Consider the following 144,179-nt stretch of genomic DNA (forward strand, 5'->3'; position numbering starts at 1 on the left):
CCCAAAGACATTTTGCGAGTTTTCACAAATCTATCTGTTTGTTGATACCATTCGATCGGTTTCTCTCTCAAAACTAGGGAAGTCATCCGTAAAGGATTGAATATCACACCTGTGCCATGGTACATGGACAAGCTTTCCCCCTGCTGTTTCTCTCATTGGTAACATCGTTATAAGGTCATCATTCTGTTGTACTTTCTCATTCCGGTCTGGGGTACTTTCTTTCTTCTTATCCTTTTTCTTAACCCACCTGCTCTCCCATTTGTCTAGACATATCCAAACCTGTGCGCTTTGCAGTATCTCTTTAAGGTGTGTTTTCATTCCTGCAGATCTCATGTGTTCAAAATCTTTTGTTTCAAAGTCTAACCTGTAACTTCTGCTCAAGTGTTTGGTTTTACCTATGTCGACTTTGTTTCTGTCTGCAATTTCTTGTAACTTCTTATGTATGCTGCTTACTTCTCTTGTAATTCTAGGACACATGTATCTCAGCTCTTCTTCGGTGTATGATTCTAACCTGTTCAGACCCATTGTTCCCTCTACTAGTTCGTCTGCTTCCATGCCCAACCTTATTCTATTAAAGTATTCTTCTCCTTTCCCGCTGGGTGTACTCTGTGGGGAGTTCAGGCTATTCAACCTTTGTGTTAACTGTTGTGCATTCAGTCCCATTAATGTGGCACTTACGTCTACTGCTACTGATGGCTTCTGTAGCACTTCTGTTTTTGAAGTTAGCGGTACTATTAGTGGTGGACCTGACCTTACCACAGTTGACGGAGCACAAGCTGGAATTGGACTAAATTCCAACAGATCTATTTAGCAGTGTACCTACCGGAGTCGTTTCTTGAGTATTTTCTATGTATCTCCTTCCTGACTCATTCTGCGTCACTACCCCTTGATCGCATACACTTGGCTTTTCCTGTATATACAATAGTACTGGCGGACCTACAATAATAGGCAGAGATATTGCGTCCGGATTCTGTCTGTTCCCCAAATTCTGTGGCATGTTAATTCCCACATTATGGTTCATCATTGCTGGCATGTCTAACTGGTTTTCTGCTGTTTGAATGTACCTTGGCACTTCTTGTATCTGCTTTTGAGGCATCAAAATTTGTGTTGGTTCGGTTTGAATCAATGTCGGTCTTTGGTTATTCTGTCCTCCCTGCACCATTGAATTAGAGGTAATTTCCAAATTATGCTCAACATAATAGCGTCTTTGGACCTGTGGCTGATAATCATTAACAGGTATTAGTTTAGTCATGTCAGGATATATTCTCTGAACTTGTGGTATTTCTGGTGTAAAAGGCATAATGGGACTACTCTGCCTCTGCAATATTCTCGAATTCAGTGTTACAGTACCCTGTATTGGTTCTGGAGGGGCAGAACTAGTGCTTGGGCCATTTTCGCTTTCCACATATGGTGGCGGGCGGTCATTTAGCAATTGCAGAATTAACTCCTCATCGTCTGATTCGTCTGACCTTTTTGAATTTCTATTGTTTTCTCTATCTCTGGACTGACTTCAGTTTGTTTTATGGGTAGCTTTCCTCCCTTCCATCTCTGCTTCGTCAGTAATTGCTGGAAACAATTTAATTCCCCGCAATACGTCTGATCTCCAAACCTTTTGAGTACTATCCCATCTAGGATCCGCTAGTGTCTTTTCTACTTTTCTCACTCTTGTCTCAAATTTCTTTTGTAGTTGCCTTCTAGCCATTTGTTCCCAAATTGCTAATGCTTCAAACTGTGCTGGTCTTGGAGGTACTTTCATGTCGTATAGCGCGAATCTTAGATTCTCCAAAACTCTTAGATTAAACGACCCATGGATAGGGAACGCTACACTTCCATGCTTTTCTGTTAATTTACAGCATTGCTTTAACCAAAGACATGGTGCGACACCCTTTTCTTCAATCACGATGTAAGCTGGTGTACCCTCAGGCGGTGTTTCTTCTCCTACATTTGCTTTAATATATACATCCCCCCTTAAGGCACTCTTAAGTGCTTTGAAAAATTTAATCTTTCCGTCTTTTATTTTCTCAAAAAAATGTAATCAATAAGTGACTTTAATTCCCAGAATACACTTCGCTTGCCTTTCCCCACCAATTGCGCTTCACGGACTGCATCCAATCCGTGCGCAACCCTTCTTACCAACCAACCTATCCCAGAGCGGCTCCTAGTGACTTCACACCCACACACTGCGGCTGACAAAGTCCAGCGGCTTGTCCTCTTTCATTCAACTTCACTCAAAACTAATTTCCGCAATATATCGCGAGCACTAACCAAAAGAAGAAAACAAATCTGTCGGTTTACTACAGGAAGGGTAATACAATTGCTTCAGAAACCTTAGGGATTTTTCACTAGCCTCGGCAGTTATTCCATCTTTCTTGGTTTCCCACTTTCGCAAGCAAAATTTGACCCGCAAACTTTACTCTCAACTGATCAATGAACTATTCTAGCGCGCCTTAGAATTCGTCAAATCTCAAATTCTAAATTTTTCTTTTATTCCTCAACATTCGTACTGACTTGTTGACCACGCCCGATCAACCTACTAAACCGAACAAATTACAACATCAATCAAGTGTCTCATACACTTTTCAACATACTCCGGAGTATCTTGACCTCGCAGGGCCCATCTCAACATCAACAACCACGTGGACAATTTTTCCTGCACAAAGCGCTACACACATGTGAAGTTCGACAACTTCCCTACTCTCACACTTTGGAGTATCACTCCTCTAAAATTTTAATTGGAGTTCGTAACCCCCTAGAATCCTCACAAACTTCACAATTCATCTGCGGCATAAGCTGTGCAAGCGCAAAACCCTAACTTCTCTCATACTGTCACTAGAAACGCCGAAAACATTCTCACACCTCCATTTCCTCCATTCGCAAGCTCCAAGATTCCGGGAAAGTCATTGGGGATTTAGGGCATCATCATCTCTCCAACTTGTTTTATCAAAGAAAATTCGAACTTGAATCGTCTATTGTTCGGCTGGGGTTCCAAAGGGCGAAAGCATCAATCTCTGCTACCATCTACTGATAGCGCGTCCAGTCTTTATAAATTACTTGTACTTGGACACGCCGGAGGTCGGTGAACCTTTTGACCGAGTTGGGTTCTCCTCATCCAAGAATAGTCAGATCACTCAAATTCATCATCAATAACCATTATAATCAATACCCAATACTCAATTAATAGATCTAACAACACATTAGGAATCAATAACAATCAGTATTTGACGCAACATGACCTTTCAGTCATGAATAACCACACCAGTTTATTAAAGTTAATGAGTTTATTTCCCAATATTAACAAAGCTAACACAATATAGGTAAGTCTTAAAATCAAATGGTATATGTATACGAACATTACTAGCTGTCCATAGCGACGGAAGAAACGCAATCTACGCAATATCTGGATTATAATGCATTCGGTTATAGCAATGCAAATCACTAATATAAGCAACTGAATTTGACTAATTGCATACATCGGTCAGCATAACAAGATTTCAATTCAACATGGTGCATCAAGTGAATACCTCAACTAACCTCTAATTAGCATTGGCATGTGGGGCTTCATGCAAAACAAATTTAGTCAACATAAATTTAGAAAACTTCTAGCTTGGGTTCTTTCAAAATAAGCAGTTGGTACCTAAAAAGGAAAACACAATGCATAATACAATTATCCTTTCATATTTACCAAATACAATCAGCATTCAAGGAAAAGTCTTCGTCCTTCAGGTACCGGTTCGATCAGCATGGGGCAGATTTCAAAGGGGCAAAGTTAAAGCAAGTTTCCTTGCGGCAGCAAGGAGAATGGGGCAAAAGTTGCTGCATGGACAAGACGGGGCAAAAATAAAGTTAAAGTCTCTAGGGTGAGAATTCTTAAAGTCTCTTTCTCTGCGACAGAGAAAAGGCATCAAAGTGTCATTTTAAAATGGCGTCTTGAATCTGGCTTCAAAATGGCATCAAAGAAAATGGCTGACTTCTCTTTGTCCGGTGGGTTTAAGTAAAAAACGTTCCAAATTCTTCAGGTTCTTCCATTGGAGGGTTCATAGGGAGGCTTCCTTTTGACCAATGAATAGTGTCTTTCTCCTAGTACTCATTTATGCATAAGGTGTCCTTGGAGCCTTGGAACACAAGTAGCAACAAAGTTTGCCAATTAATTCTATATCAGTGTCTTTATTGTCTGCACCTGCAGAAACTGACCTTGCTTCAAAGAGGATGAAACTAGCCTAGCACGAAACCTTGAGATAAGTGTATTAGTCATCTCTACTGGAAAAATACAACTTTAAAGTTAAAATACGTTTTTGTTAATACAAGTGAAAACCACGCAGTTAAATTTGAGACCAGGCAAACTAGGCCAAAGCCTGTGCTAAATTTATGCTAAACATATATCTGTTTCAACAAGAAAAATCGTAGAATACATTTGCAATTATGACGGATTACTACATTTGTCGATTCTTCATGATTAATTAAGCTCGTTTATAATAATGGCGAACTACCTCGTGGGCACATTTTCCCACATACATTATTTTTCTTTGCTAAAATCACACTACCTTATACGATTTTGATACGTGATATATGAATATTTGTTAGTCTTTCTTTTTCTGCTTCATCACACATTAAAGCAGATGTGGACTGGCCTCCAGTCAGATGGAGATATTTCCAGGTAGAGTAGTACCTCAAAATGTTGGTGTGTTGGGGACAGAATCAGTGGCATAAAAGGCTGGCATAGTTAAGGTATTGTGGAACGCCAGCAGGGCTCTGCCTCTGAAAGACCACTGGGGCTTTGGAAGGACAGGCCAAATATCATGCTTGTGTCCCTGAACGGCTAGCAGGATTTAGCAGAGCCATGAACATGTTAGGGTTCTATCTCTGAAAGGGAGGCTTGGGACCAAGCAAGCCACATGTTGAGTTTGTGCCTCTGAAGAGCCAATAGGACTCATGTTGTACCTCTGCCCTTGAAAGTCTGGTAAATCTGGGACATAGTGAAGCATCACCTGTCTGCCTTTAGGAATGGTAGCAGAATTGGACCAGCCAGTCACGTTAGACTTGTGTCTTTGAAAGTGTGGTTGGACCAGGAAAGAAAAAGTCACAAGTCAGCCGATAGAGCTACAAAGTTTCAAACATGCTCCTGTCACTAAAAGGCTGATAGGTTTGCAGAGTAGTCGATAATATCATGCTTGTACCATATAAAAGGCCAGTATGAGAAAGTCAGAATCAGTAGTCTGTCCAGCTTGTGCCCCTGAAGATCCAGTAGAGTTGGGAAACGACCAATAGAATGTCTGGCCTGTGACTCTGAAAAGTTGAAAGTGCTGGAAAAGAGTCAATCAAATTTCAGGCTTTTGCTTCTTAAAGGCCAATAGACCTGAGGTACAATTAGTCACCTCCCCGGTGAGTTCCTCTGAAAGGCTGTTAGGACTCGAGCAGAATTAGTCATATGCTAGGCTTCTGCCTTGTTGAAGCTACAATGGTTCAACAAAAATTAGGCACGTCAGGCTTGTGCATCTGACCCGCTGATGGAATGGGGCAAAGTGAGCTGAGTATGCTTCCCTGCCACTCATCACCTTTTATAAATTAATGCCATACTGGACACTGCAATGTGTTCTAATTTATTTCACAAACGTTACAACCTTTTATGCTTCTAGTGATGAAGTAGCTTCATACCACCTATTCATAAGTCCACATGCAGCTACTCGACAAATTAATATGGTTTATGCTAAAACAAAGTTATCATCATTCAAATTCACAAAATAGCATATTTTGCAATTGCATCCTTTCACGTTAGCCCATGATGCATTCATTATGTAACCCAAGATATGTAGCAACCCTGTGCCTGTCCAATGTTCATTGTATGTTTGTTTTTTAGCTTTCACAACACTGCAATTTGTCATCTAGTGGCTTTTCGATTTCCCTTAAACAGGGTTATCACTATCCTTCATCAACAGATATTAATTTACTTTAAGTTTTAAGCAAGCCTGCCTTCAGATGTGAGGCATTATTTTTCCTGAAGTGCAGTTTTTAGGTTGAGTGTAAGTGTACGGCCTCCTGTTTACTTTAGTATACTTCTTATGGCTTAAAGTGATTTCATTTGTTGGTTGTAGTGTCCTTTAAAAATCCTTGCTCACTTGTGGTCAGTTCTGCCTCTTTGTCCCACCTTTTCCTCAGTTATACATTCCCTTGGAGCATGGCCTCAGTACTTGTACCCTTCCACTGGTGCCACTGTATCATGTGCTTAGAACTACTTTTTTCTTAGGCAGAGATCATTTGACCAGAGCGCTGGATGTTTTCAGTGGCGCCAGTTTGCTTCTGTAAACAGGGCTGTAAATCATGTTCTTCTCTTGTTACATGTGCTGTGCATTTGAAAACCGAGGTCAAATGTTAGAGGCTGTTTTATGAGTGCCTGTTTCCGTCCCCAGCTGCCGTCGCGCAAAGCCAATCATGACCACAACTATGTTTACATCGATTTCCTTAGGCACTGTTGATGCGTAGAGTAAATTGCTACCATTACAATTTTTAATGTATACTCCCCCAATTTGAGATGGTTGTCGCACGTCATGCGCAATGACATCAATAACGTTATGACGAGGCCGTTTCTTTTCCTTCGCTGTTGCTTGTTGGCCTCTGGATTCTAAATATGGCTCTGAAATGATAAGGGAATTAATTCCTGGGTGTGGTGCATTCCCTGCAGAAGTTGCTACCTTTAACAGAAAAAGACTGGTAACATTTGCTCCATCTGTGCAGACTGGTAACATTTGCTCCATCTGTGCCTAAAATAAGCTTCTGTAATGAATACTGGCTCCACAGACCACAGTAAAGCTGCAGATTAAAGTGGGTTATTATTTTATGTGTGGTACATATGCACTGTAGTAACATGTTTGTATGCATCCCATCGCACAAAAAACTTTACCAAACATCCAAGATCCCATGTACATCCCATTAACATCTTAGGTTTCTGCTATGCGAACACTGCAGCCAGCGCTTTTTCTTCAAATTTATATCTGAGAGTTAAGTTGTGTTTTAACGTTCCCATGCTCCTTTATCTTGCCCCCTTCTTGTTTTATTTGTGCCCTGAAGTGAGGCTTCTCTGAGCTATGTTTATCCAGTACTGATCTCAGGGCGGTCGCAATGTTATTATTACTTAGGAACGGGCATGCCATTGCCATTGCTTAGCTCGGGAATGTTTGGCAACAGAGTATTTGTTTGACTTCATAGTCACAGGTTCAAATCTCAACAGTCCACTCAGCATTTCGTCCCTCTGGGGTAGAGAAAATAAGTTCCATTTACTTGGGTAACAAAGACCATATGATGTCACTTGGTCATACTCAGGGCCACTGGAGATGTGCAATTTTGAGGGTTAGCATTTTCCGCATAACTTTGGGTGTGCCACATAATCCATAATTTGCTGCATAATCTGCAGAATGTAACTAAAAAGATGTATTTCTAGCTCAAATGGATCAAAAGTTACTAAATACTCAGTGAAGTAGTGCAGTGCAATTAGCATGAATTAGCATGGCAGATTTAAATTAGGGTGCTAAATGTCAGCATTTTCATATTTTGCTGCAGATAGAGAAAGAAGGTAGATGGAAGTGCTTTAGTTATATGTAGGGCCACTGAAATTATGTGGCAGGAAAAGACCAAATTATGAGGCAGGGTTGACCAATTTATGTGGCAAGAAAAGACCAGTTATGAATTTACAACGCCAATAGCTCTAACTCAAGCAAATGCAAGACCTATTGCAGTGCAAATGCTTGTTTAATGCTAGGAAACAGTGCATGGCACCTGGTAAAAACAAAAGAAGCATCCAGAGGGCCTCATTTTAAGGGTTAGCCTTAGACCTTACACTATCTTCAGACAAACTTGTGAATGCATGCCCAAACCTAGAGAACCAATGCTAAGACTGAAAAGCGGCAAAGTAAAGGGGGATCTTTACAATGCAAGGTATGCACCCTATTTGAAGATGCTTTGACTTTCAAGAGGCTTTGGAAGTTCTCATTCTGTTAGCAGAGGATGGAAATGTTGTGTGCATAAGGCACGTTCCAAGAACCCAAATTTTCTGTAACACCTTTAAATCACGCATCAGCTCAGGTTACTCACAAATGGATGAGAGTGTCTAATGGTGGATGAAAGAAGCATGAGGTGGAATCAAGATTACTCAGCCTTGGTAGGTGGCACCCCGATTATCGTAGCGCTGGCAGAACGCTTCTCAGCAAAACGTTGGGCACTGGCACAAATTGTTTTGCGAATTAAGCACTGCTGCTCCCCAGTTCCAATGCCACTGCACCTGGTGCAGTGATAATAGCAGCAGCAGTGAGCAGCTGGTTGCCTCCTGTACCTCTTTCACCTTTTCCCCACCATGCCTGATCATCAGTCCAATCAGACCCAGGCTCTCTGTCCCTTTCAGAAAAAAATTGCTTTCATGTGGTCCCCACCCCTCTGCCTCCTGTTTATCAAGAGCACTATCAGCCCTAATTTTAGCAAGGAATATGAGCCTGTATGCACTTTTTGTAAAGTAAGACAGTCATAACTGTGAGGTCGTGAGCCCCTGAGCCAATGCTCCTGCTTCACCAATGACAGCTACTACTTCACGAAGTGGTCTGTCTCCGCCCTTTGTTGAAAACATAGGCCCCGATCTTGCTTCACCCACTCCCCACTATCTCTATGAGTCCAAGCTAAGGTGTTTCCTCTGTTTCAACTTTCCCCTCCTTTGGGTCATTGCTCTGAGGCCCAAAGCAACTCTGGTACAGCAAGGGTGGAATGGCCCCTAATTCAAGCAAGAAAGGATAGTGATTCTGCTTTAGTTGCCCCCTCACACCACTGGGCCTTGGTGCTACTGCACCTTCACCATCAATAATACCTACAGCCCTGTCCCTTATGCCCAGTCCACTGTTCCAGTGGGCCATCACTCCTAGGCCTGAAGCTGGAAGCAGGATGTCTACCTCTTTGTGTAAAATAAAATAAGGGATAAAAGATAGGCCTGGGCAAACATTTTATTACACTGAAGTAATCAGAGTAATTTTGCGTTACTCTTTTGACATGAAATTGGCATGAGTAATTATGAGTAATTTGTTCATTTTGCACAAGAGATATTCACCCTGAAATCGGCTCATCATGCTGTGAGTAAACCAATGAATCATTCCTCAGGAGCACAGGGACGGCAACCTTAATAAGTGTGAGCAACTGCTGACTATTGTGGTTTATGTTCACTTGCATTTATTACTATTTTCTTAGTGCAAATGCATCCTTGAGATCATTTTTGAGGCAACTGTGCATTTTGCCCAAAGTAAATAGAGCTAAATGCTGGGTTACACTCCTTGCATAATTCCTCATAATCTCACCTAATTTTGCTGTAATTTCATATAATTTAATGGCAAGACCAGAGGCTCCTATTATGCATATCTTTTCTTGTTTTATTCAACAGTGGCAGTCAAGACAAAAGAACTACAAATCCCAGAAGGCAAAAGAAACATGGCCAATGGGAGAAAACGAGTAGTCCAAGTAAATGCACAATCACAGCACAGTGTTCCCCTGAATACTCATCTCGATTGTGAACAGCCCTTTTTTCTTTGCGAGGGATTAGAAAGAAACAACAAAGGAAAAATGGCACAAACAATGCAAATTGCCATAACTAAAGCCAAGAGGTCTTGAACAAAGTTCAGCAACGGAGACTTGGAACTGGTGAAACAAAAGTCGTCGAGATGCAGAAGGCAATGTTGAGATTGTGGAGGTGCAGGAAGAGTCCACCGTAGGCTCATCGGAATAGGATGATCAGGATGATGGTTGTAAAGGAGTAGGAGATACTGAAAGGGAGGGAAAAAACAAAATATCAAGATATGTTGATACAATTAAGACTTTCCTTCATAAATGACTAGGAAAATCTACATTTTATGGCAAGACCGGAGGCTCCTATTATGCTAGTAGCGAATTAATCACAGTTAACGAGGCATGTTGAACTGGCTTACAATAAAATACTTTAAACACATTACCATTAGACCAGTCAGCCGATTTGAGAATGTCTTCCAAACGAGAGCCAGCCCAGAAGGCTTTAGAGGCCATAGCACCTCTAGCAGAATGGGCCCCTAAAAACAGAAATGTCAACCACGCCAGGGACATAACCCACTTAACCTAACTGGCCAGAGTTGGAGAGGAAACAGCCTTAAAAGGTTTCCTGAAGGAAATCAGGAGTTGGGAAGCAGAAGAAGATCTCAAATCGGCTGTCTTTTGTTCATATATTTTTAAGCACTGCCCCACACAGAGTTTAGGCTGGTCAGGAAAATAAGGATAAAAGACGTTGACAAATTGGTTTTAGTACATCTATGATCATTAAACAATACACCTGAAGGAGTAAAATGGCGAGCAGGTACATCCAGAGCTATAACATCTGAAAGGCGTTTAAGAGAAACAAGGCATAGTAACATAGCAAGTTTATCCGATAATTTTTCAAAGATAGCATAATATTATCTGGCCAAGATAAAATGAGATTAAAAACAGCATTAACATCCCACAGAGAACTGTACCTTGGAGTAGGAGGATTGGAAACTTTACTCCCTTCAATAAACGACAGACCAGAGGGTGTTCGCCAACTGGTTTTCGATTGATGTAAGGATGGGCAGAGGAAATGGCCGACCTATACAAACTGATAGTACAATAGGACTTACCTTTGCTTGCTTCAGCCGCAAGGAAATTAACAATAAAAGTTACATCCGCCAAAAGGGGATTGATACGTTTTCCCATACACCAGCTATGCCAAAATGACCAGGCTGATTTGTAAGCTTTCTTAGTACCTGAGGCCCATGAATGTTCAATGAAGATTGAAGCCTCTGCCGAAATAGAAGGGATTGGTTGGGAATCCGCGAAAATTTCCATGCTGAGAGGGTGAGAAGATTCTCTAGAATCAAGCTGTGGGGAAGGCCCTGGTGGACAACAGTTATTTGGGGAAAGGTACTGCCAACAGGCTGGCAGTACCTTTCCCCAAATTATGACATTGGCGGTTTGGCTCACGGCAAATCGCCAATGTACCACTCCGTCCGCCAGGGTGGTAACAGCCGCCGGGCTGGAGACTTTGGTCTCCAGCCAGGCGGCTGTCACAATCCCACCCTCGGGATTATGACCCCGCCTACCGCCATGGTTTTCGTGGCAATCTTACCGCCACAAAAACCATGAGGGTAGGCACTATCAGTGCCAGGGAATTCCTCCCCTAGCACTGATAGGGGTCTCCCCCACTCCCCTCCCCCTCCCCAGAGCTCTCCCACACCCTAACCCTCCTCCTCCCAACCCCCCGACATCAACACACCCATGTGCGTACACATACACACTCATACACACATGCATACCCTCATCCACCCACGCATGCACACATACATACCCTCATCCACCCACGCATGCACACATACATACCCACACACCGCAACACACACTAACATACATTGTCGCACACATGCATTCACAACACACAACATACACATACACTCACGCACGCATTCCACGCAACACACCAGCATGCACGCATACAAAAATAGACACACACCCACTCCCACACACACAACACCCCCACACACGCACACAACACCCCCGCCCCCCTTTCCTGTCAGAGAGCCCGACTTACCTGCTTGCAGGGGGTCCTCCGGCAGGAGACGGGATGGGGCGCTGCTGCCAGCAGCAGCATCCACCAGCAAAACACTGTCAGGGCGTATCATGGATACGGTAGGCGGTGTCTTGCTGGCGTGACGCAGCTGCTGGCAGCAGTGCCACCTTACCGCTATCCGCTGCCATGACCGTTGACGGAATTCTACCAGCCTTCTGGTGGTATTCCGTCTACGGTCATAACGTGGTTGGTGGCTGGTAGCCACGGCGACGGTATGTTGGCGGCCGTTGCTGTGGCGGTAGGTGGCATTTGCCGCCAATGCCAGAATGAGGGCTTAAATACGTAAGTTACTATTCCCCACTGCATTAACCATGATTCAATTCTGTGACTCTGGTCACACACACAGGCACCTGCACTGACTGCATTAACCAAATTAGGTTTCATAAAATAAAAGAGTAGATTTCCCACTGATTAGTTTAATATGTATTCCTTTTTAATTTAAGGTGTATGTTATTTTATATGCAGAAACCTGAAAGTGAAACAACAAAATAGTTACAGAATATTTTGTTGTTTTGATCTATGTCGTTGACCTTGCCACCACACGCAATAGCCCCCACTGCCACGGCACCCAGGATCACATCTCCCATGCTTTTGAGTGCACTGCAAACACTGTGAATGAAGACAGCTTTGAAACATGACAAACAAGGTTGTGCTTCCAGGTCATCTTCATTTAAAACTACTTCCAAAGGCATTTGCGCCCCCCCCTGGGAACATGGTCAGGGACACCCGCGGGGGGCGCCCCACAGTTTGAAGACTTTTGACTGAAAAGGGCTATCCGTCAGGATGAGCAGACCTTGTACAAAGAATACAATGAGAGTGATGCCCTTTCCCATCCCTACCCACTCCAACCAATGAGCACATGCACAGGAATATGAGGGCCATTGGTAAATGTGTAGAAAGGGAAATTGCATTAGAAAGAAAACAGAGACACAGGACTCCACAGCTCTGACATATCACCTTTGCTGGTCAAGGATGTCTGCAGATTGTAGGTAGTGGATTTCAAGATGACAAAGAGATAATATCTTAAGTAACTTGTCATTTAGGACTTGATTATGTATAATTTTATTCCTGAGCGTAATAACATCCCACCCGCTACGTCCAATTACGATTCTAAACTCCAGGACTGTGAAACGCTATTAAGCATTATTTATGGGCCTAGTGAAATCAAATTTACTGTGTATTTTACTGCACACAGTATGGGCCTAGTGAAATCAAATGTATTGGGTATTTCACTGCACACAGTTAATGCGCACCCATTAATTCTGGACATGGTAATACAGCATGAGCGAATATTGTGCGGTGGAAAACAGGAAACACGCTATTTCTGACCTCACATGACAAGAAATAGTAGATTATGACGGTTTCCTGACTCCATTTCTGAATAGTGAGGTTGCATATGAGAGAATCTGTCCAGAAGGAAACATTTTATACCGGCATCCATTTTATTCCATTAAAAATACATATTGCATGATAACTGCAATCCACTGCCATCCTCATTCTTTGAAAACTTTGCAGCAGGGGAAGGTACAATTTCCTTTTGCCTAAGACACTGACTTTTTTGTATACTTTAGTGTGTTGCTCTAAGTGGGCCAGGTATGCCCAGACATGAGTCCCTTGCACACTGTATCACTGGAACTAAGTTGTACCTAGCTGATGAGCCCCTAACTTGGGCGAAGTCAGTCCTGGGTTGATTGTTTTCCAATTCAGGGAGGACCCGGCTTGGCAGTTTGGACTGGACTGTTCCAATTGCTGCAGGATCAAGACTGATTTGCATATCGCTGGGACCACACTGAGGTGACATGGTGTGCAAAATAATGATGGATTACTATGCGGTACAGAGTAATTACCAGTCGTCTCATTCAACTAAGCATACCATCCATCACTTTTTGTATACTTTAGTGTGACTACTCTAGGAAGTCAACATTTTCAAAAAGGGATTTATTGGTTTTAGTAAAGAAAGCTGTTAACGAAGAGCCAAAACGTATGGGTCATCTACTGGTGAAAACCGCTCCTAAATTGCCTACAGGATTAGCATCAGATTTTAGATAATGTTATTGCTGTTTCCACCCAGCCAAGATCAGTGGAAGACTGCAAAGGAAATAAGTCATGATTTAAAAAAAAGACTACAAAGATCTACTTAGCAAGCACAAGAAGGAAGTTTTGCAACAGGTGTGTCCACCACCTGAATTGCACCTCAATCTATGGAACAAAAAAATGTGCATTGTTATTGACAAGAGCAGCACTGAGGGCGTAAAAGATAATGTAGAACAGCTGAGACTGGTAAATCCACTTTCCAAAAATAAAGCTCTAATTTCAATGTAAACGTGACGATCGTATTCATAATACATAAATGTTATCTTTTCTGTATCTTGATTTTTCATTTGATTATAATCAATCCAAATTCTGTATTATTTCCCTATAAAGAGATCATTCACTGGCCTTGAAGTGAGACTACGTGAAAGAACGATGAATGTAAAGTTGCAACAATCTGATTGTATTTATATCAGAAACATTGCAACTATGAAATGTGTAATACATATATTTTTCAAAAATCATGCTTTCGTCTGATCAAGGAGTACCTTGTTTTAATTTTTTTTAATATTTTTTCAAATGTGAAACAGCTCATGAAGAATCTGATGAGTGGGGTGTTCCTTCAACTAGCTGACCACCACCTTATAGAAGAGATGCGGGAAGCTCCACATCACATGAAGCTACCACTCAGATTACTGTTGCTGCTCCAAGGACACCTACTGCAGGTGTTGCTACTCCTTCGATCTGATCAGTGTGTGCCCCAACATCAACAATTAGCATCATCACAGTCACTGTTATTTCAAGTGTTACTACACCATCTACTACAATAATCACAACCCCCTCTCACGCCTTCCCATCATTTCAACGACCATCACTACAACGGCTGCCACGGGCACTGGAGAAAGTTACACAGACCCCTTCTATGCCAGCAAGTCCAGGTGAGTTTGGCCCTGCAGATGATGACTTATTTCACTTAGCATCTACTGAACATGATCTATCATTCAGAGAGACACTTGAAAGTGACCCCAAGATGCACCTGCTACATCAGCCTGGAAGGGGGAAAGAATGGTTGGTGATTCCTTTCCACAAACCTTGTCTTACCTAGCACACAGGCTACATGACATGCAGTCTGGTGTTGCTAAAGTGCGCAGAATCACTGAGGCCATTTCACGGACCAATGATTAAATCAGTGTCACACTGAGAGACATCTTGGCTCTGCAGCAACAAGAACACAATCAGCAATGCGACACCGGATCCAGCAGCGGAGGGACTAGAGGGCAGCTAGAGCCATGTCAGTTGAGAATGACCCTACACATTGAAGAGTTTGTAGACGAATGGCACAATCTACTACAAGCCTGTGTATTCAGTTGGTACAACGTCAGATGTCCCTGCTGCAATGAAGGAATGGTATATTAGAGAGATGTGAGTGGAACAGAATGTCTGTTATCCAACTTACTCTCCTGCCTATGGATGGCAGTACCACAAGCCATCCCCACCCGCCGCACACCTCTCAATCTCATTTGTCTCGGCTGGGGTCCCCTGTGAGGCTACGGAGAGGATCACACTGCTCAGCTCCTTCTAAAGAGCAGAGGGCTTCAAGCAAAACCATGGATATTGCTAAGAAAAAAATGATTTTACGGTTTAATATTGTTGATTCTTAATCAGAACTTGTTTTAGATTGTAATGTAAGTTTGCCAAAGATGTTATTTGTTTTTTGAGTTATAAAACATTCTTACAAGGACCTTGTGTGATATATGAAGAAATGCCCTAAATGCTTTTAATGTAAATGCAAATCCTTAAACAATGTCTAACAATATATAACATTGTTGACATTACTTAATAAATAAATTAATTTTGATTCCAAAAAGTGTATTCTTAATTATGTTTACAAAGGCTATTGGCAAATAAATGGTAAGGAGCGTAACATATTTTCTTCAAAATGATTGTTAATGACGTCCTTTCTGATGGCTACACCATCTCCATCGTGCTCATGCTGGATTTATTCTCCAGATGGCATAAAAGCATCGTCTGTATCTTCGGCATCTACAGGTACGGCAGTCTAAGTCTGATTGCTAGTGATATGCGAAATGTGCATAATTTGCTTTTGCATAGTTACGTGAAATCATGGCAAATTTACGTGCAATTCTGCCTGATTACAATAAATGCGAATCCGTCATTTGTGCTATATTTTAGTATGAAATGCTTCCTCTTGTTTATTATTGACATGAGGATGCATTTAAAAAGAGCACCGCGGACTGCAGTTACCCACGTTCTCTTCTTCCTGTGTGTTCACAGTAAATGTTTAGCTGAATTACTGCAAATTGCGCCATTCGCTGTGAATTTATACCATGAGGTCATAATTATGTTATTCAAAGTGGCATAATGACCCAGTTTTGTGAATTTTGTGTAACAACCGCAGCGAGTAACCCTTGCAATTACGTTGAGTTTTTTTTAAATATTACCTAGGCCTACTTATTGCCAACTTGTGCAGGAAATAAACTATGCGTTATTTTGCTAACCTTATCAGGTGGACAATCTACTGCATCCTCTGTACAATATGGGCATCTGAACCGCCTTTTCAGTGATCGAAATGCGCGTTCACTTGCGCCGCGGGTTTTCATGTGTTCATCAATCTACCCACATTCTGATTGCGTTTGGGCATCAAAGCTGGGCGCTAATAACCAGCTTCTCAATGTATATCCAGAATCACCTGCAAAAATAACGTAGATAAGTCATATTCAATATTTGGTATATATTACAGGATTCAATGAATGAGTGATAATCCCCTATTCTCACCAAGCAGTCATCTCCTATGAGGGTGGTGTACTGCCATGGTATGTGGAATGTTACCGTTTCTTAAAATTACTGACCTGTTGGACTGGGAAAGTACACACAGTAATGATTGATGATGATATCTATGTCACATACTATTTGTACATTGAGAGTATGTTGCATCTTGCGGTTTTAATACATTTGTTCTGTTGCTTTATGTGGAACAGGTTCTGTGTGCATACAGTCCAGAGCATGTAGGACGGGAAACATCCTGAGCAACTAGGTCCTAAACAACTACTTGTCTAAACAACTACTGCTAAACAACTAAAAAGTTTCTGCAACGAAGTACTGAACGACTCCTGTCTAAACAACCATTTTGTCTGAATAACGATTGCCTGAACAACAAATTTTAATGTAAGATTTTCTTTCTTTTAATGGTTTATTAGTTGTTTAGAATTTGGCCGTATAGAGTGAGGTGTTTGGCCAAAGGGCTTGGTTTGCTGCCAGACCCTGTGGCCAAACTCCTAACAGGCTACTAATCCCACACAGCACACAGCTGTTGGTGTGCGCGGCGTAAGGCTCCCCTTCTGTCCCCGGGGACACCATCCCCTGGGGCAAAACATATATATATTAAAGGGAGGGAGCGAGGAGTCCCCTTCCAGACTCTTCATTGGCCACAGTGACCCCATCCCCAGGGCCAGTTCCAATAAAAAGGGGTAGGGGTTCCAGGGCCAAATATAACTAAACTGGGGAGGAGGACATGCAGCCCCCCTCCCGAGCCTTCTTGGTCTCAGGGGACCCTATCCCCAGGAGCCAAAATCTAAGGGGAGAGGTGTGCAGCCCCCCTCCTAGAGCCTTCTTGGGTACCTATTCTGCCAGGGCCAAAATCTAAGAGGATGAATGAGTGCAGTCTTCCTCCCTGAGCCTCAATAGGCCTGGGGGATCCCATTCCCTGGGGCTGTTCTACTTTTTAAAAGGGGAGGGGGCCACGCAGCCTCCTCCATCGAGCCACTTTTGGTCTTGGGGAAACCACACCCCAGAGTCCTCCATTTTGGCCTCAGGGAACCCATCCCCCAGGTCCACTTTCATTTTAAAGGAGCAGGGGGCATGTGGCTCCCCTCTCCAAGTCTCTCTAGGCCATTAGGATCCCATTTCCCAGGGCCGGTTTTATTTTAAAGGGGGTGGAGCTGCATGGCCCCTCCCAGGGGCCTAATTAGGCCCTTAGGACCCCATCCCCCAGGGCTGTTTTGTATTTTAAAGGGGTGGGGGGCTGCACAGGCCCCCCCTCCCTGAGCCTATTATCTTGTTCTGTTTCCCTGCCCACATCAGTGCGGGCAGGGAGACAGAATACACACACAGGGCGCAATGGTTCCCTTGTGCCAGTTAAGGCTTGGGAGGGGGGCTGCACACACCCGGCTCTTAAAATATATGTTTTGGCCCCAGAGGATGGGGCCCGAAGGCCAGTCCTACACTGTACATGGCTAAGCTTATGCACAGCATGGGGTTCGCAGCTTGAGGTGGAGTTGGCTGTCTCTGGTGGGTTGGCCTTGTGGGGAGGTTGGCCACAGGCCAAAAGCTGTGCATGGCCAAAGGTCAAGCGCAGCATGAGTGTGGCTGCTTTCAGTTGGGTTGGTCATAGGGCTGCTGAGTACAAACACAAAGCCCCCCTTCCCTTAAGCAATCCTTCGGGCCCTGGAGATTGGGTTTCCAGGGCTGAATATAACTTGGGGAGGGAAATTGTGTGCCCCACCCCCATATAAATTGAATTGGGCCCTGGGATAGGGTCCCCAGGGCTAAATATGGCTCGGGGATCGGACCACATGCTCCCTCCTTTTAACTGAACAATGTGGCCCGGAGCCACTATTTCTTTTTTTTTTGGGTGATTCCACTGGAGTCCTGTAGTATGCAGAAAAAACTGCTACTTTATTTTTATTTTGGCCCTAGGGGTTTCCCCTGGGTCCCCACCATGGGGCCTAGGGGGGCAGGGTATCCTACCCTGCCCCCTTATATCTTTTTTTCCTAAACTTCAGGACAGGGCATTAAGTTCCAGAGTCCAGTAATAGCGTCCAGCAACACTTTTTTCATGTTGCCGGCAGCCAGTCAGAACGCTTATGGCCACAGGAGTCTGAGTCTGAAGGGAATTACACCAAATTCGTCAGGAAGCTAGATCTTGGTCCACTGATTGTGGTTTTTGTGATTTGGTGTAAATTTGTTCAGTAGTTTTTAAGAAATTAAGGGAAAAAAATAATTGTATATTGTGAAGGTTGAGCTCATGAGGGTCCCGCGAGCCTCCAGCGAGAGCACAAATTAAAAAATGGAGGCCTGTGATTGGTCAAGAGGCCAGTTTTGCTGTGAGCCTTCATGTTCTTATCGGAGAGAGAGCAATTGCTCGACTGGCTGGCTGTCGGAATACTAGAAATGAAATAGCAGCAATTAGTGTTTAATGTAAAATATTCAAAGTGTTATGGAAATTAGGTAAACAACCTATATAAGGGGGCAGCAGAAAGGCATGCTGTCTCTCTAAGTTTAAAGTGGAGGTGTTGAAGGGATAATTACTGTGAAGATAATAAATGTTTATTGTTTCTAATTAATTTTGTATGATCTTGCGTTACTCTTGCAGGATCGTGAATACTGAAAATTACTAGATGAGTTCACAATATTAGTAGTGTTGGGCGCTATCTATTATGGTAATACGACTGCGTGTTTTAGGGTGGCAGCACCACCGCGTGTGGGTGACTGAGTCAGTCCCACACCATCTGGAAGCTATTGGCCTGATTCCTGGCTAGCCCATAGTGCCTCACCCAGACCTAGAAAAGAAAGCTGATTTGTGGCAATCTTAACATGACACTATGGGGGTCATTCCGACCCCGGCGGTCCTGCGGGAGCACTGCCAACAGGCTGGCGGTGCCCCGCAGGGCATTCTGACCGCGGCGGTTTGGCCGCGGTCAGAACAGGAAAACCGGCGGTCTCCCGCAGGTTTTCCGATGCCCTCAGGAATCCTCCATGGCGGCGCAGCTTGCTGCGCCGCCATGGGGATTCCGACACCCCATACTGCCATCCTGTTCCATGGGCACTGCAGGGGCCCCCGTAAGAGGGCCCCACAAAGAATTTCAGTGTCTGCTCAGCAGACACTAAAATTCGCGACGGGTGCAACTGCACCCGTCGCACCTTCCCACTCCGCCGGCTCCATTCCGAGCCGGCTTCCTCGTGGGAAGGGGCTTCCCGCTGGGCTGGTGGGCGGCCTTCTGTCGGTCGCCCGCCAGCCCAGCGGGAAAGCCAGAATGGCCTCCGCGGTCTTTCGACCGCAGAGCGGCCATATGGCGGTTCCCTCCAGGCGGGCGGCTCCCGCCGCCCGCCGGGGTCTGAATGACCCCCTATGACTCTTCAGGGAAGTCGTGGTGAAAAGATCGTATCCCTTTCGCTCAGTTACTCAAAAGAGTCACACATGCCAAGGCGGATAAGAGATGCAAAATGGATTTCAATGCATTTATTGAAGCAATTGCATCCTAACAAATAATACAGATAAAATCAGGCAGATAAAACATAATACAGTGATCATTGTTACAATCAGTGTGAAGAGATAAACAACCCAACCACCTTTGTATGCTCCTAAAAACCTGAAGATCCCTGACTACACCCTAAATCTAAAATCTGAACGCATAACAGTGGTAACCCTTCTGCCTATCCCGGTCTAAGGGAAGGACCCTGACCCCATACCCGAAAACGCTGGCAAGGGTCTGCCTATTGTCTGGCTGGCAATACTCTCCGTTGCCTGAAGAGTCAGTGTCAGGATCAGCAAAGCTGTCATTGGAATACTGTAAGTCATAGGACGCCCATGACTGGAATGCCCCCTGTCCCCCTTAGGCCTATGCAGTGTTTATATAATAAATCATGCAGTGTTGTAAGAACAGCCCTGATGTGATAATATGTCTAAGAATTGGGAACTGACTCCTGAGCTCCTGGAGCAGCAATACAAGTTAGAATATCATGTATTGATCATAACAGTCTTGTAAAGGGCACAAAGTGCAAAGGGCTGATAAAATGTGCAGCGTGAACAACTAGGGGCCTGATATAGACCCTGGCTATCCCAATTACAATCCCCAAAGGCTATGATGGGATCATAATACGGCAGACGGGATATCCCTCACATTTGTGAAGGAGTAACCCCCTCTGCCAGGACCTAAATCAGGCCCTATGTCTTCTCAGAATGAAGCAGCTAATTAAAATATAAAAACAACAAGCTAAAAGCTGGCTGGGCTAAAAAATATGAAGTGAAAAAAAATGTGTCTATGTGTAAAAGGCTGAGGCCGCGTGCCTCCTGCTAAAATAAGGGTGTCCAACCCAGACACTAAGGAGAACCCACAACAGTAGGAATGGATATTGTGGTGTTTGTTATTGAGAGAAAGTGTGTAAGAGATTAGGACTGTGATTAGTGGATGATTCAGTATTTTTTTTAAACAAGTTGCGATCTTGCGATTATTCCCATTTACTTAACAGTACAAACGTGTGGATACATAACTACACAGCACATTGGACAGACCTTGCCCAACACTTCCCCTTCCCTCGCCGCAGAGAAGGATAAACAGCAAGGCCAACCTCAGTAGATCCCCACTGTTCCTGTCATTCGGTGTATGATTTATGACCTTCTTTTCCACTGTCGACTGAGGTGTGCCTCCTCCTGACCCGCTGATAGCTATGCAATCAGCATGTATACTCACAGCCGACCATAATCATCTTTATTTAACAAAAAATTATCGTTGTGGCACAGAAAAAAAAATGAGGGGTACAAGTTTGTAAAAAATGTTTTTGTTGTCTATTGTTATTAGACAGTGATGCATTCTCGTAATTACTATTTCTCTGTCTCTTATAGTTTTTGATTTTCATGTATATGTCCTGATGAAGGTGGTGTGAACCATTCTGATTTCCACTGAAATGCCATGTCAACAGTTTTTAAAGATATTTTTATATAACATCGTAACAAAATGCAATGTAGCCACTCTGTAGTTATATTTAGCATTCCCAGGTATAAGAATTCCTCAGATTTTTTCTCACTAATAACTTTCTCCCCATCTGCTGAATCCGCACAAATCTTTCCAGACCTATAGCTTTTTTTTACACTGGCTGATAATGGAAAGTTTCATGGTAATTCATCACAAGGGTGCAAAGAAAAAAGGGTTGCCAAAAACAAGTTTTTCTCCTAATGTATTTTCCACAGCCTTTTGTGTCATATTTAGTGCAAAAAAATCTAAATGGAGTTTAATGAAATTTGGCAGGAATATAGATTATGGTGTGTAGATGTGCTTTCTGGGTAGTACAGGTAAGTAGTGTAAGTATTTTATCAGTTATAAGGCAATTTAAGTCAGTGAAAACTGAGGCTGCTCTAGTTTCGTGAAATTTTGCCAAAGTTTTGCTGTACATGGCGATGACAAGGCATTATGTACTTGGCTAATAACAACCATTGTTTTAAGAACATTTTGGCTGTGTGCTGGGTTAGGGCTTTAGATATAGGTGAGTATTAGGTTTCAAATTTTCATAACTTATTACCACTTTGTTAAAGTGGTAATAGGTAGGGAAAATTATCTACAAGTTTCTATATAAGTTAAAAAAAATGTCCCTGAGTATCGCCATACTACCTAGGACTAGGGGTGGGAGGAACACATGGAGTTTCACTTCAAGGAATTCTGAGAAGTTACCTAAATTCTCTGTGAGATTCCACGGAGTTCCGCGAGTGAAGGAATTCGAGACATCGTACTGCTCATGCTGATTTTCAGCGCTGGGAGCTTGTTCCACACTGTACAATCAGAATAATTATGACCATTTGGGACACCGGGGGGGCTACTTCTTTCTGCCACTCGAATAGATTTTCTACTTTAGCAGTAGCTTTCTCAGTGTGAGCAACAACTTTCTCAATGCGAGGGGCAGTGACCTGACGCGACCGTACGCATTGAGAAATCTTGCTAGAAGGCAGTTTGGCGCTTGATTTACTTGCTCAGGCTCGCCAACTTAACATTGGGGGTCTTCATGTGAGAAAAACTCCAGAACTTTGCGCTCCAAGCAAAGTGCAGAGTGTGCAAATCTTCATGAACCCCACCAGAAGAGCAGAGTTTACCGCCCACCCCTAACTAGAATGTACTGTAGTACTTAAAAATACACCGTAGTTGACTATGTTTCACAAATTTAGTGTACCTAACTGTATTTCATAGTAATACCTACAAATTACAGCACTACATCAAAAAATTCAAATAAAAAACTTACATTTCTTTAAAAACTGCAGTGTATTTTTAATTTTGCAATATATTTTTTACTTTTTACTGCAACTAGCGCGGTACTTTGTAGGTCTAAGTGCCGTTCTCTGTATACTGTTCTAAAAATATCTAGAAAAATATAAAGAATTGTCCCTACCTATTACCACTTTAATAAAGAGGAAAGAGTTAGGGAACAACAGTAAAACATACTACTTAATTTATCTAAGGTCCTGACCCTGACTGCAGCTAAAGTGTGCAAAACACTACATGAATGCATTTTACGTTTTGAAAGCACAGCCATTAACCAATCATATACTTCCTTGTCATCGGCATATACCTCAGTATACCTCGAAGTTACCACTGTATGCCTGTGGCACAATGTATAACTAAGTATTTTCAGACTTATAACTTTAACACTACCTAAACCATTTACACCCACTACCAAAAATCACAACTTATACTACATAATCTACATTCCTGCCTCATTACATCTACATCTGTTAACCCACTTTCATGCTAGTTCCACTCTATGCCACTCCACTGTACACTATTCAACTCTGTGCCACTCCATCAAATGCCACTCCACTCTATGCTCTTCCACTATTTGTCACTCCACTCTACGTCACTCCATTGTATGCCACTATAGTTAAAGCTATTCTACTCTACACCACCCCACTCCACGCTACTCCACTGTATGCCACTCCACTTTATGCCACTACACTGTACGCTATGCCACTCTATGCCACTCCACTCTACACCACTCTTGTCTACCCCACTGTAGTGTGTGCCACTCCGCTCTATGCTACTCCACAGTAGGCTATTAATCTGCATGCCACTCCACTCAACAGCACTCCACAGTATGCTATTTTACTGTATGCCACTCCACTGTAGACCACTCCAGTCTACACCACTCCAGTGTATACCCTATGCTACTCAACTATATGCTATCTCACTGTATGCTACGCCACTTTATGTTTTTCTACTTTTCTGCCACTCCACTCTATGCTATTTCCTTCCACACCACTCAACACTATTCCACTCTATGGCACTCCACTCTACACCTCTCCTGTCTGTTTTTCTACTTTTATGCCACTCCCCTTTATGCTATTCCCTTCCACGCCACTCCACTGAATGCTATTCCATTCTACTCCACTCCACTGTTTGATATTCCACTCTACAGCACTGCACTCAATGCCACTCCATTGTACGTCACTCTGCTCTTTGCCACTCTACTGTATGCCAGTCCAGTGTATGCTGCTGCACTCTACGCCTCTACACTATTCTACTCTACGCTAGTCCACTGTACACAAATCCACTCTACCCCACCCCACTCTGTTATTCCACAGTACCCCACCCCACTCTGTGCCACCTCACCCTACCCTAACCTAACCACCCTACCCTAACCCACTGTACACCACTCCCCTCAATGGCACTCCACCGTATGCTATTCTACTCTGCACCACTCCACTAAAGGCCAATTCAGTCCATGCCACTCCAGTGTATGCCACTCCCCTTTATGCTACTCCGCTATACGCTATCTCACTGTATGCCACTCCAATGTATGTTTTTTCATGTTTAATGCCACTTCCATGTACACCACTCCACTCTACGCCATTCCACTATATGATATTCCACTCTACACCACACCATTCAATATCACTCTGTTGTACACCACTCCACTCTTTGCCACTCTACTGTATGCTATTCCACTGTATGTAACGCCACTCTATGCCACTCTACTCTACGTTATGCTGCTCTATGGCACTCCAATGTACGTCACTCCACTGTAGGCCATTCCACTGTATGCTATTCCACTGTACAGCACTCCACTCTGTGCCAATACACTTTATGCTACTCCACTCTACGTCATTCCTACACTATTCAAGTCTATGACACTCTCTGTCACAATAGTGTATGCTACTCCACTCTATGCTATTCCTCTGTACATCATGTACAGCATCAACACCACTACACTTAACCTCACTCCACTAACCCCACTCCACTCTACAACACTCAGGACCTGATTTAGATGTTGGCGGAGGGAATACTCTGTCACAAACATGACAGATAGCACGTCCACCGTATTATGATCCCTTTCGGATAGAATGGGACCATAATAAGGCAGACGGCTGTCAGACACATTTGTGAAGGAGTATTTCCCTCCACTGACTTCTAAATCAGGCCCTCTATGCTACTCCACTCTGCGCTGTTTCATTCTCTGCCTATCCACTCTACCACACTTCACGCCTCTCCACTCTACGTCACTGTACTGTACACTATTCTACTCTATTCCGCTTCACTGTATGCCACTCCACTGTATGTTATTCCACTGTATGCCACTCCACTCTGTGGCGTTCCACTCTACACCACTCCATTATATGCTAATCCACTCTTCACCACTCTACTGTATGCCATTCCAGTGCATGCCACTCCTCTGTATGCCCCTACACTCTATGCTATTCACCTCTACTCTATTCTACTGTACACAAATACACTCTATCCCACTTCATTCTACATTATTCCCCGAACACTACCACACTCATGCCACTCCACTCCACAGCATTCCACTGTACGCTAATCTACTCTACGCTATTCCATTTGGTGCCACGCCACTCTACGCAACGCTACTGTATGCTATTCCACTGTATGCAAATACACTCTAAGGGGCATATTTATACTCCGTTTGCGCAGAATGTGCGTCGTTTTTTTCGACGCAAATTCGGCGCAAAACTAACGCCATATTTATACTTTGGCGTTAGACGCGTCTAGCGCCAAAGTATGGGCAAATAGCGCCATTTTTTTGCGTGAACGCCTTCCTTGCGTTAATGAGATGCAAGGAAGGCGTTCCCTTCTAAAAAAATGACGGCGACGCAAATGCGTCGTATTTATACTCCCGGGCAAAAATCACGCCCGGGAGTGGTCGGGTCAAAAAAACCCGCATTTGCGCCACTTTTTAACGCCTGGGTCAGGGCAGGCGTTAAGGGACCTGTGGGCTCAAAATGAGCCCACAGCTGCCCTCCCATGCCCCCAGGGACCCCCCCTGCCACCCTTGCCCACCCCAGGAGGACACCCAAGGATGGAGGGACCCACCCCAGGGACATTCAGGTAAGTTCAGGTAAGTATAATTTTTTTTTTTTTAATATTTTTTTTTTGGCATAGGGGGGCCTGATTTGTGCCCCCCTACATGCCACTATGCCCAATGACCATGCCCAGGGGACAGAAGTCCCCTGGGCATGGCCATTGGGCAAGGGGGCATGACTCCTGTCTTTACTAAGACAGGAGTCATGTAAATGGCGTCTGGGCGTCGTTTAAAATGGCGCAAATCGGGTTAAGATGATTTTTTAGCGTCAACCTGACTTGCGCCATTTTTAAGACGCCCTAACGCCATTTTTCCCTACGCCGGCGCTGCCTGGTGTACGTGGTTTTTTTCCACGCACACCAGGCAGCGCCGGTCTGCTTGCGCCGGCTAACGCCATTCAATAAATACGGCGCCCGCACGGCGCTTCAGAATGGCGTTAGCCGGCGCAAATTTTTTTGCCGCTAAACTGCGTTAGCGCAGTTTAGCGTCAAAAAGTATAAATACGGGCCTAAGTCACTCCACTCTACGCTAATCCACTCTACCCACTCACTCTATGGTACTTCACTGTACACCATCCTACTATATGCTATTACACTCCACTCTACACCACTCCAGCCTATGCCACTCAAGTGTGGGATACTTTACTCTATGCTACTCCACTCTCTGCTATTCCACTGTACTCGCTCAATTCCACTGTTGGCTCTTCCACTGTACGCCACTTCACTCTAATCCACTCTTCCCATTCGACTGCACACCACTCCACTGTAGGCTATTCCACTCTATGTCATTCCACTCTACATCACTTCACTCAATGCCACTCCACTCTATGTTACTCCATTCTATGCCACTTCACTCTATGATATTCCAGTGCACGCCACTCCACTCCACTCCACTCCACCACACTATACTCCACTCTATAGCACTTAACTGCACAACTATGTACTATGCCAATCCACTCAACATCACTTTAATGTATTCTATTCCACTCAAAGCCACTCCACTATATGCTACTTCAGTCTACGCCACTCCAGGGTGTCACTCCACTTTACTCAACTGTATGCTATTCAAATGTATGCCACTCCACTGCACACCACTCCACTCTACCCCACTCCACTCAACGGAACACCACTGTGTGCTATTGCACTCTATGCCACTCCAATATAGACTACTCTGGTCTACACCACTTCAGTGAATGCCACTCTCCTCTATGCTATCTCACTGTGCACCCCTCCACTGTACGCTTTTCCAATGTTATGCTGCTCCCCTCTATGTCATTCCCTTCTGTGCCACTCCACTGTATGCTATTCCACTCTACGCCATTCCACTCTATCCCACTCTACTCTACACCACTCCACTGTTTGAGATTCCACTCTACACCATTCTACTCAATGCCACTCCATTGTATGCCACTCCGCTCAATGCCATTCCACTATACTCCATTCCCCTGTAACACCACACTACACCACTGCACTTTACTGTATTCTATGCAATTGCACTCTATGAAATTCCAGTGCATGCCACTCTACTGTATTACGTTGAACTACAGTGTAGTCCACTCAACAACAGTCTATGCCCCTCCACTACACTACACTATACTCTATAGAACTTAACTGTGCAACAGTGTACTATGCCACTCCACTCAACGCCACTTCACTGTACGCTATTCCACTCTATGCCACACCACTGTACGCTACTTCAGTCTATGCCACTCCACTCTTCTCCACCGCATGCTATTCAACTGTATGCCACTCCACTGCACACCACTCCACTCTATGGCACGCCACTCAACGGCACTCCACTGTATGCTATTCCACTCTATGCTACTCCACTATAGACCACTACATTCTATGCCATTCCAGTGTATGCCACTCCCCTCTATGCTATTAAACTATATGCTATCCCACTGTACGCCACTCCACTGTATGTTTTCCACTTTTATGCCACTTCCTTCTATGTCATTACCTTCTGTGCCACTCCACACTATGCTATTCCACTCTACGCCACTCCACTCTACCCCACTCTACTCTGCACCACTCCACTATTTAATATTCCACTCTACACCTCTCCACTCAATGCCACTACATTGTATGCCACTCCAATCAATGCCATTCCACTCTACCCAATGCCACTCCACTCCAATGTATGTAACTCCACTCTACACCACTGCACTCTACACTATTCCACTGAACCATAATGTAGTCCACTCAATAGTCAATGCCTCTCCACTCCACCACACTATACTCCACTCTATAGCACTTAACTGTACAACAATGTATTATGCCACTCCACTCAATGCCTCTTCAATATATGCTATTCCACTCTACGCCACTGCAGTATATGATACTTCAGTCTATGCCACTCCAGGATTTGCCACTCCACTCTACTCCACTGTATGCTATTCAACTATATACCACTCCACTGTACACCACTCCACTCTACGCCACTCCTCTCTATGCCACTCCAAACAACAGCACTCCACTGTATGCTATTCCACTCTATGCCACTCCACTATAGACCACTCCAGTCTATGCCCCTCCAGTGTGTGCCACTCCTCTCTATGGTACTCAATGGTACACTTTTTCACTGTACCCCACTCCACTGTAAGTTTTACAACTTTTATAACCAATCTCATCTAAGTCATTCCCTTCCATGGCACTCCACTGTACACTATTCTACTCTACCCCACTCCACTCTACCCCACTCTACTCTATCCCACTCCACTGTTTAATATTCCACTCTACACCACTCCACTTAATGCCACTCCATTGTACACCACTCCACTTTATGTTACTCTACTCCACTCTATCGCACAGTATGTAACTCCACCCTATGCCACTCCTACACTATTCCAATGTACCCCACTCCACTGTATGCTATTTCACTCTGTGCCACTTCACTGTATGCCACTGTACTCTGTCACACTATTCCACACCATTCCACTGCACACCACTACACTTTACCTCACACCACTGATGCCACTCCACCCTACTCTACTTCACTCTACTCTACTCCACACTACTCCACTCTATGCTATTCCATTTTATGCCAGTCCACTCTACCACATTCTACACCACTTTAGTCTATGCCACTCAAATGTAGGACACTTTACCCAAACACTACTCCACTCTATGTTATTTCACTGTACACCACTCCACTCTATGCAGCTCACTTGTACGCCACTCTCCTGTAGGCTTTTCCACTGTACACCACTTCACTCTACCCCACCCTTCTCACTGCACTTTTAGCTATTCCACTGTACAGCACTTCACTCTACCCCACTTTTTCCACTCCACTGTAGGCTATTCCAGTCTATGCCACTTCACCCTACATCACTCCACTCAATGCCACTCTTCTCTACGCCATTCCACTGTACATAACTCCACTCTACGCTGCTGCACTCTACTCTACTCCATTCTATGCCACTTCACTCTACGATATTCCAGTGCATGCCACTCTACTGTATTCCGCTGAACCTCAGTGTTGTCCACTCAATGACATTCTAAGTCCCTCCACTCTACCACATTATACTCCACTCCATAGCACTCCATTGTACAACAATGTACTCCTGGTAATGCAATTCTACATTACTCTACTTTACCATATGCCACTGTACGACACTCTACTCCAGTCTATCACATCCTATGCAATTCCCTCTATGCCGCTCGGACCTACTTTACTGTACTCTAATCTATAAGACACTACTCCACTCTACTTTACTGTACTCCATACTGCACTCTACACTACTCCAGTGTACGCCGCTTTATGCCACACAATTCTACAACACACTGACATTCCACTTTATTATACTGTATAACACTCTACTGCATGCCACTTAACTGTACAACACTGTAATCCAATCTGTGACAATCCACTCTACTTCCTTCTACAACACATTCTGACACTCACATACCAGTCCTCCCCACTGTATGATGCACCACCCTACTCTACAATACTTTACTCCATAGTGTGCTATGCCGGTCATTCTATCCCACTCCACTCTACTAATCTACAACATGCTACTCCACTCTATGCTGCACCACTCCACTGGACTCTACTCCTCTGCACAAAACGTTAGCCCGTTCTATGCCACTGTACAACACTCCACTCTACACCACTTCATTCTACCACACTTTTATACAAATCCACTCTACAAGCCTCTACTACACTCTGTGCCACTATGCCAGACTGTACTCCATTCTATACCCCTACACTAAACTATACAACACTCTACTCCACTTTACAGCACTTTCCAACACTCTGCGACATACCACCCCACTTAAATGTATAAGGCGCCATAGCTTACTTGACTTTAAGTTCTGCCTCTCCACTCTACTGTACTCCATGCCACTGTAATGTGCAATGCACAGCTCCGCTCTATGACACTTTACTCATCTGTCCTCTACACCATTCCTTTCTACTCCACTCCACTCTACTCCACTCTACAACACTACAGTCTAAAACCCTGCACTCTACGACACTTTCTTCCACTCTGCTGTACAACACTCCACTTAACTTCACTCCATTCAATGACACTGGACTCTACAATTTGAAATATATTTTTATCAAAAACAAAGAAAAATAAAACTGAATGAAAAAAACAAAGGTTAAATCTTAGTTCTAGTTAGTGTGGCTACCAAGTACAATACAGTGTGTATGGAGGTAAAGGTATTGCTTAAATTATAAATGTAAGGTACATAGTATAACATTAGAATTTCTAATGTCCGTGTAGTTTAAGTTTGGTTTGTATGCAAAGAATGAATAAAGGTATAGTAATTTAAAGGTGGTATATAAATTATAAATTTAAGGTATAACTATAACTTGTACATTTCTAACGTTTGTGTAGTTTACGTTTTTTTTCTATAGTTTTGTTAAACATACCTTAAGTTTAACCATTGTTTTTTTAATTGAATATAAATATTACCCAGTGGTGGTTGGCATTGGGTAGTTATAGTTAGGACTGTGTTTCCAAAGGAAATGCCTGTTCGTGTTGCTAATAACTTTGCCACTGTTTGAGGAATCTCCACAAAACTTTCCAAAGCAATATTACTTTTTGACTAGTTTGTGCATGGAAAGTTTCGGGGTGATACATCAAGCTGTGGCCAAAAAAATGTGCATCCCCAATTATTTTCCCATAGTAACTTTAGACACAGCTACAGCCCAAACCACTGAATTGTCAGAAAGCTAGACCTTGTTCCAGAAAGAATGCTCTTTGTGATTTGGTGTAAATCTCTTCAGTAGATTTTGAGCAATTAATGCTCAAAAACTTTTTACATGTAAGGTCGCAGAGCCTCCATGGATCCGATAGATCTCAAGCTGAGATCTAATTGGCTGCCAGCACATCAACCAGGAAGTGGTGGCAGCCATCTTAGGACTTGGGAGTCAGTCCTGAGTCCTAAGGAAAAAGGTAAAAAAACAATATAAGGGAGCAGGTTAGGGATACCATGACCCCCTAGGCCGGCTGGTGGGGTCCCAGAGGGACCACCACTGGGGCACAGAACTTGTTTTTGAATTTTGTTGCAAATTTGTCAAGGGTCTGCAAATCCCTGACAAAATTTTGTAAAAAGCCCCCCCTATCTAAGCCTTTAAAGGCCCTGGGGACAACATCCCCTGGGGCCAACTCAGTTACGTCCAGGACACAGTTGTTTCCCTGCCCACACCAGCTCAGGCAGGGAAACATATGTTTGCTCCACCCTGGCAGGAGCTTTTTTAAATCTCCCACCAGACAGGACCAAACGGGTAGGTCTGCCGAACCCAGCAGGAGATTTAAACATGGCTCCTACCTCCCAAGAGCAGACGTCTGTTAGTTTCCCTGCCTGCATTCCTGCAATGCTAGCTTTTGCATCATGGGAGAAGCTGGCTGGGGATGCAGGGTGTTGGTGCTTCCTCCACAGCACCTAACCTGTTGTTTGTGGGTGCCACAGGTGGATGGAGTCCCCAGGGCCTGATAAGAATATGGGAAGGATCCTGTAGGAAAGTACCATCTTGCCTGGCATGTTACCCCCATATTTCACTGTATATATGTTGTTTTAGTCTATGTGTCACTGGGACCCTGCCAGGCAGGGCCCCAGTGCTCATAAGTATGTGCCCTGTATGTGTTCCCTGTGTGATGCCTAACTGTCTCACCGAGGCTCTGCTAACCAGAACCTCAGTGGTTATGCTCTCTCTGCTTTCCAAATTTGTCACAAACAGGCTAGTGACTAAATTTACCAATTCACATTGGCATACTGGTACACCCATATAATTCCCTAGTATATGGTACTGAAGTACCCAGGGTATTGGGGTTCCAGGAGATCCCTATGGGCTGCAGCATTTCTTTTGCCACCCATAGGGAGCTCTGACAATTCTTACACAGGCCTGCCAGTGCAGCCTGAGTGAAATAACATCCACGTTATTTCACAGCCATTTACCACTGCACTTAAGTAACTTATAAGTCACCTATATGTCTAACCTTCACCTGGTGAAGGTTGGGTGCAAAGTTACTTAGTGTGTGGGCACCCTGGCACAAGCCAAGGTGCCCCCACATCTTTCAGGGCAAATTCCCCGGACTTTGTGAGTGCGGGGACACCATTACACGCGTGCACTGTACATAGGTCACTACCTATGTACAGCGTCATAATGGTACCTCCGAACATGGCCATGTAACATGTCTAAGATCATGGAATTGTCACCCCAATGCCATTATGGCGTTGGGGGGACAATTCCATGATCCCCCGGGTCCCTAGCACAGAACCCGGGTACTGCGAAACTGCCTTTCTGGGGTCTCCACTGCAGCTGCTGCTGCTGCCAACCCCTCAGACAGGTTTTTGCCCTCCTGGGGTCCAGGCAGCCCTGGCCCAGGAAGGCAGAACAAAGGATTTCCTCTGAGAGAGGATGTAACACCCTCTCCCTTTGGAAATAGGTGTGAAGGCTGGGGAGGAGTAGCCTCCCCCAGCCTCTGGAAATGCTTTGATGGGCACAGATGGTGCCCATCTCTGCATAAGCCAGTCTACACCAGTTTAGGGATCCCCCAGCCCTGCTCTGGCGTCAAACTGGGCAAAGGAAAGGGGAGTGACCACTCCCCTGACCTGGTGCCTAGAACTCCTCCATTGTGTCCCAGACCTCTGCCATCTTGGAAACAGAGGTGTCTGTAGCACACTGGACTGCTCTGAGTGGCCAGTGCCAGCAGGTGACGTCAGAGGCTCCTTCTGATAGGCTCTTACCTCTCTTGGTAGCCAATCCTCCTTCCTAGGTAGCCAAACCTCCTTTTCTGGCTATTTAGGGTCTCTGCTTTGGAGAATTCTTCAGATAACTAATGCAAGAGCTCACCAGAGTTCCTCTGCATCTCCCTCTTCACCTTCTGCGAAAGGATCGACCGCTGACTGCTCAGGACACCTGCAAAACCGCAACAAAGTGGCAGAACGACTACTGCAACCTTGTATCGCTTCATCCTGCCGGCTTTCTCGACTGTTTCCAGGTGGTGCATGCTCTGGGGGTAGCCTGCCTCCTTTCTGCACCAGGAGCTCTGAAGAAATCTCCTGTGGGCCGACGGACTCTTCCCCCTGCAACCGCAGGCAACAAAAGACTGCATCACCAGTCCTCTGGGTCCCCTCTCAGCACGACGAGCGTGGTCCCTGGAACTCAGCAACTCTGTCCAAGTGACTCCCACAGTCCAGTGACTCTTAAGTCTAAGTTTGGTGGAGGTAAGTCCTTGCCTCCCCACGTAGACTGCATTACTGGGTACCGCGTGATTTGCAGCCGCTCCGGCGCCTGTGCACTCTTCCAGGATTTCCTTCATGCACAGCCAAGCTTGGGTCCCGAACACTCTAACCTGAAGTGCACAACCTTCTGAGTTGTCCTCCGGTGTCGTGGGACTCCGTTTTGTGACTTCGTGTGGACTCTGGTTCACTTTTCTTCTAAGTGCCTGTTCAGGTACTTCTGCGGGTGCTGCCTGATTCTGTGAGGGCTCCCTGACTTGCTGGGTGGCCCCTCTATCTTCTCGTCCAAGTGGCAACATCCTGGTCCCTCCTGGGCCACAGCAGCATCCAAAAACCCTAACCGCAACCCTTGCGGCTAACAAGGCTTGTTTGCAGTCTTTCTGTGTGAGAACACCTCTGCAAGCTTCTTCACAAAGTGTGACATCCATCCTCCAAAGGGGAAGTTCCTAGTTCTCTTCTTTATTGCAGAACTCCAAGCTTCTTCCAACCAGTGGCAGCTTCCTTGCACCCTCAGCTGGCATTTCCTGGGCTCCTGCCAACTCTCTACACTGTCGCAACTATTAGACTTGGTCCCCTTGTCTTACAGGTACTCAGGTCCGGAAATCCACTGTTGTTGCATTGCTGGTGTTTGTTCTTCCTGCAGAATCCCCCTATCACGACTTCTGTGCTCTCTGGGGGTAGTAGGTGCACTTTACACCTACCTTTCAGGGTCTTGGGGTGGGCTATTTTTCTAACCCTCACTGTTTTCTTACAGTCCCAGCGACCCTCTACAAGTTCACATAGGTTTGGGGTCCATTCGTGGTTCACATTCCACTTTTGGAGTATATGGTTTGTGTTGCCCCTATACCTATGTGGTCCTATTGCAACCTACTGTAACTGTACATTGCTTGCATTACTTCCTTTTGCTATTATCTGCATAATTTTGGTTTGTGTACATATATCTTGTGTATATATCTTATCCTCATACTGAGGGTACTCACTGAGATACTTTTGGCATATTGTCATAAAAATAAAACTTCTGTGTATTGTGTTTTCTTATGATATTGTGCATATGACACCAGTGGTATAGTAGGAGCTTTACATGTCTCCTAGTTCAGCCTAAGCTGTTTTGCCATAGCTACCTTCTATCAGCCTAAGCTGCTAGAAACACCTCTTCTACACTAATAAGGGATAACTGGACATGGCACAAGGTGTAAGTAGCTCTGGTACCCACTACAAGCCAGGCCAGCCTCCTACAGATCCCCCCTGCCCCTTTTCAATAAGATACAGCCCCTGGTGATGGGGTCCCCTGGCCCTATGAAGGCTCAGATGGGGGGAGCTGATCGGCCACCCTCCTCTTTTTACTTCAATTCATCCTTGGGGATGGGCCAAATATGGCTCTGGTGGTGGCTGTGGCCCCATTCCCTTTTTATTGAATTTGGCCGGTGGAGGATGGGGTCCCCAGGGCCTAACGTGGCTTGAGGAGGAGGCTGTATATATTAGTATGTGTGCACATCTGCTACCCAGACCTTTAATTTAGAGCGCCCCCAGAGGATTGGATGCTCAGGGCCATAATAGGCTCTGGGAGGGGTACCACATGTCCCTCTGCCCTTTTTAATGGAATTTGTCTTGGGGAATGGGGTCAGAAGGGCCTAATTAGGCTCTATAATGGGGGCCACACAGCCCTCTCCTCTTTACAGGAGATTTATTAAAAACTATTGCTCCATAGCAGCCCCACTCAATGATCTCACCAGTAAAAAGATGCCTAAAAAGGTATTGTGGACAGCTAGCTGTCAGAAAGCTTTTGAGGAGCTCAAACAGGCCATGTGCACTGCACCTGTCCTAAAAAGCCCATGTTACTCCAAGAAATTCATTGTTCAAACTGATGCATCTGAATTAGGGGTAGGGGAAGTCTTATCACAACTGAATTCTGAGGGCCAGGATCAACCAGTTGCTTTTATCAGCAGAAGGTTGACCCCTAGAGAAAAGCGTTGGTCTGCCATTGAGAGGGAGGCCTTTGCTGTGGTCTGGGCACTGAAAAAGTTGAGGCCATACCTGTTTGGCACTCACTTTATCGTTCAGACAGACCACAAACCTCTACTTTGGCTAAAACAAATGAAAGGTGAAAACCCTAAATTGTTGAGGTGGTCCATATCTTTACAGGGGATGGACTATAGAGTGGAACATAGACCTAGGAGTACCCACTCCAATGCAGATGGACTCTCCAGATATTTCCACTTAGACAATGAAGACTCATCAGGTCATGGCTAGTCTTATTGTCCTTCGTTTGGTGGGGGGGTTGTGTAGGAAAGTACCATCTTGCCTGGCATGTTACCCCCATATTTCACTGTATATATGTTGTTTTAATCTATGTGTCACTGGGACCCTGCCAGGCAGGGCCCCAGTGCTCATAAGTATGTGTCCTGTAAGTGTTCCCTGTGTGATGCCTAACTGTCTCACTGAGGCTCTGCTAACCAGAACCTCAGTGGTTATGCTCTCTCTGCTTTCCAAATTTGTCACTAACAGGCTAGTGACTAAATTTACCAATTCACATTGGCATACTGGTACACCCATATTATTCCCTAGTATATGGTACTGAAGTACCCAGGGTATTCGGGTTCCAGGAGATCCCTAAGGGCTGCAGCATTTCTTTTGCCACCCATAGGGAGCTCTGACAATTCTTACACAGGCCTGCCAGTGCAGCCTGAGTGAAATAACGTCCACGTTATTTCACAGCCATTTACCACTGCACTTATAACTAATAAGTCACCTATATGTCTAACCTTCACCTGGTGAAGGTTGGGTGCAAAGTTACTTAGTGTGTGGGCACCCTAGCACTAGTCAAAGTGCCCCCACATCGTTCAGGGCAAATTCCCCGGACTTTGTGAGTGCGGGGACACCATTACATGGGTGCACTGTACATAGGTCACTACCTATGTACAGCGTCACAATGGTAACTCCGAACATGGCCATGTAACATGTCTAAGATCATGGAATTGTCACCCCAATGCCACTCTGGTATTGGGGGGACAATTCCATGATCCCCCGAGTCTCTAGCACAGAACCCGGGGACTGCCAAACTGCCTTTCCGGGGTCTCCACTGCAGCTGCTGCCAACCCCTCAGACAGGTTTTTGCCCTCCTGGTATCCAGGCAGCCCTGGCCCAGGAAGGCAGAACAAAGGATTTCCTCTGAGAGAGGGTGTAACACCCTCTACCTTTGGAAATAGGTCTGAAGGCTGGGGAGGAGTAGCCTCCCCCAGCCTCTGGAAATGCTTTGATGGGCACAGATGCGCCCATCTCTGCATAAGCCAGTCTACACCGGTTTAGGGATCCCCCAGCCCTGCTCTGGCGCGAAACTGGACGAAGGAAAGGGGGGTGACCACTCCCCTGACCTACACCTCCCAGGTGAGGTGCCCAGAGCTCCACCAGTGTGTCCCATACCTCTGCCATCTTGGAAACAGAGGTGTCTGTGGCACACTGGACTGCTCTGAGGGGCCAGTGCCAGCAGGTGACGTCAGAGGCTCCTTCTGATAGGCTCTTACCTCTCTTGGTAGTCAATCCTCCTTCCTAGGTAGCCAAACCTCCTTTTCTGGCTATTTAGGGTCTCTGCTTTGGGGAATTCTTCAGATAACGAATGCAAGAGCTCACCAGAGTTCCTATGCATCTCCCTTTTCACCTTCTGCCAAAGGATCGACCGCTGACTGCTCAGGACGCCTGCAAAACCACAACAATGTAGCAAGACGACTACTAGCAACCTTGTATCGCTTCATCCTGCCGGCTTTCTCAACTGTTTCCAGGTGGTGCATGCTCTGGGGGTAGCCTGCCTCCTTTCTGCGGCAGGAGCTCTGAAGAAATCTCCCGTGGGTCAACGGAATCTTCCCCCTGAACCGCAGGCAACAAAAGACTGCATCACCGGTCCTCTGGGTCTCCTCTCAGCACGACGAGCATGGTCCCTGGAACTCAGCAACTCTGTCCAAGTGACTCCCACAGTCCAGTGACTCTTCAGTCCAAGTTTGGTAGAGGTAAATCCTTGCCTCCCCACGCTAGACTGCATTGCTAGGTACCGCGTGATTTGCAGCTGCTCCGGTTCCTGTGCACTCTTCCAGGATTTCCTTTGTGCACAGCCAAAGCCTGGGCTCCCGACACTCTAACCTGCAGTGCACAACCTTCTGAGTTGTCCTCCGGCATCGCAGGACTCCCTTTTGTGACTTCAGGTGGACTCCGGTTCACTTTTCTTCTAAGTGCCTGTTCAGGTACTTCTGCGGGTGCTGCCTGCTTCTGTGAGGGCTTCCTGACTTGCTGGGCGCCCCCTCTGTCTCCTCATCCAAGTGGCGACATCCTGGTCCCTCCTGGGCCACAGCAGCATCCAAAAACCCTAACCATGACCCTTGCAGCTAGCAAGGCTTGTTTGCAGTCTTTCTGCGTGGAACACCTCTGCAAGCTTCTTCACGACGTGGGACATTCATCCTCCGAAGGGGAAGTTCCTAATCCTCTTCTTTCTTGCTGAACTCCAAGCTTCTTCCAACCGGTGGCAGCTTCCTTGCACCCTCAGCTGGCATTTCCTGGGCTCCTGCCCACTCTCGACACTGTCGCGACTATTAGACTTGGTCCCCTTGTCTTACAGGTACTCAGGTCCGGAAATTCACTGTTGTTGCATTGCTGGTGTTTGTTCTTCCTGCAGAATCCCCCTATCACGACTTCTATGCTCTCTGGGGGTAGTAGGTGCACTTTACACCTACCTTTCAGGGTCTTGGGGTGGGCTATTTTTCTAACCCTTACTGTTTTCTTACAGTCCCAGCAACCCTCTACAAGCTCACATAGGTTTGGGGTCCATTTGTGGTTCGCATTCCACTTTTGGAGTATATGGTTTGTGTTGCCCCTATACCTATGTGCTCCTATTGCAATCTACTGTAACTATACATTGCTTGCATTACTTCCTTTTGCTATTATCTGCATAATTTTGGTTTGTGTACATATATCTTGTGTATATATCTTATCCTCATACTGAGGGTACTCACTGAGATACTTTTGGCATATTGTCATAAAAATAAAACTTCTGTGTATTGTGTTTTCTTATGATATTGTGCATATGACACCAGTGGTATAGTAGGAGCTTTACATGTCTCCTAGTTCAGCCTAAGCTGTTTTGCCATAGCTACCTTCTATCAGCCTAAGCTGCTAGAAACACCTCTTCTACACTAATAAGGGATAACTGGACATGGCACAAGGTGTAAGTAGCTCTGGTACCCACTACAAGCCAGGCCAGCCTCCTACAGATCCCCCCTGCCCCTTTTCAATAAGATACAGCCCCTGGTGATGGGGTCCCCTGGCCCTATGAAGGCTCAGATGGGGGGAGCTGATCGGCCACCCTCCTCTTTTTACTTCAATTCATCCTTGGGGATGGGCCAAATATGGCTCTGGTGGTGGCTGTGGCCCCATTCCCTTTTTATTGAATTTGGCCGGTGGAGGATGGGGTCCCCAGGGCCTAACGTGGCTTGAGGAGGAGGCTGTATATATTAGTATGTGTGCACATCTGCTACCCAGACCTTTAATTTAGAGCGCCCCCAGAGGATTGGATGCTCAGGGCCATAATAGGCTCTGGGAGGGGTACCACATGTCCCTCTGCCCTTTTTAATGGAATTTGTCTTGGGGAATGGGGTCAGAAGGGCCTAATTAGGCTCTATAATGGGGGCCACACAGCCCTCTCCCCCTTTTGTATTGGAATTTGGTTCAGCAGATGGGATCCTTGGACCCAATTATGCCTCAGGGAGGGGGCTGCATAGCCCCTCCTCTTAATATATATGTTTTGGCCCCGGGCCCAAAGGCCAACCCTGTGCCATGAATGCCAACGGCTGTGTGAGGCATGAGACTGGCAGCCTGGAGGGGGGCGTTGGCTGCCTTCAGGTGGATTGACCTTCAGCAAGGCTCTGTGTCCAGCCAGGCTCTGGGTCCAACATCCTGCTTCACATGGCTGAAGGATGTGCAGTGTGCAGTGTTGCCTGCATGCAGGAGGTTGGCCACAGTTCCTAGCCTCTCACCACGTACAGCCAAAGGTAGTGCACGACATGGGCTCGGCTGCCTCTGAGTGGATTCCCTGTAGCCAATGCCCCGTCGAGCAAGACCAAAAGCCGTGAGCAGCATGGGATTGGCTGCATGCAGGGATTGGCCACAGTTCTGGGCTGCAAGGCACCACACACGGCCGTGTGCAGCGTGGAATTGGAAGCAGGGCCTGGCTTTGCATGGTGAGGAGCTGGCTTTACATATGATAATAAAATATTACTTTACGTTAAAAAAAACTCTAGAAGTTCCCTGAAAAAAACAAAGGTTAAGGTAGTAATGTTCAGTAATAATGTAACATTATAAGTTAAAAAACACACAGATATTCATCACTTATAGTTATCTTAAGTAACTATAACTTGTGCTTTAAGGTAACTATAACCCACGTCCTCACTATGCATTATTAATTACTCCACATATTACATCACTCATGACATCTTCTGTGACATCTTTGGATAATATCACTGCAACATTTGCAATACAATTATTGATGAGAAAGCTGTACATAGTGAGGGCTCGAGTTATGGTTATCTTAAGGTGTGAGTTATAGTTACTTAAGGCAACTATAACTGGTGAATTTCTGTGTTTTTTCAGTTTAAAACATTACATTGTTACTGAACATTTCACCTAACTATAACATTACTTTAACCTTTGTGTTTTATTTATATTTATATATATATATATATATATATATATATATATATATATATATATATATATATATATATATATATATATATAAAACACCAACATTGCCAGACATCCGAGGCTACTAATAAAGTAGCGGTCCAGGCATGGACCTGGCCATCCACATACTATTGCCAACACTTCTCCTGTTACATGCAGAGAGTTCCCGGACAGCAAATGGAGGTCCCAAAAACTTTATTCACCAATTCTTCCTCCCAGAACAACGCGTTTCAGCCGTAGCCTTGATCACGTAACAATTGAGAGTGTCTCACAAAACAACTATATACCACACCCAGCATACACATAAGGACAAAAATAAAAATAAAAGAAGGACTATCAGGTCACCCAACTAGCCCACAGTGTGCAAATATCAGCACCATCTTGGAATGTCTAGAATGGCCCATAAGCTAAACCAAAGTTGATCTTACAATTACAAAATTATCCACATTATTTGCTCTCTTTATACACAAATTAATTAAATTCCTATATAATCATTCAAATAACTTACATATTGCATATAAAATATTAAACATTACATATTAAATATTAAATATTGTTAATAACCCACATGGTCCAAAACTATTTTTTACATTCATTACATATACGATATTAAATATTAAATATTATTAGTATCCAAAATGGTCCAAAACTATTTCTTTTTTTAAACATAATATGCACTGGATACCATTCTGTTCCTAAAATATCCACATTAGTTACTCTCATTGACCTGTGATTAATTATCATCATTTGACTAACCAGCATATTAAATATTAAATATTTGAATATTTTAAATGCTGTAAATATCAAAAAATAATCAAAAACTGTAAAGTATGATATATATCGGATAACATTGCATTCCTAAACATATAGATGCACATTCGTATACGAATATACCTTGACAGCCCTATATTGATATTCAAAACAGTTCCTATATATGTGTGCAAATATGTGTCTCTTGCTACCTACCACTAATCAAAACACCTCCCACACTATCACATCTTTCACAAAAACGTTTTATATAAAAAACCCACAAACATAAGTGAAATATAACTAAAATAACTGACAAAAAATATATATATACATGTCCAGCAGCTTCAATTAACCTAAATGCACATTCATCTCCTCACTTGAATTTAAACCCCCAGGGCTCAGGGGGTTGTGTCTAATAATCAATTTTGATTCCAAAATCCTCATCTTCCTCTCTCTATTGCCTCCCCTAATACTGGGTTTGATCTGATCAATAACTGCAAAGCTCAACAGCCTCTCATCCCCATTATGTTTATCATGGAAATGCCTTGCCACTGGGTATGTTCGATCAAAATTCCGAATCGCTCGAATGTGTTCAAGAACCCTCTTTTTAGCCTTGTGTATTGTACTGCCCACATACAGTTTCCCACAAGGGCACATCAGACAGTAAACACAGAAATCTGTATTGCAATTAAAATATCCTCGAATTTGATACGTTCAATGGCCATTCTCACCACATACTTTAAAGCAATTTTTACTATATTTGCATGCCTTGCAATGTCTGCAACAGAAAAAGCCCACAGAATGATCAAGGGACATGCCTCTGACACTATCCCTAGTTATTCTGTTACAGCTGAGATCATCTCTCAACGATCTACCCTTGCGAAAGGTAATCGCAGGCGCCTCCGGGATAGTACTACCTAAGGTGGAATCATTCTGTAGTATATGCCAACTCCTGTTCAGAATCTTTCTCAGGACCTGTGACTGATTAGAATAAGTTGTAATAAATCTTATTATTTGATCACCTACGTCTGAATCCACTCTGGGGTATATCAGATTCTCTCTCTTTATATTGTCCGCCTTATTTTTAGCTTGAAGAATAATTTTACTCCTATACCCCCTCTCTAGAAAACGTGAGAGCATATTGTCACTTTCTTTCTGATAGTCCTCCCAAGTACTACAAATCCGGCGGGCTCTTAAAAATTCCCCAAAGGGAATACTGGCAATAAGATTTGGTGGATGGGCACTGTTCGCATTCAATATGCTGTTACCAGCCGTCAATTTTCTATGAAGTTTGGTCCTTAGTGACTGTTCTTGGACTATAACTTCCACATCAAGAAATGCAATCTGTTGTTTACTACTCTGATCACTTAGATGTAAGTTGTAGTCATTGTTATTGAGAAAGGCTACGAAGTCTCTAGCCGAAGTCTCATCACTTTCCAAATCACAAAGATGTCGTCTATAAAGCAACACCATAAGATGACTCTTTCATCAAAGTCGGGTGAGATAGTGGATATTTGCTCCTCCCACCAGCCCATCATCAGATTTGCATAACTTGGTGCGAAGCAAGTTCCCATAGCCGTACCCTGTGTTTGTTTGTAAAGCTTGTCATCAAAGAGAAAGAAATTGTTATTGAGGCAAAAGCTGATCATATCACAAATCATCTCCGTATGCATCAGAAATGATAGTCATCTTGCCCTTAGAAAGTGTTGAATTGCTACTAACCCTAAGTCATGTTGGATACAGGTGTACAGGCTAGTAACATCCATCGTTACAAGAAGATAGTCCTCTTCCCATTCAATTCCATCAATAATCCTTAAAAACTGTGTTGTATCTTTAATATAAGATGGAAGACTTTCAACAAAAGGTCGCAAGAAGTAATCAATGTACCTAGACGTGTTCTCCAGGAGAGACCCTATAGCAGAAACAATTGGTCTCCCCGGGGGATTCACAGTGTTTTTATGTATTTTCGGTAATAGGTACAGGATGGGAATTACTGGTGAGTCACATTTGAGGAAATAATATTCCTCCCAGTTGAGCAGCCCTTTATCCCTCCAATCCACTAACATCTCAACATACTGAGTGTTGGATTTTTTTACATCAGTCAGATTTACTGGTATATATACCAGGTTTGACCATTCACCTGTCTCAATCCTTCCGCTAAATAAGCATCCTTATCCAGAACAACAACATTTACCCCTTTATCTGACTGTCTGATTACAATGCAGCTATCATCCTTCAAACCTTGAAGGGCCTCACTTTGTACCTTAGTCAAATTCTGTTGTTCATTCTTTCTCATTTGATATTTGACTTTCTTCAATTGCTTGATAAAATCCTTTTCAAAAACATCAATCGCTTCACATTGTACAGCTGGTAAAAATACAGATTTCGGTTTAAACTTAGTAGGACATGGGCAATCCAGTTCTATGCCCAAATCCAATAAATTTAGTACAGGATCCTCATGAGCCTCAATACCATCATGTAAGCTTGACAGCGTATACAATACCTCCACATCAGAAATGGTTAATGTACTGACATTATACTTGTCACTACCCAACACCTCTGAAGTGAACTTTGTATGATACCATTTCGTTAATTTCAATTTTCTTTCCAGATGGAAAAGGTCAATTCTTGTTTGTACATAGTCAAAATCCATTCTGGGGCAGATCGACAGGCCTAATGCCAAGAGGCTCCTTTCTTGTTCAGTTAGTATTCGCTTTGATATATTTACTACTGTTGCCACATCATTTTCAATATGCCATTTTCAATATGCCATATACAATACCTCCACATCAGAAATGGTTAATGTACTGACATTATACTTGTCACTACCCAACACCTCTGAAGTGAACTTTGTATGATACCATTTCTTTAATTTCAATTTTCTTTCCAGATGGAAAAGGTCAATTCTTGTTTGTACATAGTCAAAATCCATTCTGGGGCAGATCGACAGGCCTAATGCCAAGAGGCTCCTTTCTTGTTCAGTTAGTATTCGCTTTGATATATTTACTACTGTTGCCACATCATTTTCCGGGCTCTGGTTGTTACACCTGTTTGCCTGAGTTCTTCTTTTCCTTGCCCGTATCTTGGCTGCCCGGTTCCTCTCCCTCTGCCTCTTGTGCCTCGACCCCTGCCCCGTTGTGGGAATGTTTCTTTTCTTTGGTCTGTCCTTCCCTGATTTAGGAGGCGAAATTGTTAAAAAAAATTAGACCTACTCGCATTTTTATCTGCAACAGGCCCTTTATCCAAAAGGGAATCAGAGACATCAGACTGGTTTCCATCTGAGATATCACTCTCTTCCACCTCCGACGTGAAATCCCTATTGCTGTTCTCAACTATTAGTTCTTTATCATTTTCCGCATACATGTGATCATATTTGCGATGGAAGGTTAAGATCCTCCCCGATTGATAATCTTTAAAATCTCGTAAGAACTTGCGTTGTTTCTAAGACATAATGGTGGTCATTCCAACCTCGGCGGTCTTTTCTTCAGATCGCCGAGTTCGGGGGAGACAGAATACCGCCATTGCCGGCGGTATTCATGCCTCCCTATTCTGACATTTCTGCTGGGCCAGCAGAGGGTAACAGCGTTACCGTCCGCTGGCCCAGCGGAAATGGCACATCAACATTGCCGCCGGCTCGTAATAGAGCCGGCGGCAATGTTGATGTGCAGCGGGTGCAGTAGCACCCGTCGCGCATTTCACTGCCCGAAATTCGGGTACTGAAATGTGCCATGGGGCTATGCCTGGGGGCCCCTGCACTGCCCATGCCAAGTGCATGGGCAGTGCAGGGGCCCTCAGGGGCACCCCCAGTCACCTTACCGCCAGCCTTTCAATGGCGGTGTTTACCGCCACGGACAGGTTGGCGGTTGGGGACTCATAATCCCCAGGACAGCGGTGCTTGCACCCCTGTCCTGGGGATTATGCCCGCCAGGCGGAAGCCTGGCGGGAAAGTGGAGGGGCCGGCGGTCTGACCGTGGCTTTTCCGCCACGGTCAGAATTGCTGGCGGAACTCCGCCAGCCTGTTGGCGGTGTTACCGCCAACATACCGCCGGCCGCCAGGGTCGGAATGACCCCCAATATCTCCTTCCAAATTACTTAGTTTTTTCTCCAAGTTCTTCTTAAATTCTTCTGTTGCATCCTCTGAAGTCAATGATACAATCTCTGTTGAAACTTTCTCAATCTCTTCCAGAATCTTCTTCCTGTCCTTAATCGCATATTTGATTAAAATCTTCATCATATTCAGTGAGCTGATTTTTGAATTTTCCGCCCGCTCCTCAAGCACTCCTCAAGCATATCAGGGTCCGGATCTTCATACGTAGGTATAGTATATATTCTCAGACCTCTCAGTACTCTTTCGACATCTATGTATTTTTGTAGAGATTCAATCTCCCACCACTTAGAGATCTCCTTCCTCGACAATTTTTCCATTTTTTAGTGAAGTAATTGCAACTTAATTTCTGAACCACCATTCGCAGAATTTTCCATTCTTCCCTTAGTGTCAATCATGTGAGCAGAAAAAAGCTTGCTGGATTTCTCTTTTCGTCTCACTTGTAAGGAGGAAGCCATATTGGTGACAAAGCCAATGAACCACCAATTGTGGTTTCTCAATATCTCTGATCCACTCTACCACCAAAAGTTTGCCTCAATATCATATAACACAATTGTAGAAAAGGTTCACCACTGAGAGAAAGGAGTTTCCTTATTGTTTTATATTATTTTATTTTATTTTATTTTGTATTTGGTTATAACCCCCACTCCTTCAGTTCGAGTATTCCAAAGATTTTTCCACTCAAACAGTAATTTTTATTTATATGCCCACTTTCCAAACAGAGGGGAAATACAGTTCTTAATAGGAGGTTAAAAATTTCAGTACTCCTCAAAACGCAATTGCAGTTTTTTAGCACACCTGGCAACTTTGCAGTTATTTATCCACAGCTATCCAGTTCAACCCTCAAAGAAATGAATTAATTCTCCAAGTAGTTGATTTAAAATACGCTTTTAAAATGCTTTAAATCATGTCCCGGTGCCGTATTTCTAATTATATTTTGTTTTATGCTGGCACTCCATTGAAAAACGCTTAATAATATCCTGCGCTGTTCAATAACTTTCACAGTCCACAAAGCGTCAGATGAGATGCTTTACGAGCGCATTGCTCTAAACAGAGCAAAACCTTCGCGCTCGAGTTCTGAAGGGTATTTCAGTTTATTTTAGCCGTGTGATTGAGAAAATAATGTTTCTGTTTGTCCAACCCAGTATTAGGGGAGGCAATAGAGAGAGGAAGATGAGGATTTTAGAATCAAAATTGATTATTAGACTCAACACCCTGAGCCCTGGGGGTTTAAATTCAAGTGAGGAGATGAATGTGCATTTAGGTTAATTGAAGCTGCTGGACATGTATATATATATTTTTTGTCAGTTATTTTAGTTATATTTCACTTATGTTTGTGGGTTTTTTATATAAAAAGTTTTTGTGATAGATGTGATAGTGTGGGAGGTGTTTTGATTAGTGGTAGGTAGCAAGAGACACATATTTGCACACATATATAGGAACTGTTTTGAATATCAATATAGGGCTGTCAAGGTATATTCGTATACGAATGTGCATCTATATGTTTAGGAATGCAATGTTATCCGATATGTATCATGCTTTACAGTTTTGGATTATTTTTTGATATTTACAGCATTTAAAATATTCAAATATTTAATATTTAATATGGAGGTTAGTCAAATGATGATAATTAATCACAGGTCAATGAGAGTAACTAATGTGGATATTTTAGGAACAGAATGGTATCCAGTGCATATTATGTTTTTAAAAAAAATTGTTTTGGACCATTTTGGATACTAATAATATTTAATATTTAATATCGTATATGTAATGAATGTAAAAAATAGTTTTGGACCATGTGGGTTATTAACAATATTTAATATTTAATATTTTACATGCAATATGTAAGTTATTTGAATGATTATATAGGAATTTAATTAATTTATGTATAAAGAGAGCAAATAATGTGGATATTTTTGTAATTGTAAGATCAACTTTGGTTTAGCTTATGGGCCATTCTAGACATTCCAAGATGGTGCTGATATTTGCACACTGTGGGCTAGTTGGGTGACCTGATAGTCCTTCTTTTATTTTTATTTTTGTCCTTATGTGTATGCTGGGTGTGGTATATAGTTGGTTTGTGAGACACTCTCAATTGTTACGTGATCAAGGCTATGGCTGAAACGCGTTGTTCTGGGAGGAAGCATTGGTGAATAAAGTTTTTTGGACCTCCATTTGGTGTCCGGGAACTCTCTGCATGTAACAGGAGAAGTGTTGGCAATATATATATATATATAAATATATATATATATATTAATGACCTTCTGGCTCTTGCCAGTAGGTAGTTGTAGTTAGGACGTAGTTTCCATTGAAAAAGCGTTTTTTGACTAGGCTATGTCTTTGATGCAGTTTAATGAATCTTTATGACATTTTTCAAAAAAAGTGTGCCCAACAGTCTTGTTGAACATGGGTAATTTCAGGATGATCCATCAAGCGGGGGCGAGAAAAAAGGGGGTGGGGTCAAAAAATTGTGTTTCCCATTTTAATTCCCATTGGGATTTTGAACACAACTACAGCCCAAACTGCTGGATGGAATTATGCCAAATTTGGCAGAAAGGTACCTTTTGGTCCAGAGATCACACATTTTGTTGTTTGGTGTAAATCCATTCAGCAGTTTCAGAGTTCTTAAAAGAAAAATAAATTTGTATATCTAGGGGAGCGGATCCTCCTTGGATCGTCCTCGGACCCTCCTCGAATCCGGAGGAAAATCAAGGCCCTGAGTGGCTGGCCATAACCTAACAGAAAAGTTGCAGCCTTTTTTTTCTGACATTGGCTGTGGGGGGCAGGTGGGACAGTGCAAAAACATGTAAGGGTTAAGGCTACAGGTATCCTCACCCCATAGGACAAATGGAGGGGTTCCTTTGGGACCCCTTATGGGCAAAAAGTTGCCTTTTTCTCAGGCAATCCGTGGATCTTGGAATCCTCCTCAGATCTTCCTCAAATCTAGAGAAAAAGCAAGGCCCTGATTGTCTGGCCGCAACCTGACAGAAATATTAACATGCATGTTAAAATAACCATAGAAATTCACTGAAAAGAAACAAAGGTTACAGGGACATTCTAATTAGGTTGATGTTTTACCCATACAAATCATAGTAATTCAACAGGTATAGTTATACTTATAGTTATACTTATCTGAAGAAACTATAACTCCTGAAGGAGAGTAACTTTGGGAAAATATAACTGCTGAATTTCTATGGTTTTGTATGGGTAAAACGTTAACCTAACTATAACATCCCAGTAAATACATAGATAGATAGATAGATAGATAGATAGATAGATAGATAGATAGATAGATAGATAGATAGATAGATAGATAAACAGATAGATTGATAGATAGATAGGTAGACTACCAAAACCAAAGGTTACAGGGACATTATAGTTAGGTTCACAATTTACACACTCACAAAACCATAGAAATTATGAAGTTATAGTTGGATTTATCTAAAAAAAAAAACTATAACTCGGGCCCTAAGGTAACTATAACTCGAGTCCCCACCATGCACAGTTTTCTCATCAATAATTTTACAGCAAATGTTGCACTGATATTATCAATGATGTCAGAGAAGATGTCATGAATGGCGTACTATGTGTGCTAATTAACAGTGTATGGATAGGGCATAAGTTATTGTTACTGTAGGGCACGAGTTATAGTTTCTTGAGATAACTCTTACTATAAAAACAGAATGTCGATGGTTTTGTGTGTGTAAATTGTGAACCTAATTATAATGTCCTGGTAACCTTTTTTTGTGTATATATATATATATATATATATATATATATATATATATATATATTTATCTATTTTATTCAAATGGTCAGAGTTATTTTCTTAAAGGCTCCTTTAGGCAGATTTATTGCTAAAATAGCAACCACTAACGCATTTCAACTCCACTTGAGTCTTGCTCACAGTTAATGAGTTTCTTTCCCATGCTACCCTTAAATAGTGTGATGTCATTATCACCGCACCATTGCATTCTGGTTATGGTAGTTTGACATTATACAAAAACATATATAAAAATAAATAGCACATAGATTGAAATACCAAAAGTGAAAGAATGCCCAGTGAAAAATGTTAAATTAACAATAATTACTTCCAAATGAATTAGAGTTATGTTCAATACTATTCTCTACATTTTCAGCATGTTTCCCCTATTTTTTATAACTACAAAATTTTACATCATAAAAATATTGTTCATACAACTACTTGCATATTTTTTTTATATGTGTGTATATCTCTTTTATATATTCTTTTCATTTTTAAGGATAGGATCCTCATCGATTTTATCATACTCTATTGGTTCAAACCATATGTTGCTTATAATTTGGTGTTTTCTCATATATGCACAAGGATTTAAATCAGTTCAAATCTTTCATTACTACTTGTCATATGTTACAACAATTCTTATTTGCTAAATATATGCTAAGTGCCTTTGCAAAATAAGTTTCAACATCACCACAACAGTAAAACTGATTATTTAAGCATAAAATCCACCATCAAAGCCTTCAATCGTTCATATATGATTTAATGATAGATTGTATCATATCTATTCTTACATTATCCATATCCTCAATGTTCGAACAAAAACATTTTTTATTGCATGAAAAATGTTTTACCAACTGATGGGAAACTTGCCATTTATCAACAAATTATCCAATTGTTTTCAATAGTCATTTAGTTCAATATTATACTGACTACTTCAGCTATTTAGTGTTAAGATGATTAGTTCATTATAAGTGTACAAAAAGTTCTTCATCCACGTTTAACCCATACGGGATTCTTGAAACGAAGTTGAATGATATGCTTGCTTTCAAGTTGTCTCAACAGTAATGTTCTATTTCCTCCATGTTCATTAATGTTTACCTGTGCCAAACCAAAAAATGATATACTTTTCCAATCTGTGGTGTGGCATTTATTAGGATGTCTAGCCACTGCATTGCTCTGATCTTGATGTTAAATTGCTCTAATATGTTCCAGTAATCTCTTCTTCAGTGGGCAAATTGTGCTTCCCACATATGGCAATCCACATTCACATTGGATCAAATATACCACAAATTGACTATTACAAGTCAGTCTTTGTACAATCTGTACTTCTCTTCCTTTATAATCCACAAAAGACTTCATATTTTTTGCAATCTGACATGCCTTGCACTTGTTACATTTAAAAAACCTGGTTACACTTTTGTTTAACCAGTTTGTTTTAGGATGTTCCACATAGTGACTCCTGACCAACATGTCTTTTAAATATATATATATATATAACCTACTGGCAGCCGTCAGTAGGTAGTTATAGTTAGGACCATGTTTCCATTGAAAAAGCATTTTTTGACTTGCCTATATCTTTGGCGCCGTTTGACGAATCTTCACAACATTTAAAAAAAAATGTGTACATGGGAAGTTTCGGGGCGATCTGTCAAGCAGGGGCTGACAAAAAGTGGGGGGGTCAAAAAGTGTGTTTCCCATTATAATTCCCATTGGAATTTTAGACACAAGTACTGACCTAGCCGCTGGATGGAAGTTTGGCAGGAAGGTACCTCTTGGTCCAGAAAGAGTGCTTTTTGTTATTTGGTGCAATTCAGTAGTTTTTGACGTATTAAAAGAAAAACAAATATAGATGTCTGGAGGTGCATAGGATTCGCGAATACTCCTGATCTTGTGCAGAGCTCAGATTGACTGCCAACACTTCAACCAGGAAGTGTCGGCAGCCATCTTGGGACTTCAGCTGAGTCCCAGAGAAAAAGATTAAAGAAAAGAAAAGTGGCTAGGGTGGGGACACCGCGACCCTTTATCTCTGGTGCTGGGGTCCCATAGGAACCCCCTCCAGGCAAAAAAGCACTTTAAAAAAAAATGTTTGCCACAAAATCACGACGGGGTCACAAATCAGCGGCAAAGAAAAACTGGAAAAAAAACAAGTGCGGGCTCTTGCGCTTGTTTTGTAAAAAGTCCTCGGTGGGTCTGGTCCCGGGGGTAAGTGAAAAATAAAGGAGGGGTGTAAAAGGCTCCCTCCTAGGGAATTGTTATGCCCCAGGCACCACCACCTCACCAAGGCTTATATTCAATTATGTGTGGGGTGGTGCGCAGCCCTGGACACCCCACCTCCCTGGGGCTGAAAAAAGATAATGAAGGGAGTCCATGGAAGACCCCCAGACCCAGGGACAGCCACCTCCCTGGGGAAATTGTAATATATAGGGGGAAGGCTCTCTGCCCCCTGGCAACCCCAGGGACCACCACCTCTCAGGGGATGAATTGAAATAATTTAGAGAGTCCATCGTGGACCCCTGGCCTTGGAGACTACCCCCACCTAAGCTTGGAAGGGGGCCACGGGCCTCTCTCAAGGTGCCATTAGTGGTCATGGGGCCTGCCACCCCCTACAGCCAGCTCCTGTTGTGTCCCGGGGTGCCCACCCTGGGAACATAACTGTTTGCTGTGACTTGGTGGGAGCTTTCACAGCTCCCACCAAGTCACAGCAAACACTTGGGTTCCAGAAATCGAGAGCTGTCAAAAAAGTCTTGCTTGCTGGAAGAGGAGGTTTCCTCTGTTTCCCTGCTTGCAGACATGCAAGCAGGAAAACAGAGGAAACTATTGCTTTTGCAGACAGGGAGCTGCATGTTTAGCAGCTCCCTGTCTGCAAAAGCAATGCTGGCTCCTGTAGGAGGCGGGAAGCCGGCTGGGACTGCGGGGGCATTGAGGCCCCCGCAGTCCCATTGCACACTTTTCTGCCATGCAGGACACCCAGGACAGGTGGCCGGGCCCCAGGGGAGGTGGGCCCATTTCCCACACTGATCATTCACTCATCTGTGGTACTTACTAACTAACCAGTAAAAAGTGCCACAGTTGGATTGACAATTTGTGCAAAACTGTGGACTCTTATTGGATAAACAGGTGAGCTTCATTCTGGTCATAATACTAATTTCACAGAAATTAAACCTTAACAGGAAGCACTTACAAATATACACGTAACAGGTGCCCCAGTTGAAGCTTCACTTCTAGGAAGGACAAATGATTCTAACTCCTGGGCATGGCGAAGGCAAATCAAGTGTGTTTACATCGCAATTCCATATTGAAAAACAATCTGAAATACTTTGTGGAGGTGAATGCATCTTTTATCTACTGGAGTGCAATCAGACACTCTCACACCTACATAGATCCTCTCACACACACACCCTCACACCCAGACAGACAATCTCACAGCCACTCTCACACCCAGAGACACCATCTCTCACCTATTCTCACACAGAGAGAGCCAATCCCTGCGGGGAACTCTGGTTGCGCATGGCCAAAGGCTGTGAGCAGCATGGGGTTGGGTGGTTATAAGGGGTTGGCCGCAGGCCAGGCCCTGTGTACAACACCCACCACACACGGTCAAAGGTCGTGCAAGGCGGTGGTTGGATTAATGTATATAGTAATAAAAATTACTTTATATAAAAAAAAAATCATAGAAATTCACTGAAAAAGCCAAAAGTTACAGGGCCGTTATATTTAGGAAATAGAATTTAAAAAATACTTCCAAATTCACTTAAAGGTTACAGGCACGTTATGATTACGTTATGAATTTACTCGCACAAAACCAGAGAAATTCAGCAGTTATAGTTAGAGTTAATTCAAGTAACTATAATTTGAGGCCTTTGGTAACTATAACTTGCGCCCTCGCCATGCACTGCTAATTACCACAGATATTACAGCACACATGACAACTTCTATAACGTCATTAAAATATAGATGAACCTTAGCAGTCAAATTATTGAAGAAAAAACTGTGCATGGCGGGGGCGGGAGTTATAGTTACCTTAGGGTGCAAGGTATAGTTACTTGAAATAACTAAATATAACGTCCTGGTTTTGTACGAGTAAATTCAGAACCTATAGCATCCCTGTAACCTGTAACCTTTGTTTTTTTAAGTAAAAAAAAATATATATATATATATATATATATATATGTGTGGATATCTGGATATATATATGTGTGTGTGGATATATATAACCAGTTATGTCCTTGAAACACCCTTCTCCTTTAAGAATCATGATACCATTCATTGTAACGTGAAAGGGTACATTAACTATGCTCGTTGAGCCCACAGTAAGAAACTGATTAGCGCCCTTCGACCCTTCCAAACTGTTACACCACATTCTAAAGGCGCACTGATGACTTCAGTGCCGAAGAATATTACTTACTGTACAGACGCCTGAAAATTATGCATAACTGCTCTCAAAGGCACTTCCTATTTATACAGCCTCTGATAGGACTTTGCTATTTTCTAAAAAAATCCATTTTCTTTGCTCTTGATGCCGGCAGCTTAAGCAGCCAATTGCCTTCTCCATGCAAGTAACAAAGCACCCAGACACTCCACTGGCCTCCGCATAATAGCCCACACAGTGATTTTCGGATGCAGGCAGTCTGCCGGATGGATCACTCATCATGCAATTTAAGTTTATATTTAGCCGTCGTCAACTGCACACATGATTTTGCAGACTGTTTGTTCCCAGTCACGGTCTGCTTCGTTTAACCTTTCAGGCCTCTCTTCTGCCGCCAGTTTCCCAGGCCAGTGAAGATAAACTGCGCACTTCCAAATATTAAAGAATAGGCTCGAGCTCAGGGTTACATCCACACATTCCGCAGAGGCCACGTCTTCCACTCGGCCATGATTTTGAGGCAAATACGCAAAAGAGCGCATATTGCAGCCTACGTCATGCCTGATACCTTGCGCCAGTCAACTTTGCGTACTGTGCAGGGACGAAGGGGCAGGTTTACAAGCGCTGCCTTAACGCCTTAACGCATTTTTATGATGCTAAAAGTGAGTGTATTTGCCGGGCTGAGGCCTGTGAGGTTATCAGCTCAGCAAACACCCAGCATTAAGGCCTAGTCTCCACCCCCTGATGACACAGAGGCTAAGTTAGCCCCAGGAGTTTTTATTCAAGCCCTGAAGCGCTTAGCCTCCATGTCAATTAGGGAGTGGAGAGCATTGTCACCCCACCCTTTCCCAACTTGCCAGAGGCAGAGGGTATGGAGGGACCTCTCACCCCATGACGAGCTGGGAAAGGGTGTGGCAGGCGGAAAGGCTGGCATCGCATCAATTTGTCAGGAGAAAAACAGTGCATTGAACGTTTGATCACTGAATGTGGAGGTATGTGAAAATCCCGAGCCCGGGCTAGACAAGGAGACTAAAAGTTATTTGCATTCCTTGCGTCACCTTCAGAGTCTTCTGGTATGCCATGTTAAGAAGTACGTAGTGCGTCTTATTTTGAACAATTTACTCACGGTGCCTGTTTTTCACAATGTATCCCACGCAAACAGAAAAAGACACGCCTGCAACTGAAAATAACTGTTTTTGTGGATCCTCTGGCCTAGTTTGTTTCCAGCGTGAAAATTCACTGGAGAAAACCTCAATGAAACGGGGTCAGCCCAGTTTCTTAACCACACGTGCTGCTGAGCACCCCTCTCTTCCTCGCTTTCTGAGCCGCTTCCTTGCATTGTAAAAGGGGGTTTCGATTCATTTCAACAGGTGGTGGTTTGACCTTTTAACTTGGGTTTTCACTACAAAATGTCTGTCCCTTCTGAGCCCAGGCACTCTTGAGTCATATTAGTATCATTCTGTGCGCAGCCCCCTTGCCTCGGCCTCTCCCCTGCCTGGAGACAATTGAAGGCCCTTTTGGTTTCACAATTGGTAAGCAAGCAGAGAGGAGGCAGCAGATCACATGCACTGTTTCTGATGTGAAACTTAACTGTTTTTAAACACCAGAAACTCCAAAGTCGGGCCCTTTCAGTTAAGGCCTGGCAGTGCCCCACTCGCCCCCCACCCATGTGGCTACGACCCTACTCCTGGGGCTTTAATAATGAGTTAGAGTGGGCGGGGAGGATGTGTGTGATTGATTTGTGATGGAGTTGAAAGTATGAAAAGCAGCAAGCATTTTTGGAGAGATTCCTGCGCATAGAATCATTTATTTGACAATCTTGCATTGCGAAAGTCATAAATGTTTGACACTGTTCTATCTACAAGCCCAGTAAATAGCAATACATTCTCTGTTTTGTGTCTTGACTGCATTCAGAGGCAAGTGCTTTAAGGAAAGACATTTTTCGTAATTGTCGGTGATGTATAAACATGTAGTCAAGCTGGCAGTGTAATCTGGCACCCGCCTTCCCACCCTCTGTTTAGGAATAGTAGTAGAAAGAGTTTTGTAAGGTGTGCCATGTTTGCCTGTAATGTATGTCATTTCCTGGCCCGCGTGCAGTGCTTAATTTGTAAATAAAAAGGTGCCGGTGCCCAAGGCCCTCCTTTTAACACGCGGCTGCTGCATGTAAATGTGCGAACACGGAATACTGAGGCGGCGTAATCCTGAAGCCATCTCGGGCCTCTTAAATCCATATAAAGCCCCTCCCTGCCCCTTCAGCTCACTCCTGCAGCTTTCTGCTTTCTCCCTTTGTGACGCTTTTTCATTTTTCCCTTCCTCCGTCTTCTCCTAGGTGTCTTTTGCTCGCAGCAAATGCTTGAGGCAGAAGAATAAGCCCCGGCCCTCAAAAATAAGTGCCGGTGCTCAGCACCGGAAACAACAAGAACAAATTAAGCACTGCCCACGTGGTATTCTATGAAGGACACTTGTCTGTAAATGCTTAAGTTTACACTTTTTTCTGGCACTTGTCTTTGCTAAAGAAACATACTTCCACCATCGTTTTGGTGGGTCCACTTGGTACTGATTAGGAGCATTGGCTCCAGGTTTCTTTCTTTCTGACAGGTATATCAGATCTAATGATGAAGTATGTGAGGCTCGGGTTGTTCATACACTCAGAACTAGTTAATTGTGCGTCAACAAGCTGCAGAGCGTGCCAGAATGGCATGGACGTCATTTAGAAGGGCAGTCTTCCCCAGACTCCCTTTGGAGCCAGAAACAATGAAGCAGCAATCATTCTCTAGGGTTAACTGAGTCCTTCCCTTTTCGAAGCATCACATATTCCATAGAATTGCAATAGGAGTTCATGTAATCCACGAGTCAGTGTATTTAGCCCATGACCTTAATAATATTAAATGATGCATTCTGGGAGTTGTAGTGTAGGTTCAGAACAACATGACAGAAATACTAGATTATAGGGGCTTGTGAAAGGAAATCCCTGACTGGAAATATAATGTCCCTGGTGAAATGGAGTCATATGGCAACACTATAAATAGTAAACAGCAGCAAGTTCAGTTGCCAGGCTAGTCTTATTTGCTTCTGTTAGTTGCCAGCAAACCTCTAAAGAGCCCTAGTTAATTGTCTATGTATGATGAATCTGTACACCACGCACATGCTACAGGATGTCCTCTGCATGCACTGGCAGTGATATTATTTGTGCACACAGTAACGCTATATTTAGTTCAGGTTTTTCTGTTGGTATTTGGTAGTAAGTCTTATCTATAATTCATTTTTTGGAGATTATACGCAGCAAATTTTCAAAGATTTTGATGCTATTGTGGTAACGACCGCCATGGTGTGCTGCATTGTAAATGTGGCGCAACCAGGGTGCCGTTGGGGGGGCAAGAAGGACGCAAGAAAAGTGACGCATCGGACCTGATGTGCCGCTTTCTTGTAAATCTGCCCCAAAGCTCCTCAACTGTCTGTGGGGTCTGTGATTCTGAGTGCAATATGGGTGGGTTCAGTAAGTTTTTGGGTGCAGGATAAAAGGTGTGGCTAAAAAGAACAATATATCATGTAGCAAAGGTTACCTGATGACTTGGTTGTGTGCTTAATTTAACAAAAAAGTGTAACACTGCCTACAAATCATCTGATATTATGACCATAAAGGAGCAGTCTCTAGACACATTTTTCCTTTTCATGAACTTGTCTCTGCCACCTCGCCCCAGCCTTGACTTTGCTCTCATCAGGCCTCTCTTTACTTGGCCCCATAAAGAGCTAGGAGCAGTTTTCAAAACTCTTGTAAAGCCCGAATTACTTACCTTAATTCATTGTGACCCCAGCTCCTCCTCCTTTCTTCCAGAAATTATATAATTAGGTCTTATCATATAAAATCGCTTTATTGATGTCATAACTACACTTTTACAATTTCTTTACTAACCTTCTTGTTTTCTCAAATTTGCTTGAAATTGCACCAGTTGCCAATTCTTTTTTCAAAATTTTCCCTTGGTGGAGAATTCCCACGAACCACCTCATGACGATCGGGCTCTCTCACCATGCTCGCTCGCCACAGGGCACTCATCCTACACTTTTACGCCCCACTGCTTTCAAATGTCACCAGCCGCCCCTGGTAACTGCATATGAAAGAACACACCTTAAATGAAAAATAAATGCCAGTTAAATTAATCAGTTAGAGATTTCACAATTTTACATTATGAAACCACTATTGGCTCACTGCAGATATTCGTGTGTGTAACCAGAGAGCAACAGAATTGAAATTTGATAGGTGCGGTGTCCAGCAATGACTAATGAGGTGTGTTTTTCGTGTTGGGAGATCCCAGCCTCTGACAGAAAGCACTGTGAATAAGTCAGTCATTATTTTAAATTAGCATTACACACAGTGTAGGAGATAGACTTCCATAAAATGTGCAAAATGATTTAGGTTTTTCATAAAAAATTGCTTCCAAACTATAGTGTTTAGTAATATAGAGACTGTAACAAGTGCAAATATTTTTTATAACTCTCCATTAAAAGCACACACTCCACAGCTCAGCTGGTAACACCCTTACAATGCTTCTCAAAAAGATTAAATTGTTGTCATCAGGAAGTTTCAAGTGACCCATCAATTAAAGCCAATACGGCTTATCAGCAGCCTTTACATTTTCTGATTAACCAATTGCACACAATTACATTTGTTCCTGGCAGCCGGCACCCTGGCAAGAAGGCTTGTTTTTTGTTTAGCTGTCTGTCCCTCCCAGTGGTGTAACAAAACTTGAGGGAGGGGGCACCCTTGCAAAGTACATGAAGGGGGCTTCCCTTCCCGGCCCACCCGTGCCCCCCGAACCACAGGGGTCCTTGGGCTTATGTTACGCCACTGGTCCCTTCCTTGGCTTTGCATCACAGTCTGCCCTCCTTTGCAATTCATCGGAGGCATCTCTAATGTCAGAATTAATCGTCTCAGGACAACTGCCTTTTAACATAAAGTAGGAGCACTGTTTTTGGTAAATTAAAAAAGTATGGGATTGTTGTGCCCATCAGATACTGCCCAATTTAACCTCTGATTTTGTGACTTCTCTGCCCATATTTGGGATGGGGTAAATGAAACTCCATGGATTGAATGAAAAGTGCAGAATGATGAAAAAGACCCTACTGGTTGAAGGGGTCGTACGTGATGTGCAATAAGTACACAACATGTGTAAAGTTCCAATTATTTACTAGTCATTTTGCTACTCAATCTTTCTTCCACGTTGCTGTCAGTGTTAGAAGTGGTGAGTCCATCTTCATGAGACAGAAAATCTATTGTCATTTTTTCCTTTTTTACCCAACAAAAAAGGAATCTTCCCTCCTCCTCTCCCCTGTTATGTTACTATGATTTTTAAAGCACACATCCACCAAACGGTTTCTTGGCGCTAGGTAACTGCCTCAGCACAGCTCAGAATACTAATTAATAGGTTTGCTTAAAGGGCCAAGTCTTCAACATTTGTCTGAACTTTCTATAGTTTAAGGTTGACCTGATTTCCAGAAGCAGGGAGTTCCAGACACGAGGAGCAGTGACTGAGAAACAGACTCCACCAGTCCTATTCCTCTTAAATTGAGGAACCACAAAATAATGTAGATGAGTGGATCTAAGGTCCCTAGTGAGGGATTACATGTGGATCCAAGATTTGATAAAAAGCAGAACTATTAGTGTGACAAGCCTTTAAAATAGTGCAACAAGCATTGTACATGGATCCCTGTGCAACTGGGAGCCAATGAAGCTCTCTTGTCACTTGAGAGATATGGCAATGTTTGGGGAGTTGATAAATCAACCAAGAAGCCTGATTTTGAATCAGCTGAAGCCTGCGCTTCAGATGTTGAGGAAGACGTGGATAAAGGGAATTGGCATAGTCAATTGTTGACATGAGTAAGGCAATTAAAACTTGAATCAAGGCATCATTGGTAAGAAATTTCCTTATCTTAACTTTGCGCAGTTGGAAAAAGCAGGAAGACATCACTGAACCAATCTACTGTTTGAAGGAAATTTTCTCATCAATAATAAGGCCAAGACATTTTACCGCCTTTTTAAGAGATGGACAGGGACTCATGTCATTGGGCCTGAAGGAGGGACGCCAATGGTCAAACCTATTTTTGGTGACTACTATCTCTGTATTATAAGAGTTTAGTTTTAGATGGTTGCTGTTCATCCAGTCCCTGATAAATAGCATAGTGTCTTGAAAATGCACCTTGGAATTAGAGGTGTCATCATTTGAAAAAGGGAGTTGCATGTCATCAGCATAATGAAAAAATATTAACTTTCATGTTTTTAAGAGAGGTGTATAGCATGGCTCGCCTACTCAAAGACACCCAGCACAGGCACCAATGAAAAAAACACACCTGGTAGTGACACCTGCCATGTAAATCCATGTGGAAGTGGTGTACTGACTATAACAAGAAAGAATGGGCCGGAACTAGTGACATTTACATTAAGTGACTGTAATACTGCCACCGTGTCCCGTTCATTGTTCTAGTTATTACTGCACAAGCCATACCAAAGCACAATAATTAAGACAGCCTGTAAAGCATCTGATTTCTTTGCACAAAATACAGCATGGTCACATCTAACCAGGACCTGTGGAGCCTGCCTAGAAGACAGACAGATTCATTGGTAGGTGGTCGTCTTACGCACATCCCAGAAGAGGGAGATAAACTAACAGTATTATTTGGTAAGTGTGCTTGTGTAAGGAAGGCAAACTCACATAATCAAAGAATGACACAAGGAGGTAATGACACATGAACTAGCTGAAAGAGGGAGTGGCAACATATGCTGTTGAATGTGTTTGCATATAATGGTGCAGTAATAGGCATTTTATGTTTGATGATGGGTGTATGGAAGTAGGTTTTTGGGCATGGATAGATAAACACAGTTGTGGGATTGCCATATTGGTGTGTCTAGACATATATAGTTGATTGTGTGGCTATGTCATGGTAAGAGCGCAGTTATGTGTAATGCTGGGGGAAGATCATACAATAATGGGTGGACATACATATGAAGGTGGGTGTTATGGCCTATTATGGTGTATTTGTTGGCTTAAGATGTAACCGTCCTTTTTATATCCACCTTCTTGTTCCTTGACTCAGTTTTCTGTATCAATAGATGAGTTTCGGTAAGCACACTAGTCAGAAATGAATCCACATTAATCAAGGCGAAAGGATGGTCAAATGACACTTTAGGGGACAAGATTATTTTGGACCGTCAACCAAATGATTCTCATTTTCTAGTGAATTCTCTCAGGACAGAGCATCTGCTTTACCATTGTTAGGGTCTGGCCTGTGGTTGATTACAAAATCATAATCAGAAAAGAGCAAGGTCCACTTGGGTTATTGAGGAGTTAGTGCTCTAGTTGATTTAAGGAACTGCAAAACTCTGTGATCTGCAAGTCCATCAGTGTTTTCTTTTAGAGATACAAGCTACTGGGAGAATCGCTCCAGTATTCCAGACTCTCTGAGACTAGCCTCCCCCACCAGATAGCATGATAAGAAGCATCTGTCTCCACAATAAATGGGTGTTCTACATTAGGATGTTGTAAAATAGGTACACAAAAAGTGTTTTTAAGAAACAAAAGGTCAGATTCCATTCTTTTGACAAATCAAAGATTACTGGCTCCATGTACTAACTTAGTTGTGGGTCCTATAATTCTGAAAAACTGACGAATGAACCTTCAAAAATTGTCAAAAGTCAAAAAGCTGTGAACTACCTTGACTGTGTTAGATAGGGCCATTAAGCAACTGCTGAAACCGAGTTTTCATTCATCTAAATGTCCCCTGATGTGATTTTGTACTCCTAAAATCTTACAGTAGTAGTGTGGTGAACTCATTTTAGAAAAGAGATGATAATCTCTTAATCACTCTAATTACACTTTAACATGTTGTATGTGTTTATTTATTTATTTATTTATTTATTGAATTTATATGGCGCACAGCTACCCGGAGGTTTCCCGGCGCTTATGTGTTTCTCTAGGGAAACTGAATAGATCAAAATATCATCCAAGTATACAATACAGAACACACCCAGAAATCCTTGCAACACTTGATCAATAAAATATTGAAATGTTGCACAGTCCAAAAGACATACACTAGTACAAAAACCGAGTGTGAGAAGCAGTCTTCCATTCGTCACCCTCTTGGATTTGGACAGGATGCTTTAAGACGAAGCTTCATAAATAGCTTGGCATTTAAGATGTGATCTAGTAAGACAGAGCTCATTGGTAAGGGATAATGAGTGTTCACTCTGATCCTGTCTTCCAGGTGCAAGATGTAAAACAGCAGCCTTCACAAGAATACTAAGAGTAACTAGAAGCAGCTCCCAAGGGTAGATGAGGCAACCCAAAGCTAACAGGTGAGTGTTGCCAGTGAAGGCTTGATAATGAAGAAATTGGGAGGTTTGGGGGAAATAAGAGGAATCAGGGGAACAATTAATGGATAAATGGTTAAAAACCTGGTAAGCTTGTTTTCTGGGCAACATTGACCCTATACCATACACTTCATGGGTAGCCACGTTCATGTTGACTATCAACCAGAGATAAAAGGGTAACCTGTACTGCACACGGTGTTCAATCTGTATACAACTATTCAGGGAAAACCAAATTCCTCCAGATACACAAGCCCTGTTACATAACTAATATCCTGCTATGGACAATCTTTAAATGTACCAAACCCCTCATTGTCACTGAACCTACATTGAGAAATGAATTGGAAATGAGTAGAAAAGTGGGTACTGTAAACAGTGTTTTCTCTATGGAGAGAGTTTACACTGTTTGCAGACAGTGAAACTCTCATGATAAATACACCAAGGAGTATTAAAAACTGTCTACTAAGAACAGTGTACACCCTATGCAAAACGTGTCCAAAGAAAGACTATTAACTTAAAATAACCAAGATCTGAAGGTGCTAAAGTTCATTCTTCTTACAACCTTCATACTGTGATGAAAACTTTACAGCTAACCCATCTTCTGAAGCAAAGCAAGCACATGTACATAGGTTAGTACCTGGTGCTATGTAGAAATTTTTATGTTATGTAGAAATTGTCATGCTGAGACAATTCTGTTTAATAACTCAAGGATGCTCACAGTACTTAGTATGTAGAATCTGTGCCGTATTTGCAAACTTTTTCTGCAGAGCCAAAAAGCTTGTGTGGAACATACTGAATGCAAGTTGTCAACTGTCACATTCAAACAGAACTACTCTTCAATACAAAGATTTATAAAATGTTCAATAGCTATACACACCTATGATGCATTGGGAGCCCATATGTTTTGTAAACACTTACACCCATTAGCTGGATACAGGCTGAACAATATTAGGTAAAAAAGTAATATGGTAGATACTCACCACTATGTAAACTATAAAACAAACTAGCACACTCTTTGGATGATGTCATCAATAATGTAATCAGTGATGTCATCAGTGATGTAATCAATTATGTCATTCTAGGTGTCATCAGTAATGTCACAAATGATGATGTAATAGAGCATGTCATGAGTGATGTTACATGTGATATCATAAGCAGTGCATGGCGGGAACACAAGTTATAGTTAGCTCTGCTAACTATAACTGGTGACTTTCTGTGTTTGTTTTAGTTCAACATGTTAATGTTGTGACTGACATAGTTACCTAACTATAATGTCACTTTAACCCTCGTATTTTGAAAGTTTTTTTTAAACAAAAACAAATCTTTTTATCACACCTAACTGTAACATTACTTTAACCTTTGTTTTTTCTGTGACTATATATATATATATATATATATATATGTGTGTGTGTGTGTATGAAGGCCCAGTGCAAGGCGTTTAGCCAAAACATGTCGGCCATTCACAGTTTTGTATTTTTTTGCACTCTTTTGCTGAATATGTGGGTGCTCACTAGGTGAGAGCGTGAGGGAGTGTATAGATATATCCTCCAGCTGATGGCGACCGCCAACCTGCACCAAACCATCAGGGGTGCCTGCCTCGTTGCACCTCACTGTACGTCACCTTATAATACCAAATGCTCCTAAGTTGACAAAGTACGGCAGTCACTTGGGGCAATCAGCTCTCTTATACTCCTTTATTGCGGCATCAGAAAATGGATAAACACGTCTCAGCAGGGGGCCTGCCTTTGTCAATATCAATATCCGACAATTTTTGCGAACATGTTTATAGTCACATGTGTCTAACGTCATCATAGACATAAACAGAAGAAAACCAAATGTACAAACAGTGCAAAACACTTTGTGCAGATATATGCCCCATAAATCAAGGTTAAATCAAATTAGGCAGATAAGAGCTTCAGAAACATTATGGTCAAACTAGCCCAAGACAAGGGGGTGTTGATCAGAGGCTCAGATAAAAGTGGTAAAAAACACCGGGAGCTGCATGTTTAGCAGCTCCCTGTGTGCAGGAGCAATGCCTGCTCCCGAAGGACATGGGGAGCCGGCTGGAACTTCAGGGGCCTTGAGGCTCCCCCGCAGTCCCATTGCACACTTGGTGCCCTGGCGGGTACTCAGGACATATGGCCAGGCCCCTTGTGATGGTGTCCCTGGGGTCAAAATCAGCCCGAGGAGGGGGGCCAGGGGCCATGCGGCCCCCCTCCACATTGAATAGTGGTGGGCCCCTGGGGATGGGGTCCTTAAGGCCTAAATCTGCCAGGGGAGGGGGTCGCACAGCCCCCCTCTCCCATTGAATAGTGGTGGGTCCCAGGGGATCAGGTTCCTAAGCCAAAATCGACAACACGATGGGGGCCGCATGGCTCCCCTCCCCTAGAGTGCATGGTTCTTTAAATTGCTACAAGTATGCAAATGTGTAAATCACCTGGAAGCTGCACCCGATTGGCCCCACACTGTCCACCCTTCTGGTTTGCAAAGGTCTTCCCCTTTTGCCAGGATGATATACAGCTTCCCAAAGGGGCCCCCAGTGCATTTCCCACTGGTTTTGATGGCCCGTTCGTGATACTGAGGAATATGAGAACATCTTAACGAAACAAAGAAGCACTTACTTTATATAGATAGGAGTAAGGAGCCTGGTTTGTTGGAGATTTAGGTCTTTATAGTCTTGTTGGCCTCTCTATAGAAGGATTCATGTTCTCATATAATACTAGAGAAAAACAGGCACTGGGAACAATCATATTGCCAAAACGCACACAGGGTCACAGTGACATCTCCTCGTGGCCCATTACACAGTTGTAGCATGGAAAACCTATTGGACATTTACCCAAGGAGGCAGAAAAAACTCCACTTGGGTAGGCATTTCATGCAAAACTGTGGCCTCTTGTTGGATAAAAGGGCAGGTGAGTTTCCTTTGTGGAAGAGTCACTCACACAGCTACTGAGCCACTCACACACACACACCCACTCACAGACACACTCAGACACTCATGCACCCACTCGGAGACTCACGCAGCCACTCACAGACCCACTCAACTCAAAGACTCATGCACCCACTTACAGACCCACTCAGAGACTCAGACACTCACTCACAGACCCACTCAGAAACTCATGGACCCACTCACAGACCCACTCAGACACTCATGCACCTACTCAGAGACTGATGCATTCACTCACAGGCCCACTTAGACACTCATGCACCCATTCACAGACCCACTCAGACATTCCCACACCTACTCACAGGCCCACTCAGACTTTCACACTGATACTCACAGATCCATACAGACACTCACACACCCACTTACAGAGACACTCTCACACCTACTGTAACACCCAGAGACACCCTCTCACACCCACTCTCACACCAAGACCGACACTCTCACACCTATTCACATACCCAGAAAGACAGGCCACGAGGGGTTGGGTCGATATAGGCGGTTGGCCAGCCAGGCCCTGCAGCCAGGCCCTGCCACACACGACCTTCAGCAGAGGTTGGATTAACATATAGGCGGTCATTCTGACCGCGGCAGTCGGCGGTCGCCGCCCGCCAAGCGGTTCCCGCCGAAAGACCGCGGCGGCCAATCCGGCTTTCCCGCTGGGCCGGCGGGCGACCGCCAGAAGACCGCCGGCCGGTCCAGCGGGAAAGCCCCTTCAACAATGAAGCCGGATCCGAATAGAGCCGGCGGAGTTGCAGGGGTACGACGGGTGCAGTGGCACCCGTCGCGATTTTCACTGTCTGCAAAGCAGACAGTGAAAATCTTTGTGGGGCCCTGTTAGGGGGCCCCTGCAATGCCCATGCCAGTGGCATGGGCAGTGCAGGGGCCCCCAGGGGCCCCACGGCACCCGTTCCCGCCATCCTGGTTCTGGCGGTGGATACCGCCAGAAACAGGCTGGCAGGAAGGGGGTCGGAATCCCCATGACGGTGCTGCAAGCAGCGCCGCCATGGCGGATTCCCTGGGCCAGTGGGAAACCGGCGGGAAACCGGCGGGAAACCGCCCGCTCCCCTTTTCTGACCGCGGCTTTACCGCCGCGGTCAGAATCGCCCAGGAAGCACCGCCAGCCTGTTGGCGGTGCTTCCGTTGCCCTCCGCCCTGGCGGTCATGGACCGCCAGGGTCGGAATGACCCCCATAGTAATGAAAATTACTTTACGTTAAAAAAACATAGAAATTCACTGAAAGAAACAAAGGTTACAGAGTCAGTATAGTTAGGAAATAGAATTATAAAAAAAACAAAGGTATTCAGTTAAAAAAACAAAGGTTACAGGGGTGTTATACTTAGGTTCTGAATTTACTCACACAAAACCAGAGAAATTCAGCAGTTATAGTTAGAGTTATTTAAAGTAACTATAACTTGCGGCATTAGGTAACTATGTGGACAGGGTGGCTGAAAACCAGGCCCTGCAGCCAATCCTCACTGCAAATGGTGAAATCTGGGTGCAGGGACCAGCCAACTGCAACTAACTTTTAGCAAGTGTGCATAAATATGGTTTACATGTTTACAGACTCCTGTTTATGAAACTGCAGCTAGTAGGTTCATGATATCGTAATTAGTGCAGATGCCTGGTCTCTGTAGAAGCTAATTGTCATGCGTTGTAAATTGTTTTATGATAATGGAAAATTTGTACTTTGTGGTAATTGAACTTAACATCTATTGACCATGATGTGCATATTAGTCATAGTGGAATCTGGGTACACTGAGGCAACTGCACAATATGGCAGGAGGTCAGAATATTCACCTCAAACAACAGCAATTAATCATGGTGTGTTAACGTGGCAGATTGACTTTGGTCATAAAGTACAGATTGGCTTTAATGGAAGACTATCATCTAGTCATGATGCATCAAATAGAGACAATGGCAGAGTGTTCTATTGTGTTTCCAGTGCGTAGTGGCAACTTTTGGTGGCATGCCAATTGGGTACAAGGGAAGTTAGTAATGGTGTACTAACTCAGTATAATGGTAAATGTCCACGATGCGTTAATAGTGAAATTAGTTCTATGAGCTCTGGGCAAAGTAGAATCTGGCCATGATGTACTAATTAAGCATAACACTTCGAAGTGTTGTGGCGCATGTGCATTAGGCAACAGGAGCAATGTGATAAATGATATTAATACCAACTTGTAACGATGTGTAAAACTGCAAATTGGCCAACACGTGTTTACTGGTTATAATAGGAATGAGTTGCAGTATATTAACTGAGTAGAAACGAAAGTGGCAGTGATATGTTACATGTTGGCATAATAGAAATTAGCTGTCAACCCCTAATTGAGTATAATGGCAAATGTTCTAAAAATGCTAAGTACACAAAATTGAAAGTGAATCCAATGTGCTAAAGAGATACAATAGAAATTGGTAGTGGACGGCTAAGCGGACTCATGGGAATTTTCCAAATTATACTTAGAGAGCAGAAACTGTACAACTGATAATGATGAGTTTAGTTAACAATATTGCTACTGATCAAGTTCTAGTAACCAAATATAATTCAACCGATTATGAAGATTGGTCAAAATGATTAACTGGACATACTGGAAGATGACCATGAAGTGCTAAATGGGTGCAATCTGAACTGTGAGGTAACTATTTAAAGCAGAATATCACAAAAAAGGGTGGGAAGTTAATCAGTCCAGTGTAAGGGTGCGCAACCAGTGGCACCAGGTACCAACTGGTGTCGTAATTTAAATTTGTAACTTAAGTCCAGATATGTAAACTTTCATAACAGTGACTAGGTATGTGCCCAATAAATGTAATTTAACTAGGTATTGATATCCTGACCTGGTATAGTAAAAGCAGGCCATAATGGACGTAGGTAATTGGGCATTAAGGAAACTGGTAATGATGTGGTAAGTGGCCATAATGGGAAAATGGCAGTGATTTATTAACAAGACATGGCTCAAATTGATTGTGGTGTGCGTTTTTTAAACAGGGCTGGAATAGGGGTGCAGTCCCTCTATGTTTAAAAATCACTGCAGATTAAACTTTCCTGCAGAGTATGTAAGGGTGCCGAAGGGTATGCAGAGCAGTGCCAAATGTCAAATGCACTTACAGTGCGTACCCCTCGGCTACCTTACATGCTCTGCAGTAATCCCTGCAGAGTATGTAAGGACCCGAGGGGTATGCACTGTAAGTACATTTGATATTTGGCAAAGCTATTTCCTAGTGCAAAATGCATTCTCACATCCATTTTTAGACGCAAGGGTGCATTTTGGGCTAAGGAAATAGCACCAAATGCCCACCCTGCCCCTCCACCAAATTCCAGAGGCAAAAGGTTTACCTTAGAAGTCAAAATACTTCCATGGGTCAAAGTCCAAGACTGAAGCTGGGGAGTGTTCCTCGAAGTTGGATACGTTGAGCTCCTGCTAAAACCGGTGAATTTGGTACCAAAGGCACTCAGCATGACAAGCATAGATTTCTTTAGCCGCCGAGGTTTCTTTGTTGCTGGGATAAGTTTGTCGCTTCACCATAGTCTAAGGTTTTCCATTCAGATATAGTCACTTTTTTGTTGTTTAAACTCTTTCAGCATGACAAAGCTGTAGGCAAGCAGGGTACCACGAAGCCAAATACATTTATTGTGATGCCCGCTGAACCTGTACTCACTCATCAAAAAGCTCAGAGCACAGAGCAGGGCAGACCTAGTTTTCTTGCCTTCCTTCAGTGTGCCTTCCCTGGGCACGTCTCAACCCCTTGTTCTGGTCCCACAGAGGAGGAATCCATGCTGCTGGGAAAGCTCCTCCTAGTCACTCCTGCAGCACTCAGATTCACAGAACAGGGTTATAAGCACTGGGTATCTCTCCAGCCAGGGGTTCTGAAAGGTCCAGTCCTTTGCCAGCAGCTGAGCTCTCTTGGAGTCAGGAGTGCCTCTGCTTCTTATGTCCCTATGGGAGGCAAAAAAGAGGTCAGCCATCTAACCCCTGGAAAGGAGTTCTAGTACCTGAGTAGTACTGGAATTCCTTCAGCCATTTCCCTCCATCCAGACCTTTTTTCTTCAAGCCTATTGTTCCTGGTTTCTGAGGAAGTGTTAGTGAAGTACAGGTCTTTCCTGTGCACTAAAAAGTTTTCTTACCCAAATCTACTTTCTTCTCCTTTGACCATCGTGTTTTACAACACTTCCTCTTTCCTGTTCGGTAAAAAGTTTCTGAAGCCCAAATTCCAAAATGGCTACTGTTATTAGGTCCACCCAGGAATGTGTCTTGACTTTTGTAGGTAAGATGAGTAGCAGTACTGGTTCCCAGCCAGTTTTGGCACAGACAGCACAAAGTAAATCTTTCTAAAACTATCTTTAAGATAAAGGGGGTCATTATGATTCCCGGCGGTTCAGACTGCCATGCCGGCAACTGGTGAAAAGACCGCCACTGGCATGGCAGTCTGAACTGCCATATAAACAACACAGGCAGCCCTCCTCCACCGACAGGCTGCCACCAATAGGCAGCCTGACGGTGGAGGGAATCATTGTCCGACAGGGCAGCGCTGCAAGCAGAGCTGCCCCTCAGATAATGATCCCTTCTGGCACCAGCCTTTCCCTGGCCGGTTCTCCTGCCAGGAAAAGGCTGCCGGAAGGGGTGCTCCGGGGCCCCCCTGGAGGCAGCTGCACTGCCCATGCCCTTGGCATGGGCAGTGCAGGGGCACCTGTGCAGTTCCCCATCACACAGGTCACTGCCTGATTTACGGGCAGTGATCTGCGCGACGGATGCAGCTGCACCTGCCGCACAGAGGCATTGACGGGGCTCCATGTAGAGCCGCAGGCAATGTCCTGGCCATGCATTCTGCTGGGCCGGTAGACGGAAACAATGTTTCTGCCCGCCGGCCCAGCAGAATGTTCTTTATGTGGCTGGCAGGGTTCCAGGGGGGCTGGCGGTCAGTGAAATGACTGCCAGCATGAACACAGCGGTAAACACCGCCTTGTTCATAATGAGGGCAAAAGTTGTTTAAAATCTTATTTCAGGGTTAAATTAGATTAGAAACTAAGTGGAAAATAACTTTGATTCATTTTGTTAGCATTTTGCCAGCAGAAGATATTAAGGATTTTATTCATACTCGTTCCTGTTCCCTGGGAATATAGCCTAAACCTACATAGTGATAACATCTGTTCGACATGCAGTTACTGTGAGGGCCCACTTTTCAAGTATCGAGTGTGCTGCTTTTCTATAGGCAGACAGTTATCGGTTTTTACTGATTTCTAACAGATGAATATAGATAGAAAAATGTCTACTTCACCATCTGTATTTATTTTAAATCTAGAAAAATACAGAAAATAAGTCTTCTCTTAAGTGACATTTGATGCTGTCGATCATAACTGCTAGATTAATAGATGTTCAGACTGATGTGCAAGGGAGTTAAAAAAGGGCATGTTTTCCTAATGAAACTTTAAACAGTTACATATGTACTAAAAAGCTAATGTCATATCAATGTATTTGCATGTGAGTGTTACATGTGGCTTCCTATTGCACACAAACCTCTGAGCCACGCAACTGTAAATGTAACTGTATCGGTTAAAAAACAATATGGATAAATGGAGGTTTTTTTACAAATCACACAAAGGTAAGGCTAAATACATACATAAAGAGCAATTACAGACAGAAATCTTTAAAACACATAAATGCCATAAAACCTGGAACCCTAATAATAAGTAACCTGCCCTGTGTTCTCATATAACACACTTTAAGAGTGAATTATGAATATATAAAAAATGTTTTCCCTAGATGGCAATGATTCTTTTCCTTTCCATGTGTCATTTCAGTGTTTTAAACTGCAGCCCAACTATGACAGATTGTTGCTTGTGGCATTCATATAATTTCATATTTAATGTGAATGGTATAAATAGACACTGCAGTCCACATATGAGGTTGGGCTTCCATGTCAGTGGTGCGATTTCTGCTCCAGATCTATGTGCATCAATGGAAAAACTAAAACTGAGAAATCAGATTGGAGTAAACCAAATCATGTCAACCCAATTTTAAGAAAGGACAATTTGAAAGAAATACAAATAAATCAAACATTAAAGGAAACATTTTAATGAAAAGATAATTTTAAGGAAACATCCAAAGTCACACACTTGGGTGGATATTAGGTGTACTGAGGGATTTTTGGGTTCAGGGATGGGTGATGTGTACCCAGCTATGAGGGTTTTTTAGGGTTTTTAGGGTTCAGGGATGGATGGAATTTAGGGTGTTGAGCCATTTTTAAGGCTCATGGATGAGTGGAGTTGAGGGATAGTGAGGATTCTTTAGGGGTCAGAGATAGATGAAGTTTAGGGTGTTGAGGAGTTGGTAAGTGTTTTTAAGATTCAATGTCGGTTAGAGTTTGGGGGAGGTAAAGGGTTTTTAGTGTTCAGAAATGGGTATGGATGAGGGTGGTGCAGGGTTTTAAGGGTTCAGGGATAGGTGGAGTTTATATGGGAAAGAGTTTATAGGGTTCAAGGATGGGGGGCTTAAAGAGGCTGAAGTGCTTTAGGGGTCATTAATAGGTGGTGTTTAGGGGCTGTGTGGGGGTTTTAGGGTTCAGGGATGAATGGAGTTTAGGAGTGGTAAAGGAGGGGTTCAGGGATGGGTGGGGGTTGGGCGTAGAAAGGAGTTTTTTGGGATTCAGGAATGGGTGGAGTTTAGGTGTAGTGACTGGGTTTTGGGTTAAGAGTTGGACAGAGTTTAAGAGTAGAAAGGGTTTTAAGGGTGCAGACATGGGTGACATTTATGGGTCAGAGATGGGTGGAGCTTTGGAGAGGTGAGGGTTTTTAGGGTTCAGAAACGGGTGGAGTTTAGGGTTAGAAAGAGCTTTTAAGGTTCAGGGATCTGTGGAGTTTAGTGGTCAGGGATCGTTGTCGTTTATATGTGGGGAGGCATTTTAGAATTTGCTCCAGAGACATTTAGAATCTACCCCAAATTCACCTGTTTTCCCGAGTTTCCATTTTTCAATGCAAGAGTATTGGCAGGTTGCAGTGTCCTGGGAGAGTGAGTATAAGTAGAGCTGTGCATTGTTGATTATGCTTTGTCAAGAGTTGCAGTGTTTGTTGTTTTGATGAGTTAGTGTATTTTGTGGTGTGGTGTCAAACTATGTCCAGAAGGGCTCTGTGCTGAAGTTGAGAATTGGAATGCCTTTCTGTGTATGTTGTGTGTGCTTCTGAAAATAAACCTGCTTGCTGCAAAGGGCTGAAGTTTGGTTGCCGGATTTATTGTACTCTGAGTTGCTGTGTTAGATGCTGAGTGATATTAACGTTTTACTTGTCTGTTAAGTTTGAGGTGTTGGACCGTGTGTCACTATCGGCTGCACCAAGATCAGGATTTACTCCACTTCTATTGTGAGGGTGCACTAATTGAGATTGGTGTTTGGTTGATCCTTTGTGCACAGAAGTAGACTGCACTAGTCAGGGTGATTTTCCCACTTGTCTAGAATTCTTTTGGTGTGTGTCATAGTACCAGTAGGGTGTTACATCTTGTTTCCCTTCGATTGGTCACTGACTTTGGATTGTTTTGTTTTTGATTTTTGATAATTTGTTTATGTGAAGCAGATCACTATGTAGTGAAAGCTTCAGTGAGGTGTTGCGAGTTATTTCATAAAGTGCACTGCTGGTATTGGATGGTTGGTCTATGTGCAATGCTGGGATTGGCCATTGCATCATTGAGTGCTGCTTTGTGAGTGGACATTCAGTGGTGTCACGCTAGAATTGGATGTTGGTGTTGTTGTGTATTGCATTGTGATTTGCTGGGAACTGCTGGTTATTTCAACTAAACTTTCGTGATTTTGTGCTTCGCAAAGAATTAAGACAAGATTTTTCAAGAAATTAAGAGCTTTGTTTAGAAATTAAGTAAGAATACCTGCCTGTATGGGCAAGGATGACGCTATGGTGAACACTCCCACACATGACATGACAGCCATAGTCAGGTTATACACGTGTATCTTAGTCAAACTATTGAATAACATCATAGTTTACCCCATATGGCATCCTTGATTTGAGAGTAATTGTAAACATAAGGCGAGTGTTGTATGAAATGAACCCCTCTCCAGGACGTGCTCAATATGTGGCATTGAACACATGGCAGCATGCCACACATGCATAAGATAAGAATAAATATCGACAGAAATGAAAAATAAAGTTTGCAGTTGACTCGAGATAAAACTGGATGGAGATCACCAGGAATATAGGGAAAATGTGATGGGGGTACAGAGATGTATCCTCCAATAGCAGGAGGAAGAGTATAGAGAAAGAAATTGTGAGGGGTGCAAACTAAGAGGAGAGAGCTGAGACTAGTGACAGTGACTGCAGTGATGACTTTTTGAATGATTTGTTGCCTTCGCCACCACCTCCATATAACACTGTCCCACGGGCCAGAGTGTCCCCACAGCCCATAGGTGTGGGTGCGAGTGCACCCGTTGATAAGATTCCCCCCCAGGGAGGTTTAGCCCTTATTGTTCCAGAGTTACAAGTGCTACTGTTATTATTACTGCCCCAGGTATGTACACAGTCACTGCAACCCTTGGTACATCAGGTTTTGGTAGTACTCTAGATTTGGGGGCATTACCCCAAACAGGAGGGACTCTCATTGTGGGTGTGCCTTTCATAGAGGTTTGGGAAAGAACCACAAACCCCAGAGGGTGTGGGCTTCAATTGGGCTGTATGTTTTGAGACTGAAGGAAGAATTCAGAGAACTTATTTAAGGAAATCTTGATTTGGGATTCATAGATAGGTACAATGAGGAGGAACTTTGATTCCTGAGCAAGGAGGCTGCTAGACGTGCCTGTGAAAGTTGTGAGAAATTGGAGGGGTTTGCTACAGAGTTTGGGGTTGATTTCTCTAAAAGTCAGAACCTAAAGAAGAATTTCAGGATGTTCATAAGCAAATATACTATCAACAACATGTGGACACAGGTATTAAATTGCAGTTGAAGGAGTTAGTTGGTAGCATTCAGAAGTGGATTGACATTAAAAGATTAAGGGCTGGTGGACCCAGAAGGAAAGGAAAAAGACAAAGAATGATACAAGAGGGCCAGTTATGGAAAATAGTAAAGGTGATACAAAGGTCAAAGCTTAGGCATTAAGAGAGGTGCATGGAGATGGATATGTGCATGTACCTTGAAGTTGTGACAATATTTTCAGGTTTACAAGTCAATTCCCAAAACTGAGTGAAAATCTTGGCCTGTGGTACACCCAAGTTGAGAAGTTTGTGAACATTTCAAAGGTGCTTTGGGAGTGTTTGAATACTTTCTTTGATATTGTAGTTCCTACTGATCTTTAGGAAGTACTGCAAGGTATCAGCACAGTGACTGACTGATAAGCTACTGAGTTCCTCATACTAATTCACCTTCACCTGTTGTCCTGGAAAAATACAACAAGTTGATTGTCTGTTTGAAAACCAAGGTTCCACAGAAAAAGACTGGTTGAAAATCTCAAGGACTACCCAAGAGTGTAAAGAGTCTGTGCATGCTTATTACGAAAGGCTGATGCAGGTTTTCAGGCAGTTTATTGGCTTTGAAAATCCAGAGGAAATCTTAGTCATTTTGTGTGTCAGTTAGCTCTTGGCTTGGGCCCAGAGATTAGATCTCATATTCAGCAAAATGTAATTTTTTGGCAGTCAAAACCTCTCAACTAAACCCTGCGATACGTAAAGTATTGCAGTGGCGATTTAAAAGTGAGAGGTGGGAAATTAAGGAGAAATTCATGTTAGTCCACACCAAGTTGGCCCAGAAAAGACTTCAGAATGGCCCATATATGGCAAATTCTTATGGCCCTGGTGTTGGTGAGGGAACAAAGGGAGTTAGCTATCAAGGAAATAATCAGATGATGCAGAATGGGAATGGTATTCTGCAGAGCAGAGGGCAGGGTATGCCTGCTGCTCCGAATTCAGGGATAGACATTGAGATGTTTAAAAAGACTACACTGTGCAATTACTATAACAAGGTGGGTCACTGGAAACTAGAATGCAAAACGATGGTCATATGTCAAACATGAATGTGATGCCAATGTAGAATATGCAAATGCAAAGATCTCATAATGCTAGTATGCTCCAAGCCCCAATGATGCAACAAAATATGGCCAACCCGAGGTTTAATTCAAACCTGAATCCAAATGTTCAGCAAAACCACAAGCACTGGAAGTTTCCAAAGTTGCAGGTTTTCAAGAGTTTGGGAAATCTAGGTTCTGATCAATCACAATGACGGTGCCTGAGAAGAGGGGCAGATTGTTAGCCAAGACCTGACATTCACGATATCCCTCTAGAACAGCCGATTATACTTTGTTTGTGGATAGCTCTTGTTTAAGAGATTGACGAGTAATTCTGAGGGCTGCCCATGCTGTGTGCGCATTGGAAGGGATGTGGAAGCCTCCAATTTGTGCAGTGTAACTTCTGCACAGGTGGCTGAACTGATCGTTCTTGCTAGAGCTACTTGTGCCTCTAACCAGTTTTCTATGTGCAATGACAACTATGGTCTTGTTACAGCCAACAGATCAAGTGAGTAAATTTAAATTAAACTGGTGCCCTTCCTCTACCAAGTTTAGCAGCTTAAAACCCCAATTGTCTAATCAACACCTCATTTTAGAGGAGGCACTAAATATGTTATTTTGTGGCTTTTGTACTTACATTATGTCCACATGTGTCAAACACATAAGCTAATATCCATATCAATATATGCTCTTAAGCCAAAGTACATATAATTGCATCAGTAATTCTCATTTCCTTATGCAGTCCTTCACAAACAAAAAGGGATCCACCAACAATCCAAATTTCATTTAAATCCTCTTTATTGTATATCCAAAGTTTCTTTACAAACCACATTAGCAGCTCGGCCAATGCATTTTGTCCTGCACAGGGACTTCCTCAGTGCTGAATAAAATATATATAACCAAATAATTCATTACCACTCATCATTCGCAAATCATTTGAGTTGAAGTAGTATTATCTCGTATCATTCCTTCTAGAGATACTTACAGGAATAACCCGTTCCAATTTAAAAAAAACACATAGGGGCTCATTCTAACCCTGGCGGTCCAAGACCGCCAGGGCTAAAATGACGGGGGCACCGCCAACAGGCTGGCGGTGCCCCGCTGGGCATTCTGACCGCGGCGGTTCGGCCGTGGTCAGAAGTGGAAAACCGGCGGTCTCCCGCCGGTTTTCCGCTGCCCAAATGAATCCTCCATGGAGGATTCTGACACCCCATACCGCCATCCTGTTCCTGGCGGTTCTCCTGCCAGGAACAGGATGGCGGTATGGGGTGTCGCGGGGCCCCCGTCTGCTTTGCAGACACTGAAATTCGCGACGGGTGCAACTGCACCCGTCGCACCTTCCCACTCCGCCGGCTCAATTCTGAGCCGGCGTCCTCGTGGGAAGGTAGTTTTACACTGTGCTGGCGGGCGGCCTTTTGGCGGTCGCCCGCCAGCCCATTGTAAAACACAGAATACCCGCAGCGGTCTAATGACCGCGGTGCGGTATTCTGGAGGGGGGAACTCTGGCAGGCGGCCTCCGCCGCCCGCCAGGGTGAGAATCACCCCCATAGTATTTGTACCAATCCTCACTTGTACATCAAATATAACTTTGGACCCCTCTGGGTGTGAAGCTTCCTGTATTGCTTTGGAATGGACCCTCTACCCTTGAACTGGTTACACAGATGGTTTAGGGTCTAGTTCAAGGTTTTAGATCTCACTGCCCCATTTTTTGTAACTTCCACTGCACCCTACAACCAAAACGTCTGTTACAGCCAAGTGTGTATGGGATATGTTGTCTATCCTATACCCTCATCCATACTTTCTGTATTCTCCCTCTAAGGGTTGTGTGAGCCCAACCCATGCTGTCAATCTTAAACTCCCTCAAATTCCTACCACCTCCTTCCTTAACTGTTTAGCCCGTATACTGGTTTGTAAATGACTACTTCTGTACTGCAAACCTTGCCAAAACAATAGCTCTGTACTTGGTTCAAGATCACTGCAAACAAATGAACACCAAACAGAAGATCTGTCTGTTCACCACATCGGAGCACCCATGGAGACAACTGCAAATCTGATCTTTGGTTAACAAATAGGTGGAAAGCTGCACACCTTAGTACTTCTCCCCTTCTCTTAGATGAATTCATTTACCTGTTGCAAGGATCAGACTACAGTCTCTGTTTCTCACGCACAGCAAGTACACATACAAATAAATCATTTATTTTTTGAAATGTTGCATGCAATCTTAATCAGATTCCGTACAACTCGTCAAACGCTGCCCAGCCACGTCTCCACCTAGTTGCACATATCGCTTATTTGGCCACGATCCAAGCACATCTCTGTCACCCACGCATGTCACATACACGTAGCCCACCTCCCAAATCTGCACTCACAGGCTGCCAACCTTCACCCTGCGCCCTACTGCCACTATATGACGGCCTACACTTCACATTTCTTCACCATTGTGTCACACACATCTCTACTGTATGCTGCTATATTTTTGTTGCAATAAAATTAAAGACCTTGAACACACAGTCACCCTTATAGGCCATGATGGTAAGCATCCATCTCCACCAGACATGTCAGCGCCTGCATCCCTTTAAGGGCGAGCTAGCAGTGCTTCCAGCCCACACTAACAGTATCAATATGCTATCCCATGACAATGCCCCTGGCAAGTGACCATTATGTTCTACCTGGACATAAATGCAATTATTCATAATGTCTAATCTGGACATAGTGCTAAGCTAACGTCCCATGGGTAATAGAAAATGGGTACTAAGTGAGCATAATTGCAACTGCTGCGGTCTGCTAGCAGGGCTTCTGCACAACTGTTTCTCGTGGAATAATAGAGTCCTGGAATCTGGCTCTAAGTGCTAATTGGGCATGATAAGGAATGGCAGTGATGGTCTAAGTTAATATAATGGCAACTGTTCGAGATTTTCTAACTGGTTATAATGCAAATAGTATATAACAAAAAATGGGGGGCAACCATTAGCCTCCCAGGTTACAAAAAGTAACTACACAAGAGAGTTAACCTATTCTATTGGGATCTCTTTCATCTAAGAGATCTGTTGTGGGGTCCTAGTATATCTCAAGATAGTGAAGGATCTGCACCCAGGTAAATGAGTGCAATCCTGGCATCTCTTGGATATTATAATAGGATACTTACCCACATGTACCACCTGTGACATGCTTCGTCATTGGATCGTCACCCACTACACTTATAATGCGAATAAGACATAGGCCCTCATTCCAACCCTCAACGGAAGCACCGCCAACAGGCTGGTGGTGCTTCCAGGGCCATTCAGACCGCGGCGGTAAAGCCGCGGTCAGAAAAGGGGAACCGGCGGTTTCCCGACGGTTTTCCCCTGCCCCAGGGACTCCTCAATGGCGGAGCTGCTTGCAGCGCCGCCATGGGGATTCCGACCCCCTTCCCACCAGCCTGTTTCTGGCGGTTTACACCGCCAGAACCAGGATGGCGGGAACGGGTGTCGTGGGGCCCCTGGGGGCCCCTGCACTGCCCATTCCACTGGCATGGGAAGTGCAGGGGCCCCCTAACAGGGCCCCATGAAGATTTTCACTGTCTGCTTTGCAGACAGTGAAAATCGCGACGGGTGCTACTGCACCCGTCGCACCCCTGCAACACCGCCGGCTCCATTCGGAGCCGGCTTTTATGTTGCAGGGGCTTTCACGCTGGGCCGGCGGGCGGCCTTTTGGCGGTCGCCCGCCGGCCCAGCGGGAAAGCCAGAATGGCATCCGCGGTCTCCTGACCGCGGAGCGGCCATTTGCCGGTGACCGCATGGCGGGCGGCGACCGCCGCCCGCCGCGGTCAGAATGACCGCCATAATGTGCAAAATGTGCATATTGGAAAAGGGCAGTATGTGCTAAATGACTAAATGATATTGGAAATTACGTGCTAACTGGGCATAAGGGAAACTGGTCATGGTATGATAAGTGAACATAAACGAAGTGGTAGTGTTGTGCTAACTAGGCATGGTGGAAATTGTCAGTGTGTGCTAAGTGGGCTTTGTGGAAATTGCCAACGACATGCTGGGTGAACATTATGGAAATTAGTAGTGATGTGGTAATGGAAAATAGTAATAACATATTGTAACCGATTATGTGCTTTCTGGATATAACAAAGTGAAATTATGTAGTGACTGGGTATGAGGGCACCACGCCTTCCTATGCTAACTAATAGCAATGGAAATCGGCCACAATGCGCTAATGGGGTGTATGAATACCATCACTATCCTAACTGGGCATAATGGAATCTCCTGCTGGCGTTCTAATTGGGCATAGTGGAGAATTGCCTTGCATGCTAAATGAGCAGAAATTAAACTAGTTAAGATCTGTTAACTGTACAATGGAGTCTGGCCTTAGTGTGATAATAAAACAGAGTACAAAGTGGGCATTGAATGGGTAGATATTTTATTTTAGTTAGCTTAGAATTTATATAAAATGCTACATACTACCTTCACTCAAAACACTTTGGGATAAGGCTACATATAGGAAGGAGAGTCAGTAATAGGCCTGAAGGTGGATAAGCAAGCCATCCAGCTGAAGTATGGAGTCTACTGGCGAGGTCTTCACCCCTACAGACCAACATATGTCAGCAAAGCCTTGAAGAAGAATGAACCAGCCCGGTGAGCCTGGATTGGTACTGCGATACCCGGTTGAAACATCCAACGGTCAGGACAGCAGGATGACGTAACAGATTATTTTTTTAGTTATCAAGTGGGACTGGACCAAACAAGTGCCAGGTTCAAGGGGTGAGTTTTATGGATCTGCTGAATTTGAGGTACTTCATTTTCGAGTGTGAGTTGTAGTGGTAGAGGGTGCCCCACTGAGGAGCACTTGCACATTAAGAGATGCCAGCTGGATCGCTTGTATGTGACGGCTGTACCCTCTGCAGATTATGATTAACAGAGTATGTGGTTTTACAAGGTATAGCAATAGCTGTCCATGAGGAGTTAATTGTGCCATTGAAAGGTATTGAATTAGACCATGCTGTACTAACTAGCCCTGGTGGGAAGTGGCACAAATGTACTAGGTGTGCATGATATGAAGAGGTAAGGATAAGTTGGTTGGTTTTAAAGGAAACTATGTGTAGTGTGCTAACTAGTAATCATTGAAACTGCCCATTATGTGCTCTCTAGATAAAATGGCAATCAGTCATTGCGAGCCGGAGACTGTCACCTTGCCACTGCATGCATCTTTATGGGTTTTTATAGAGCAGAGGTATCTACTGAACTTGTTACAACTCTATCGTCCCATCTCTGGGGGGCACTGTAAACGGACTATCTCCAGCCTGGGAATCACCATTAAAACTCATCCAGAGTCCCTTTCTGGCTCCTGTTTGCTTCCCTTTTCGGTATGGTATGCTATTGGAGACCTACATGCGCTTCCATGGACTTCATGTCCCATAATGCATTGCCTGGTAGTCAGTAAGACCTGGATTCTGCTATCCATTGTTTCCTATGGGAATAGTCCTGCTGTTCCTTTGAACTGGATTCTCTCCTCCAGGACTTGAGAGACTGGAACTGCACACACCTGTGATCACTCTTGTGCAGCCCAGTCATGTGACTCCGCCCTGGGCTTGCTGCTGCCTGGAACTTCTTATAAGCTGCCATTTCCTGAACCTCCTTGTTGTGCACTGGAATTTGTTTCTTTTGTGTACTGGACCACTTGTTGGCTTGTGTTCCAGTCCTGTTCCTGCTTGCTCCAGTCAGAGCCTACTCCCTGTTTCCCAGTCTTATTCGTGCTTTGCAAGCCTGAGCCTGTTCCCTGTTCTCCAAGCCTGTTCCTACTTTGTCTCCTAGTTTGTTCCTTCTGTTTCTGTTTCTCCAGCTGAACCCACGAGGGCTTGTATTGTATATGTAAGTATAATCCTCGTTTGTGCCCTAAGGGTCCACAGACAGAATCACTTCTCCTGTCTCCTTTCTATGGGGCTTGCGGGGTGACTATCTGTAAGAGTAATCTGCACAGAGGCATTGACGTTCCCTGTTGCTGTGGGAAGTTCTGAGCCTTACCTGTGTACAACCTTATTGGTAACCCCAGTGTGGTTGTCCATTACTGATCCATTCCCTGTTTGTTCACACTAAGGTTGCTCTGCCTTCACTATCCTGTGTCTGTGCCTTACTATAGCTGTTCATTCCCAGTGAATGCCTTTAACAGCTCTTCTGCTTGGGTACACTACCTCCATAGGGAGATATTCTGTGACCTCAAGGGGTGTCCTGCCCAGACACCTGACAGAACCGCCTGGAAACGTGACAGAACCCTGTAGAGCAGAAAGGGGAAACAAGGAGGAGAAATTGGGTGAAGGTGGGCACTGTACGGCATGTGGTAGCTTTGAAGGGAAGGTTGAGTTTAACACTGGAAGACAGATTCAAAACAGCAGAAAGAACACCAGCCATGATATCAGAATAATGGGAACAGGTTATTATGTCAGCATAATGGAAAGTGGCCATGATGTCAGTATAATGGGAACTGATTGTGATGTCAGCATAAAGGGAAATGGTCATGATGTCAGCATAATTGGAACAGATCATGTCGTCACCATAATAGAAACCATCCATGATGTCTACATAAAAGGAACTGGTCATGATGTCAGCAAAATGGAAACCAGCCATGATGTCAGCACAATGGAAACTGGTCATTACAGCAGCATAATAGAAACTGGTTGTGGTGCCAGCATAAAGGAAACCGTCCATGATGTCAACATAATAGGAACTGGCCATGATATCAGCATATTTGAAACTGGTCATGATGTCGGGATAGTTGGAACTGATCATGATATCAGCATAATGGAAACTGCCGTGATGCCAGCATAGTGGAACGGATCATGTCAGCATAAGGGGAACTGGTCATGATATCAGCATAAAGAAAGCTGGCAATGATGTCAGCCTAACAGAAACCATTCATGAAGTCTGCATAATAGAAACTGCTCTGGCCTACTGACAGACATTTATTTGAGGGACGGTGTTTTTTTTTTTTAATCACACCCTCTATTTAGCGGCTGAAATAAGCACTGCAAAACGTGCGGTAAAATGAGCTACCGCAGACCCTCATTACGAGCTGCCTGCTAATAGCAGTTACCTCACGTATGGCAATTATCCAGGCCGCTGAAAATTAGGGTCACTAATTGGGTGTTATGGGGGCACTCGTGGTGTGGTCTCCAGCCTATCGCCATGTGAACCAGCACAGAGATCTGACTAATGTTATTCAGAGCAGAGAAACTCCGAAATGTTTGAGCTCCGAGAATGCAGGCAGCGTGTGAACATCGAGATAAACTCAGAGGCCAACCTTGGGCGTCTGGGCCGGAAGGCTGATAGAGGCTGACGCGGGCTGGGTGAAGGGAGGACACAGCCGGACTGCTCTGTTGGTAAAACATGCAATACGCGGATGTACGTGAATGACTTTCATGGGCTTATCGAGCGACAGATATCCTTGATGACACAGAAGCCTTGTGATACCAGACGAAGGAAACATTTTTATGTTTGACAAGCAAAGTAAAAACTTCGAATGTCAGCCAAGCAAACATTTTGAATATCTGATACTGCCATTATTTGGACTATTTGATGGAAAAAAAACATAGCGCCATCAACTTTGTTTCTTACACTTAAAGTGGTAAATGTGTCTCTGGCCTGGGAGAATCAGAGGACCAATTCTTTTACTGTGGGTTTAGGATGCAACATGTTGTTGAAGTTATGTAGCTGTACTGCTATCCTTATAATGATATGAGCGTCGTTGTTATTTTGGAGTTCCTATAGCGCTTTCTGCTATTGCCAGACCCCAGAGAGGCATGGGTGTTTGGTATAGCACTTTCTGCTTGCTGTTGATGGGCTTCACAAAGTTTTGGGTGTTGTTGCTAGTTTAGTGTTCGTGCAGCGCTTTCTGCTACCGATAGGCTTCACAGAGATTTCAGTGGTTTATGAACATGCCTTTGCACTAATTTACTGAAAGAACAGAGTCTCTGAGTGCATTGTCTGTATGGTATGAGGATTTAGGCAGCAGACATGAGTATAGGGGTGATGGAGGCCTTGTGGCTTAGGTTAGGGTGACTAGTTATCCGGACTCCCACATTCTTACAGAATTGCCACAGATGTTCATAAATGACTGATCTTTGATGTTCAAGTAGACTGGACATTGGTGTTCATTACTAACTGGCTTTTGAAGTTTATACATGCTGGCCTGTAACGTACTGGGCCTTTAGGGATCACGCATACTGGTCTTTGATGCTCTTTGAAGGCTGGTCTTTGATGTTTATAAACACTGACCTTTCACATTCACCCAGAATATTGTAACTATATCTCCAGCTATATATCTCTAAATATATGTCATGCCCCGCTGCGTTGTCATCAGTGGTCAGTTCAGATGTTGCAGTCATAGCACTAGACATGAGTGATGTGATATCTGAGGTAATTAGCGCTACATGGCGAGGGCGCTACATTAGGTAATGAGTTACAGTTACTTGAGAATAACTACAACTGGTGAATTTCAGTGGCTTTATTTGTTTAAAACAGTGGGCCTGATTACAACTTTGGAGGAAGGTGTTAATCTGTCCCAAATGTGACGGATATACCACCAGCCGTATTACGAGTCCATTATATGCTATGGAACTCGTAATACGGCTGGTGGAATATCCGTCACATTTGGGACGGATTAACACCTCCTCCAAAGTTGTAATCAGGCTCAGTATGTTTTAACTGACGCTTTCACACAACTATAATGTCCATTTGACTTTTGTTTTTGTCTGTGAATTTTTATGGTTTGTTTTCAATGTAAAGTAAGATATAATTACAATTTCTAACTATAATGTCATTTTAACCTTTCTGTTTTTTTCAGTGAATTTCTCTTTTTGTTAATATAAAGTAAGATGTCCACTGCTGTGCGTGGCATAGGGTTGAGTACAGCCAACTGTCCACGGGTTCCCAACTTCCCGGTGCGCATAGCCAACTATGGCATGCAACAATATGCACTGTGTCATTTTAAGTAAGGGAAACCTACTGGCTTTCTAAAATATGAAAGTGTCCGGACCTATTGGCTTTATCAAGGGATCAGCACATCAACATATGTAAAGCAGACTTATGGGCTTTGTTAAAAAGTCACCATTAACTATAATCAAATTTGAAATGTATGCATCCCACAGTGTGATGTTTAATAAAGGTGAATGCCTCAAAATAGTTTTAATAAACCATTTACAAATAACTTTAAACATGTATTTGAGTCTTTCGTCAGCATTTTCAGCCCAAAAAGTGCAGGCACAGAACCAACCATAAAGGGTCCTTCCACTCCATCTGAAGAGCAAATAATACCAGCTCACAGTGCTTTAAAGTATGTTAAACTCTTCAGGTTCATGCATTCAATAGCCCAGAAGACTTACTGTGTGTTTTTTATGTTGCTAGAGAATGGAGGTGGTGGGGGTGAGGGTGAGAGGGTTGTTGATGTGTTCCCTGAAGCCCTCAAGAACTTTAGCAAATTGCTTGGTGGTGCCCCTGCCTTTTGCCTTTTCTAAGGCACCACCAGAATAAAAAACAAAATACTAAAATGCAATCTTAGGGGTTTATGGGGGTGCTCCTTGACAGAGCATTAAATAATAGTTGATCAGCTTCTCCCTATCATTTATTATTTTTTGTTGTTGTTTTTTTCTTATTTTTCAGTGACCTGATCCAACCCAGGACATCCATATTTTAAATTAAGTTTAGGGTTATGGGGAAGCCTCAGAGCTTCTGTGGCCCCGGCTGACTCCCCAGGAAGTACCCGTAGTGGGGCTGGCGGTAGTGTTAGCGTGTCAGACCTTATTTGGTTAATTATCATTAGTTTGGAAGGGGACTCATTAGAGGTTTGGTGGATCTTTTGACTGTGCTTAGAGTAGTTCCCACCATAAACTCTGTTCTGGTACAAATCAATAACAATATCAATCAATAACATCAACAATCTTAGGAGTCAGTAATTTCCACGCACTATGACCCCTTGGCCATGAATAACCACACCTTTATGTAAAGGTTAAAATGTTTATTTCCCTATATTAACAATGCTAATACGACGTAACTTAGACTCAAAATCTAATGAAAAGGCTACAGAAACAATACAGGTTGACCAAATCTCCTAAAGAATCTCAATTTAATCAAAGCTTGAATCACTACACAGTCTAGAGTTACAGAACAAATCAACAGCAAGAATAACTGCGCAAAATAAATCACATACATTTAGATTCAGCACAGAAAAGACATCAACTGTTGTTAATCTTTATCAGGCATCAATCAGTGAGTATCCTAACTAACCTTCAGATTAGAATGGCATGTTTGGACTTCATGCAAAACAATTTAGTTGACACAAATTTGCAAAAAATATTTAACTATGGCTCTATCAAAATTAGCGATTTGACAGTTAGGAAAGTACGGGGAGAATGGCCTAATAACTCCTCTCGGTGCACTCTGGCTAAGTTAGATTCCCTAAAACTACTTCCCACGTTGCTATTGGTCAAAGAATCGTATGTTTAGGTTTAGTCCAATGAAAGTAGAACCCCAAATCTAAGAATTTACTAGACCATTGTTCACATGTCGATGATTGGCTCCTCTTCTCCTGTTCACATCGTTCGGCTCATCAGATAGCAAATGTGTAACAGCTTATACTCCAGTCAGTGCATCCATTGTCTGCTCCTGGGAACATCGCAGTATCCTTAGCTAGTACAACATATTCTAGCAAGCAGATCTCATGGGAAAGAAATCTAGCTACTAACATTCGGTCAATGCAATGAAAAATCACAATTTAATTTTGTAAGAAGCCATTTTATAATTCATCTAAGTAATGCAACTTGACATGAGGCTGTGCAATTAGGCCCAAGACCTCACTAGATTAAGGCCTATAATTAATAAAGCAAATACGTAACCATTAATATGACATACTACTACATTAATCCAAATATGAGCTCGACATTTTACATTAATAAGCTTCGTGACTATTAGTGGACACTCAAATAGGCACATTTTCAAATGTGTGTATTCTTTTTCTACGTTAACTCATTTTCTATGCAGATTTAACACTCAGATTACATGAATATTCATTAGTAAAATTTCAGCATTAACAATCCCTTCTCTGATGACTAATTATGTCATCACATTTACATCTTCCCACACAAATGTTCTGCTTCAGCTAAAATTTGTCATCTCTATCCCTTTTAATCTTTGTTCCCTCCTTGAATTTTTCCTAAACAAATCCTCCATTTTGATCTCTTCCCTCCTCTGATCATTATTAATTTTCTTTCATAAAATCACATGATGCAATTTACATATTCCCCATGCTCCAATTATGCAAATCATGATAATCCTTGTATTATTTTCAATATTGTCCCTTTCCCAATGTTGCTGAGCCAATTTCCCACTGAAGCAAATCCTTTGCCAACTTTCTACCAAACACCTGGTTCTTTCAGCTCTTTCAAATCAGTACTTTCATTAGTCAGATCAGTAAGTAAGCTTCTAATTTATTTGCTATTATCAGCGATATATGAACAACAATGCTTCGAATTCAGCATTTTGCAAACTCCACCATCTTTTGCTAAAAGAATGTCTAACAGAAGGCAGTTCTGAAGAGTCATAGATCTTACCGCAGCCATTTCTGTATCCATTAGGATCAGTGCTCCTGAAAAAATTGTCAACATGGTTTCCACAATAGTAGATAAATTTCAAATCTTTATAGAATTCAGAACAACTCCTTCTGAAGGGATCATTACCCCAAATATGTCTCCCACTATATTGGAAGGAGACTCTCTTTTTTGTTTAACGTGATGTAACTCAGTCATTTTCGGTGATCTTTTCAAGTCCTCAAGTTGGAATATATTTGGGAAAACTATTCCCAAGTAACATGTGCCATACCATCCTCTTGAAAGATGGTAATAAGCAGTTGGCCCACAGATGTAATAAATTGCAGGAATCGCTGGATCCTGCCCATTCAACATACATTTCCGCTTACTCTGAAACAAAAATACATGTCTACATTCACTGGTTCCCACAAACAACGTGTCAGTACTCGGTTTAGGCTTTTATATACAAAGCTTTACTATGTGTTGCGCGTCTAAAGCTAACCTCCCTTCAGTTTTTATTTCAATAAATGCATAAATCATTTCTAAAAGTCCTTTTCTCTAAGCCATTTTCTAACTTCTCCTTTAAAGTCTTTCTCCTGTCATCTGTCTGATCTAAGAAGCTCTTTCCTAGCGGTGTAAGCAAACATGTCAAATTATTTCTATGTGCATATGCCATGCCAAAAGTTAAGGTAGGCTCAAAGAATCATCTCACTTCCTCTATTGTGTTCTGCTTAGCTACTCTACCTAGGTATTTAATTATAGGGACAAACGAAAACATGACATTAAAATTAGAATAGAAATACTGGATGTACCCCTGGTTATAGAATCTTGGGCCTGATTACAATTTTGGAGGAGGTGTTAATCCATCCCAAATGTGACGGATATACCACCAGCTGTATTACGAGTTCCATAGGATATAATGGACTCGTAATACGGCTGGTGGTATATCCGTCACTTTACCATCACTTTTGGGACGGATTAACACCTCCTCCAAAGTTGTAATCAGGCCCCTTGTTAGTACCAGACTACAACTTATCCCATAAGTGAAGGGCAAAATATGATAGGTAAATCCTTCTTTGACTGATGAAGGAATCGGCATGCAAACAACAATTTCTCGCACCCACCGCCTCAACATACTCTCTCAATAAGCAATAGAAAACATTAGAGGAACGTTTGCCTTGTGCATGGCCTACGTGCAGATACTTCTCATCTAATCTGAACTTCTCTATTTCTGTTAGTGCGGTAATTGTCTCTAAAGCTGAAGTATGGTTGGCTTTACTCTTGTCAAGAACAGTCATTCCCACAGTCAATACCAGACACAATATCACACACACAATTGCCAAACCCTGCTGGCTAAGGTTACTCATGATCTGTAAAGAATCAGAAAGTAGAAGAGAGAAATAGTAACTATGCAGCAAAAATCAAAAACAAAATTTGTAATCTTCTGTCAGCAATTATTTATAGCTTTCAGTCTCACTCCCAGGATCCTTTTGTGGTTTAGAAGCTTGTCAAACCAGGTTACTTTGTCAAATCAGGTTATGAAAAGCCTTTTCCAGTCATTTTCCAGTCTCTTTTTCTTCTTTGTACTTTTCTCAGCGTGTATTTTCAATAGTTCAGTTCATTGGTTTCCTTCAATTGCCAAAATATTGACCTGGATGTCTCAATCAAAACAAAAACACAAAAATTCTCTTTGCCATGAACTTGTTGGTGCATACGCCCATTCAGGACCAGCGTACCTTCGATTTGCTATTCTCTTTCTTTTCAACTTTCGATCTCCATTCAACTCTCCTTCACTCAGGTCATCTCTCCTTGTCATATCGACTTCCTCCTCAATAGTTGTCACTGTAACTGCTTCCTTTCTCTTTGCTTGTGTCTCCGGTCACTTATCTGCTTTCAGTGGACCTTTTGCCAATGCTCTTTTCACTGTTGAACTTGAAACTTCTTCTTGCTCTGCAGGAGTTTCTCTTGATGGACCTGCATCTGGTTCAGGAGGAGTCAGACTACATTGGCTTTGATTCGCCTCAACTCCTTCCCCCTCAGGGTCTGTCATTTGCTCTGTTTGTCACTCAAAATCCTCTACTTCTGGGAGATCCCTCCTCTGACTAGACTCTCCTGCTGCCTCAATTGAGATTGGTTCACTGTCACTCTCCTGTACGTCTTCTCCTTCATCTCTCACAGGAGTGGCTTAACCGTTCTCAATTTCCTCAGATCCGGTCTCAGGTCCCTTTTCTCCTCTTTCTGAGTTTGGCCTGGTTGTTGGTACTCTCAACAACTCAAGTTCATTGTCCAAAGGACATGCCACTTTTCTCTTATGGCTTGTGTGAATCCAGTTTGGCACGTCAGTGCACTTCACAGCTGTGGTAGTGATCAAAACTACCTGGAAAGGGCCTTTCCACCGAGGCTCCAAACACGTCTTTCTCATGTGTTTTCTGATCACAACCCAGTCACCTGCTCTCAGGTTGTGTCCTTGATCTTGAGACGGTTGCAGGGTGGTGGCTTCCACCTGATGAGAGAAAGAGCAAACCACATCAGCCAGACCCTTGCAGTAGTCCAATACCATATCATCTGTTATGTTCACAAGAGCATTTGCAGGAACTGCTGGCAACCTAATCGCTCTGCCCATGAGGATCTCCTATGGTGACAATCCTGTCTTCCTGTTGGGTGTGTTTCTCATCAGAACCAATGGTAGTGCTTCTGGCCATTTCAGATTCGTGGAGGCACACATTTTCGCCACTCTTGATTTCAAGGTACCATTCATCTGTTCCACCAGTCTTGATGCTTCAGGGCGGTAACTACAATGCAACTTCTGCTCAATGTTTAAAGCTACACATAGAAACTAAACTATTTCCTTGTTGAGGTGACTTCCTCTATCTGATTCTAAAGAGATCAGAACCCCAAAATGTTGTGTCAGTTCCCTAAGCAGTAATCTTGCTATGGTGAGGCTGTCATTTCTTCGTGTAGGATAAGCTTCAATCCAATGACTAAACATGCAGACAATCACTAACACATATCTCAATCCACCACACACAGGCATCTCAATAAAATCCATCTGAATTCTGCTAAATGGACCTCCTGCTCTTCCAATGTGATGCAAATTGACCACTGACCTTTTCCCCGCATTCATTTGTTGACAAATGACGCAACAAAGGCAAACTGCTTCAGCAACTTGTCTAAATTTTGGATTGAACCAATTCTGCTTGAACAATCGAATCATGGGATCCCTCCCAACATGCTTGACCATGGTAATATTTAGCTATTTGATTCAACAAACTGTTCGGCAGTACTAATTGACACATTTCATTTTGACCCATAACAGTCTTTCCTTCCTGTCAACATTATTTTGCAGTGTTCTCAGCTCATCCAAGGTATCTATAACATATAATGCATAACTTGGACATGTCCCATCTTCAGGTAACAATTCCCACTTATCCTTGAACGATATACAGTTCAATGCGCAAAACCTTGCAACTTCATCTGCATATCCATTTCCCATTGACGCAAAATCTTGCGATTTCAGATGTGCACTGCATTTTACCAGGCATTTGGATAGCTTGCAACAACTCTTGAATTTTCTCACCATTTCTTACTGGTGAACCAGAAGAGGTCAGGAAACCTCTCTGACACCACAATTGGCCAACATCATGCACTGTTCCAAATCCATATTGGCTGTCCGTATAGATGGTATCTTTAAGTTTCACAGAAACATGCCATGCTCTAGTAAGGGCTACCAATTCCACTACTTGTGCAGAGTATACTCCCCAAAGCCAGGACTCTTCAAGTATACCAGAAATTGTGCACACAGCATATCCTGCTCTCGGTATTCCTGTATTGCCCCTCAAGCAGGAACCATCAACAAAGATAATTTGGTCATTTTCTTCCAGTCGAGTGTCTCTGATATCAGGTCTCGGTTTTGTGTACAGATCAGTTACTTCAAGACAATCATGTTCAAAATCTTCCAATTTTTCAATTTAAACATTTTCATTTGGGAGTAAGGTTGATGGGTTAAGCACTGTGCATCTTTTCTGTGACACCTTAGGTGACCCCAGAATGCTTGTTTCATAATGAGTCAGCCTGGCACCTATTAAGTATTGCGTCTTCGTTCATGTAAGTAAAACTTCAATGGAGTGAGGGACCATAATAGTCAGGGGATGTCCCATCACAATGCCTTCACACTGGGTGAGGCTCCGTCCAACCGCTGCAACTGAACGCAAACAGCCTGGTAAAGCTGCTGGAACTGGGTCCAAAGTAGATGAAAAATATGCTACTGGGCGGTTTACACCTCCATGGATTTAAGTCAAGACAGACAAAGAACATGCGTCACGCTCATGACAAAACAACATGAAGGGTTTTGTGTAATCATGCATTCCCAAAGCAGGAGCTTTTCACAAACTATCTCTCAATTCAGAAAATGCTTTCATGCAGGCCTGATCTAACTCTAGGGGATAAAGACTTCTTTGTTAGTCAGCTTCTGCAGTGGCTTTGAAATGACTGAAAAGTTGGGAATCCATTAGCGACAGTAGTCTGCCATCCCCAAAAACATCCTGACATCTCTTTGTATGGCTGGGGGACTCATCTGCAATATGGCTGTGACACTTTCTCTGGATAATTTTCTAATTCCCTTCTCAATTTGGTGGCCCAAATATTTCACTTCTTTCTGACAGTATTGTAATATAGGTGGAGACACTTTATGACCATTCTTTCCCAAATGGTTCAGTAAGACAATCGTGTCATATTTGCACTCTTCCTTCATTTTGGATGCAATCAACAAATCATCAATGTACTGTACCATTGTCGATTGGAAAGGCATTTCCAATGACTCCAGGTTCTTTTTCAAGATCTGGTTGAATATGGAAGGTGATTCTGAAAACCCTTGAGGAATTCTACACCAACAGTAAACTCGATCTAAGAATTTGAAACAGAAGAGAAATTGAGTATCCTCATGAATAGGCACAGAAAATATTGCTTGTGGCAAATCTATAACAGTGAGCCATTCAGCATCACATGGAATCTGAAACAGAATCACGGCTGGATTTGTCACTACAGGACAACATTTAATCACAATGTCATTTATTTTTCTCAAATCCTGGACAATCCGAACCTTCCCGCGGCTTTCTCAATCCCATTATCGGTGAATTGATTGGACTGCTCAAAACTTCGTTCAAAACCCCTTAGTTTAAACATTCAGCAATTATGGGAGTAACCTTCTCAATGATGTCCTGTGTCTCGTGATACTGGGGAATCTGGGTAAAAATTGCATTCGCCTTTAACCGAACTCTAACTGGCTCAACTCCCTTTATCAGGCCAATGTCTTTCCCTGTCAAATCCCACACTCTCTCTTTAACTGTTCCCGGTAAGTCTGAAGGAAGGTCCTTTACTGTAAAAACTGGAAAGAAACCAATCAGGGGATACTCCTCATTTATTATTTCACACTCTGTTTCTGGAGCTGGATCATCCTCGTCATCGCTGTTCCTCTGCATCTCGATTCCATCATTTGAGCAAGTAATCAAGCATCTTGTTTTACACAGCAAGTCCCTTCCCAGTAGGGATACTGGACTTGAATCACAGACTATGAATTTGTGTAATCCTTTAAAGTTGCCAATCTTAACCTGGACTGTTTTTCCTGAAAGGGGCAGGTTTGAAACTTCTGTAGTTCTCGCTGTAGAGCCTGTAGCTCCTGCGTCAACCAAGAATGAAACTTTATGACCCATTACTTTTCCTTTCACATATGGACCTTTCTGATCTACTTCCAAGGAAGCTGCAAGAACATATTCCTCTTCATCCGAGCTCTCATCTCCCAATCATCGTTTATTCCATTCTCACTATGTAACGGGAATTGGTGTACAGTGTTATTACTTTGGTTAAACTTCTGTCCTATGACCTGTTGAGGAAGCATCACCTACTGCTCCATTGGGGCATGTGGTATTTGGAATTGTTGTCTAGGTACCATTTGAACCTCCTATTGTATTGGCTGTGATTGTGCCATCTGCACACATGGCATTTGCACCTGCTGCATTTATTTAAAGTTTTGTATCTTGTTGGAAATGGCCCTTTTTTCAGGGTTATCCCCAAACTTTTGCCTTCTTCCTCCTATTTTTCTGAGGTCTGTCTTTGCTAGTTTATTGTCTCTGCACACATTACCACTGGTAATCAGTGCTAAAGTGCAAGTGCTCCCTATAGAAATTGTACTGTTGACTGGGTTATCCATGATTGGCATAATTGATTTACTAGTAAAGTGCACTAGAGGTGCCCAGGGTCTGTAAATCAAATGCTACTAGTGGGCCTGCAGCACTGGTTATGCCACCCACATTAGTAGCCCTGTAAACATGGCTCAGACCAGCCACTGCAGTGTCTGTGTGTGCAGTTTTAAACTGCCAATTCGACTTGGCAAGTGTACCCACTTGCCAGGCCTCAACCTTCCCTTTTACTACATGTAAGGCACCCCTAGGTTAGTCCCTAGGTAGCCCCATGGGCAGGGTGCAGTGTATGTTTAAGGTAGGACATATATTAGTGTGTTTTATATGTCCTGACAGTGAAATACTGGCAAATTCGGTTATCATTGTGCAAGGCCTATCTCTCTCATAGGTTAACATGGGGGCTGCCTTTAAATATCCTTAAAGCACAGATTCCCTTTGAGAGCAGATACAAATTTGGAGTTTAGGGTCTCTGAACTCACAATTAAAAAACTACATCTTTCAATGAAGCTGGTTTTTAAATTGTCTGTTTGAAAATGCCACTTTTAGAAAGTAGACATTTTCTTGCTTATACCATTCTGTGACTCTGCCTGTTTGTGGATTGTCTGTCTGGGTCAGTTTGACAGTTGGGCTGTTCACACATCTCCTCTAGACAGTGACACAAAGAGGGCTGGGGTGTAGCCTGCATATCTTGATTAGCCATCTGTGCTAGAGGGGAGGGGAGGAGTGGTCACTCACACCTGAAAGGACTGTGTCTGCCCTCACACACTGCCGTCTCCGACCCCCTGGTGAGTGTCTGGGGCCTGGCCTGGACAAGAAAGGATCTTGCAAACACTTGAGACTTTGCTTTGAAGTTTGAACTTCAAAGGCAGAACTGGGTATAAGAAGAAGACCCAAAACCCCAGACTTTTAGAATCTTTCTGGAATCAAGAGGAACCTCTGCCCAGGAGAAGAGCTGAAGGAGGAGCACTGTCCCTTTGCTGTGTTGCATTGCTGGGCTGGCCTGCAGTTATTGCTTCTGCCTGAAAAGAGTGCAAAGGGTGAACTTTGCTGTGTGTCCTGCTTGAGAAAATTCTCCAAGGGCTTGGAGTAGAGCTTGCCTCTTGTTGGAAGTCTCTGGGACACCAAAGACTTCAGTTTCCTCGACCTGCAGAACTGGGAACTGTGTGTTTTGAGTTGTTCAAGAGGAGAAACCACAGTGACGCCGCCAACTATGCCGCTGGCCTGCACCGTGACCTGCCGACGCCACCGCGACCCTGGTCTCACTGACGCATCAACCGGATGACTTCACCGAGCCGCTGCTCGAAGCGCAACCTGTAGGCCCGCACTCCGGCATCGCCTGCTCACACCGCAGCCTGGGCATCCCCGATGACGACACTCCTGCTGACACCGGCGCTGCTGCATGCACCGTGGCCTGTGGACACCGCTCGTGAGGTACACGAAGCACGTCCCATCCCGCACCGAAGCCCCGGTCCACAGAAGCCAGCACCATCGACTCCTGTGTCGTCCCCAGGCATCCTGCCTGCACCGTGGCCTGTGGACACCGCTCGTGAGGGTCACGAAGCACCGCCCCGTCCCGCACCGCTGGCTTGGGCCTACCGACGACAGCGCTTCAGCAACAACGACTATGCTGCCTGCACCGTGACATGTGGACACCGCACATCGCATCGTCCCGCTTCGCACCGCACCCCCAATGCCATCCACGCCGGCGCACCTGACTTCATCAGCCTGGAGTTCGATCTGCAATGTGTGTGACCTCAAGGCCCCGACGACTCCTGCACCGACTCCGGAACTGACACCGCAACGTCAGTGACGCTGCTCTCCCGAGCTCACCACGAGGATCACGATGCCCTGCAAATCCAAGGTACTGTTTGCGGGTCTTCCCGACACCGTAGCTGGCCCGCAATGCCGCGGCCGGCCTGAACTGTTGGTTTTGCTGATCACGCCACCGTGATAGCGCCAGGTGGAGCTATCGACTTCAAGGAACTGTAGTTTTGAATAAATCTTGCAGAATTCATATTTTTCTTACTGTATGTTGGATTTTTATCGTATTTGGTCTTGTTTTATATAGATAAATATTGCCTATTTTTCTAAAACTGGTGTAGTGCCCTTTTGTAGTAATTTCACTTATTACTGTGTGTTATGGGCAAATGCTTTACACATTGCTTCTGAGATAAGCCTGACTGCTTGTGCCAAGCTACCAAGGGGGTGAGCAGGGGTTATCTGAGCGGGTATCTTCCTTATCCTAACTAGAGTGAGGGTCCCTACTTGGATAGGGTGCAAACCGACTGCCAACTAGAGACCCCATTTCTAACACATCTGATTCACATTGTTTTGGAAACTTGGATTACGATCTCTCATTCTTAGTCCTCTCATTTTCTGAAATGAATTGATTTCACTTGTTTGCTGAACAACACCTTCCTGTACCATCATCGGACACTCCCGCTTCCAATGTCTGATCCCTCCGCAAGCTTGACAAGGCAACATTCTCTTCATTCCCTGTACATCACTCTGAACCACTACAGTACCCAAATCGGGACTAAGGTTTCCATTTCCCATTACTCCGCAACCTCTACCTCTCGCCTGCTTTTGAAAGACCACATTTCCCTGCTGTTGCTGCTGCTGTGGAAAATTTCCCTGCATCCCTGTTTGTGCCGCTATGATCTGCATCACCATCGCCATTTCTTTCAACTTTCTCTGCTTTAACTCAATCTCGTCACTACAGTACCTTGCATAATGCAATACCTCATGAATTGGCTTTGCTTGCCCGTAAATCAAATGATTTTTAATCATCTGGATGATTTCAGGTCTCAATCCTTCCACAAATCTAAACACAAAATGAATCATGTCTTTCAGCTCAATTGTTTCTGTACCACTGTAATGCTTAAACACCTGCAACAATCTTTCATAATACGCATGTATTGATTCTTTCGCTTCCTGGGCTGTCCTGTCTTTTCTCTGCTAGTCAATGTTTTCAGGTGAAATTCTCGTTTTAAAAAATTCAATCACTTTGTAGTAGTATTTCATTACCTCGGGAGATGGTGCACCTGTAATCGTCTCTCTCTCTGGTTCCTTTATCAGCCAATCTATACTCCTCTTGTACTCCATCGGCAAATCAGCTGGAACTACTATCTCTAATAGATTGTTCAAATCCTCCCACAGGCGTTTTGCAAGTTTCACAAACCTGTCTGTCTGCTGGTACCATTCTACTGGTTTCTCTCTCAACCTGGGATAATCATTTGTAAAGAACAGAGGCTCCCATTATAACATTGGTGGAAAAAACTGCCTACCTCCGCGTCGACGGTCGCCAAAAGACCGTTACCGTGGCTACCAGCTGTCTGCCGTATTATGACCACACCCGGATTTCTGCTAGAAGGATGGCGGAAATCCGGCTCCGGCCATCGCGGCGGATGGCGGTAAGGTGGCGCTGCTACCACCAGCAGTGCCACACCATTAGACTGCCGCCGGCCGTATTATGACCCATAACACAGCCTGGCGGTGTTCTGCTTGTGGACGCTGCTGCTGGCGGCAGCGCCCCAGCCCGTCTCCTGCCAGAGGACCCCCTGACTACAGGTAAGTCGGGTCTCTGACAAGGGAGGGGGGTGGGGAGTGTTGCGTGTGTGTTTGGGGGTGTGTGTGTATGTCTGTGTGTTTGTGGTTGCGTGTGTGTGTTGCGTGTTGGATGCGAGTGTGCATGTATGAAGGTGTGAGTGAGTATACGTTGTGTTATGTGAATGCGTGTCTGCGTGTATGTTTGAAAGTGTGTGCGGGTGTGTGTGAGTGGATGTGTGCATGGGTGGATGTTTGTGGGAAAGTGTGTGTGTATGTATGTGTGTGTATGTGAAGAGGGGAGCATGTATGTAGGGGGTGGGGAGCTTTGGAGAGGCAGAGAGGGTGGGTGAGGTAACTGGAGAGGGAAGAGGAGGGTGGAGACCCCTATCAGTGACAGGGAAGGAATTCCTTGTCATTGATGGTGCCTACCGCCATGGTTTTCATGGCGGTAAGGAAGCCATGAAAACCATGGCGGTAGGCTGGGTCATAATCCCGTGGGTGGAACAGTGACGGCTGCCGGGCTGGAGATAGATATCTCCAGCGCGGCGGCTGTCACCACCATGGCGGTCGGAGTGGTACATTGGTGGGTTGGCTTCATACTTACCGCCATATAACCACCGACTGTCGGGGTCATAATGACCCCCAGAATGTCGGCGATACTTACCACCATATTACCGCTGACCACTGGGGTCATTATGACCCCCAGAATGTCACTTCTGCTCCAAGGGGCATGAACAAAATTCCCTCCTGGGATCTCTCTCATTGGTAAAATTGTTACTGGATCCTCATCCTGCTGCACATTGGCAGTAAGATTTGCAGAATCCCTTTTCCTTTTATCTCTCTTCTCTACCCATCTGCCTTCCCACTTATCTCATGCTCCCCACGTCTGTACACTTTGAAGCAACTCCCTGTGCTTTTATTCCTGCAGATCTCATGTGTTCAAAATCTTTTGTGTCAAAATCTAACCTGTAACTCCTCTTCAAGTGTTTTGTTTTCTCTATTTCTATGCCATATTTCTCTGCTAAATCTGCTAGCCTATGATGTACCTTGCTTGATTCTTTTGTAATTTTCAGGCGCAAGTATCTCAATTCGGCTTCTGTGTAGGATTCAAGTTTGTTCACTCCCATAGTTCCTACAATGAGCTCACCCGCTTCCATCCCCAGTCTAGTATAGTTTAAGTATTCCTTTCCCCTAGGAGCACTCTGTGGGGTATTCAGCTTGTCTAACCATTCAGTCAAGTGTTGGGCAGTCAAACCTTGCAGCGAAATGTTGTTGGACTGAGTATTTGACAACGGCTGTACAATTAGATTTGGAGACTGCGGTGTCAGTAATTTTAGGCTATGACTGATGTTCGACCCTGTTGTAGTATCCGGAGGAACTCCGAATGGACTAAGGTCCAAGAGTGATCCTGTTCCATCAAAGGTCGGTCCCACAGGAGAGACTATTCGAGTATTCTAATTGAGCCCTCCTCCGTTAAATTCTGACTCAGGGCTCCCTGTCCATTTGTACTGTTATTTTCCTGTGCAAACAAAGGTATGACTGGACCAATGGTGACAGGTACAGATACAGCATCTGGGCTTGGTCTAACGTTCGGGTTCTGTGGATGTATAATTCCTGTATTCTGGCTCATCAATACAGACATATCTGTCTGTGTCCCTGTTATAGGAGTGTACTTTGGCATTGCTTGTAACTGCACTTGAGGAAGTAATAGTGGAGTTGGCTCTGTCTGAACCAAAGCCAGTTTTGGGAAAACCTGTCCTGTTGGCACTATTAGGTTTGTGGCAGTTTCCACAATGGGTACATCAGGGTAAATTCTCGGGACATTCGACTGTGGCATCTTATTTTGTGCTGCTGGTGTAGTAGGCAGAATAAGACTGCTCTGCATCGGGCTCTGTGCCATGCTAGGATTAATCTGCACTGGACTTGTCGTCATGTTAACCGGTGTCGGTGCTGAAGGCTTTACACTAGTGTTCGGACTGCTCTTTTGTTCCACATATGGTGGGGTAAGAGTTCTCAATAATTGTAAAATAAACTCATCATCATCTGACTCTTCCTCAAGTGTTAAAGATCTCCTAGACTCTTTTGATCTACGCTCCCTACTCTCAGAAGGGCTCCTGTTTGTCTTTCAGGTAGCTTTCCTGTCTTCTCTCTCGCTGTCCTGTGTAATTGCAGGAAGCAATTTAATTCCCTGTAATGTCTTGGGTCTCCAAAATTTCTGATTACTGTCCCATCTAGCATCCGCTAGTGTCTTTTCTGCCTTTCTCATCCTCCTCTCAAATTTCTGTTGCAGTTGCTATCTGGCTACTAATTCTCAGATTGCTAATCCCTCGAACTGTGCTGGTCTCTGAGGAGGTTTCAAGTCATATAGCACCTTACTCAAATTCTCTAAGCTCCTCAAATTAAATGTTCCAATGGGCAGGAAACGCTAAGCTCCCATCTTTTTCTGTTACTTTGCACCATTATTTCAGCCAAAGACATGGTGCGGCACCCTTTTCTTCAATTACAATGTAAGCAGGTGTTACCTCTGGCCGTGCAATATCTCCTATACTCGTTGTAATGAACATATCTCCACTTACAGCACTCTTCAAAGCCTTGAAAAATTTAATTTCTGAGATCTTTATGTTATTCTTAATCAAATCACAACGTGACTTTTAATCCCAGAATCCTTTTCACCCACCTTCTCAACCAATTACGCTTCATGGTTGTAACTCGTCTTGCTAACCAACCTATCCCAGTGCCGCTCCAATGACGTCACACTCACACATACTGCAGCTGACAAAGTCTTGCTGCTTGTCCTCCTAAACTGAGATTCACACTAGTCTAATGGAAAATTATTGCTAGCACTAAACAAAATCAAAACCCAATGTGTCTATTTAGTACAGGTAGGGTAACACAATCGCTTCAGAAACCTTAAGGATTTTTCACTGATGGCATTTCACTCTAGCAGCTATTCTGTCTTTCTCAGTTTCCCTGATTCGCAAGCAAAATTCGACCCACAAATTTTACTCTCAACTGATCAGTGGGTCTGTCCTGGTGCACATAGGATTTTGCTCACTTTGACTCACACTCTGACTTGTCGACTACGGCCGATCGAACTATTAAACAAGACAAATTACAACAGAAACCACATGTCTCATGCACTTTTCAATATACTCTGGAGTCTTAAACCTCGCAGGGCCTGTATACCAACAACCATGTGGAGAATTTTTGAGCACAAAGAGCCACATACGTGACGTTCTACGGCTTCCCTACTCTCACACTTCGGAGTATGCACACTCCTTCTAAAACTTTTCATTTGGAGTATGCAAACTGCCTAAACCCTCACAGACATCACAATTCACCTGTGATTTGCATAAACTGTGCAAGCGCAAAACCTATTTCATTCAAACTATCACTAGAAAGACGAGAACATCCTCAATCATTGGCAAGCTCCAAGGTTTTGGGAAAGTCATTCTAAGCATTTAGGGATACATTTTTTCTCCACTTTGTATCATCAAATCTGAAAATCCAAACTTTCTGCAAATTAGTTTCTCTTTAGGGGACTAATAATGTACCTGGCCTTTATAATAGGCTCTTAAGGAGACTAACCATCATACTCTGCTACCATCACTGTTGGAGCGTCAGACCTTATTTGGTTAGTTATCATTAGCTAATAAGGGGACACGTTAGAGGTTCTGTGGACCTTTTGACTGCGCTTAGAGTAGTTCCCACCATAAACTCAGTTCTGGTACAAATCAATAACAATATCAATCAATAACATCAATACTCTTAGAAGTCAGTAATTTCCAAGCACCATGGCCCATAGGCCATGAATAACCACACCTTTATGTAAAAGTTAAAATGTTTATTTTCCCATATTAACAATGCTAGTATCACATAACTTAGTCTCAAAATCAAATGATAAGCATACAGAAACAATACAGGTTGACTGAATCCTCTAAAGGATCTCAATTTAATCAAAGCTTGGATCACTACACATTCTAGAATTACTGTGCAAACCAATAGCAAAGAAAAGACATCAACTGTTGTTAATCTTTATCAGGCATCAATCAGTGAGTATCCTAACTAACCTTCAGATTAGAATGGCATGTTTGGGCTTCATGCAAAACAATTCAGTCAACACAAACTTGGAAAAACATCTAACTATGGCTCTTCAAAATTAGCGATTGGTACCTAAGGACATAAGCAAATAGACATAGCAATCAGTAACATAGGCCTTCATTACAACCCTGGCGGTCGGTGTTAAAGCGGCGGTAATACATTGGTAAAGAAAATGGGATTTGGACCCTGGAGGTTACAGCTATCCATGATCGCCACTTTAACACACCGACCGCCAGGGTGGTAACAGCCGCTGGGCTGGAGACTTCGGTCTCCAGCCCGGCGGCCGTCACAATCCCACCCTTGGGATTACAACCCGGCCTACCACCATGGTTTCTGTGCCAAACTTACTGCCACGAAAACCATGGTGGTAGGCACTGTCAGTACCAGGGAATCTCTTCCCTGGCACTGATAGGGGTCTCCCCTGCCCCCCGCCCCCTCCCCAGATTCCTCCCCCACACTCCCCCTTCCTCTCCTGCCCCCCACACATATACATACCCACACGCACTCCCATATACACACATGTACACATGCATACCCACCACCACCCACTCATGCACACATACATACCCACACACCGCAACACACACCAACATAGCTTGTCACACACATGCATTCACCCCCCCTCATACACACAACACCCCCCATCCCCCTCTCCGGTTGGAGAACCCGACTTACCTGCTTGCAGGGGGTCCTCCAGCTGGAGATGGTCCGCGGCGCTGCTGTCAGCAGCAGCGTCCACCAGCAAAACACCGCCAGGCCGTATCATTGCTCATGACACGGTCTGCAGTGTTTTGCTAGCGTGGCGATGCTGCTGTCAGCAGCGCTGGCTCACCACCGTCCGCCGCCATGACCGTCGGCGGTCAGGATATGTGTAGACGGCTGGTAGCCACGGCGGCTGTATGTTGGCGGCCGTTGCCGTGGCGGTAGGTGGTCAATACCGCCAATGTAATGAGGCCCATAGCCTTATACTTCGCCTCAGTATGGTTGAGCAAGCTGTGAATGTCTTCATCAACCGAACATCTGTTCGGTCAGCAAAGCATTGGAATTGAGCAACAAAGTTCAAGATAGGAAATAACTCTTCATGCAGTTCAGAAAGAATATTAACTATCCTCTCAGGACGGTTAGGAAAGTACAGGTAGAATGGCCTAAAAACTCCTCTCCTCTCGATGCAGTCTGGTTAAGTTAGATTCCCTAAAACTACTTCCCACGTTGCTATTGGTCAAAGAATCGTACATTTAAGTTTAGTCCAATGAAAGTAGATCCCCAAATCTAAGAATTTACTAGACCATTGTTCACATGTCAAAGGTTGGCTCCTCTTCTCCTATTCCTGTTGCTGGGCTCATCAGGTAACAACTTTGTAACAGCTTATACTCCAGTCAGTGCATCCATTGTCTGTTCCTGGGAACATTGCCTTTACACACACTAAGTTATACAAAGTACCCTTAGCTAGTACAACATATTCTAGCAAGCAGTTCTCATGGGAAATAATTATTGCTGCTAACATTCAGTCAATGCAACGGAAAATCACAATTTAAGAAGCCGTTTTATAATTCGTCTAAGCAATGTAACTTAACATGAGGCCGTGAAACTAGGCCCAAGACCTCGCTAGATTAAGGCCTATGATTAATAAAGCAAATACATAATACATAACCATTAATATGACATACTACTACATTAATCCAAATATGAGCTCGACATTTTACATTAAAAAGCTTTGTGATTATTGATGGTCACTCAAATAGGCACATTTTCAAATTTATGTATTATGTTTCTACGTTAACTCATTTTCTATGCAGATTCAACACTCAGATTACATGAATATTCTTTAGTAAAATTTCAGCGTTAACAAGCGTCAGCCGTTACTTTTCAGTTGGTGATCCAATGCCCACTCGGAGCACACACAATATAAGGCATCATTGGGGGAATACATGAGGGATCCCCAAAGCCACAGTGGCCCATGCAAGCTCCCCTGTCGGGAGTTGGACACGTTCTGTTTTTGTGGGTGCCCCGGAGCCCACCGAGGGCATCCACATCTTTAGTTCATTGGTGGCTGTGGGATGAGCCCCAAGCCCCTGTAGACTGAGGTATAAAGTTGAGAAACCCACTAGATCACAGCAGCAGGCCTCGGTTGAGAGGGTTTAAGGTCAGTAAATGCAGATGCTCATGATGTAGCGGGAAAATGTCGCTCCCTGATGTTTGGGGTGATGGGAGAAATGCATTGTTGCTTTGAGAAGTCACCCACCTGAGTGTAACTCTCAGATGATCTGGGTCATTACCAGGTGAGCCCTTGCAGATGTGACCTCAGCAAAGTTTCATGTACTGTCCTCTCCTTAAGGATAGCAATCATATAGAATTGCCACTTACAAGGAAATGTAGGCTTTTCAACCAGCTGGGAGTCTGATCACCACCAAAGATTTCCCTTCTCTTTTCAATAAAATGTCATTGACATCAGAAGGCAACTAATTCCAGGGTCTGCGATTCCCCTGTGTTCTGTTAAAAAAAAAGCCTGTGCTTCCTTGACTCCAGAGGTTAATGTAGATTAAGCAGCAAGCCCTTCTCTCTCTACGTGCTGCTCTAGATGAGGCCCAGCAAAATAAATTAAGGTTCACTGTAAAGATAATCTTATGTGCCATTCTGTGGTTGTAGTATCATTTGAAACCACAAGACCAAATGTCAAGGAGATTACTAATACCACAGGACCCAAAATGACGCTATGGCCCTCATTACAAGACCAGTGCTGGCGGTATTTGTGGCTCCCTATTATGACTTTTCCGCTGGCCCAGCGGAGAAGTCACATCAACATTGCAGCCGGCTCATAATAGAGCTGGCGGCAATGTTGATGGGCAGCGGGTGCAGCAGCACCCGTTGCGCATTTCACTGCCCGAAATTTGGGCAGTGAAATGCGCGATGGGGCTGTGCCTGAGGCCAGGTGCATGGGCAGTGCAGGGTCCCCCAGGGGCACCCCGAGTTCCCCTTACCGCCAGCCTTTCCATGGCGACAGGCTGGTGGTTGGGGATTATGACCGCCTGGCGGTCAGTTGCATGGGCCGGCGGTATGGTCGTGGCCACGGTCATAATACACTGCTGGTACACCAGGGCCATAATGAGGCCCTATATGTCACCTATGCGTAGTTAAGAATGGTGAATTCCTACCTCTCTCTGTGCACTTACCTTTCGGTATTTTATCCCACGATATTGTGCTAACAATATCCAATCCCTTCAATATATTTGATTTTCCGTAGTATAGTCTTCCTCCAGTAATGAATGAACAACGCAGAAGGGTGCTTTAGGTGTCATCTGGGAGTATCGTTGAGCATATTTGGCTGTGCCCCAAAGGAATTTACAACTGGAGTGCAACCACATACATTTTCTTGTTTCAGGGTGGAAGGACTAACTGATCAAAGCATGATATATTCCTTGAGAGCTGAGCAAGCAAGATTCGTGTTTTTCTGTTCTCCCTTTGTTGTTCTTTCTGACACTCATCTTGAACAGAGTGCCACTGCCAGCTTGGCTAATGGCTAACTACATGGTGCTGGAGGATAAATCCAATGAATTACATAATATGTGCAAAATGAATAGTCTCGAAAGACTCCAAACTAACCTTGTTTTTTTAAACAGACAAAATAGCTGAAAATACCCTAAAACGAGCATAGTGGAAACCATTATTCCACATTATTATTTTCCAGCTCCTAAGTCAGATGTATGACTTTCCTACCAAAGCACTCCTTAGCATGGATAATTCATTATTTTTGTAAGGTATTTTAGTGATGTTTTTAGTATTTACTATTGTGTTTTCTATAATTCTGTTAACATTTTTATGGCTTTGAAGAGCACTGTGTTGTAGTTTTGCACTGTATTAAAATGACAGGTAATATTAATACAGTATCATGTGAAATCGTTTATTAAATCATGATACAAAAATAAACTTGATATATTTTAAATGTAGCTTGTGGTGGTTTATTTTTGATGTTGTTTCTATTAACATTTCTTTAGTTTGAAAAGGCACTATTGAATCAAGAACAGAACAACATGGAATAACAGCAATTGATAAGAACATGTAAAAGCGTCAATAGAGCACAGGGCAATAGTCAAAAACATGTTGCTTATTGAGAAGTTCCAAAAGAAATGGTAATTGAGATTGGAAGAGTACTACATTGTCTAGATGAATAGGATGTAAAGGGCTGCCATAGTAGGTCCCGCTTGATCATGAGGTGCATGGAAATAACATTTGCTTTATCAAGTCTTTGATTGTGACGTATAATATTTCACCACCCAGCAAACAAGACTTTCGTAGTGTCCTTCCAATTTGAAGTAATAATCTATTATGCGATGGCAATGAATAGGTGGACGGACATGTTTTTCAGGCGTGACTTGAGAATGCCATATACCTGATGAAACTCCTAGAAAAATACATATCTTGTCAAAACATAGAAAAAAAGTCAAATATCTTGCCCTCACAGTAGACATGACATCTTGTGCATCACTAAGTCGCTGTTCAACCTCTCTGAGTCTTGAATCCAGGTGAGACTATTTGTCTTTGATTCTTTGAAGAGCTGTATTTGCTTCCATGGCAAATGACTTGATATTCTTTAACTCATCAATAATATCCTCCAGTGTTAGGGGTAATGGCAATTTTGTTGGAGAAGTTGTTTTTTTTTTGCTCTTTTGTTGACTTCCCCTATGGGTTCCTTGTTAGGATTTGTAAGGGGTGAGGAGAAGGGAAAGGTCTCAATGAAGAGGAAGTTTGAGCATCCATTGTGGAATGAAATAGTGATCAAATGTTAATGTGTGGTGGTGAAATTGAAGATTTGGAGATGCCCAAGGAGGATGACTATAGGAAAGGGCAGAAAAGGTGAAGGGCAGAAGAGGTGGAGGGCAGAAATCTTCCTGGAGATTAAGGATGAAAAACGTTATCCAGGTTTATGCGGTTGGCTAAGTCTCCAAAAATCCAGTAATAATCACAATCTTCTGATCAAACGTGTGGGCAGAGCTGTATAAACCTCGAAGGACAACACAATCATTACGGGTGGCTGAATGTTAAGGAAGAACCTTCACATTGACTTCACCAGATAAGTGGGAGATGATGGTGATAAAAGCACTGTCGATGATCATCGTGTGTGTAACAAATGGCACCCACGGCCATTGGAGACAAGGAGACATGGAGGCAATCATCAAAAGGGGGGATGAAACTTATTAACAGCCTAGAGATTCACCCTGTGGCATTCCAACACCCTCCCAGTAGACAGAAAACCACAGATATCAACCGAGTGAAAACATCCAGTGTCAATTCCTCTACTAAATAAACTCTGGATATGTGTGATGGCCCTTAAATGATGATGTATGCTCTGTAAATGTCATTTTGCAAGGGATTATTATCAGGTAGGTCACAGTTCCTGGTGCCCATTGACAGTGCTGCAGAATAAAGAAGTGAGGTACAGTGAGGAGTGAAGTGTTAATGGAACAACATGAGGAAACAGTAAAACTTGCATGGTGTCTTCATTTTTGTAAAGGTCAAATTGTTACTGTCTTTATAGATTCAAGCTGTGTTGAGGCATTCCTGAGCTCCAGCGCATATCAACAAACAAAATGGAGACAGCAGGAGCAGATAAGGAGTGAGCGGCAGTTGAGAAAAAAGGGGGGTAAAGACCTACAAAAAAATGAAAAACTCACCCCGCCGCTTTCCATTGCTCCTGCCACTGATTCACAGCCTCAAGCACCACCAGGACAAAGTAGGTCCACTCTCCCTCTGCTGCGCATATTCGAGTAAACAGGGAGGTTACAAATCAGGCTGCAGTCTTGTGCTACGTCTATACGTGCTCTGCTTAACATGTTTTTAATGTGAACTTCAAAAGAATTGGGACTCTAGGCTACAGTAACAAAGAGAGCTACTTGAAAGGAATGTGTCTACGTTTTGTTTGTTGTTCCAAGTGGTTTGAATGTCAAGGCAACAAGAGTGGGGATTCTTGGATGGGTTCCAATAGAATGCTGAGGAACTGGAAATGAGAGCATGGTGAGTAGGAAATTTACACTAGGGGAACTAACTGTCAAACAGAACCACAACTGAATAGGCATAGTCAACTGTTAAGTGTGAGGCTTTATTGACATTCATTCTGTAAATTATAGGGACATTAGCAAGTATGCTTGTAATGTGCAGGTGGTAAACAATGTAATTATAGGTGTTAGTACCCAACACAATTATATTTATCGTAGGTGCATACGTTGCGGTCCAGAAACACCCCCTGACATCTTGCAGACCCTACTGCTGATTTTGAAGATTCACTGGTTAATATTTGTAGGAACGTATCTACATACAGAACATACAGAACACAAACATGCTTAATTCTCCTGCTATAAAGACAACTGCTGCTTTCCCACAAGGCACTAACCTGCAGTACTTCAGCCACAGTATTATACAACCTAGCTCACACAATTCTCCTTGTCGTCATAGTGTTACTCTCAGAAGTGAGCCATGACTTTATGCGGTTCGTAGGATTTCAAGCCCATGGACAGCAGATCACATCAGTTTTCAATGGCCTTCCGAACTTTTTATGGTCAGGCTCTAGGCATATGTGGGGTAAGAGTGTTCCAGATTTCAGTGCCAAGGGTGTAAAGAGATCTGACCCCCCACCCTCCATCCACCACTTGCATCTTATTTTACAGAGTGGCAACAGAGTTAGGGAAGTACATTAGGCATGTAGGCAGCTGACATGCACAGGTTGGAAATACTGTGGAGAGAGAGTATGGCGCAAGGCCAGAAAACAGCCGTGTGAATTAAACGCAGGGCTTTGAAATCCACTAAATTCTTGGTATAGAGCCAGTGCAAAGGTTTTATTGCGACTGTAGTATTGACAGAGCTTGTTAAAACGAATATCAGTCACACTACCAAATTTTGAGCCGCGATTGGGTTTTGAGAGCCTTTTTGAAGGATGGCTGTACACCGCGGCTTGCATGAGCTGATCTCTTTTATTTCTCACAAGCTGTGTGTATTGTGCACGGGTTGCATGGCTGCTCCCAGTTATGTAGCTCATGATTTGTTTGGGATCAGAGGTACTGTGCAGTTTTACTTACCTCTTGAATACTGTTGGGACATTACATTATTTACTGACCCGAAAGAGGGGTAACTTACAGGCAATATGGGAACTACTCACCTGGTTCAAATTACTCCCTTTTTACACAGCCCTGCCAAGCCACTCATCAAATGGAAATCCTGGCTACATTCCTTTGAGAATTACTTAATTGCCAAAGATGTTGAGGATTATGAACCAAAATGCAAAGTAGCACTACTTTTCAGTCACCTAGGTCAGGAGAGTCAACAGATTTTTGGCAATCTACCTGAAGTAAAAGCTCCTCCTGATCTGTCTGGTGACTGGAACAAGTATGTAGAAGCTGGTGCCAGACTCAAGAACAGAGTTGCTGAGGAGCCTGAAGTACTCCTAGAATATTTCAGACACATTATTTCATAAGGTATGGGGATCAGATGTAAAATTACATAGCTCATATGTGCATCCCAAAGGATAAGGGAACCAAGATATTTATATGCTTGGATATTTTGTAGATGTGATCATGTGTCTTGGCAGACAAGCTGTCACCAGGATTGATGCAGCAGTGAAAGGTAGAACTATAGTAGGCTGACAGGATCTGGCCAAATTTGGCCTCATGTTAGTACCCGGTGCCAATGCTCCTGTTAGGATTTCTGATTTGCCCATTTCCTCGATTGATAACACAAACACTGATGCAGAGTCAGTCACACATGTTGTTGACATATTTCTGGAAATTTTGAGTGAAAAATTTGTTCAATTGACAGGTATGTTCACACAATCAAACTCGAGAAAAATGCCATACCTGTAGTCCATCAAGTAAGACCTTTCCTTTAAATGTCAGGAGAGAACTAAAAACGCTAGTGGACAACTTAGTAGAACAGGGTATTATTGTCCCTACCAATTCATCTGAATGGTTTAGTGCCATTGTAGTCAAGGAAAATTCTAGGTGAAATTTGTTTGTGTGCAGATCTTTGCGCACTTAATAAAAATATCCTAGTGGATTGACACCCCCTACCTAGAGCTCATGAACTTCTTGTCAACTTTGTTGAAGCAAAATTGTTCTCACTTCTTGATCTAAGATCTGCATATCATCAGGTTCAAGTTGATGCCACCTTCCAGGAATTTACCACTTTTATTACCTTCGGGGCATACAAATATTGCTGGCTTCCATTTGTTTTGGCTTTCGCAGGCAGTGTTTTTCAGAAATTAATGAACACGATTCTAGAAAGCATCGCGGAGTTCAAGCTTTCCAGGACGATGTTCTAATTTTTGCAGTTACCGTATAGGACCACAAATTGGCTCTTGAGAAAGGACTTACCCTTTTTAAAGAATATGGCATTACCCTACATGGTGATAAATGCACATTTTAGCTCAAGAAATGAATTATTTGGGTCATTCCATCAGTGCCAGAGATAGAAGCCCAAACTTTTCATGAGTCAGTGTCATCCATGATGCAGAACTTCCCAGAGATAAAGATGTCCTTTGTTCATTTTTGGGTTTAAGTGAATAGCACTCACACTTTGTGAACAAGTACACTTTTATTGTGCGACCTTTGTGTTATTTGCTCAGAAATGGTGAAAAATATATCTCATCAGATTAAGTGGGTGGAGCTTTCCAGAATACCAAACATCTTGTAGTTACTGCACCAGCTTTGTCATCATTTGTTGAAGGAAGAAAGTGTACTGGTACCGTTGATGCTAGTCAAGTATGTTTAGGAGCTATTTTATCCCAAGTGACCGATAGTACAGAACATACAATAGCTTTTGCTTCTCCCTCACTCAGAAAAGCAGAATCCAACTAGAGCACTATTGAGCGTGAATCATTAGCTTGTTCCTAGGCTGTAGAGAGGTTCAAGACTTTTCTTTGGGGCTCACATTTTTATCTCTTCACAAATCATAAACCTTTGTTGTATATGCTCAGCCGAAATGGTGCTGGTAAAAGCCTCTTCAAGATTAGTGAGGTTGTAAAGGAAATTATAAGAATTCAATTTTACAGTCAAGTATATCCCTGGTGGAAAGAACGTTAGAGTGGATTGCTTTCCCAGGTTGCCTGTTGAGGATGGAATAGAAATCCCAGATGAGGAAACAGAATATGTGGTAGCTCTGGTGGATGATATTCTTGATGATAAATGTATTATCACACTTTAACAATGGTTGGAAGCGTCTACAAATGATTCTGTACTTTAAACTGTCTTTCACTATATGGAAGAGTGCTGGCCTAAAGAAAGAACTATTGCACCTTCCTGCGTCCCTTATATTCTTGTGGCCAATGAGATGTCAACTGTGAAGTGTGTTATTTTACACATGACCTATGTGCACCTCCTTTAACTATCAGGGAACTTCTGGTCAAGGAGGCACACACTGGTTATTTGGATACAAATTCAACTTGTAAAAACTTGAAACAATGCTATTGGTGGTCTTCAATTGAAGTACAAATATCAACAGTTATTGATGGATGGAGCACTTGTGTGTTTGTTGACAAGCATTGGAAAACACATAAAACTCCCCTTCAGGTGGTTCTATTACCTAATGATGCATGGCAAAACGTTGCCCTTGATTTTGCAGGCCCTTTTAAGCTCTTGCCCACCCACAAGAAATACATTCTACTCTTAGTAGATTATTTCTCCAAATGGGTGTTTCTCAATGTTGCTCCTATTCTTAATACTGATGTGGTTATAAAATTGTTGAATACCTTGAAATTAAAGGTGCACCAAAAGAGATTGTGACTGATAATGGGACTCAATTTACACCCATGCAAATGAAAACTTGTATTCATTCTTCAGATTTTAAATATATTTGGGTTGTTTTACATGCACTCACTTCAAGTAGATTAGTAGAACTAATGCCTTATGGAAGTTGTTCAAACCGCATTAGCCATCGGTATTTGAAACTGAGAGTTTTCGTAAGTTTCACAATTTTGTGCAAAAGAATTCCCAGGACCACTGTTTGTCCTGATTGGATTATGGACATAAAAAAAGTGCCACTTGTTCTGTTCATGACTCCAGAGATAGCATTGTCAGGAAGGGGGAAATGCAACACAATTAAGAAATCCATCAAGGTTAAAAAAGGAGAGCCATAAGACTGTCCAAAGGTTCTGCACTGATCGACGGAAAGGATTGATGGAGCATAAGGAGTTTGGTTAGAATCACTTCTAAACAGGCGAAGAAAATTTTGTCCATCAAGTCTTGTCCTAGGAACGATACTGATCAAAGTTCTTTTCTTATCAGTTCTTGAAGGGTGAAATCTCAAGGTCCAATGTGTAGTTCTGTTTCTTCATGTTCTCCATCTGCTTAGCCATCTTCTTCCTCTTCGTAAATGTTTGTCAGCATGTTACAAATGTATCTGATCGTTCAGCGTCCAGCTTAGAGGATTTCACCATGGATGATTGCACTGATGCAGATAAGGTGATCACCCAATCTAATGCATCTACTATTGTACCATTTTCTGCCAATAGGTCTTCTCAAAATGTTTCTATTCCCACTTGTTACAAGGATTATTATCTGAATTAGTTTTCTCTAATTTTCTGCCTTAGTTGCCTTGTGTTTTTTTTAGGAGAGAAGATGATGTACTATAGCTTGTACAAGCTAATCTCTGTCACAAGCTGTGTGAATTGTGCACAAGCTGCATAGCTGCTCCCAGTCATGCCACTCGTGATTTGTTTTTTCTTTTAGAAGTTGTTCCACTTCTAGCGTTGTTTGGGCTGTAGCAGTTTTCCTCAGGGGTTTAGGTTGAGAATGGCTTTGCAGCTTGAGCAGGCTGGTTGTGGACTCCTTCACTGCCTTAATATATTCCTTACCAGTCACTCCTATTTGCCTTGGATTCATATTTATAACAATAGCCCACCTAGATGCTTTGCAGTCATCAACTATCATCTCATAGACTCAGACTGAGCTTTATATGAGGAGGAGTAAAGCAAAGATATTCCAGAAGATTCATACCAAATAATGGCTTTATGTGACAGCAATGACTTCTGGTTTGAAAGACAGGTAGGGGCAGAGGATAACAGCAGTGTGACCAGGCAGTTATTCTACATTCCCTAACGAGAATGCCCAAAGAGCGAAGCCAGTTAAATGGTGAACACTGCCTTGAAGCAGAATTTCCATCTTGAGATTCAGCCAGTTTGGTAGCATCCTTATTCAGATTCCATAAGGCCTTCATTACCCAACTCTACTTTCATATGAATTTACATGTCACTAGCTTGCATTTGTTAGCACAGCGGGTATCACCCAAACCTGAGAGTTAGGGGGCAGGTACTTAATAAATAAAGTCACTTACGATACTGAACCTTTAGGCACCTTTGCTAAAATGTCAGTAGGGCCAGTAAAAATTTGGTGAGTTTTACCTGTTGAGTTCGGGATGCCCTGAAGGCGTCACACTTTGGAGGGGACCTGGACACAGAGGTTACTGTGAGATTGGTCTACGGTCCAAAGGTGTAAGGATGAGCATCTCTTCACATGATGGATGTGGCAGACAGGGTGATCCTGGGCTCAAGGACCATGACAATATCACAGTGACCGGTTCCCTCACTCTCTTGCGGAAATTGATAGTGTCATTCATGCAGTGGCAGTGATGCAGGAGCCTGGAGCCATTTTTAACAGCCTCTCCAACTTTCTGGGATAGGCGGGAAGCCTGGGAACGTTGTGATTCTGTATTCATTCTATGATTTAAAAAATGACAGTTCTTGTATTATAGAACATTCACCCACAGAGCAATCACACGTCTTCGATCCATTCTTTTAAAAAAGGAAACACAGCTTCACAACTTGGAAAAAATAATTTCAAATACATAACATTTCATTTTATTTCATTAACACCCGTCACACATAAAACACCTTTGGCGCAGAGTTGCCATGGAAAATATATATATATATTTATATATTAAAGAGTGATTTTGGGCCCTTTTTCAAAGCTGCCAGGACTTGCAAGGAAAGTGGGGGAACCAAGGCGCGATGAAAGATTTCGCAGGCACCTAGAGGGTCCAACCTTTGTAAATCAAAAGACCTGTTTTAACACTTTCTCTCTGACAGAAGGGCTTAAAACCATAATCTTTAGTGAAAGGATATGAAGAAAAAAAAACAAAACTTTTCCCCGCATCCTTTAAGCGAGGGGAAGCTGCACATCTGAGAGGCTGTGTCAACTTGAATGACACGCGCATCCGTCGAGCGGGGCCTTGCAGATCTGGGAGCAGTGGGGGACATTACAGGACGGGAAAAGAATTAAAGAGGAGAGATGCGCTCTCTTGAAGATGCCGAACCACAGCTTTTACCCTTTTTTCAGCGCTGAGAGATGAGATTGGTGATTGCAAAGTGAGAACCATACATTTAAGTGACACGCGCTCTCCGCAGATGTTATTATCTATGAAAGGAACCATCGAGGCTACAGTTCTGCCTTTCCACATCCAAGATGGCGTGAACTACTGGTGTGGTAGGGATTCAAGACCAAACGGGAGGGTGGGATGGGGCAACGAGTGGGTCAGGCATTTACTGTGGCGGCCACTAGTCCGGTATAGTCAGGAAACTTCGACCCTGGCGAAATTTCCCAGCTCCTTCTGATTTGCCGAGGCAGCTCAAGGCCTGTTCCTCTCAAGTGATTTCCTACTTCAATACGAAGCATTAGTAGGAAATTCACAGCCGCTGCGCCCGCCTCAAGGCACAACCTCGACTATTTCTAAACTAATAATGGCCTCATCGCTCAACATTTAAATGACCGCATATGAAGAAATATATAGAGTTCATATATTCTTTAAATTGGGAAACTTCAGAGCTCATATACATGGGCCACTAGAATTATGCGGCAGAAGAGAACCGATTCATGACGCAGGGATGACAAAATTACGGAGCAAGAAAAGCAAAATGTGTGGCATAATAATGCAGCACAATTTGCAACAGTATAACTTTGTTATTTTGTCATTTTAACAACTATTAAAACTTTCTGGGCTGGGACAGAGCATGAGTGGCCGAGATTATGACAGCAGACTTTTACTACTCCCACACCTGCAGCGATTCTAATGTAATCCTGCGTGAAAATAAAGGAACTGGGGCATTGCCCCCACCCCTATCTATAGGGCTACACAGTATATTGCACCATCAAGATGGAAAAAAATCATAGTTGCGGTGCAAACCGGTAAAGAGGCGCAGCAGGGTAAAGGCGTTGGGAGTTGCGGAGAAGAGCCCGGCAAGTACAAGAGAGACGACTGCAACTGTGAACGAGTCCCATTACCTCCCGTCCCTCCCTCGCCTTCCTTTTAAACCAATGAGGCCTCCCGCCTCCCCCCTAGACACTCCCTTCCTGTTTCTTTTGTCTAGCCCACGCTAGACGTTTTCTTTTCCCTTACCTGCACGGCGGGGCCTGGAGGTCTACGATGGAGGCACTCCTCGGGACGCGGAGCTCCGCGAGGAGTGCTGCAGCTGGTCGCGTCCTGTGACGAGCAGCCGGGCTGCTCGGGAAGACGCGGACTGGGGGCCGGCTGACGGGGTCTGCCGGCCCTCTGTGGCTGGGGCGTCGATTTCCGGGTTTCCGCGCTGCAGAGCGGCGGGGAACTGCGGAACGGCGATTTTTGGACGAGGTTCAGGTAGGACGGGCGTTCTGCCCGCTGTTTTATGGCCAGGGCTCTTCTACAGTTATGTTTGACCTTTTAGAGGATTGGTGGATTCCTAGGAAGATCTCTACATGGGGAGAATGCATTTTATGGGTCTGGCAGAGAGACGGAGGATTGTCTCCTCTTCCTCCTAGGAGGGGGAGGGTGCTGCTGGAGTTTCCACTCCTGGGGGGTCACAATTACCGGATAGGGGTACTCCCCTCATGTCTGGAGTTGAGGTGCAGGAGATGATTGTGGTGGCGGTTACCAGGGCTCTTCACGCAGGGGTGGCCGGGACTGGTCAGTCTATAAATTCTCATACATCGGCTGCTGCACGGAAGTCCTCATCAGATAGTGTGGGTGATGAGACCCCTTCTATGTCATCTGGGGGTAAATATGTATCCAGTGGAGAAATGTGGGAGGTGATGGCACATGTTCGGGACAATTTGGGTTTCCCAGTGTTTCAACCTTCAAACTCGGATTCTCATTTGTTTCCACAATATCAGACGCCTGCCATGTTTGCCATGCCTTTTCAGGGACCTGTGAAGGATATGGTATTTCAAGGATGGAAGGATGTGGATATAGTTCAGGTTCCACACTTCCTGCAGAAACTATATTTGCTTGAGGGGGAGGAGGTGTTACCTCCTTCGGTCCGCCTGGATTACATTCTGGCTACCCTGATTGGCAAAACGGCAGTGAATCCGGAGGATTGTGTGCCGACGGATGCCACGGACCGTGAGGTGGATTCTGGTCTTAAAAGGGCGTTTGCCGCTGAGAATCTGGCTCTAAGGGCTGGTATATATTCGGCTTATGCGGCCCAGTCGTTGGTGCAAGACTTTGATACTGTATGCTGGCGGTGGCTGTTCAGGAAGGGGCTGAATGTTCAGAGCTCCTGGCTGGTTTGGTGCAGCAGGCCAGATTGTTGGCGGATGTGTCATCGGATGGGGTCCGTACTTCGGCTCTGGCCTCTGGTGCTTGGATTGGGGCTCGTAGGTCCCTCTGGTTGCGTTCATGGGAAGCTGACCCAGGGGAAAAGGCGGCCTTGCTGAGACTGCCATTTGAAGGTCGTAGCCTGTTTGGGGAGCTGTTGCCATCCATGCTTTCCAAGGCATTTAGAGCAAGGAAGCATGCTTTGCCTTATAAAGGGGTTTCTTCTTCCAGTAAGGGGTGGAAGAAACATTCCCGTTCTTCTCCGAATATGGGTTCCAACTCCTTTTCATTTCGATGACGGCGTTTTCAGCCTTGTTTTTCCCCTAAGAGGTCGGCTCCTACGATCCTGGGTGGATTCAGTAGGGGTCCTGTCATTCACTGTGGGCCAGCATAGGGCCGGTTGGGGGAAGGCTGAGTCACTTTCTTTCTGCTTGGGTGGAGAGTGTCGACGATCGTTGGGTGCTAGACATTGTGGTCAATGGTTATGTCATCGATTTTGGGGTAGTACCTCCAGATTCAGGGGAATGTCCCACCCCTCTACCATCAGGGGGGTCACGGAGAAGAGCATTGTTGGACGGAGTTCGGGACTTGCTGGTCTCAGTGGGCCTTTCCCGCGTTCCGCTGGAGGAACGGGGTCAGGGCACTTATTCGGTCTTGTTTCTTGTGCAGAAAGTTTCGGGGGGATTTCGTCCAGTGCTCAATCTGATAGATGTGAATGCTTGGATCAGGACGGTGCATTTCCGCATGCTGTCTATTCAGACTATATTTCCTTTGGTCAGGCATGGGGACTTTCTAGTGTCGCTGGATCTGCAGGTTGCTTACCTGCACGTGCCTGTGGCGAGGTCTTCTCAGAGGTTCCTGAGGTTTGCTGTGGATCAGGAACACTACCTGTTTTGCGTTCTACCTTTCGGTCTAATATCTTCTCCTCGAATTTTTACGAAGGTGCTGGCCCCCCTGGTGGCTTTGCTACATTCAGGGGGGTGTTTATTCATCCATATCTGGACGACATCTTGATTCATGCCCAGTCACGGGTCCTGTTGCAGAGGCAGGTGGCCCGTGTTCTGGGGGTCCTGCAAATCCAGGGGTTTTTAATCGACTGGGAGGAGTCAGATTTAGTTCCGTCCCGGGATCTGGTTTTTCTGGGGACTCGATTTCGGTCTCTTCTAGGCTTAGTGACGGTGTCAGAGAAGAGGTTGGGTGTACTATCGTCCTTGGTAGTGTTGGTTGTATTCATGACCGCACCACGGGCTCTTCTATGGTTACGTCTGCAGGGTCTTTGGCGTCGGTGATATTTCTGGTTCCTTGGGCGCGTTTCCGTCTCCTGTGCTTGATGACGTGGTTCTGGAGAAGGTGGGCGCCGGGGTCCGGTTCTCTGAAGGACAGGGTTCAGGGGTCCGGAGTGTTTCACAGGGAATTGCAATGGCCGGATCTACTGTGCAGGGTGATTCCTTCCTCTCAACTTTTCTCCCTCCGGTAGTCTCTGTTCCTGCATCTGGTTTGGCTTTGGGGGCTTCCAGTGCTGGGTGTGTTTGAGTCAGCAGAGTATGCAAAGTTGGATCGCTTCTGCTCCCGTTTTCGGTGTCCCCAGGCCTGGGAGGTGGACGGGATGTCATGTCCTTGGCCGAGGGGTCTTTTGTATGCATTCCCTCCATTTCAACTTCTCAGGGCGTTTCTGTTGAGGGTGAGGGATCTGGGTTCCAGGGTTATCCTGATTGCGCCTCTTTGGCCGCGGGCGAATTGGTTCCTGTTGTTAGGGCTTATGGCAGACGGGAGGATGTGGCCTCTCCCTCTTTGTCCGTCTCCCCTGGAGTTTCCCTGCCTCCCAGTGGTGTCGTTGAGGAGGTTGCACTTGACGGCCTGGAAGTTGTACGACGTGGCTTGACGGGTCTGGGGGTACCGGTAGCTTTGTGTTCTCCATTGCTGGCTTCCAGGCGACGTTCCACTTTACTTTCCTTTGGTAGACAGTGGCGGGTTTTTTCTTCTTGGTGTTTGAATCATGTGTTGGATCCTACCTGCGCGTCTATCTTGGAAGTGATGCAGTTCCTGCAGGACGGTGCACAATTGGGTTTGTCGGTAGCATCTCTGAGGGTACAGTGGGCGGCGATTCCGACATTCAGAGGTCCATGGCGTTTTCTTGAGTATGGAGGGCATTTGATGCCTAGATTTTTTCAAGGTCTGGTTGATTTGTTTCCTCGCCCGGTGCGTTCTTTTCCTTCATGGGATCTTTCTTTGGTTTTGGATGTTTTGACGGTGGCCCCATTTGAGCCATTGGGGGACTGTGATTGGCGCCATCTGTCCTTGTAGACGTTCTTTTTGGTAGCCATTACTTCGGATCGTCCGGTGCCTTCCTTTATTCCAAAGATCATTTCTTCGTTCCATTCCCGTCGGGGGGTTATTCTTCCTTCATTTTGTCCAGAGCCCTCCTCTAGGGAGGAGGTCCGTTTGCATTCGTTGGATGTACGCAGGGCTCTATTGGAGTACCTACGGGTGGTGGCTCCTTTTCGTATGGGGGTTTCCCTTTTTGTTACTTTCGGTCCGGCACGTGAAGGTGAGAAACCTTCCACGGCTTCCTTGAGTCGGTGGGTGAGATCTTTGATTTTGTTGGCCTATTCCTTGATAGGGTGGTTCCTCCTCAAGGGATTCAGGGTCGGTCTACCAGAGGTATGGTGGCTACGTTGGCCGACCTTCAGGGGACTTCCGGGGTGGTAATTTGCAGGGCCGCCGCTTGGGCTTCTCCTTTGACGTTTGTGCGTCATTATAGGTTTTCGGACTTGGGTATTTTGGAGTCGGTTTTTAGGTCACCGTGTCTTATCCTCTATGAGATAATAGGGGTAGGGTGTTTTGGTGTCCTTGGTGCAGGATATGAATTATAGTTCTTGCAACTCAGTGTCCGTCTCCTGTGGTTTTCTTGCTATGTCTCATTGGTTTAAAAGGAAGGCGAGGGAGGGACGGGAGGTAATGCTTCCATTTTCTTACGATAATGGCATTACTCCTAGTCCTACTCCCTCGCCTTCCTTTTCCGTTCCCTCCCGCCCTCCCGGTACGGACTGTCCGAGTTGCTGCTTGGCTTGGTTTTTGTACAGGAGGAGATAAGGGTGGGGGGCGGTTTTAAAAGGGGAAGGGAGGGTCTAGGGGGGAGGCGGGAGGCCTCATTGGTTTAAAAGGAAGGCGAGGGAGTAGGACTAGGAGTAATGCCATTATCGTAAGAAAATGGAAGCATTATAGCCAAGACAGGCGCAGGTGACCCCAACCCTGGGGAGAGAACCAGCGGAGTAGTCTTGAGAGAGGGAGGTCTCTGGGCTGTGACAACCCCTGAAATAAATTATTTCTTGGCTATATTGTTGGGTCTGGGACCCTGTTTCGGGTCGGCTTTGTCTGTGTTGGTTTTTCTCTTTGTCCTTATTTCAGTATGAGGTTTTAACTTTTTCATTTTTTGTTTCAGAAACTTTAACATATATAGGCCCTCATTCTGACCCTGGCGGTCGGTGATAAAGCGGCGGCCAAACCGCCAACAGGCCGGCGGTCCAAAATATGCAATTCTGACCCTGGCGGGAACCGCCAACACAGCCCGCCGCATTAACACTCCGCCCGCCACGGCGGAACAAACAAACAGCGCGGCGGTCCCCGCCAACAGCCAGGCGGCAGACAATGTACCGCCCACCCTATCACGACCCACCAATCCGCCACCTTTTCCGGGGCGGGAGCACCGCCGATAAAAACACGGCGGAAACAGACTACGAACGGGAAAACGCTCACCTCCACATACTCCACGCGAGATTCCGGCAGTATGGAACCCGAGTTGCAGGTCATCCCCGCACTCCTATACCTGCTCCTGTACCAGGAGCACGCCCGGCGGCGCGGAAGACATCGGTGAGTACTGCACCTACGACACAGGGGAGGGAAAAGATTACCGGCACACACCCACCCACCCACACCCACTACAACACACACATCAATGCATTCCCACAGATCACTGTCACAACCCACAAACCCCCCCTCCTAAATAATGCAAAGACCAAAAGAAGAGATCTTAAACGGGCAGATATATTGAAAAATGGACAGCAGTAATCCCAATAAATAAATAAACTATGTACAAAATATATACATCTACTAAATGTAGTCCAACCACTGTCCGTGGACCACAGGGGTCCTGAGCAAAGGGGCAAGGCCCAGTCCCACGACAAGAACTCCACGGAGAGAACACTGCAGGGGCATCAGAAAGAAAAAAGGACAGGCACCTCAGGGGGAAGGGAAGGGGGGGCACCTCAGCCACTTGAGTACACGACGCCAGATCCACGAGGGGACTCCATGACCACTGGCCCATCCTGGGGAGAGCAAAGCCACAGTCCAAACAGTCCATACAGTGGGTGGCCTGCCCACTGGGCCATCCTGGGGAGAGCAAAGCCACAGTCCATACAGTCCATACAGTGGGTGGCCTGCCCACTGGGCCATCCTGGGGAGAGCAAAGCCACAGTCCATACAGTCCATACAGTGGGTGGCCTGCCCACTGGGCCATCCTGGGGAGAGCAAAGCCACAGTCCATACAGTGGGTGGCCTGCCCACTGGGCCATCCTGGGGAGAGCAAAGCCACAGTCCATACAGTCCATACAGTGGGTGGCCTGCCCACTGGGCCATCCTGGGGAGAGCAAAGCCACAGTCCATACAGTCCATACAGTGGGTGGCCTGCCCACTGGGCCATCCTGGGGAGAGCAAAGCCACAGTCAAAACAGTCCATACAGTGGGTGGCCTGCCCACTGGGCCATCCTGGGGAGAGCAAAGCCACAGTCAAAACAGTCCATAACAGACTCCACTGCCACTGGAGGAGGCATGTTGGCCAGAGGACATCCTGCAGCCCTGCCCGAGACAGATCCTGTCCTGCCACGTCTGCCAAAGGGCCAGCGGTTCCTGCCTGGAAGGGACCAGTTCAGCGGTTCTTGCCTTGAATGGCCCAGTTCAGCGGTTCTTGCCTTGAAGGGCCCAGTTCAGCGGTTCTTGAGACGGCGGTCCCCATCGGAGCGGTGCTGGAGACGGCGGGGCCCAGTTCAGAGGTTCTTGCCTTGAAGGGCCCAGTTCAGCGGTTCTTGCCTTGAAGTGCCCAGTTCAGCGGTCCTTGCCTTGATGGGCCCAGTTCAGCGGTTCTTGAGACGGCGGTCCCCAGCGGAGCGGTGCTGGAGACGGCGGGGCCCAGTTCAGCGGTCCTTGCCTTGAAGGGCCCAGTTCAGCGGTTCTTGAGACGGCGGTCCCCAGCGGAGCGGTGCTGGAGACGGCGGGGCCCAGTTCAGCGGTTCTTGCCTTGAAGGGCCCAGTTCAGCGGTTCTTGCCTTGAAGGGCCCAGTTCAGCGGTTCTTGAGACGGCGGTCCCCAGCGGAGCGGTGCTGGAGACGGCGGGGCCCAGTTCAGCGGTCCTTGCCTTGAAGGGCCCAGTTCAGCGGTTCTTGAGACGGCGGTCCCCAGCGGAGCGGTGCTGGAGACGGCGGACATTCAATGGCCAACTGCTCATTGCCTGGTGGTGCCCTCCTGGGCAGCGGGGATGGTGCTCCTTCAATGCCCACCTGGGCTGTGGGTGGTGGGGCCCTCCTGGCCAGCTGGGCTGGGTCCTCCCTGGGCAGCGGCTATGGGGGTGGTGGGCTCTCCCGGGGCAGCTGTGCCGGTTCCTCCCGGGGCAGCGGCTATGGGGGTTTCGGGCTCCTTCTGGGCAGCTGTGACGGGTCCTCCATGGGCAGCAGGCCTGCTGCCTGACTTCTCCGCCTTGCTGCCCTTGCCCTCCTTAGTCGGGAGTCTGTGGCCCTTTCCTCCCTTTGGAGCTGTGGCTGTTGACGGTGGCTGGCTAGTGTCCTGGGGGGATATAGAATCCGGGCTCCGGCGGCGGCCCTTCCGCCTTCTGCTCCTCTTCCCAGGGGGTGGGCTGGCTGTCCCCTTGCTGCTGGGCGAAGATCCAGACCTGCGGGCTGGTGGGCTCCAATACCCCTGCACCCTTGTCAAGGGGGCTGCAGGGCTGGTGGTGGCTGAGGTGCTCTTCTTACCCCGACGAGAAGGAGGGGGGGGCTCAGGGTCAGGAAAGAAGGTAGCAGTAGAGAGATAGATTTTCTTGGGACAATGGAGAGTGGTAGGTACAGTGGGTATGGGAGTGGAGGGAGAGGATGTGGTTGTAGGCGAGACAAGTTTGCTGTCTTTGGGTGCAGGAGCGGGAGGCTGTGGTGAGGTGGATGGCTGTTGGATGGGTGGGTTTCTGCGTTTGTGTGGTGTGGAAGTGGGGGTGACAGACACAGTGGGAGAGGACACAGGGGACGTGTAAATGGCAGTGGGGGTGGTGACTGCACGTGTGCGGACTGTACTGGAGGGTGTGCTGGTGATGGAAACACTGGCTGATGGTGAGGTGAATGAAGGTGTGAGTGTAGACGTCACAGGGAGGGAGGAGGGAGACGAGGAGGTGGGGGTCACAGAGGTGGTAGTGACTGTTGGCATGTCTGCATCGGAATGTTGCTTGTGTGAATGTCTGCGTGATCTGTGGTGCTTATGTTTGGATGAGCTGCTCTTGGGTGTTGAGGTGTGTGCAGGCTGGTCTGATGGTGTGGGTGGGACAGGCAGAGGAACAGGAGACTGGGAGGAGGGAGTTAGTAGAGGGAGGCAGGAGACAGGGACAATGGCTGCCGTCAATGCTGAGGCCAGAGCCTGGAACGATCGCTGATGGGCAGCCTGACCCGAATGAATGCCCTCCAGGTACGCATTGCTGCGATGAACCTCCCTCTCCACCCCCTGGATGGCATTCAAAAGGGTAGTCTGCCCAACAATGAGCGTTCGGAGGAGGTCAATGACCTCCTCACTGAGGGCAGCGGGGGTAACAGGGGCAGGGCCTGAGGTGCCTGGGGCGAAGGAGATGCCCGGCTTCCTGGCAGAGCGGGCACGGGGCGAACGCTGAGGGGCTGCTGGGAGGGCGGAGATGGTGCGCTGGGTGGCGGCTGTACCTGTAATGGCGGGGGGCACGGATGGTGCCACCCCCGCAAGGGAGCTCCCTTCCGAGGACGTGTCCGTGTCGCTGCAGGGTCCAGTCGTCCCCGTTGTGGAGCTCCCCTCGCCCTCCGTCTCACTGGTCCAGTCAGACTCTGTGGCATGGCCCTCCTGGGCCATGTGAGATGCAGCTCCCTCCTGCCCCGATGCCACTTCTCCTCCGCCTGATGATGCTGATGCACAGAAAGAGAAACAAAAAGGGGGGGGGAGAGAGAAATAAAGAGATTTTGAGTACATGGATCACCGGTACAGTTAGCGGACATGACAGACACAGATGCCCCCTGCACTAAGTTGCGCACTTGGGGTCCGCTACGCATTCCGTGGAACATGCCCTACACGCCTAGAGTTGACAACTGCACCCATGGATGACACGGCCCAGGGATGGCTGTACTGACACACTACTGAGGGTGGTGGCTGGGGACACAGGGGCTTACGGGGGTGCCCAGCCTACAGATATCACCCTGGCCTAGGGGGACCCCCAGCCCTCCTCCCCCACCCAGACACCTCCACTGCGCGACAACAGAGTAGATAATGCTTGTACTCACCCCTTGTGTCTGCTGTGCTGCCCTCACGCGCCCATCCATATCAGGGTAGGCCACCGCCAGGATCCGGAACATCAGGGGGGTCAGTTGACGGCAGGCACCCCGCCTACGTTGGGAGGCCATCCCCAGCAGAGACTCGGCGGTCTTCTTGGTCCCGCGGCGGATGTCCTCCCACCTCTTGCGGCAGTGGGTGCCCCGTCGATGGTGGACCCCCAGGGTCCGGACTTCCTTGGCGATGGCACGCCAAATCCCGATCTTCTCATGGGCGCGGACCTATGTGACACGTACAGGGAGGGAGAAATACCACGTTCAAGTTTGTCTGCATTTTCGTTGCCAGTGGCCCAACCCCCCCATCCCCGCCAGGCCCCCCGCCAGGCCCCCCGCCAGGCCCCCCGCCAGGCCCAACATGCCCCCCATCCCCGCCAGGCCCCCCGCCAGGCCCAACATGCCCCCCATCCCCGCCAGGCCCCCCGCCAGGCCCCCAAGCCAGCCAGTGGCCCCAAATCCATATTGAATTAAACTCACTTGTTGGTCTGGAGGACCGTAGAGTAGCGCATACTGGGGGAGGACCCCATCCACAAGTTTCTCCAACTCTTCTCCAGTGAAGGCAGGGGCCCTTTCCCCAGGCGCAGCAGCCATTGTCCCTTCCAGACCGAGGTCACAGCAACACTTGCAGTATAGGTCATCTCCTGTGAAAGTTCAAGTCGCAAGTGAATAAGTAGATAGAAAATGGCGGTCACGTCCGCGGCGGTGCGTACCGCGGCGGTGCGTACCGCCACCGCCGGCGCCCTTCGCCATTGGCTCCTGAAACCCATAGGCTTCAATGTTAACCAATGCGGCTTCGCGCCGCGGTCTTCGACCGCCGACCGCCGCGGTGTGCCACGCCAGCGCATTGACCTCACATCCCATTGTCACACTTCACAGGTCAGGCAGCCGCCATTTCGAGGGTCCACATGGCTCAATTTCAACTGCGTCACACAGGCCTAGGCCTTGCATAGCCACTCATACACGCCATTCACTGCATAGAGAATCGTTTACTGTGCAAGCTGTAAGTACGTACCTGTGGGTTGCTTGACTGTGTGCTCCATGTTGTCCTTCCTAGGCACCGTCCGCTGGGTTTGGCGAGGAGACGGATGAATCCTCCCGTGTACAGGCCGCTGGTGGACCTGTCGACAATGGAAGCACGCCACATTATCCTGACCTACCGGCTTGACCGTGCCGCTATACAAGAACTGTGTGCCCAGCTGGAGCCCGACCTGATGTCCCCCATCCGCCAACCCACAGGGATTCCCCCTCTGGTGCAGGTCCTGTCAGTACTCCATTTCTTGGCAAGTGGGTCATTTCAGACAACAGTGGGAATTGCTTCTGGGATGTCTCAGCCCATGTTTTCGAAGGTGTTATCCAGAGTGTTGCCTGCCCTGATGAAATACGTGAGGAGCTACATCATTTTCCCTGAGGTGGGCGAATTGGCTACAGTGAAGGGTGATTTCTACGCCCTTGGACATATTCCCAACGTCATTGGTGCCATTGATGGGACCCATGTGGCTTTGGTTCCCCCAAGAGACAGGGAGCAGGTGTACAGGAACAGAAAAAGTTACCATTCCATGAACATCCAGGTGGTGTGTTTGGCTGACCAGTACATCTCGCATGTAAATGCCAAATTCCCAGGGTCAGTGCATGACGCCTACATCCTAAGGAATAGCAGCATCCCTTACGTGATGGAACAGCTAGAGAGACACCGTGTATGGCTATTGGGGGACTCTGGGTACCCCAACCTGTCGTGGCTACTGACCCCAGTAAGGAATCCCCGGACCAGGGCAGAGGAACGGTACAATGAGGCCCATGGGCGTACTAGGAGGGTGATCGAACGCACCTTCGGCCTCCTAAAGGCCAGGTTTCGGTGCCTGCATATGACAGGTGGATCCCTAATGTACTCACCTAAGAAGGTGTGTCACATCATCGTGGCCTGCTGCATGCTTCACAACCTGGCTTTGCGCCGCCAGGTGCCTTTCCTGCAGGAGGATGGTCGAGACGGTGGTGTTGTGGCAGCTGTGGAACCTGTGGAGAGTGACGAGGAGGAAGACGACGGGGCTGAAACAGACAACAGGGACAGAATCATTGAACAGTACTTCCAATAGGACACAGGTAACAATTCAAACATCATTTAGTAAATGTGAACTACTCTCCTGCATCTCTGCTGCCTGTCTATTTGCCCCAGTGTATGATGACTGAGTTGTGGCTTTTCCCTCCCTATTTCAGATCTGGGGTCCCCACTACGAGTCCTGTGCTTCGTTTCCCCATGGACTACAGCTTTGTGGCAGCTGTTTGTTGACTTCACAATGTACAAGGACATATTTGCACTGTCATGTCAATTACATTATTTTGAAATCACAGCCAGACTCCAGATAGTTTTGTGCAAAATAGGTGTTTATTTCAGTGCTCAAAATGGGATGGGTGGTTTCAAGTGGGTGGGGGCTATGGTGAAGGAATGTCCATGGCAGAGTCCAGACTAACAGTCACACAGGTGCATTGTCCATAGGCCTGTGGAGAGATGGAGCATGGGCAGTTCAAGGATGGACAGGGTGACAATGTGGGACAGTGGGATGACATCAGGTGGTATCCTTTGCTGGCGGGGGTCTTGACATCCTACTCTGTCTTCTTGCGAGATCTCAGGGCCCTCTTGCGGGGTGGTTCTTCTCCTGCAGGAGGTGGGGGTCTGGTGGGCTGCTGTTGTGCGGGGGCCTCCTGTCCACTTGCGCCGGCGGAGGTGGTTGGCTGTTCTTGGTCCAGGCTAGTGGCAGGGGCCCTTTGTTGTTGTTGAGTGTCCGTCCTGGTGTTGATGAGGTCCTGCAGCAGCCCTACCATGGTAACCAGGGTGGAGGTGAGGGCTCTGATGTCCTCCCTGTACCCCGATAGTGTTCCTCCTGCAGTACCTGGATCTCCTGGAACCGGGCCAGTACCGTCGCCATCGTCTCCTGGGAGCGGTTGTATGCTCCCATGATGGTGGTGAGGGCCTCGTGGAGAGTGGGTTCCCTGGGCCCGTCCCCCCCCTGTCGCACAGCTGCCCTCCGAGTTGCCCTGTTTCCCTGGGCCTCTGCCCCCTGGCCGGTGTGCCCACTACCACTGCCCCCAGGTCCCTGTTGTTGTTGGGGTGGTGGGTTATCCTGGGTGCCCTGTAGTGGTAGACACACCGCAGATTGACGCGCCCTGGAGACAGAGGCATGGGCCCGCTGGGTGGGAGCTGTGCTGGTGTTCCCAGAGGGGTTTGGGTCTGTAGTGGCCTGTGCCTGTGTGAGGGGAACCGACTGTCCAGAGGTCCCCGATGGTCCGGGCTGGTCATCAGTGTCCAGGTCGACAGAGCTGCTGTCATCGCTGACGGCCTCTTGGGTGGGGGGTGTGGAGAATTCTGGGCCCTCCGTGGCGGTGTGTTGACGGTCGGGTCCTGCAGGGGTATAGAGGTATGGTTATAGTTTCAATGTGTGGCATATGGGTGTATCTGTGGGTTCCCGTGTCCCCAAGTGCTGGCATTCGTGTGTGGGTGCTTTGGTGAGGGTGGCTTGTGGGGGGGATGTGTATATGCATTGGGCATGCTTTGGTGATGGGTGTCCATGCTTAGTGGATGCATGCAGGCCTAGGTTTTGGGATGTGTGGGTGGGGTGAGGATGGTGGTGGGGGTGAGGATGGTGGTGGGGGTGAGGGTGGGGGTGAGGATGGGGGTGGGGGTGAGGGTGGGGTTCGAGGATGGGGGTGAGGGTTGGGGTATGATTTGGCATGCAGGTGGGGGGGAAGCAGTATTGAAGCTTCAACTTACCAGAATCCATTCCTCCGGCGACTCCTGCGAGGCCGTCAGGATGCAGGATGTTCAAGACTTCCTCCTCCCATGTTGTAAATTGTGGGGGTTGAGGTGGGGGTCCTCCGCCAGTCTTCTGCACGGCGATGTTGTGCCTGGATACCATGGAACGCACCTTCCCCCGTAGGTCGTTCCATCGCTTCCTGATGTCTTCCCGATTTCTGGGGTGCTGTCCCACAGCGTTGACCCTGTCGACAATCCTCTGCCATAGCTCCGTCCTCCGGGCAATGCTGGTGTATTGGACCTGTGTGCCGAAGAGCTGGGGCTCTACCCGAACGATTTCCTCCACCATGACCCTGAGTTCTTCGTCTGAGAAGCGGGGGTGTCTTTGGGGTGCCATGGAGTGGTGTGTATGATGTGTGGGGTGGAGTATGTGTAGTTAAGTGTGTTGAGTGTGGTGGTGTGTGTTGTTTTGTGTGTGGATATTGTGTGGGTGATGGTGTAGTGTGCCTCTGTGTGATGGTATTCTGTGATCGCTGATGTGTCTCTCAGTGCTTCTTTCTGAATTTTTGGTCGTAGGGGTTTGTGGGTGATGTGGGTGTGTGTTTTATATTGTATTGTGTGTGTGGGAGTGGTGTGTGTATGTGTATCAGGTGTGTGGAATTCAAATTGTCCAATGTGGCTGAGTTTTGTTCGTTTGTGTGTATTCTGACCACGGCGGTGTGTACCGCCAATGGAAAACCGCGTTTGAAAGACCGCCGCGTGGATTCGTGGGTCGTAATGGCATGGGCGTATTTCTGTTGGCGTGACGGTGGAGGTTTGGTCACCTCCACTTTTCCGCCGACCGCTGGTCTGGCGGTCTGTTGTGGCTGTCGGATTTTCGGAGGTTTGGCTGCTGCGGGTCAGAATGACCGTGGCGGGTTACCGCGACCGCGGCGGAATTATGGAGGATTTCTGACCGGCGGTAGGCGCCTTTTACCGCCGAGGTCAGAATGACCACCATAGTGACCAGTTTACCCCATAGGAACTCCTTGAATGCATGCAAATTGACTACTTTTTAGAATTCACAAACGTTGGCAGTAGTAGGCTTGGATGGCTGCGCCAGTCTCAGGTTTCCAGGCATATTACTGGCAATCAAACACCAAAAGGTGATGGGGTGAAATCTTGCAATTATTCTAACTGTCAGTCGCTCTGGGTTAGATTTCAAACCATTGTTTTTCACTCACTCTGTCACTCTCGACAGGGTGTCTGATTCAGAGTTTGACAGACGAAGTACAGGCAGACAGGATGGCAAAGGACTTTACATCCACCATCCTGCCTTTACTCTACCCACCAAAAGCAGAGATGTTCGCCAGAGTCACGGACATCTCTATTTATTATCAGCTATCACTGTCATGGCGGTTCTTGTCAATATATGAAAAGTTTGCTGGATGGCTTCATTAAACATGACAGCTGTCTGTCAAACTTTTGCAAAGTTTTTAGTTTTTGAAATATGAACTTCCAAAAGCAGCAGTTTGTTTTTGAAAAAGAAAACAAATTGTGACTGCCCCCCCCACGCCACGGGGGGTGGGGCGGGGGGGGGGTTCCGCATGACATGGTGGTAATTTTTCTTTTTTAACTGTTCCTTCCGGAGGTGAGGGACTGAAAAAAAGGCATCTGACTCTCCACTCTAAATAGACCAGCAGGTCAGATGGCATACCTATGATGGCACCTAACCAAATGGAGGAAGTTTTATGATGATGCAGTGAATTTTACCCCATTAGAAGAAAACTTCGGGTATGCCAAATTAAACATCTGGTGGACCGACCTTGGATTTGACAGACAGGTCACCTCACAGCCGATGCAACTCTGCACCAGTCTGCTAAACTCTAACTCAGCCTTAAAAACCAAACTACAGCAACTCAGTGCTAACACTGCTCCTTGTGGGAACATTCCATACAGAGAGTTGGTCCTCTCATTCATTCACCCTGTGGCTCACTGTGTTTTAGCTGGGAAATTTGAGATTCATATCCCTCAAACCACAATGAGTAAGCTCCCCCTCTGGAAAGAACCCACTGCCAGAACAAGCTGCACAAGTCCTGCAGCTGTGATGCAGATGTGAAGAGAAGTGCAGCATGGCATAGACAGACTGCACAATGTGGAGAAGATGAACCAGCTGCATGACAAGAGCCTGCTGCAGCCCATAGTGCCAAGTCTTGCCTTGATTGAGAGAGGGGTGGGGAGGCCCGACTCTTGAAGTGAGGGCCCACTGCTACGAGCAGCCTGTAGAGAAGAGTGGAAGTTGAATCAGCAGATTTCCCCTGTTGGATTGTGGTCCAGCAGTGACGGATGACTGTGTTGGACCTACCATGAATAAAGGGGAGCCGAGCACCCCAGGGTGAGGAGGCTGAATCCTTTGGTGTGTGTGTGGCTTCTGTCTTAATGCTTAACTGGTAGCCACATACAGGCCTTCTATGGCAGGTGTTGATGCCAACTAGCTAGGGGAAGTTTGGATGCTGTGCGGTGAGCCACAAAGCTCATCAAGACTGTGCCTGGAGGGCAGGAGGAACGTGTTCCACATTTTACTGAACACAGCCACGCCACAGCAAATTGGAGACAGAGTGTAGGGCTAATCTGCCCACCATGGGAGTCCTATAAGAACCTTTGAAAGACAGGGACGTAGGGCCTCATTACAACCCTAACGGTCAGCGTTAAAGTGGCGTTCGTACCGCCAACAGGCTGTCGGTTACAAATCACCATATTATGACCGCACCAGTAGCACCACAAACACACCGCCGGGACTGGCGATTTACCGCCATGGATGTCCCGGCGGTCAGAATCTGGGGTTTTTGACTCCCCTTACCGCCAGCCTGTCCATGTCAGTAGACACCGCCATGGAAAGGCTGGTGGTAAGGGGAGTCGTGGGCCCACTTGGCATGGGCAGTGCAGGGGCCCCCAGGCACAGGCTGGCAGACAGTGAAAAGCGCAACGGGTGCTGCTTCACCCACTGCACCGCCACATTGCCGCCGGCTCCATTAGGAGTCGGCTGCAATGTTACGTCCGACATCCCCGCTGGGCCGGCGGGCGGAAACTCTGTTTACGCCCAGCGGGGAGGTCCAAATGCTGCATGGTCCATTCCGGCTGCATGGGTGGCCGACTGGCGGTTCAGCCTTGGCGGTCGGCCTCTTCCAACTTCCAAGGTTGTAATGAGGGCCTTAATTCTCAAATTAGAAGAGATATCTGTAATGGCTAACAATAAAGTAAGGGTTGAAAAGCTAGCCGACAATGATTAGGTTGCATTTGGGCTGGGGAGTGGAGGGGAAAAAGCTATGATCCTCGTGGCACTGAGGTAAAATCCAGAAAAGACATCTACATATAAAGCGGAGGAGATACTGGCTATTCATGCTATATCCCTAGCACAATGTAAAGGAAGTGGGCAGATCGGATCGTGATGGGCCAGAGTATACAGAAACAAGCATACAAAACAAAATCACAGAAAGCTGCATACAGCGGGGACAAACTTAAAACAACATCAACAGGCTAATATCACAAAAGGATAGATAGACTCAAAAGGAAACATATATCCTCTTAAATGCCCCCATTCTCACTGAAAAAATGAAGAATACGAAAATGGAGCAACATGTAGATTGTGCAGACTGTTGAGTAATGAAAGATACACTGCATAAGGGCTTCAGGCAGAACTAACAACCCCTAATCAGAGCGCAAACCACTGTGGAAGATGGTGAACGACAAAAAGAGTCAAATTCCACACCATGGCAAACCAGATAAATACACCGGTAACATCAATTTATTATTGATGTCAGAGATGACTAATCAAACACTAGCAATCAAGCATATGACAACATCGACAGATCTTATACTGCAGGCAATACAATCCTCAAAGACCGCATTAGAGACAAAAATTGGAGAAATGTGCCAAGATGCAACACTTCTACGTCAAGACCTCCGGAAGACAATGGAAAAAGTAACAGAGTTCAGAGACCCATACCTCACTTTTGGAAAGTACCCTAACAAAAAGTTCAACTCAATTGAAAATATCTTGTAAAACAATGGGGAACAGAAATTAGGATACATAATGTTAGGGCCAAAGGAACAATATAAGAGTTGTGAGGCTAGTGGAGGCAATAAAGGTTTCCAACCCAAGCACATCCTCAAAATCTGACTCAATAAGAACCTAACAGCTGCTAAGAAACACTCACAGTGCTTTTTTTGTTGAAAGAGCACACTATGCCCTGCTCAGAAAGCCATTCCCCCCCCCCCACACAGGTCCATCACCTAGACACTTAATAATACACATTCTAAAGTACTGCAATAGAGATGAAATCCTGAACCTGAAGGTGACCGAAGCTCTTGGTACAATTCAATAAGAGTTGCACCCTATAACGGTGTTCCCAGACTACTCAATGGTAGTACAGCAATAATGAAAGTCCTTTGTGAGAATAAACAAAAACTGCAAGCCCTAAACATTCATGCTCCTATTCCCCACCAGGCTAATGGTAATCTATGAGAATAAAATGTTTTTGTTTAAAACACCAGCACCTGCTTGGGAATGGGTGAAAGAGAGATGAGTGACCAAGGGGAAAATTCCAAACCCTTGACTCCCACCACATCAAATAACCAGGCTATAGAGGGGATGCGCCCGCTCCCACAGCAACAATGGCTGAATAGTGAAGAGCTCAGTGACTCCACTCCCAAACCTCCTGTACAGGATGGGAAACCGGGTGACCAGGAAGATGAGGATGAGAATGAGAAGGTAAGTTGTGGAAGCCACAGCCTACACTTGAAGGTTGGCCACAGATGCTTGGCTAGAACAAGGGCCACAGGTGAGCATGAGGCCACCTTTGTAACTCATCTGCCTATTAGGGCGGGCATGTATGACTTACCAGGCCCAGCACCACCCTTTTAAAGGCACTGTGGCCCTCAACACAAACTTGCCTCACCGCCTATCTAATCCAGATAAAGTACAATTCCTCAAGAGGGACGCAATTCCAGGTGGCAGGGGGCCCTGCCCATAATTATGATTGACCAGACCAGCTTTGAGGGGGCCCCATCATGCTTCGCCGCATAGTTAATAACCATTTGGGGTCAGTGCACAATAAATAGAAACTGAGAGACCACTTACAGCATTTGACTGCTGAATGATCACTTCCTGGAGGTGACTGAGACAGGCAGAATTGGCTGTAAGTAATAATAGATGGGCAAGGGTGCTCATACACAAAGTGAACTCTTATTTGAATAGTGTAGACCTGACCACAGAGACACATGAACACTGACTCAGAACAGATGAAGAGTGAGGAGTAGTCATATCACTCGAGTTCTAGAGGAGATGACTGCTATACTAATGGAGCTTAAGGCCAGCCTGAGTTTGTATGATAGCAAAATAGCTGTGGTTGCATCCCTCTCTGACCGCCTTACAGAAACAATCAACCTTCAAAGTGTCCAAGCCTAGAGTCTACGGTGCAGAACGCCAAATCTCAGATTTGAAAGATGACTCCATTGCAACCACTTAAAACTGCTACAATTGGAGAATCTGATGAAGACCATCAAAGTGAAAAATTAAGATTTATGGGGGTGATCTCAACGTAATATTTAAGGATACAGCCATTTAGTCAGCGACATACTTTGTAATGTGCAGTGGCCTCTGCAAGGGACACTGCCATTTCCTGACAGACCTAGGTGCCACAAATGGTTACCATGCCTAACCTTTGCCTCCCAGGGTCAGCTGTCATCAAAGAATGAAAGCACTTGGGGCGTGGCTTGGCTGACAAAATAACCGCTTAGGTGTGGAGCTCCTTCAACTGAGGTGACACAAGGTTGTACAAGTGTGCAGGAAGCATAAATAATTCACAGAAAGAGCTGAAGCTGCATGGGAAGAAAGGCTGAGAACCTGCACCAGGAAGGAAAAAGCAAAAAGAACTGATGCCTTTCAGATTATGGTACCCACTCCAGATTGGATCTGAGTCAGCAAGATGGTGGCCGTGGCTCTGGAAGTCCAGTGAATCAGAGATGAGAGTGGTGCACCACCTAGCGAAACGTGAGACACCCGAGATACAGGTGTTCTGCTAACTTATCTGAATCCACAAACATGGACTGTCCAGACTATTGTTGAAAATATACCATAAATTATTATTTGGCTTGACCAGCTTTCACAATGTGTTCCTGCTTGAGACGGCCCACCATTTATTCGGTCCCAGACTACCACCAGGAGCACTCTCCCACTCAATCATCGTTTTGCTCCTCAATTTCAAAGACCAGAATATTGTCCTCCAGGATACAAAGTGTAGAAAAGTCCACTACAATACCAAGGAACAAATCTGGTGCTCTATCTGGAAGACAGACGCAAGTTCATAGAAACTAACCACACTCTATGATCCAAAGGCATTGAATATGTTATGTTATATCCCACCAAACTCAAAGTAGACTTTGATGGACAAACTCATATATTTACAAATGCAGCTGCAGCAGATACGTTTTTTAAGAGACATATCAATGCAGGGACGTCACTGGCAAACACAGGAATAGTGACCGTCCCTAAGTGGCAGAGGAGTAAAATTAATGACACAAAATGATGCAGAATAAATACTTCCACACAGATCTCATAAATTAAATCTATGAACATTATCCCTGGAGAGAGGTGGGTGCTGGTCCGATACTGTGCTGGCCCAGAGACCCATCACCCGTAAGAACTGCTGACAGACAGGCCTGCGCTGTGTAATATGACCTTACATGCATACTAGATACCATTCTGTTAATATAGCGATATGCATGATTTATGCACAGAGTTTTAAGGCAGCCTGGCACATCCCTCCTGTGAATGTGCATCATCTCTGCAATGCCTTAATGGTTGACTGTAGTAGTTGTTGGGGGAATCTCATATTGATAGTTGGTGTGATCATTGTGGGTGTGGGTGGGGATGGGAAGTTGATGTGTCATGGTTTGTTAATTGCTGCTTACACTAGAGCATTCACAGAACAGCATAGCTCATGGCTATAAAACTGACTCATTAAACATTACGACGTGAGGCCCCTACCAGGAAGGCACTAATGCTACTATAATGGAACATCATAGGCTTACATAGGGGGTCATTACGACCCTGGCGGAACAAGTCCGCCAGGGCCGTGGGACGCGGTGGCACCGCCGACAGGCCGGCGGTGCCCCGCGGGGCATTCTGACCGCGGCGGCTCAGCCGCGGTCAGAGAAGGGAAACCGGCGGTCTCCCGCCGGTTTCCCGCTGCCCCAAAGGAATCCTCCAAGCCGGCGCAGCATGCTGCGCCGGCATGGGGATTCCGACTCCCCCTCCCGCCATCCAGTTCCTGGCGGTTCTCCCGCCGGGAACCGGATGGCGGGAGGGGGAGTCGCGGGGCCCCTGGGGGCCCCTGCCGTGCCCATGCCTATGGCATGGGCACGGCAGGGGCCCCCGTAAGAGGGCCCCTAAAAGTATTTCAGTGTCTGCATTGGCATTGGCCAGTGCCATTGGCATGGGCACTGCAGGGGCCCCCAGGGGCCCCGCGACACCCCCTACCGCCATCCTGTTCCTGGCGGGCGAACCGCCAGGAACAGGATGGCGGTAGGGGGTGTCAGAATCCCCCATGGCAGCGCAGCGAGCTGCGCCGCCATGGGGGATTCAAATGGGCAACGGAAAACCGGCGGGAGACCGCCGGTTTTCCATTTCTGACCGCGGCCAAAGCGCTGCGGTCAGAATGCCCAAGGGAGCACCGCCGGCCTGTCGGCGGTGCTCCCGCCCCCGTTAGCCCTGGCGGTGCAACACCGCCAGGGTCATAATGAGGGCCAATGTGTGGAGTGAAGATTCTAATGTGGTGAATCCATAACTAGATAGATTTGGACAGGTGGATCATACAATGTAGTCAGTGGAAATGTTAATTGAAGTCATGGACATACTGTGTTTGTTCAACATCTGATGAGCATGCCAGAGCGGTGCGCGAGAATACTCATTTATCCTTTCTCACATATTTTCTCACAACTAGACTATTCGCTAACTTCTCAGGGAGTAGCATATTGGGTCTTGGAACCTGCATATCTTCCCTCTACTCTTTCAAATCACTCCCCCATTTAATTGATGTTGTTTGTGCCTTGCTGTAGTCTAAACCACAACAGATGGAGATTTCCTGCAGAGTCCCTTTTAGGCCTAGCATCCAGCGATGAACTATGCACTGCTAAAATCTATTTTTGTCAGCTTAATAATATGTGCTTGATAGCTAAGTGGGCCACACTATGGGAGGCCTTAGCTAAATTTGCAGGCCTCTTAAAAGACTTACGGACACCACTGGAGCACACAGAATGCAAGATCAAGCCACTCTAGGGGAAAGTCTGAGATCTGGGACAGAGCACATACCCCAGCGAGATGAATAGTCTGATGCAGCAGTTTCAGGAGCAGGCTGATACACAGGTTGCCTTCTCGGAGAACATACATTAGCTCGACAATATGGCAAGGGCGAGCAACAAGAAAAATACAGCCCTGGCTGCCAAAGCAAGATAGACAGTGTAGCGCGATACTGCAGATTGAGGGACCTGGAGGAGTAAGACACTTACAACTAGCGAGAAAATAGTCTCTGGGTTTGCCTGTTACTATAAATGGTTGTTCACCTCACGAGTTATTGAAGACCCAGACAACATTTAGAGCTACCTTAAAGAGATAGCCCTGGTGTGGCTGGAAGACTGTCATAGACAGTTCTTAAATAGGCCAATACCGCTCGAAGAAGTAAAAGCGGCTATTGACAGACTGGTGGTAGGTAAATCTCCGGGATCTATAAAACATACAAAAATACACTAGCCCCACATCTGATGAAGGTCTGTGCAAAAGCCCCGAAAGACGATGAATTGTTCAATCATTATCGAGAGGCAATAATCAAGTTGCTCCCAAAGCCTGGGAGAGATCTGAATAAATGTGTGTCATATTGTCGACTATAGTTAGTTACCCTGACAGCAAAATCCTTTGAAAAGTAATTGACAAAATAAGGCCCATATTTATACTTTTTTAGCGCCGCATTTGCGTCGTTTTTTGACGCAAAATCGGCGCAAACTTTCAAAATATAATGGTATTTTGTAAGTTTGCGCCAATTTTGCGTCAAAAAACGACGCAAATGCGGCGCTAAAAAAGTATAAATATGGGCCTAAGTCTTTGCTAATGGAGAGCATGATCTCTCACATTCAGTCAGGTTCTAAATGATGGGATACAGTCGATAGTGACACCGCCTGGGTTCCTTCGGAAGGCTGAGTGCATTCTCGGCCCAAGGGCTATCAAATAGCTACGGAACTAACACCAGCCGCCTTCTGAAATCTTGGTACTTCTTTCACAAGCAGCCAACAGACATTCTGTGGTGCCCTTATGCAAGATAATGGGGACATGGTAGGGTTTGGGGTGATAAGGAAAGAGAGTTATGAGAATATAGGGATGCCAGTCAGGGTGGTGAGGGTTGAGGGGGGGATGGGACCATTTGTTAAAAATTGGGCTCCCACTGTTGTACCAAGTTCTCTCAGTATGCATAGGGTTAATGCCATGGCGCCTTGGGATGTGCAAAAAGGAGGGTATTTTGTTTCCACGCCGAGTTAGCATCTGCCTTCATCTCATCCCACAATAGATACGTCACGTTCTAAAAGTATATGGTAGGGGAGGGATGTAATGTTAGTTTTAAGGGTTTTTTTATTAGTTCAATGGCAATGCATGACACAACATGATAATGTGGGAGAACTTTCAGAGGCAGTGTCACATTTTATGCTTTTCCCTATGACTGATGACAGGGTGACATCTTATTTGGGCCATATCTCACATGGCATGTGATAGGTTTACTTAACAAAATTAAGAGTTGAGTGGTGCTTGAAACAGCCAAGAGGCTTAATCCGGACATACCTCTAATGCTGAAAACCTTCCTATTATTGTTGTGTTAAAGTCTGGCAGATGTCTGGTGAAGTTTTCACAATGTTTTACGCTATACCCCAGTGCTCATAAAATGCTTTTAAAAAATAGATTACCTGGTGATATGAAATGCTGAACTTAAGAACACAGTAATTACCTAGATACTGGCCAGTTCTCTACTAGGTGACTTGGCAGTCAAGATAACCATAGGAGTGAAAACCAAAACAAGGAGGTCTGGCTGGCATCTTAGCGCCTGGAGGCTTCAGGACACAGAGTTTCACCATCTCACATAGTGAAAGAAACAGAAAAATACTTTGACCGTAATCGAGATACAGTAGATCCATCTGGCATAATCTGGGAGGCTTAAAAGCCCATAATGAGAAGTGAACTACTTAGCTATACAATGGGAAGGAACTGAAGCCACAAACAAGAGATTGCCCAAAGTGGAGGGCAGCTTCTTGCTTGGAGAGCTCCCAAGACACCAAACTCGATTATACTTGGAAATGTATGGCACACCCAGACTGTACTCCAAAAAATACTGTCCAAAGAAGCTCATGCAATTTGCATATAACCCACAGTCGCATATATCTATGGGGCAAATGTGAACAACAGGACATACTGTTCATTGATACACATGACATTACATGTATGTTTGCATCATACTATAGATAGGCATTTGAGAAGAAGAAATCACTCAACTCTGAAGCCCTGAAGATCTTCATTTACAAACTTATATTGAAGCCTTGTGCCTCAGAAGAGAGTGAGCGGTTAGAGGCTGACATTATAGGTGAGGAACTTGAGGCAGCTTTGAGCCAGCTAAAATTGAGCAAGACCCCCGGTCAAATGGGTTCACGGCTGAATTTTTTAAAACCATCTCAACAAAAACAATGGATTCAAAGAAGGGTTTTTTGGAGGAGGTGTTAAGCATTGGAGAGCTTCCACCTGACTTGAGAGTAGCAGAAATCATGGTGATTGCCGAACCAGAGGCACCCCCAAAGGTGTTCCCCAAGAGGTGTTTCTATTTCACTCCTGAATATCAAAGTGAAGCTTTTGGCCAAGACCATGGCAAATCATTTAGCAAGTGTGATCTGCTCCCTGGATCACCATAACTAGTCTGGATTCCTGCCCGTCGGAGTTACTACACATAACATATGACATCTTGGACCCCAGTGGATGTTTGGGATGGCACTTTGGTGCTTTTCATGGCTGAATTCAAGAATGCCTTCTATGCGGTCAATTGGAACTATTTATTTACTTGGTCCCTAGTTTCTCAAGTTTCTTTCTCTAAAAAATGGGGTATGAGATAGTATGTCCACTATCCACTCTTTGTTTGCCATTACAATTGAACTATTAGGGTACTGGGCATAATAGGCAGAACATCCCTATAGTCAGATGATTTAATAGTGGATCTGCAAGACCCAGAAGAGTCGAGCCCCATGCACCCTCACATTTTCACATATTAGGTGAATTTTCTGGATTCAAATGTGATAGGAACAACTGTGTGTTTATCCCAAGGGAGAATGTGCCACAGGATCTCTCTTTGAAGCAGGGTTGTTTCCATAGGAATGGATCCAAATCCCTAGAAGTATGTGTCGAAAGACAAGGAACTTGCTTGGGAGGCTAACATTAAATCACAAATTGACAACTCAACAATTGGTCCCCCTGCCATTATCTATGCTAGGCCGTTGAGCCTTTAAAAAAAAAAAAACACTTCATTGAATTTACCCCAAGCATAGTGGAGCAATATCGCACATTGCATTCATAACGGATGGCAGTAGGCATACCAGCAGTACAAATCAGCATCTCAACGTGCATACCTCTGAAACAAAGAATGTCAGAGCCATCATGTTGAGAACATAGTTCCCTTTTACCCTACTACCGTGGCTTCTATTGCTTCTATACTCTTCTAATGCCCCTATGTATCCCCCTAGGTTTTCTGTCACCGTGGTTTGTCTGGGCATGGCTCTACGTGTATTCCCCATGCCTCTGCCCAACCTTTCCATATTTTACAATGCTTCTTGGGGCATCCTTGTGCCTTACATGGGTTGTTCCAACCCCATGCAAACTCCATGCCTTTGGCCCAGCCTTCTACAGAGGAGAGGCAACTTCTTTCCAGGCCTTCACAATATCCCTCTTAACAATTATAATGCCTAACCACAGCAGCACCCTTTGGTACTGCATGCCTCCAAGTTCATTTGTGACATGTAGGAGCACCAATTTAAGGTCTTTCGGGACACTCCAGCCCAATACCTCCTCCAACCTCCCCAGGACTTTCCCCAGTAAGAGAGAGAGGGCAGGGCAATGCCAAAACGTGTGTCCCATGTCCTCAAGAGCATTTCCACATTGCAAGCACCCACCATCCAGAAGGAATACGATATGATGGAGTCATGTCCTGGTGTAGTATATGCAGTGGAGCAGTTGTAACTGGATATGTCAAAATTGTGAGGCTATGACTGCCTCCCTGGGTGCCTCCAATGAATCTCTCCAATCATAATCCTCAAAGTCTCAGAAGTCCCTCTCCCAGGGCCTGCGTACCACCTCCATTGCATCTGGCATGTTTGTTTCCTACTAGCATTTTGTACGTCTGAGATAATTTATATTCTTTCATGTTCATCAAGAGGAGCTTAGCCTCAAAAGGAGAAAACTGGGATTTCCTTGGGCCGCACGGAGCCCTGGTGCTAGTGTATGGTGAAGTTGCAAGTATCAAAAAAACTGTGTGTGTGGTGGAGGCCATACACTTTTCCTGCAGCTCCTGAAACAATTTCAATATCCTGTTATTCAAAACATCCCCCAGAGTTGAAATCTCTATAATATTCCATGCTGCGACATCCTGTAGGGCCACAACCTGTGGAAAGTTCCTCACCAGAGTGGCGTTTATAACTTTAGCCTGTCTATCCAGCCAGTGGCTTTCTTGGCTGCCGCTCATGCATTCAACACCACTCAGGTCACCGGGGGCAGGTCCCCTAGTGTAGCACCCCCATAGAGCAAATGTGGCAGGCCCTGCAATACCCTAGCCCTCCCTTCAAGAGTGTATGCCGGGTCTGTGATCCCTTCGAACCACCAATCATTGACAATGAGAAGATGTGCAGCCCAGTAGTAAAGGCAGATGGCTGGTGTGGCTGTACACCCCTCAAACACTGGTCAACAGCACTTCTCCAGGGAAATGTGTGGAACCCCGTTACCCGAAAGCAATGCTCATAATTGTGCATTCACCTTCTAAAAAAGGGCTTGACAATTGGAAAAGGGTCATTTTGTAGATGATACAGAAGCTGCGGTAGTGCAACAATCTTAAAGATGTCCGACCAACCCAGCAGGGTCAGCGGAAGAGCCCTCCAGAACTTAGTGCCCCTTGCCAGCCGCTCCAGCTGTGGCGCCAAGTTCCTCTCAAAGGAGTGCTGCGCACCTCCAGTGACAAACACCCCTAAATATCGAAACCCATCAGGTTTTATCAAAAGTCCAGATGCCCATGTCATGGCAGTCGGCAAGGGGTTATGGGGTAGATCACTGACTTCCAGGGATTGATACTGAGTTCCCAGTGTGTACCGAACACATCCAATATTTGCAGCACCTGAGGCCCAGAAAAGTTCAGGGCTCCCAGGTACAGAAGAACATCATTTGTGTAAAGTGATATCCTGTCACTTACTGTGTCATCCCATTGAGAGCCCCTAAACAGTGCATTAACATGCACCCAGACAGCCAGTGGTTCAATCACAACTGCGAATAACAACGGGGACAGAGGGCAAACCTGAAGGGTGCCCCTCATCACCAGAAACCAATTAGAGACCACTCCTCCAATGCGCACCTTGTTCTAAGGTCTATGTATAAGAGTTATACATAACTGATGAACCTTGATCCACACCCAATGCTTTCAAGCAGGGCAAACATATATGGCCAGTCAACTGAGTCGAGGGCTTTCTGGAAATCTACTGATGTCAAGGCTCTATGCTCTCCCATCGACTCACTTAAGGCTATTGCATTGTGCACGTGCCGTAGGTTGTGCTGGTGGCCCGTCTTGGCATAAATCCAGACTGATCCAGCAGGGCCAGGTGTTCGGTGACCATTTCCAAGTGATTTACCAACACCTTAGCCCACATCTTCACCTCGGTATTCAATAACCTTATAATACATAAGATGTACTGGAAATTCTCGCAATGTGCGCCACCAGTATCCAGCTTAAGCAGTACTACAATATCTGATGTTCTAAGGTCTGGGGGCAACTCACCTCTCTTCAACGCCTCCTGGAACATCTCCAGCATTGGCTGACCCGCCTGTGGCCACACCAAGCGCCAGTACTTGGGTGGAAACCTACTGGGTCCAGGAACTTTGTCCGGTTGCAAATGAGCCAAGGCCTTTCTCAATTCCTCAGCAGTGATATCAGCCTCCAAGGATTTCCTGTCTTCAATTGACAGGCAGGGAACCATTAGGTCCTGCACAAATTGTGATAGGTCTTCACAAGGGCTCAACGGGTACGCCCGATACAAGTCTTGATTTTCGGCAGCAGGAGCCTGAACTATCAGCTCGCTACCCACCACTCGCGAGCCGGCCTGTAACTGCAAGTATGCCATGGGAGCCAACCTCTACCTGGGTAAGCATAACTGATGTAGAGTCTTGCTAACCTTATCACCCCATTGATAAATTCTACTGTGTGTGGGCTTCCAAGCTTCCCGCGCTTCCCGCGCTTCCTGTGTTAATTCCTGCTGAAGCAGGGCCTGTGTATGTAGTGAGTCACGTAGGGTTTCCTCTTGTCCGGAGGCAGCAAATCGACTCTCTACATCTAAAATGCACTCCTCCATGCCTGTCTACTCCTCTCCTTATGCATTTTCGTGTAGTTAAATATTTGAACTCTCAGGGTAGCCTTCAGTGCTTCCCATAGCACTTCGGCGAGGACACCAAGGCCCGTATTTATACTTTTTTAGCGCCACATTTGCGCCGCTTTTTAAAGCAAAAGTGGCGCAAACTTACAAAATACAATTGTATTTTGTAAGTTTGCGCCTCTTTTACGTAAAAAAATTACGCAAATGTGGTGCTAAAAAAGTATAAATAATGGCCCAAGCCTTCGTTGTCTATGAATAATTGTTCACTTTGTTGCCGGCACATTTCTCTAAAGCCATCTTGGTGGCAGTACCATCTATCCAGTCCCCATCCAGCTTTCGCCCCTCTCGTACCCCATGACAGTCAGCCCCACCAGCAAATGATCGGACAAACCCTGTGTAAGATGTCTAACCTCCATCACTCTATGACACTCTCTGACAGGCATTAAAAAGTGATCCTTTCTAGAAAAGGTCATATGTGCACCGGGGTAGAAAGTGTAACCCTGCTCTATTGGGTGGTGCGTCCTCGACAAATCTACTAGATTCAAATTACATACAAAGGTCGCTAATGTTGTGGGTCAACCCCCGCCCCAACTGTGGAGCAATCCATATTCACACCTGCCATTGAAGTCCCCTTCAGGAAACCATGGGAAACCCAGTAGCTCTTTCAACAACTCTCCCAACATAGCCAGAAAGTCTATTGTGGGCAGGGAGGCACATAGATGCTTATAATTAATATAGGCAAGCCCTGAAGGACCCCAGTGATAGCCATTAAACGGCCCAAGCCATCCTGCCAAGTCTTTGAAATCACCATTGGAGTGGGCTTCCTGATTAGGATGTCCGTGCCCTTGGAGCCCCTATGAAAGCCTGCATGATAGACCTGGGAGTACACCCTTTGTGTCAGGAATGGACAATTATTGCTCATCAAGTGGGTATCTGAAGGAGAACGATGTCAGCCTCCATTCTCAGTGCAGACTTGAGAACCTCTCCCGCTTGATTTTAACAAAAAGTCTGTCCACGTTCAATGACAGCACCCTGAGGATAGCCAGTCTGGTGGAGGTTGAACTGTCATTCCCCAACAAAATAGTATCTGCCATAAGAAGATATGCCTAAACATTGCGCCTACCATTGCCAAAGATGTGCAGTATTTTTGCGCTGCAGTCCCTCACCTAACCCAAAAGGGAAGAGAAACCATTTCAACAACCCACCCTTCCCTCTCCCCAACTCCCCCATACTTCACAAACCAGAAGTACCTGTTGTGTTGTGTCTAGGGGCCTAGCTAACTAGGCTAAACTGTGAAAAACATCACCCCCTGCACCAAGCCTACTTTCCCCAACAACATTCAACCCCAGCATAGGGAAGAACATGACTGTTGTTATAGTTGTACACAAAATCCCCCTCCCCAAGCAATTAAGCATAAGAAACCCCTCCCTCCCATATTCAGTCTTCCTTTTGTGTGACCGGCAGCAGCCCCTGCTCCTGCTCCATAATGTCTTTGCTTAATTGTGGACCAGCCAGAGAGGTGGCCATATCTTTCTTCTCACCAATGGACCCATAGTCCAATGAGTGTGCCTGCCTCCCCCTCTTCTGCACTAATTGTTGCAATGTGTGTGCCACCCCCTCTGTGCCTTAATATTACCGTCACCTTGCACGGAGGTTTGGGAGGATGATCGGAGTGGACATTTCTCTTTCCAACTCTAGACTGCCTCTGGTGTGTCAAAACAGAGTGATTTAACTTAAACTAGGACTTTTAGGTGGGTCGGAAACAGAAGTATGTACATGAGGCCCATAGCCCTCAACTTAGTTTTGGCCTTAAAAAAGGAACGCCGCTGCTGTTGAACTTTTAGCGTGTAGTCTGGGAAGATCGTCACAGGAATGGATTGGAACATCAAGGCTCAGCTGGCCACTCTGAAGACTGCATCCTTGTCTGCATAGTTGAATAGTCTTACAATAAATGGTCTTCGCAGGGCATCCACTGGCAGCCTAGCCATTAGGCCTCTATGTGCAAGCTCCACACTAAAGCACTTTATGTTATGTTATGTTATAAGGATTTAGAAAGCGCACAATTACCCTGAGATGTCTTGGCGCTGAGACTTCATCTTTAGGAACCCAGCTCATCAGTCAGTCCCACATGAATTTTGTAGAGGTACTTCCTTCGGCTCCCTCAGGAATGCCCACCCTTCTCAGGTTATTGCATCCAAACCATCCTTCGACGTCCTCAGCCCTGGCCTCTAGTTGACTCACCAGCCATTGCAGTTTCACCAAATGTTCTTCATGTGATTTAACTGTGTCCTCTGTTTCTGAGAGATGGCCTTCCACCTCCGTGACTGCGCGATGTTGCAGAGATCCTGTCGGATTAGGGCCAAGTTCACCTTGAGTTCCCCGATCTTTCTCTCCATGGTGACCTTCAGATTGTTAATTGCCTGCAAGATAGCCGTCTTCTGGGTAGCATTCTCCGACGCAGGTGCCACGCCAGCCACTCCCCTTTCACCCTTAGGTATGTACTGTTAGCATACTTATCAATCTTTTGCTGTGGATGGCACTTTATCTTATACCATGTTAGGAGTAGGTGTGCCCGCTAGGCACCTTGCCTGATGGGGCATCAAATAACAGATGTCTATCCACCAATCTGTGTGTCACAACAGCCACTGATCAACACGTCTTCAGGGGCTCCCATAACCTCCACAACTACCAAACTGGGGAGGGCTGGGCATGATGCACACAATCTTAGTCTCATGAGGCCGTCCCAATTGTCACCCTTGGTTCAACAAGCGGCATAAGGGGAAAGGGCTCCCCACAACCGAGGAACTCCATGTGTGTAGGCCTCCTCAGAGCAGCGGCTCTCAACCACAATCGAATAGTCCCAGCAGTCCCAGTTAGCGCTAAGTATCCTCAAGCCAATCTGTGAAGGTGTTGTCTTTTACAGCGCTGTGCAATGCAATTCCGTTCAAATCCGACATTACATGGATGGTGGGGAAGTCAGGAATGCACCAGATGTCTTCTGGGGCACTGCAACAATCAATTTAGAGCTGTTTAATAATGTCTTTATGAGCAGGGCCTACCCCTCATTATGCTGCGGGCTCACACTCACCATCCTAATGCAGCCTCTAGACTAGCCGGCCAGTCCGTACCGCGAAGCAGGCAGCAACTGAGGCCCCAGTCAGTTGGGCAGACCTGAGAAACTGAGGGTCCGTAGTGGTGCTTCACCACCACGGCCTGGCTCTTGCTATGAGTGTACCTTCCCCAGCCACCAGGCGTGCCACCACCTTCCTCAGGCCCTCTGTGCTGTTCTCGTCGTCAAGGCCACTGGCCTTTTAGGCTAAATGTGGAGAGGGCATCTTTGGGCCACGTCTCGGTTTGTTGCGGGCCCTTGTCGCAGAATCTCCTCAGGGGCTGCCTTTGCCCATCAGAATCTCCAGCCAGGCAGGTGTCGCTGCATGCGGGTGTGGATGCTGCTCACGACCTTCCGTTGCCCATTGTCAGGTAGGAGCCAGGCCGTCCCCAACAATACAGGTGTCAGCCTGTCTCCCCACCACAGGCCACACCACTCTCTGTCTCCTTCAGGCAGCGTACCTCCCCTGGCAGTATGGAACACTGCCACCATCCTCAGGCCCTTCAGGTACCCCTTTTCACCAAGGCCGCCAGGCCATTGCGTTCAGTGCTAGAGGGGAGTCACCTGACCCCACCATGGCTCATCAAAGTCCCTCATTCCGGATTCCCTTTAGAGGTCATTTCTTACTGTCAGGTCTCTCTGCTAGG

The 144,179-nt window shown here is 45.2% G+C and overlaps 1 long non-coding RNA gene across 1 annotated transcript; it reads right to left on the reverse strand.

The window, feature by feature from the left end:
* Positions 1 to 9,015: 9,015 nt before the first annotated feature.
* Positions 9,016 to 105,682, reverse strand: LOC138286741 (uncharacterized). Its single transcript, XR_011202043.1, has 3 exons — positions 105,521 to 105,682; positions 57,068 to 57,280; positions 9,016 to 9,785 (listed from the first exon to the last, which is right to left on the reverse strand). It is a non-coding gene; the product is annotated as an uncharacterized lncRNA (long non-coding RNA).
* Positions 105,683 to 144,179: the final 38,497 nt, after the last annotated feature.

The sequence above is a fragment of the Pleurodeles waltl genome, chromosome 3_2, assembly GCF_031143425.1.
Source record: "Pleurodeles waltl isolate 20211129_DDA chromosome 3_2, aPleWal1.hap1.20221129, whole genome shotgun sequence".
In the NCBI taxonomy this organism is placed as follows: Eukaryota; Metazoa; Chordata; class Amphibia; order Caudata; family Salamandridae; genus Pleurodeles; species Pleurodeles waltl.